General features: G+C 40.3%; 4 protein-coding genes and 1 long non-coding RNA gene across 8 annotated transcripts; 1 reads left to right on the forward strand and 4 right to left on the reverse strand.

Moving 5' to 3' along the window:
* Nucleotides 1-25,973: 25,973 nt before the first annotated feature.
* On the reverse strand, nt 25,974-33,613 carry LOC148363841 (uncharacterized). The gene is made up of 3 exons (XR_015850621.1): nt 33,242-33,613; nt 32,582-32,748; nt 25,974-27,790 (listed from the first exon to the last, which is right to left on the reverse strand). It is a non-coding gene; the product is annotated as an uncharacterized LOC148363841 (long non-coding RNA).
* A 2,960-nt stretch (nt 33,614-36,573) lies between these two features.
* On the reverse strand, nt 36,574-47,732 carry LOC148363842 (rac GTPase-activating protein 1-like). 2 transcript variants are annotated; one of them, XM_088337105.1, is made up of 17 exons: nt 47,571-47,732; nt 47,184-47,286; nt 45,849-46,051; nt 45,590-45,741; nt 45,437-45,506; nt 45,305-45,358; nt 45,083-45,157; nt 44,887-45,004; nt 44,696-44,784; nt 41,495-41,659; nt 41,328-41,423; nt 41,039-41,237; nt 40,841-40,946; nt 40,459-40,591; nt 40,285-40,378; nt 40,113-40,221; nt 36,574-37,429 (listed from the first exon to the last, which is right to left on the reverse strand). In XM_088337105.1, the coding sequence occupies exons 2-17, from the start codon at nt 47,269-47,271 to the stop codon at nt 37,360-37,362; spliced, it is 1,821 nt and encodes a 606-aa protein (XP_088193231.1). In that variant the 5' UTR covers nt 47,272-47,286; nt 47,571-47,732; the 3' UTR covers nt 36,574-37,359. The 2 variants fall into 2 exon arrangements, with proteins under 2 accessions (XP_088193231.1, XP_088193230.1); XM_088337104.1 differs by having other exon boundaries at nt 45,305-45,506.
* Nucleotides 47,733-55,951: 8,219 nt separating this feature from the next.
* Nucleotides 55,952-67,757, reverse strand: LOC148363843 (major intrinsically disordered Notch2-binding receptor 1-like). The gene is made up of 4 exons (XM_088337106.1): nt 67,482-67,757; nt 64,288-66,244; nt 59,982-60,200; nt 55,952-58,668 (listed from the first exon to the last, which is right to left on the reverse strand). The coding sequence occupies exons 2-4, from the start codon at nt 66,232-66,234 to the stop codon at nt 58,474-58,476; spliced, it is 2,361 nt and encodes a 786-aa protein (XP_088193232.1). The 5' UTR covers nt 66,235-66,244; nt 67,482-67,757; the 3' UTR covers nt 55,952-58,473.
* Nucleotides 67,758-71,681: 3,924 nt separating this feature from the next.
* Nucleotides 71,682-89,296, reverse strand: evc (EvC ciliary complex subunit 1). The gene is made up of 20 exons (XM_088337912.1): nt 88,932-89,296; nt 88,753-88,860; nt 87,721-87,804; nt 87,425-87,651; nt 87,256-87,340; nt 85,861-85,959; nt 84,914-85,045; nt 84,662-84,823; nt 84,376-84,592; nt 82,130-82,278; nt 81,957-82,055; nt 81,675-81,887; nt 79,997-80,106; nt 79,689-79,890; nt 76,815-77,039; nt 76,601-76,730; nt 74,001-74,103; nt 73,807-73,933; nt 71,980-72,076; nt 71,682-71,906 (listed from the first exon to the last, which is right to left on the reverse strand). The coding sequence occupies exons 1-20, from the start codon at nt 89,109-89,111 to the stop codon at nt 71,782-71,784; spliced, it is 2,874 nt and encodes a 957-aa protein (XP_088194038.1). The 5' UTR covers nt 89,112-89,296; the 3' UTR covers nt 71,682-71,781.
* Nucleotides 89,297-89,624: 328 nt separating this feature from the next.
* Nucleotides 89,625-113,347, forward strand: evc2 (EvC ciliary complex subunit 2). 3 transcript variants are annotated; one of them, XM_088337911.1, is made up of 23 exons: nt 89,771-89,979; nt 91,649-91,718; nt 93,141-93,286; nt 93,392-93,463; nt 96,864-97,050; nt 97,126-97,226; nt 97,293-97,358; nt 98,606-98,740; nt 98,843-98,982; nt 99,375-99,699; nt 99,768-100,007; nt 101,457-101,632; nt 101,742-101,901; nt 103,985-104,161; nt 104,230-104,522; nt 104,700-104,874; nt 105,016-105,159; nt 105,777-106,004; nt 108,279-108,469; nt 108,548-108,635; nt 108,721-108,896; nt 112,524-112,607; nt 112,826-113,347. In XM_088337911.1, the coding sequence occupies exons 1-23, from the start codon at nt 89,803-89,805 to the stop codon at nt 113,199-113,201; spliced, it is 3,927 nt and encodes a 1,308-aa protein (XP_088194037.1). In that variant the 5' UTR covers nt 89,771-89,802; the 3' UTR covers nt 113,202-113,347. The 3 variants fall into 3 exon arrangements, with proteins under 3 accessions (XP_088194035.1, XP_088194036.1, XP_088194037.1); XM_088337909.1 differs by lacking the exon at nt 93,392-93,463 and having other exon boundaries at nt 89,625-89,979; XM_088337910.1 differs by lacking the exon at nt 93,392-93,463 and having other exon boundaries at nt 89,625-89,979; nt 108,288-108,469.
* The last annotated feature ends 3,850 nt before the right edge of the window (nt 113,348-117,197 follow it).

Raw genomic sequence — 117,197 nt, forward strand, 5'->3', positions numbered from 1 at the left:
TGGTGGACAAAACAGCAAAACAGAGCCACCAGGCTTTACAACTCTGCCGGCAGTATGGGATTGGGGATAATAGATCACAGGCACACAAAGTGTGTGGAGAGAACAGCATGCACATAATGTTCTGCCGACCCCTGCTTGCAGCTATATGCAATGGCGGATCATGGATTTTAACGAATGAGAAAGATTTGCCAGGCCTAACAACAAAGCAATATGTTGGCTTTCACTGACAGCAATCGTCGCTTGGGGATGATGGATTGCAGCTTCACGAGTGCAGTTCATTCTAAGTGGAAATAGGGTGACGGCAAAATGACAGCCACTATGTGCAACAAAAATGCACTCTGCCGGTCCTTGTTTGCGGCAATATGCAATCAGGGATATTGGATTTCGGCTGCATGAGTTCAATTCACTTTTTGGTGGAGTGAATGGGAAAATAGGGCTAACAAGCCAGACAAATTACAGTTTATTCGAGGCGCAAATATGGTGACGGCAAAAAAGTGCACACCGTCAGCACTTGCTCGCAGCAATATGCAATATCAGGGATAATAGATCACAGCCAAACTAGTTGCACTTCACTTTTGGTGGTCAGGATGGCAAAATACAGCCACCTGGCGTGACAAAAAATGTGCTCTGTTGGCTCCCACATGAAGCAATATGTGATCGGGGATAATGGAGTTCTACCACAAGAGCTGCAATTCCCTTTTTGGAGGACACAATGGCAAAAAGGGCTGTCAGGCCCAGAAAATTGCACACTGTCAGCTCCTGCTCGCAGTTATATGCAATATGAGGGATAATAGATCACAACCAAACTAGTTGCACTTAATTTTTGGTGGTCAGGGTGGCAAAAAAGAGCGCTCTGTTAGCTCCCACTTGCAGCAACATGTGATCGGGGATAATGGATTTCTACCACACCTCACTTTTAGGTGGTCGAAACATGACATTGGACACTGAAAACCCTTCAACACAATGCAGCGAAGGCTCCTTCATGGGAAATTTGCCAATATAACTTCAACTAAGCCGTTTCCCTGGTCGGGATAACGGCTTTTCGGAGACATTTGGCGTTTCTTCCGGTTAATTGGACATCAAAAATAGCGGGCGCGGCACACTGGAGGGAAAACCTACGAGGATAACGCCTCAGAGTCTCTCCTACTGCTTTTTACCCCCATTAGATACTTTATTGTTAGGCAAGAAAAGCTTCTAATTCAATTTCTTCCTTGAATTTGCAAAGGGAGCTTTCACAAGGAACTTTTGATTCCTATTTGGGAGTTTGCGCTCTGAGCTGCTAATTACTCGCCACTTAATGAGAAGACAATGGCGAATCGGTCTTTTTAGCGGGCCGATCGGGAACATTAGCAACTTTACGGCTATTAAAAGGTCAAACGCTACAGTTTTGGTGCGAGTCAAATTGGAAAGGTCAGACAATTTGCCGTGCAATCAAATTTGGGGTGTTGAATGCCTTTTGCTGATTAATTCACTCTGTCTTTTCGCTCTCTCAAATTAGAGTTTTTGAATAGTTTTTTTTGAATTGGCGTATTTGAAGTATTTGAACACACTGCTATTTTGCTAGTTCTCCCACTTAGAAATCATGGAGGAGTCTGAAATGTTCATCGTAGGTGCATGTCCACTGTGAAGGAGATAAACTAAAAAGAAGAATCCAGAAATCACAATGCGTGATTTTTTTTTAACAATTTATTTGTATGATATAGCAGTGTCTAAAACTCATGACAAAAAGTTACCGAACACCAGGGCAGACAACTCTGAAAAGTTGCCTCCTCTTTCCACGATGCTTTTAATGTACGTTTACATTTTGTAGCGTCATAAATTTGTTAGCTTCTTTTGAATGTTTCTTCTGGGGCTGAGGTTTTGGATGTATTCCTGACCCCTTCTCCATTTTTCTTGTGTTCTCTGTGCCTTTACTTTGCAAAATGATATGCAAATGCGCGACCTTATAAAGCTCGGGGAAGTCCGGAGTTATTCGATGCAGGCTTCTGATTGGCTGCCGAGTATGCAAATTGCCAAACGAACCAAAATTCCAAAATTTCCAAACCCAACAAACATTTTGAAATCAGAATAAAGCAAACGTTTGATTTAAAAAAAACAAATATTTCGGGTTTATTTATTTTTGTTTGTTTTGTTCTTCTTTTTTTCTTTTTTCTTGAAAAAGTTGTCGCCCACCTGGGCGGAGACATTTTGTAAGTTGTACCCCCAACGAAAAAGATGCACGCGTGGATAGCGCGTGTGCGGCACAGTTCTGAGGTCATGGGTTCAAATCCAGCTACCCACCTTCCTGTGCAGAGTTTGTATGTTCTCCCCGTGCTTGCGTGGGTTTCCTCCGGGCACTCCGGTTTCCTCCCACATTCCAAAAAACATGCATGTCAGGTTAATTGGCCGGTCGAAATTGTCCCTAGGAATGAATGTGTGATTGAGTTGTCAGTCTCTGTATGCTCTGCGACTGGTTGGCAACCAGTTCAGGGTGTCCCCTGCCCACTGCCTGAAGATTTCTGGTATGGGCTCCAGCACCCCCGCAACCCTACTGAGGATAAGCGGTGCAGATAATGGATGGATGGATGGATATAGCTGGAAATAACTATTCAAAAACCTGAGAAAATAAATGTTAATATTTGGTCCAGTAGCCTTTGTTTGCTATCACAGAGATCAAACGTTTCCTGTAGTCTTTCACCCGGTTTGCACACACTGTCAGGAGGTGTCTTGGCCCACTCCTCCTCACATATCTTCTCTAGATCAGTTAGGTTTCTGGTCTGTCTCTGAGAAACACGGAGTTTGAGCTCCCTCCAAAGATTTTCGATTGGGTTCAGGTCTGGAGACTGACTTGGCCATGCTAGAACCTTGATATGCTTCTTACCACTCCTTGTTTTTCCTGGCTGTGTGCTTCAGGTTGTTGTCGTGTTGGAAGACCCAGCCACGCTCCATCTTCAATGCTCTGACTGAGGGAGGGAGGTTGTTCCCCAAAAACTCACAATACATGGCCCCAGTCATTCTCTCTTTATTGCAGTACACTCGTCCTGTCCCATGTGCAGAAAACACTACCAAATCATGATGCTACCACCCCCATGCTTCACAGTAGGGATGGAGTTCTCCGGATTGTACTCTTCATTCTTCTTCCTCCAAACACGCTTAGTAGAATCATGACCAAAAAGCTCATCTGACCACAAAACTTTCTCCCATGAGTCCTCTGTATCATCCAAATGGTGATATGCAAAATTAAGACAGGCCTTGACATTTGCTGGCTTAAGCAGGGGAACATTTCGTGCCATTCATGATTTAAAACCATGATGTCTTCGTGTATTATGTACAGTAACCTTGGAAACGGGGGTCCCAGCTCTTTACACGTCACAGACCAACTCCTGTCATGTAGTTCTGGGCTGATTCCTCACCTTTCTTAGAATCATTGAGACCCCACGAGGTCATATCTTGCGTGAAGCTTCACTCCGATTGAGATTGACCGTCATGCTTAGTTTTTTACATTTTCTAATGATTGCTCCAACAGTGGACCTTCTTTCACCAAGCTGCTTGGCAATTGCTCCGATGATGCTTTTTTTTAGCAAATAAGCCCGAGTTGGCATAGATCACAGTACTTTGTGGCATAAAATATCCTGGATGCAGAAAACTGCACACACACATTAAAGCGCATATTCACTGTAAAAGGTGGTTTATACTTTGTGGAAATTCACTATTGGTTATAGGACTGATTAACTTGATAATTTGACAAACCCCATTTGTCCATATCTACCTTAATCTTATTTGAATTAATTTATGAATCCTGATTTGTGTGTGTGTGTTTGTATGTGGCTTATAGGCTCCAAAACAGCTGAACCGATTTTGATGTAAATTTACACAGTTGTACTTTAGGTTTCTGGGAGTGTTTTTAGCTAAAATTCATGTCAAGGCACCCCCAATAAATACCAACAAAATTGATAAACATTCGCCTTTGTTGTGGCAACCTAAGGTCCCATACTACAAAGCAGGCTGTACTGGCTGGGCTGGCACGCCCATTCCTATTGGGCGAGGTTGTAAACCACTATTAACTCCCAATGCTGCAATCAATTGGCTCCTGGGAGCGATCACACCAGAGGTCAACATGCTAATTACCCACTCAGCTGTATGTAAGGACAGCTAACCGGAGAGGGAAGGAGATCACCTAGGGAAGGAGAGAGCATCAGTTGCTCCAAAACTCTGAGGAAAGCGTCCGAATCCTTTTTGGGAAAGTAAGAAAAGGAATTCCGTTTTGTTTAGAGTGAAGAGAAGTCAGGGCTGAAAAGAACCATGACATTTTGAGGAGTGCTGGAAGGAAGGCCTGATTTGATTTCAACCATTTGCTCTCTTTGCCACCTATTGCGAGCCTTTCCAGCAGCTCAATGATATTTCGCTCTTTTTGTGATTTATTGTTTTAAGCGTCTGCTTCTATCTTCAGTGTTTTTCGTCCCACTTTCTATCTTATCATTATGGGTTTTAACGCACAAAAACGGGTTTATTCGAAGAATCAACTCCTTGCCCTGAAGAATTCTCGTGTCGGCGTAATGAGGGTGGCGGACTCGCTATCTACGTGAACACGAGGTGGTGTAACCCTGGGCACAAAGATTTCCATCTGCTGTAGGGACGTCGAACTTTTGGACTAGCGTGTGACGTCATCCACTCCGCTGTTGCTAAACTACAACACAGTTAATCTGTTAATAAACAACAAAAGGATACTGTTGGAAGTGTGAATTTCCCTATGGGGATGAATAAAGTATCTATCTATCTATCTATTGATCTACCACAGGAAGCCTACTTCCTCATTCCCTTATTGCTCAAATCGGGAAATCTGTCTCTCGGTTGTGTGTTTCTAAGAACCTGCCTTTGATTCCTCGGGTCGCGAAACGGCTTTGGAGGTGGACGTGGCTCTTTGGCACTCCCAAGTGGCTCCCTGGCGCTTTTTCAACAAACCACGGCCCGACAACCTCGCCCAAGGAAAAAACCCGGCCATCCTGCTGGTAAAAATGAAATTGACTCGAAATAAACAACAATATCTTTATCACTTGTTAGGAATTTAATATTCAAATATATTGTTCACCAAATTGTTCGAATTAGTTATCTGACTCCATTAACCAAACACAACCTGCATTCTCCTAATAATGTGTGCTCGTTTCTTGATGGAAAAATGAACAAGAGACCGGCATTTCCACACGGGGGCAGATTTAATGTCTTAAACAATTAGGCTGAGTGAACTCCATCAAATATTAGCCGAATTAGTGTCGCTCTTGTCTCCGTCAAGCCGCCTCTCTTGATCTTATGCTTCTCTCCTCTGTCCACGTTTTTTCCGCAAGCTGGTGTGCCGGCTCCTCCCATGGGCGTGCCAATAAAAGCCCCCACGTGGGGTCCACCCCCTCGCCTCGATGTCTGGAGAAACTCAAAACAGCAAAGAGTTTATCAAAACAATGCCTGACGTCCTTCATCAGAGTCCTGTTATCAAAATTCCCCGGCCAAAACATTCCGCATTTGGAACATCGTGACCTTAAGCCCACTCAGTGAAAATCTTCATTGCACACGATAAATGTAACTTATATTTAATCGTATAAAATCCTTTACAGTAAAATGTATAAAATCCTTCACATTGTAGCTTCTTCTGGACTAAAAAAGTAACGGAGACATCTTAAAAGGGTTTGGCGATATGCTGATATTGAGCAACGTGATATCAACCGTCACTATTCACGCTCGCCTTCCTAAAAGTATGAGTTGCTCCTGCCGTGCAGATGTCTTGCATCTACTTGCGTCGGGAGCGCTCCCATTGGGGCTTATTAGAGCGTCGGCTTCAGACTACCTTGCCGTCAATACTGCACAACAGAAAAGTGCAGGGCAGATTCACAATTACGCGCTTCGCCTCCCTATCGCACTGCGGTGCCTCTGCAGCAAGATACATTGTGGACCGTAATTAAGAGCAAGGTTTTAATTCATGGGTGCTCTCTCGTGAATTTGGGGCAGCCGAGCAATTTTGTGGTGTTGAGGAGTTAGATGAAGCTGCGTTGGAACCGGGGGTCCGAAACTTGCAGCCCGTGGGCTATTTGCCGCCCACATGATGATAGTTTGAGGCCCCCGTGTTAATACGAAGGTTTGACATCATTGCGGCTTGCAATCGCAAATTTAGCCCCGATTAGAGTGCGTGCGTGTCTAAAAATAAACCACTGTAGCTGTTTTTTTAATGTCCCGTATGTAATCTAAATCCAAACTACTTTATAAATCACGATTCGTGCGCGTGTGTGTTTGTATGCGACTTGTAGGCTCTAAAACGGCTGAACCGATATTCATGAAAATTTCCACAGTTGTACTTTAGGTCTCAGTGAGTGTCGTCTGCTAGGTTTTGTGTCAAGGCACCCCAGATAAATACCAACAACACTGATAAACATCTGTTTTTCTTGTGTCTCTAATGCCCTCTGGCGGCCATACTGGAAACTGCCGCTTCTGACCGACGACCACTCCGAGCAGCCAAATCCAATCTTCTTTCAACCAAGCAACAGTGGGCCATTTTGCTTGTCTAAATCTAATCTACTTCAAAGCATACAGGGAGTGCAGTTTGCTGTGTTTTACGGAAACATGGCATCCCGGACGCTAACGTGGAGCTACCCGGCTACCCAGCTTCAGCGCCGTTAGGGCAGACAGAAACACACACACGCCTGCAGGAAGCGGAGAGTAGGCGGACTCGTAATCTACGTGAACACGAGGTGGTGTAACCCTGGGCACAAAGATTTCCATCTGCTGCAGGGACGTCCAACTTTTGGCCTAGCGTGTGACGTCATCCACTCCGCTGTTGCTAAACTACGCACAGCACCCCGAGGCCATCCTGTTAATAAACAACAAAAGAGACTGCTGGAAGTGTGAATTTCCCTGGGATGAATAAAGTATCTATCTATCTACTTTATAAATCCCATTTTTTGTGTGTGTATTTGACAAAAAGGCTCTGAAATAGGTAAACCAATTTTTGTGAAAATTTACATGCATGTACATTAGGCCCCCGCAATTGTCTTTAGCAGATTTGTGTCAAGGCGCTCCCAATAAATACCAACAAAATACATAAACATCTGCTTTCCTGTGGTCAGCTATTGGGGAGTCTCTAACACCCTCTGCTGGTCATATTGGGTACAGCAGCTTCCAACCAACGACCACTCTAAGCAGCCAAATCTATGTTGAGAAGTCCAACTTACAAACGAAAGCATCTTCCTCTGTTGTGTGTTTGTGGGTCCAGAGAGTTTTTGTTGGAGTTTGGTTCACATTCTTCCACCAGAGGGCGCCTATTAGGTTTGGACTTGGAACAGGAGTGTTTAATCACCACACAAGTGTCCCTAATTATTCTGAGCAAGCCCCACCTGTATATAAGCCGCATGCGCCCTCATTAAAACATGTAACACAATCACAAAAGTGACCCAAGCCCGACTTTTAGTAACTGGATATATAGTTTACAGTCTAAAAACCACAGCCGGCAAAATGAACAGAAAATGATACCGGTACTTAAGGTTTGATGCAGACCTGCAGAGTCCGGGTCCCGTTGAAAGTAATCCAAAGAAAAAAAAGTTTATTTCCAAAGGTAAGGGTGGGAAAAATATGTATCCATTTTTGTCCGCTGCGTCCAGAAACACGTCTCACCTTTACTCCACTTCCCGTCAGCCCCCGTTGTTTTTTGCCACTTCTTTTTGATTCGCCCGTGGAAAACATATCAGAACAAGTCTCTAAAATAAATACATTACAAAAATATACAGTTGCAAATACATATTATACATGGTTACACATATTTACAAAGAAAGACGGTACACCGAGAGAGTTTTCAAAGCTCTAATAATAATAATATAACTTTCATCCTAAACCGTGACTGTAACAGGTAGCAACACGCTACTAGCAACACGCTCGCAATGACAGTCAACGAGTCTATTGAAAAAATATACCGTACTTGCAAAAATCACGGTAAACCATCCTCATCTTCCTCCGTATAACTGACGCCATCAGTCGTCTTCCTCACTATCGGAAGGAAACTTATACAGACGTCGTCCCACGCTCCCTTTCTCCAAAACACGCTAGTAACACGCTTGCAAAGTAAAGTCTACGTGCAATAGCTCTGGTTCCTTCTTTATCGGATTGCTCGATTGCCTTTGGCTTGAAAGCTGCGTCATGTGCCTTTCTTTTTGCAATTTGCATGATGAGGGTAAGTTTACGCTAATTTAATTTGTGCACAAGCTAAGAAGTTGCAGTCTTCCTCGGCGCATATATTCCAGCGGTTTAAATCTTACCTTTTGTACTCGAGCGCCGCTGGCGGCCGTTAGAAAAATTACATAAATTGGCCGCATCACTGAATAAGCCGCAGGGTTGAACGTTTGGGAAAAAAGTAGCGGCTTATAGTCCGGAATTTACGGTAAGTCAAAGTTACAGTGCATGAAGGTAAAAATACAAGGGTTCCCCTGACGTTGTGTTCTAAATGCGGTATTTGGAAGTCAAGGTCGAAGTAGAACGAAGTTGAGTAAAGTCAGTAGAGTTTTTCGAGAACTGGCTTCTTCGGCTCGTCTCACTAAAAGGAACCGGCTCTTTCGGGTCCTAAACGGCCCTTCAGGTTGTTTTTGCTTCCTTTATCCCCATATGACCAAATATTGTGTAAAATTATGCACAAAATGACTTAAAGGAAGGGGGAATAGAACAAGAAAGAAAAAAATACCAAAATGAAAAAGTAGTGAATAGCAAAAGGAAGAGAAAAATGAAGGAACAGCTAGGAAAAAATAAACATGAGATTGTTTTAAAGGACTTTTTAAAAAGTTTAAAAAGAACAGGGAAAAAGAAGAAAAAGTTTGTGTTGCATTCAAATAATTTCCAATCATACCAAGTCAATCTTGTTGCCAACATTGTACTTCCACTAAAAAATGTGATTAAATACAGTTCTGTATCGTGCAACAGACTAAATAAGCCCCCACAAATGTTAGTATTATGTGACAAAATATATCAGGAAATAAAAAGAAATGGATATCTTGTGAACGAATTGTAAAAACAAATGACGTTTGTAGCCGTACAACCTTTGCAATAGTACATTAGTCAAATTATTCAAAAGTGAAAAATAATTTTGCATTGCTGGAAACTCAGCAAAATGTAACTTGATGTCAAGTTTTGGACATGTTTGATAATGGATTAGTTGCCACACTTGGGATTGCTGTTGCTCACTGTTGTTTCAAGCGTTGCTCACCGACTTTGTGTGAACGCTCAGACCCGTAAGGAAAATTAGAGGGAATATTGGCTAGCATGGTTCGGGAGTCCAGGATCGGTCGATGACTCACATACTCAGGCAGGAGATCAGGAACATCAGAGCAATCAACCAATCAACAGCTTTTGCTGACAGCACAATCCTTTAATACAAATTCCCTGATTAAAGTCAGGTGCAATATAGATGGAAGGCGATTTGTGAGATCTCTTCCAACACGGCTTCACCTCACCCTTTTCCTGTTGACACAATGGCCACCCGAAGATGTCATCAGCTTCTGGGGACGATGTTACGAGAGCCTCAACGTGATTCATTTTCCCTGTGGCTCGGCCCTGCTGATGCTGAAGCTTTCATTTTCTATCAGGTCCGTAGATCTGCTGCCCTTTAGAGCTCCCTCCAGCTGCCGGGTTCTCGGCCCTTATCTGCGACTCCATCTTATCGCCCGACTTGTCCTGGCAACCTGTCTGCAGGGAGGATTAGCTACGGACATTTTGTTCACTAAGAAATTTCCTTTTAGAGAAGATGGAAAAAGGCCCAATGTAATCTGGTTTTGATGAAGGTTCCAACCATGTTTTTCCATCGTTGCTTAGGCCGATATGGTGAATGTCACAGCTTTTCTGATTTTATTCTAGAGATTTTTGCTAAAGATAAAGAGTACATTTCAGTTTCAAAGACAGAAGTTTGAGAGTGACTTTAGTATCTAAATAGGACGGAACTTGGGGTATGGCGCCCCCTAGCTTCTGATATTTTCAGCTTACAATGTGCAATACGCACATTTTCCAGCCCCTCATCACAGCATTTTCAACACCAAAGGACCCTCCTCTAAACCAAGGCAACACCGTTTCAGGATATATTGTTTAAAACTATTTTTCACCATTTCTGTGGGTCTCTTTATGAATCAATAACCCAGGATACGACAACCCACTGTACGGCGTTTTTTCTTAACTATGTTTATTTACCGCAATACAATATTCAAACTGCGTAGTGTATGTGCATTTGATGTCTCTAAAATGCCCGACTGCTATTGGTTTGCGTCAAGGCATAATGAAGATGCTGCTATGCTATTGGCTAAACTCCCTCCCACAATGCCTTTGTTTCTAAGTTAGTGTAATACTGTAATTTTATTAGCTATGGGTCCCTAAACCTGCAGATATGTTAAAGGGTAGAGCAAAAACATGATGAACCAGGAGGCGATTAAAGCAAGGAAATATTCTCTTCCCCCTCTGCATCCACCCACTAACTCCACCATACCAGCTCTAGACACGTTGAAGCAAATTAAATGGTCATTTTTCCTTTACATGTTTATTCATAATAATCAAAAATTTACATGTATATTACATATCAGTACTTCATATTTTGTCACTAGTGTATTATATGGAAAAAATATTACCATTTTAATTTTTTTCTCTCAGTGATGCAATTTTGTACTTTATTGGCTATGGGTCTTAAGACTTGCAGTGATGCTAAAGGGAGAAGAAGAAACATGAGCATAGAAACAAAGCTTGTGATTATAAAAAAATATGAAGAATAAACAAGCATCACTAAGGAATGGCCTTAAACATTTGACGATCGGGACAATTATTAAAAATCAGGAGGCGATTATGGCAAGGGAGTTTTCTCTTCCCCCTCTCCATTCACCTGATAACTCCACCGTACCAGCTTAAGTCCCGTCACAACAAAAGGTAAATCAAATTTTATTATTCCTTTACATATTTATTACTTTATAATGATATTTAACAGAATACATGTATATTTAATGTAAGAAGTACTAAATATATACTATTTTGTTAGAATATTTAATGATTATTGACAATTTAAATGTCTTTATCTGAGTACTGGGGTACAAAACGCATTAGCTAATGACCATAGGTTTTTATCCTCCACCATATGAAAATTTCACCTTAGAACGGATTTATGTCGTAACTCAAAAACTCAAAATAAAACATCTACTCGTCTATTCAATTTGATCGGATAAGCCGTTAACAGTAAAAGGACATAAACGGAATCCTGCTAAATTGGTTCCAGCGACACGAAGCGTCTCAGGGTCAGTCAGCGGCTATACAAGGCGTGACCAGAAGAAGACAAAACAGACAAAGTTTGAAGGCCGTAATGAGAAGATCTCCGCGAGGAATCGCAAGTTCAGCCAATTAATTTCTGAAAGGCCGGTTTTCAACTCTGACCTCATCTACTCAACGTTCATTCTACGGAGAATTCTCATTAAGTCCGGCGAGAAAAACTCGAGTTCTTCCTGTCGACAGCTGAGAATTATACACTGGCTTCGGAGGTCATCAACGGTCAAATTTCTCCTGAGTGCTTCGACATTTATGAGAAAAGAAAGAATAGGAAGGAAGTTCCTCTGGGACTGGAAGAGCAGAAGAATAAGTTCCAAGATATCACACCACTACACAAGAATACACCTGTTTTCTGAATCTGAGCAGTAATTCTGCCGAAACATCCTACCCTCTCGAGACTGCATACCTGCAAACTCAGAATTATTGCAAACGAAATTCTCACTGATGATATAAAACGAGGGTTTGCGTACGTACCGATAGGTCTATCATCTTACATCTCCGAAACAAACACAAAATAAAAGACACCATAATTTTAGCTCATGAGGAGATGTAGTCAGTTCTAGGCCTGTTTCTAATCTGACCCAAACTTCAACAACTCCCCTTTTTCAGTAGAGCTCTCTTAATTGCACATTAAGACCACAGCACAAGGGGGGAGTTGCTGTGCCATGCAACCCTTTACACTGGTTTACCCGCTCTGCGTCATATGCGTGGATATCAGTCATTCTCAACTATCCTTCAGCATTCACATCTATCCCTTGCACACACTGTTGCATCCATTAATCAACCAACCTCACATCCAAGTAGAGGTAAGATCTTGGGCCCGGGCTCGAACCAGACACAAATTTTGGGCCGGGTTTGGGTCGGGCTTCAAATGTCAATCATTAAGTTGGGTCGACCGGGTTTATTTCACGCTTGATTATATCTAATCTATCTATCTACCTTGGTCATATCCCTCGAGAGGGGTGACCGACAGCAAGACAAACACATACAATAACAAAAAAAGAAAATAATAAGAAAATAAAAGAAAATAAAAAGGGGAAAAAATAGCAAAAAAACACAGACAAAAATTTTGGGACCATGGCCAACCCAAATGCCCAAAGACCAAAACAAGTTTGGCACCTCGGCACCTAAGTCGGTCATGCTTTTGTCCTTCCAGATGAAACTGGACACGAGAAAGTGGCCGTGTCACTCAGGTCAGGGTGACACAACACACTCTTTTGTTCAACAGCAGGGCCAGACAGCTTTCACTTGTTTACCCCTGCCGCATCATACAGATGCCCTGCCCAACCAATAAGAGCTCTAGCTTTCACTATATTTAGACCTCTTTCCTGCAGTGCACTCATAACACCATCCATCCACGTCAATCGCGGCCTTCCTCTTGTTCTCCTTCCATTTACTTCTACTCTGTAGATCCTCTTCAAAATTTGCTCCTCGTCAATCCTCTCCATGTGTCCAAACCAACCGAATACTCTCTTATCCACATGCTTGCTCAGTTCCACGACTACTCCAGTTATGTCACTCACAATTTCATTTCTCAATTTATCCAATCTTGTCACTCCTAACATACTCCTTAAACACGTCACCTCAAAAACATTTAATTTCCTTCTCATATCTATAGAATCAAGTTATTTATCAGGTTTGGGCAGGTTTGGGTTTATATGCCTGAGACTCGGGTGGGGTTGGGCTGAATTTTTTAGGCCTCTACATCCAGGGCAGATTTAACTCTATCCATCCAACCATATTTGGGAATTCCTCTCATTCTATTTCTCACCATTTCTGCACCACATACTCTCTTAGTCAAACAACCTTTATCCATTCTTTTCATATGTCCAAACCATCTCGGAAGATTTTTATCAACAAATTTCCTCAAAAAAATATGAAAATACGCTTTGGAATTTTACTAAATGTTATCCTTCGGGCTTCAGTTTTATTCTAAGATACAATAACCTATAGTGGGGAATTATTACATCACTTAGACTTTAATTAATCAAACAAAATATTTCAGTTCAACCTCATCCAAATCCTTGGATATTTTATCATTTAGAGAAGTTTGGAAATATGCTTTAACTTGTTTCCAATTACAATTGAAATAAAAACGGTGACTTATACAGAAAAAAAATGTTTTTTTTTTTTCAAAGGAACACTCATGTCTGGTTCCACCTACACTTCAGATCTGGGAAATTGAAACAGTTGAAGCACAAAAGAAAACTGTCACCTCCTTTCTTTTTAATCCGAAACGGCTGTAAAGGAATTACAATGGAGCTGACAGGAAGTGGCATGGCTACAATAGATATGAGTGAACCTAATTGGCTGTATTGTTGTGCTCCACAACTGTTCAAAGAGCAATAATGGGAAAAGTATCCAGTGCTATATTGTAAAGTTTAAGCATAGTCATTTTTCAAATGACCAGAAATATGCAAAGTGCTTCATCAAAGACACCCCCCAACCCCCTTTTAAAGTCTCCCACACAATTTCTCAGTGTCAAAGTGATTAACCTAAAAGAAAGGAACATGATTTATTCGTCGCTAGCGCGGCAGGTCACCCAGCAGCCCGGCTTCTATTTTGAGAAGCGAAAAAAAAAGAAAAATATGATTGACAGGCAACATCTGGTAAGGAGGATAACACAAAGGTGGCATTCGGGTACACACGTGTCAGTCAAGATGCTTCGTTAAAAAACAAAGACGGCGTCTTAACGCGCTCGTGTCTTTGACAACTCTGCAGCATCGAAAAACTGTGTTTGAATTAGAAAGTGATGCAGGCACAGAAAATTATAAAATAACATCGACGGAAATATCCTAAAAAGATGATGTAGGGCAGTCTTAACCGGTAAAGCCGGACCCAAATTTTCCTGCTCTTATTGTACCTTTTGTAATTTCTTTTTTTCTGCTCATTTTCAATTGTTTTATTCGTAAGTGTAGACATATTCACTGACTAAAGAAACCCCACCCCTTTTATTCCTGCTACAGAAACTTCTCCCCCTTTGCATTCAATTTGCTCTAACTGGATGACTTGAGCTGACTGACAAAGTTTTCTATCGTAATTAAAAAATCTATGGCTTGGTTCTTGTGTCATGATAGGGCGATGTTTTATGATTCCTGATCATAAATTGTTTAGTTGGGGACATTTACCATGTAAATAAACAGTTGTTTGTCTAAAATCAAACCACATTGCATTATGTATTTGTGTGTATACATTTTTCCTTTGGACTGATCATTCAATATTAACATCATCCATCCATCCATCTATCCTTTATCCGCACCGCTCATCTTCAGTAGGGTTGCGGGGGTGCTGGAGCCCATCCAAGCCATCTTCAGGCAGTGGGCAGGTGACACCCTGAACTGGTTGCCAGTCAGTCGCAGGGCACACAGGGACAGACAATTCGCTCACTCATTCACACCTAGGGACAATTTGGACCGGCTGTCACCATTACCAAGGTGCCCAATTGGCCCCGCCTGTGTGGCGCCGGCTGCAGCTTGTTGACAGATTGGCTTCCCCACTATTTAAACACTGTCCTGTCAATCCCCTTTTGTCATTCAGTCTGCGAATCTCCCTGACTCGCAACCTGTTTTTTGCTCCCGTCTTTCCCCCGGCTTCGACTCGTTTACAACCCCGACCACGTTTTTTCTCTCCTGTCCCAGCTACCGACCCATTTTTTCCGTCCCCGACACCGTCCTCGCTCGCCACGGAAGTCCCACTTCCGCGTTCAGAGCCACCCGCTTCCCGCAAACTTCGGAGCGTGGGCGCACCCCTTCCTCGTTCCTTCTATAAAACATGTGGTAAACGTTATGCGAGTGGGTCCTGTTTCCATTCTGGTCCTGACACCGGAAAATTAACCTGACATGCATGTTATTGGAATGTGGGAGGAAACCGGAGTGCCCGGAGGAAGCCCACGCAAGATCGTCGAGAACATGGCGTTTTGATCTCATGGCCTCAGAACTGTGCCGCAAACGCGCTAACCACTGCGCCGCCGTGCTGCCCAATTTGAACATCAATGAACTGTAAAATCCATAATTAAAGGTTAAATAGAATACATTTGGAGGATATCTTTCTTTTGGAATAAAATGAGACAGTACTAGGGGATTAGGTCGAGTGGGAATTTTGGCACAGTCTCCTGGCTGACTCAGTAACCTCCAAATTAAATTCTAAACCAAATAAATATTATTTAAAGCAATTATCTCAATATTTTTCTTGTTTGCCTTTATGTTTTAAAAAAAGATAAATCTCATAAAATAGTAAAATATACATTAAAATGAGCGCAATCTTCTCCCAATGAAATAAATAACATTTTATTTTGTTGTAGAATGACAGCTGAGTGACAACTGTGATGGCAGCTGGTTGTGTTTAAAAGGATTATTTATAGCTGTAAATATCAAAACTGTTACAGACAGCTCAGAGTGAAGCGTGGGAAAGATTCATATCCTGAACTGGTTCTATTTTTACTTTCTGAGTTACACAATTTCTGCAGGCAAGAAAAGATATTGACACCTGTCATATCAGAAACATGTCAAAGAAAAACATTATCAATTAAATATTTATTTTGGGCTAATAAAGAAAATATTGCAACTGTAGAGTGTCGCAGATGACTTCTGGCTTGATTTTAAGGTCCAACAGTGTCTGTTAGTGACCAGCGATGAAATTACTGCATAGATCTATGTTATGGCACCATTGAAACCAATAATACGGTGCTTAGGAAACATACAGCATTATGAAGACCAGAGAACACACCAGGCAGGTCCTGAATAAAGTTTTGGAAAAGTTCAAACGGGATGCAAGAAGATTGCGCAACATTTACATGTCTCCCGGAGAACTGTGTAATATTCCAAATTATAAAATACACAAATTAGTGCTACTCTTAACAGTCACTCAAAAAGTGACTGTAGCTTTCAACCAGGAGAAGATGCCATCAGGTGGTGTCCAACTGTCACTGGACGTTTCCACCCTGAACCACAACGCCCTCAAGTTGGCGGGCCAGCAGTGATGGACAGTCACTGCCCATCTTCTCCTGGTCCGCAGCTAAACTTCTCCCTCCTAATCCAGAGCCGGCTTACCCCACCACGGTTGTGTGACAGGGGACTCTTTGGTCGAGCAGTGCAGCAGATGCGGAGAGGTCTCCTGTACTTTGGGGTGCTTCCTGACTGGAGTCCTCCTACGTCTTCACTGAGTGTTTCCACCATGCGCTGCATCTGCTTTCCCCTTTCCCACAGATAGTCCCGGGTTGATGTATCTTGAGGCGTCTTGCGTTTTTGCTGATTTTACCGCAGTGGCACTATGCTTCTAACACATCCCCTGGTAGCCGTCTTGTCGTCTGTATTCGTGCCATAGCTGTTGCCATTGAATCCGGCCTCCTGAGTCTCTCATCCTCCCCCCCTCGTGGGAGACTCTGGGGGTATTGATTGTGTTAAACTAGAGATAGTATAAAAACACTGCAAACCTACCAAGGCCTGGCTGTCTCTCGAACATCCGTCCCAAACAAAGAGAAAACTAATCAGAGAAGCAACCAAGAGGTGCAGGATCACATTTCATAACGCACAGGCATACACTCATGAAGTAAGACAGCCTGTGCTTAAGATAAGAATAAGTCATACTCTGAATAAAGCTGCCCTTGATGGTAAGAGTGGCAAGAGAAAAGCCCTTTGGCCTTTCCAAGAAGCCACATGGGAGACACAAATACCATTTGGAACCGGGTGCACTGGTCAAACAAGACGAGTATTGAACTTTTTGGGCTGAATGTAAAGTGTTACATTTGGGGCAAGAGTAACACTGCACATCACCCTGCAAACAATATCCCCACTATCAAACATGTGGTGGCAGCATGATGATCTGGGGTTGTTTTTCTTCAGCAGGGACTGAGAAGACGGTTCGAGTTGATGAGAAGATGGGCGGAGAAAAAAACAGGGCAATTCGAGCAGGAAACTGTTAAGAGTCTGTAAGAGACCTGATAATGGGACGAGGGTTCTTCTTCGAACAGGCCTATTATCCTAAACATAAAGGAAAATATACTATAGTGTGGTTTAAAACTAACAATCTAATAATATATATAAGCCAAAGCCCAGACCCTAATCCTATAGAGCATTCTTGCAAACATCTGAAAAATGCTGTGAACAAACAACCACCATCAAACCTTGAGCTGTTTTGTAAGAGAGAATGGGAAAATGATACTGTTTCAAGAAGTGCAAGAGACTTGTGGCTAGGATCACTGCAAAAGGAGGATGTACAAAGTATTAACTCTAAGGGGGGCAATATTTTTGCAACACAATACAAAATGTTCAACACATTTGGTTTCTTTTTACAATTGTTAGTTTTTAAAAAGTATTTTGAGTTTTTTTTTTATATGTAGGTTTGAAGCCTGAAATATTGCAAAATATCAAAAGGTTCTTGAGGGGTCGATACTTTTGCAAGACGGACTACATTTTCAAAAGTGGAAATGTTTTCCTTGACGGCGGCACGGCTTATTTATTGAAAACACAAGCATAAAACACATCTGATTGGCTTAAAAAAGATCACATGGATACATGAAACAGAACTGTTTAGTTCAAAGAAAAATCACGTTTAAGTAAAGTGAATAATGCTGATCGCTAGATGGCATGCGAGCATCATGAAGCCCTGTGCTGCTGAGGTTCGGGGTTAAATTTTAGCTACAGCAGTATCCCTATGCAAAGTTTGCGTATTCTCCCCGTGCTTGTTTCTTCCGAGCACTCCGGTTTCCTCACACATTCCCAAATCATGCATGTCAGGTTCATTGGCCGGTCCAAATTGTCCCTAGGTGCGAATGAGTGAGTGAATTTTTCATCTCTGTGTGCCCTGCAACCAGGGTTGGGTAGGGTTACTTTAACTTGATTACTTTCAGTTACTTTTGGATTACCCAAAGACCAAATGTGCTAATAAAAGTCAAAAGAAACTAAATATGAATAAAATTATGACTCACAACACGTGGTAAGCTTTCTCTCCTGGCTTTGATCTCTTTGATCTCCGACAAAACTAACATAAAATGCGACAGAAACAAAATGAAAATAAATCCAAACAACATCATTTTTGCCGTGCCATGTATTCCGTTACTCCCCAAGCCTGCACAAAATTTTGTTCATATTTAGTTTCTTTTGTCTTTTATTAGCATATTTGGTATTGGAGTAATCCAAAAGTAATTGAAAGTAATCAAGTTAAAGTAACCCTACCCAACCCTGCCTGCAAATGGCTGGAAACCAGTTCAGGATATCCCCTGCCCACTGCCCGGAGATAACGGAGATGGGCTTCAGTACCCCCGGGACCCCTACTGAGGATGTGCAGAAAATGGATGGATGTTTTTACTGTTTTAAGCCGAGGCTTATAGTTGGAGGGCAGGGTGCTGTGTCCTCAAGTCAGACCAGTTGAGAACCACTATTTTAGTGGACAGCCATAAAAATTCCTGTTACAGCACAACCGGAACGAATAATAACGGCACAATTGAGCTACATGCACAATGCATGCATTCATAAAAACTCTCATGGCCAGGTCCATCCATGCAGAGAAAAACACATTCACGTACGAGTACACGGGGAAAAAAAAACATTGTCATTCATGCACAGTGAGCCATTATTCCATATCACGCACGCCTGCACAAACAAGGATTTCTGAGCACTCGTGTCGGGGAGAAAGAATCACCTGCACTCTCACAAGGATTTCCATAGTTTATACATACGTGAGTTCTTATGTGAGAGCTTAGTTTGTGAAAAATATTCAGGAGGCGAGGGAAAAAAATGACCGGATGCACAACAGTGATACAATGCGGTACACCCAAAAGTGATAATTAGCCTCAATTCTACTAAATAAAATGGTGGTTAAACAGGGTTTGGATGGGGATTGTGCAATAATGACAATGGATATTTAAGTTATTACTGTTTTTTTATCCATCCATCCATTATCTGCACCGCTTATCCTCAGTAGGGTCGCGGGGGTGCTGGAGCCCATCCCAGCCATCATCGGGCAGAGGGCAGGGGACACCCTGAACTGGTTGCCAGCAAGTCGCAGGGCACTTACTGTTTTTTAATGTATTATTGTTTATGTTTTTACTTTTATCCTTTACTCATTATTTTTCACTGTGGTAAATGTAAGGGAAATTTTAGTTTGATCATAGTTTGAATGTGCCTTTGTATGATCTCATCCTCAAAATTACCTTAACGAAGCAAAATATTACATCCAAGTGCTGTTTGTATTCTTACAACAATTGGGTCTTCTTGGGGCCTGCTAACTATCAATAAAGATGGCCTTCACTATAGTGCCGGGAAGTCTGGTCACAAGCTTGCCTCCCTACTACATTACAGTACTTAGGTTTTACAGTTAATGCATTGTACTTTTGTGTTAGACAGTTTCACTTTTCTTACCGCTTATTTATTATGGTCGCACGCCATCTAGCAGCCAGCATTATTCACTTTACTTAAACATGTTATTTTTCTTTGAACCAAACAGTTCCGTTTCATGTATCCATGTGATCTTTTTTAAGCCGATCAGATGTGTTATTTTATGCTTGTGTTTTCAATAAATGAGCCTGTAGCCATTGGGTGTGTATGATTCCTCCCTGAGCCGATCTTGGAAGCAGACTTAGGGGAATGCTCAGGTGGTAGGCGCCACTGATGAAAGGGCTATCAAAAACTCAAACCTCCGACTCAGTGTGTGTTCCTTTATTTACCTTAATAATATCTCAAGTTTAACCTTGACAGCCATTAATTGGTAAAACATCTTGCACCGTCAGGATCGCTTTTGAAATTTGTTACAATGACATTAAATTGGGATGTCTGTTATATCCCTGGGTTTCGGCCAGTATTGGGAATACATACATCCCAAAAACCACGTGTCGCCCCTGCGAGGCGGCCATTGTTGATGGCGAAAGAGCTATGTTAACACCAATTTTACTGGAAAATTTCAACCAGTGTGTAATACTTTTAAAGCCATCATGCGAAGACAAAGTGACCCACATTATAAGGATACTCGAACAAAGACAGACAGATATGACGAGCAAATTTCAGTTATTAATGCGGTGGACCCATATGAATTGAGGAAAGAAACAGTCAGCAGAGATGATGCAGACTTGCCTCTGATAGAGTACAGACACTGCCCTAATACCGAATCCAATCATTCGTAAGTTTAATTTGTTCGTAAGTTGCTTCAGTGCTATATTTTGTATGTTGAAGGTTTATAGAAGCATGTTTAAGGCTTGTATACGTAACCTGTATTGTTTTGTACTAAAAAATAAATATTTCATAAACTAATATGCTCTATAAAAGATAAATAAAGTGAGATTTAACTTACTTTTGGAAGCTGTGCTTCGAGAGGTTCTCCTCCGTGGTAAAAAGTGGACGAAAAAAAGCGATCTAACCATTTTCTCAACCGTATCAAGCTTCCTTATTGCAATACTGGTGCACGTTGCTGTGCTTTGTTCTGCTGACAAATGGACGGCGTTAAACATTCCCCCTCGTGCAAACATTACTAAAATGACTTTGTATCTAAATTTTGGGGGAACGTAATAAAACGGTATAGCCTGGGGTATTTGCACCTTTTGTTTTCTCTTCCGTTGACAATTTGGCAGTTCATTTCCACGTAACAAGCTTTACGGTAGAGCACTCAACACTTTTCAATGTGATATTTTGAATCGCTGGCTTATCACATTAAAAGCATCTCATTTATGTAGTTAGCAAGAAAAGGCAACAGTAAGACGCTAACGTAGCTAGCTATCTTTGACGTCACTCTTACAGAATTGGCATAAGATTGCTCGGGAATACAAACGTACCTTGTAAAAAGATTTAGCTACAAATCCTAGAATACTTGAGGTCTGCTAGCCTGCCAGCGTTGAGCCTCCCTTCGTTGGACTACAGATAAACATCGCCGTATTCTTCCTTCATCAAAAGGGATACAATTCTAAATCGGGCTTAGAAGCTTGCCCACCACAAAGGAATTAATCACCGTGGTAAAAAGTGGGGTATATTCTTCTGTCATGTTTTTTTGTATTTGTTTAAACTCAAATGCTTGTTCAACTGTCCTGCGCTCAAGTGTTTTGGGCTGTCCGCCATGGTTTCCATTCTGCCAGAGAATGCAAAATGACGGCATGTGCAAAGGGTCAATAAAGTAATTCAGTTACTAACTCAGTAGTGAGCAACTAATGACATTTTAAAGCAACGTGCCTGACACTACTTATAAGTAATGCACCAATAGATGATGTATGCATTAATTTCAATCACTGACACCGGAGAGACAGAGAGAGATTAAGTTTACACACAAGGTGTGCACCTACTGACACCCTATCCAGCAAATTTTCCTTTTATTCTTAACTATATTTCTCCTTCAATGTGGCACTCTTTTGGTGGACTTTTGGTGGAATTTTCGTGGTCCTGCTAACTCCCTAGCGAAGTTACTCGCTAGTGATACGTTCAGGGACATTTAGTTAATTTGATTGATTATCACAATTTTGCATTTTGCAGTTAATAGTTGTTTAAAATCTATTTCATTACTGTATTGGTTTGTTGAGAATAATTAGCCTAGTAAATGTGAATACAGTCTTTTTTTAGAGGTCTGGCATCTTTACTTCAAACAAGTAAAACAGTTTGTAAGATATTGAGAAAGGGAATAATTGGTGTGTTCAAAACACTATTGGATTCTTAATGTCCTCTTGCCAAGTGAAAGGGAACGTTTCTCCAAACAGCAGCTTCAGCGACAGACTGCTGTCACAGTGTTGTTCCACGGACAGACTGAGGAGATCATTTATTACTCATTTAAGCGGTTTGGGAAGTCATTGACTTGAAAACGCTATATAAATGCAGATCATTTCATTTCTCATGCCATGAGGCTCTTTAACTCCACCCGGGGGAGTAAAAGCCCACATTTAACCACACTCCCACATTTGCATATTACCCTATTTTTATTACAGTGTGTAGTTTACCAAGAACTATTTAAAGACTCTATATCAACACATTACATTGGGAAAAAAAATATTCTATTTCTTTTATTTTATTATTTTATTTTTCAACGCAAGGATAATGCTGGAAGTGTGAATTTCCCTACGGGGATGAATAAAGTATCTATCTATCTCTTATTTTTGTTTAATAAACTATAATACTTGAGCACTATTCCGCAGTACTAGAAGCAACCACCTAAAATTGGTTTCCTCCAATTGTTTTTCAAGGTTACATTGTTCATTCATGTTAAACACAGCCATTTTTTATGTATGTATATTGTTTTGTTTTAGTAGTAAATTTGCTATTGGAGTAATCCAAAACTAATTTAGTTACATTACTTCAAAGTTTTAGTAATCGGATTATGTTACTGATTACAGTTTCAAAAGTTAACTAGTAACTGTATCGGATTACATTTTTTGCCTATGACCAATACTTCATTGTATTTTGTTACCAATTTTTAATATGTATATTTTAATGTTTTCATTGCGGATTCGGAAAGCATCAATTAGCATAGGTTTCCATTTACCAGAACAATTTCACCTTGTGATCCCCACATTATGAAAATGATCATAATGAAGGACAGATCTCCACTGTGTCCACTCCCCCCAAACCCATAAACAATGATCCATCCTCTCAGACTTCAAATATTTTGCGATGTTTTATGTGGTGCGGTTAAATCCCTCTCCCCAAAAATATATAAAAATAAAACCCTCTCGGGAAAATGTCTGTTTTTCCACCCTCGTGTCTTTCTTCCTTATCTAAGATCTCAGGTTGCTGACAAGCGATGACTGACAGGCCTTTCAGTTCTGCCTCTGCTGGTCTTTTTTTGTCTCGTTTGAGCTTTTTAAAGTCAATTTCCTCAACCCGTACCCGTACGTTCCGAATAATTATTCATTTATTCGAAAATGTGCTTCGTTCAAGGAACGTTTTTACACACTTCAAACTGCGCTACATGGCTAGACTAAACCTTCTGCTATTAATGATGCTGAAGCTTCACCGGTATTTGAGATAGCCACCTTGATTTAAAAAAACAATTGGAATGAGTGAAAACTTTAAAAATATTCATTATCACCAAAAATAATTCAACAAATCCCTAAGGCAACTAATATTTGCCATCATTTTGCTTTCCAACTACTCGATAACACTCAATTTCTAAAGAGCCAATCACATGGCGGCAACTCAATGCGTTTAGGTATGTAGACATGGTCAAGACAATCTCCTGCCGTTTAAACCGAGCATCAGTATGGGGAAGTGAGGTGTTTTGAGTGACTTTGAACGCGGCATGGTTGTTGATGCCAGAAGGGCTGGTCTGAGTATCTCAGTAACTGCTGATCTACTGGGATTTACACCGCAACCATCCCTAGGGTTTACAGAAAATGGACTAAAATAGAGAAAATATCCAGTTAGCGGCAGTTCTGTGGAAATGCTTTGTTGATGCTAGAGATCAGAGGAGAATGGCCAGACTTGTTCGAGCTGATAGAAAGGCAACAGTGACTCAAATAACCACCCGATACAACTAAGGTAGGCAGAAGAGCGTCTCTGAATGCACAGTTCGTCTAACTTTGAGGCAGATGGGCTGTAGCAGCAAAGGACCACACCGGGCGTCACTCCTTCAGCTAAGAACAAGAAACTGAGGCAAAATTGCACAAAAGAAGATTGGAAAAACCGTTGCCTGGTCTCATGAGTCCCGATTCCCTCTGCGACATTCGGATGGTAGGGTCAGAATTTGGCGTCAACATCATGACTGCATGGATTCATCCTGCCTTGTATCAACGGTTCAGTCTGGTGGTGGTGGTGTAATGGTGTGGGGAATATTTTCTTGTCACTCTTTTGGGCCTTTTGCAATGCCACAGCCTACCTGAGTATTCTGGCTGACCATGTTCTCTCACCAATTTTACACTACATCTTTCTGGAGAGGATCATGACCCAAACTCTGGATCAACATAGAGGTACAAACAGCATTGCAGAGACATCACTATCCTCAGTTTTGCCAATGTTGTTGCTGGATTGACAGATGAGCAAGAATTTCAAATTCAGGTAAATCACCTGGACAAAGCATCAACCCAGTATGGGATGGAAATCAGCACAGATAAAACAAAAAAATGACCGACAATCCCAGAGGTATCACCGCAAGAGCTTGAACCTGTCATGTCAGAAGAGGGGTCAGAACCAGAAATCATGGCCAGGATAGCTTAAACCCTAGCAGCACTTGCCAGACTTGAACCCATCAGGAGGGACAAGAATATAGCAGGGATGCAAGCGCTGGTCACTTCGATCTTCCTCTAGGCTTGCGAGACATGGACTAGAATCGAAAATCCAGGCCATGGAGATGATGCTACATAATCCTCGTGACGGACAAAATGGGGCGCAACCCCATCAGGGGGCACATTGGACGAAGACGATCATCAGGATTGGCCAAGATAACTCTCCAAGACACAGTTCAAGGAGGCAGAGAGAGGAAGACCGAAAAAGAACTGGGCCGACAACTTCAAGGAACGGACTGGTGCTAACTATGCCACGACCCAAAAACAGGCCAGGAACCGTCTCAGTGGCGAAAGCTGTCCAGGGTTCCATCCTCATAGGTGCCTGACGACCCAGGCGGCTAAGGGATCCGTGAACTGTGAACAACTCAGACCGCAACGTCATTGGAGGCACAAGCAGAAAAGGGGCTGGGCACCTGCTTAGCCAATCCAAATTGCGAACGCACTGTAAAAATCTGCAAAGTAGCGAAAAAGGGATAAGTAGACAGAGGCCTTCGAATCCCAATACCAGCGTGTCAACCGGAGGGTGAGCGAGCGCGCCAGGCTCGGGAAACGGACGTCATTTCCGGGGGGCAGGGCACTCGGATTAAAAATATTCCCGGGCGACCGCGCTACGGATAATAGTGCCAGATCACGACACCGGCGGCCTGGCGAATCGCATTCACTTGGCATCGTTCTTCACGGATTAAAAAAAACTTCGGCCTCTGACGTCGACGAGAAGGATTTAGAAGTCCAGCCTTTTTTGACGGATAGCCCCCCCTGCTGTCCAATTGAGGACTTGATTGAAGTTGAAATGGCGTCAGTAAATTGATTCAATTGATGAGATTTTCTTCGTTGTCATCAGATATTGTTTGCCACCAAATTAGACACTCTTTTATTTTAGCCAATCCAAACGCACTGTAAAAATCCGCAAAGTAGCGAAAAGGGGATAAGTAGACTAAGGCCTTTGAATCTCGATATCAGCGCGTCAACCAAAGGGTGAGCGAACGCGTCGGGCTCGGGGAGCGGCCGTCGTTTCCAGGGGGAGGGCGCTCGGATTAAAAATATTCCCGGGCGAACGCGCTACGGATAAGAATGCCAGATCGCAACACCGGCGGCTCGGCGAATCGCATTCACTTGACATCGTTCCTCATGGATTAAAGGTAACTTCGGCCTCTGATGTCGACCCCCACGAGGCAGATTTAGAAGTCCAGTCTTTTTCAACGGGTAGCCCCCTGCTGTCCGATTGAGGACTTGATTGAAGTTGAAATGGCGTCAGTAAATTGATTAAATTGACGCGATTTTCTTCGTTGTCAATGCATACCTGTCAAGCTCCAGGGCTCCATGCCCTTACAAACTGTCGTATTTTCCCTTACAAAATACAAAATAATCTTACACCATAGTTTTTTTTTTCAAACGTGTTTATTCAAGTGGTTTGACATGTTATATTGTACATGTGTTTCATTATATCATATATATTGTTAATTAAAATTTTGTTGTGAGATCCTAAGTTGCTCGAGATAATGAGGTTTATTATTAAAAAAAAAGTTCAAAAATGAAGTCGCTACATGCAAAGAAAATGAAGTACAATCATACATTTTTTTATTCAAATTATGAATTCATTTTCTGCATTAAATTACTGTTGGTAATATACTGATTAAGGGGATAGCCACAAACCTGTGTTTTTTATTTTCATTTTATACTCCCTTTTTTTCTTAACTTCTTTATACAACATCATAATTCGTAATAGAATGCATCAAAGCAAGTGAGCCGTTTGAGAGCCGGCTATCTTTAACGAGTTGAGCCAAAAAAGCCGGTTTTCTAAAAAGAGACTGACTTCTTTTCACTACATCAAACCACTCGCTTCATTTGCAACGAAAAAAACGATACCGAGATAGAGGCTACCGCGGCGAACTGGTTAGACTTGATTTGCCGTTTGGTGATAGTCGGTGTATACCGGATGGTAGCCATCATTGACAAATTTGCGTTTCTCCGTACAGATTTTCTCGTACGTCGTGCACGTTTTAAAATGCATAATAAACGTACTTTGTATGGCAAAACCGTACAGGTTGACAGGTAGGTTAGCCAATCCAAATTCAGAACGCACAGTAAAAATGCGCAAAGTAGCGAAAAAGGGATAAGTAAAGCGCGATACGGCAAGGGATGACTGTATAGCTGAAAACTCGAGGAGCAGCTGCACGGCAAATCTGTTTATTCTGCACAATTTAGCATCAAACACAACAGACTGCCGAGGACCCGCTAGTGCTTTTGGTCCACCATTAAAACAGAATTTATTGCTGCCCTTAAGAGCAAGGCCTCATTTGTGCGCCTTCAGTAATGGGCGTGCTACGATTTCTTTCTTTCTTTTTTCATTTTGCCGTGGCTTCTATCAGCAGGCGACAGACATGTCTTTGGAGGCGCTCATTAAAAACCCAAATGGCCATGCTTCGGAAAAGCAGGCGTGCCCACGTAGCCGTCTTTCCACGTCGTTCCCGTCACCTGAAGGAACGGCGCCCGAACGTCACGTTTAAAAGCCTGCTCAGCCCACCAACGCCATGCTGGCATTTCACAGGAGTGCCACTCACTTGGCGCTGCAGCCGAAAAGATGTCAAAAGCGGTTTTCTAGTGCTTTTTGTACGCCGCTTCCCCCGCGCAGGCCGGTAATTTTTGCTTCAAGGAAGACATTTTTGACATGTGGGGCCAGCAAATGGCATAATGGCGCTCCTTTGAGAGCTGGTTTTCAGATTCACGTTTACAGCAATTTTTAGCATCAGTCATATTTGCAGTAAAATCTTGCTTCGTGGAATTACTAAGGCTTATGGAACGATGCGGCCAATTCATGCATGTTTTCTAAGGGCCGCTAGGGGGCGCCCAAGCATTATCATAAAAATAACTACGTACAGTACACTCCCAGAAAACCCCACAACGGGGATTGAAAACATCTAGTGATTATGCACTCCAAAAATTGGTGCTCCAGATACAAACATTAAAACAAGTCATATATATATGTGATACATTATTAAATAACATACATACACAAGTAGGAAGCAACTAATATTTTAGCTACCTTTGGTGTGACATAACTTGTGCTGGTCGAGTGGAGTGGAGTAGCATGTGGATACAAAAAAAAAAAAAAAGGGGGGGGGGGGGGGCAATACCTCCACTGTGGTTTGACTTGGGCAGCACGGCAGTGGTTAGCGCGTGTGCGGCACAGTTTTGAGGTCATGAGAGCGAACTTTCCTGTGTGGAGTTTGCATGTTCTCCCTGTGCTTGCGTGGGTTTCCTCCCCACTGCCCGAGGACAGCTGGGATGGGCTCCAGCACCCCCGCGACCCTATTGAGGATAAGCGGTGCAATTAATAGATGGTTAGATGGATGGAACTTTGACGTGAGACTATTGTGATGCACTTATACGATTTCCTTGCTTTAATTACATCCTTATTTTATATTATAGTCCAAATAGCCAATGGTAACGGTTATGCAACTAAGCAAAGTTAGCCGTTCATGAGTCTTTTTAGTATTTCTTGATGATCAAAAGCTTTGTTTACAAGGTTATCATGTTTTGCCTCTCCCTTTAGCATCGCTGCCAGCCTTGGGACTCATAGAAATTGAGTTTGTTTCACGAGATTGTGAACTGAATGGAAAGAAAGGCAATTTAGGAGAGGTCAGACAATCATATATCAGCATTACCATGATGCAATTGCAGACTACCATTTTACATTATGTCAACCAATAGCAGACAGGCTTTTTTTGTGACATTGACCAATAGCAGACAGGCATCTAAGAGAAGTATGACCCATGTAACTCACAGTTATATACACTAACACTGCAAAATTTGCATTTTTTTACCATTTTTGCAGTGGCCGATTATTGGCACCGTTATTTGGAAATTTGATGGATACCAGTACCGCTATTTATATTTACTTGACGCGCAGATAAAATATAATTAAAACTGTTGTTTAGGCTCAGATGCAGCCGAGAGCCTCCCTCGCTCTCTCCTGCCTTCTATTGTCTGATTGGATAAACACCAGGGCCATTAGGAAACAGCGTAAAGTGTAGTTAACTTGTTTTAGGTTCGGGTGGAGACTAATTTATTAGCTCTTATCATAGCATTACTTTGTTATAAGATGTGTGCATTTGTAATGGAAAGAAAGCTTAAAAAGTATTAGCTGTTACCATAACATTAGTTCTTCGATCTGGCTCTAAAACAGGAGTGGCCATATTTCAGTTTCCATTGCTTTTTGCAATACAGTTTGTTACTTTGAAATTCTAACTTACTGTAAAACGTTTTAGGGAGCTATTTAAGCTTTTATGTACGTTTATACGAGTTGCTGCTGAGCCTAATTTCATTTCATGTACACCTTTTGTTTTTCATTTAAGTGAAAGATTAGTCATGTTCGTTGTTTCTCATCTCATTAGCCGTACCGCTTATCCCCATTAGGGTCGCGGGGGGGCTGGAGCCCATCCCAGCCATCTCCAGGCAGTGGGCAGGGGACACCCTGAACTGGTTGCCAGCCAATCGCAGGGCACACGGGGACAGACAACTCATTCGCTCATTCACACCTAGGGACAATTTGGACCGGCCAATCCACCTGAAATGCATGTCTTTGGAATGTGGGAGGAAACTGGAGTGCCCGGAGGAAACCTACGCAAGCACGGGGAGAACATACAAACTCCGCACAGGAAGTCTTGAGCAGACTTCAGGTTCTCATGACATGAACTGTGCCGCACAAGCGCTAACCACTGCGCCGCCGTGCTGCCCCTGTTCGTTGTTTTTAAAACTCTAATTTATTTACTGTAAAACGTTTTAGAGAGCTTTAAGTTTTATTTAAATGTACAAACGAATACTATGTTTATTTTTGAATATTTAAAAATGTCTTATGCCAATTATTAAGCTTTTAGAGAAAATGAATATCAGCTCCAAACATCGGTTATCTGAATCCTCTTATTACTAATAATCGTTATGGGCCCTTTAGCACGTGTGCGGCACAGTTCCGAGGTCATGAAATCGAAACCTCCTGTGTGGAGTTTGCATGTTCTCTCCATGCTTGCGTGGGTTTTCCTCCAGCACTCCGGTTTCAGCCCGCATTCCAAAAACATGCATGTTAGGTTAATTGGCCGGTTCAAATTGTCCCTACGTGTGAATGAGCGAGCAAAGTGTCTGTCCCTGTGTGCCCTGCAATTGGCTGGCAACCAGTTTAGGGTGTCCCCTGCCCACTGCCCAAAGATAGCTGGGATGGGCTCCAGCACCCCCGCGACCCTACTGAGGATAAGCGGTGCAGATAATGGATGGATGGATGGATGGTATCGGCCCTTAAAAAACCATAATCGTTCGATCCTTAGTTTTTGACACGCAAAATTATATGTTGTTATGGTGGTAATGAGGGGTCGAAAAAACATTCTACATCCTAAGGTGGGTATGCCGTAACCCGGGGGTCTACTGTATTGTTTTATTTCTGTAGACGGATTCATCAAATCAAAAGGAAAATTACCTTGCAGAATATCCATCTCGTAACCCACCCGCCCCCCTCGAATATTCCCTTAAGTCAACCGGGGTAGGCCCCATCTCACATTTTCCTCCCCTAATCAATTCAGTGCCATTTCTGGCGCACATCATTATCGTGGTGACAATCTGTTTCCCTTAGTTACTCACAGTTTACACTTGTAGCCAGAGAGCATGAACCAGAGGGCCCATAAATCTCATCAGCCAATGATAAATTCATATTTAATGACCACGGTCATTGTCTGGAAAAGGAGGAACATTCTTTCATTACTGCCGCCGACGCCTGCTGCTTCGCTGGAGATAATTGATTTCTCGCTGGTAACAAGGTATCGACCGCGGGCCCGCTACCATTCAAAGGCGGGAGAGCCTCACAAGAGATATAGCGGCCGAGAGACAAACAACAAGCGACGCGTTTATTTGCGCTTGGCACCTCAAAAAGGGTTTTATTTTCTCAGCATTTTGTACGTTTAACTCGGTGGGTGGAAAGCATATCGATTTCATAATTCAAAGGAGAAAGAAAAGCCCGTGGGAGGAATTTTTTTCCGAAAAGAAATTGTCACCGGCCTGCGTTGACCGGCAGCTATTGAGCGGACTTATCGGCTCGAAACCGGAGTAGTCGGTCATACGAGTCGGACAAAGCTGCGGGACGATGAGCGCGAATTCAATCTGCGTGCAGTCAATAAGAGCAATAAGCGAAGCTTAGGAATATAACTGTGCATTGATTGTATTCATCTCCCTGAAATTGTAATCGTGCAGTGTGCCCTACACTCCTGTGTCATTCACTAAAAGGTGCGGTGCAGTTTGAGGTTGTTGGAAATTAATTATCAAAATGTACCATTTACCAAATTGTTCGAATTAGTTATCTGACTCCATTACCCAAACACAACCTACATTCACCCAACAATTTATGCGCGCTCGTTTCTTGAGAGAAAAGATGAACAAGAAAGCAGACATTTTCACACGGGGGCAGATTTAATTTCATTAACAATTTAATTAAGTGTACTCCATCGATAACGGCCGAATTAGTGACGTTGGAGTCTCTGGGAAGCCCTCTTCTGAAGTCCTTTAGCTCTCTCCTCTTCTTATCCTTCTTCTCCCCGCATAATGGCGTGCCGACTCCTCCCATGGGTGTGCCAAGGAAGCCCCCCTGGGCGTCATGATGTCTAGAATACTCAAAACAACACCGAGCGTTTCTACGTCATCAGGGCCTTTCTGCGTCTGGATGTGCTGATTATCTTAGCCGTACGTCCCCTTTCCGCCGTTCCTGTAAGCTACATTTTCCACCAGGGTGCCCTGACATTGGACTACAGCCCAGTCAGTGAATATCTTTTGCATTAAATGTAATTTGTAGTCAAATGTATAAAATCCTTCAAGGTGTACCTAAAGTTTGAAATCAATTATCGTCTCTATTGGATATGTGTTAACAACACCCAACTGAGTTCAAAGAGCTTTTATATATATTTATTTCTACCGTGCCTACTTGATTTTAGCTTCATTTTATCATCAGTGTTCCAGCCGCGATGCGACAAAAGGAGGCGTGGGGGGGGTGTAGGAGAGTGTTTACACGCCTGTGCTAGTTGCTTTGGTTTATTCTAGGATGAACATGGTGAGAGTGATAAAAGGACAGTTTTAAACACAGACTAAATCCCAACCCAAACCTCCAAAGAGACGAAAGAAGAGTTTATTTGGAGCGCATCTTAAAGAGACGCGGCACAAAAGGCAGCAATGATGATTTCAGCCAGAAGAAGGCATCAGCAAGTACCATATATTTGAAGTTACAGACACCCCCTCTGAAGACCCAGTTTGTGTTAGTGAAGGGTTTTATACGATTGAATACAAATTACATTTAATGCAAAATATATTCACTGACTGGGCTGTGGTGCAAGGTCAGGGCACTCTGGTGGAAAATGTTGTTTACAGGAACGGCGGGAACGGGACGTACAGCTGATAAGATAATCAGCACATCCAGACGCTGGTGACGCAAGGTGGCCCTGATGATGTAAAAACGCTCGGTGTTGTTTTGAGTAGCCCAGACATCCGGACTCTTCTACGAGATGAAGCCCAGGGGGCTTCCTTGGCGCGCCCATGGGAGGAGTCGGCACGCCATTATGCGGGGAGAAGATGGCCATAGGAGAAAGCTAAAGGACTTGAGAAAAAGGCTTCCCAGAGACTCCAACGTCGCTAATTCGGCCGTTTTCGATGGTGTACACTTAGTTTCATTGTTAATGAAATTAAATCTGCCCCCGTGCGGAAATGTCGGCTTCCTGTTAATCTTTTCCCTCAAGAAAGGGGCGCTCATAAATTGTTGGGTGAATGTAGGTTGAGTTTGGTTAATGAAGTCAGATAACTAATTCGAACAATTTGGTAAACTGTACATTTTGATATTTAATTCCAACATTAGGTATCAAGCCCTTGTGGTGTAAAATAATATTTTCATATAAATATTATTCCATTAATTGGCCAACACACTCATGCTACATTATTCACATTTTTGAAGCCTCATAGGTTTAGAAATCTTTAATTATATGACATAACTTAAAAGATTTGACAAACTATAATGGATAATAATTTTGCAAAGGTAACTAGTCCAGGTGGTGCTTTTACTACTCAGTGTCCACTTACCAACTACAGATGAGCCACAGATGTGATCGTCGCCGAGTCCAGACAGCAAGGCATCTTTCACTTTTTCCACCGTTTCCTTCTTTAGCCAATCTTGTTAGCAACTCAGCTGCAGGTCAGGGGTTCCAGCTATTAGCTGCTCCTGCTTGTACTTCACTGTTATTGGCCTTCTACAGTGGGTCATGCATGCAAATGTCAGAGTTTCATGATTTAGTCATCTTTTACTTTTTCTTTCTTTAGCCACTCGCGTCAGTCAGCTTGGCTAAAGGTTGTAACAGGCAGATTGTAGTTACCGGTATTAGCTGCTCAGTGTAAATAATGCTTTTTTTGTCCTTCAGTGTCACTTGTTTTCTGGATTACGACCATTAGAATTTATGAAAAACTTGAAATTGGTGGTCCACGTTTTGAAAAGCTTACCTTTGTCTTGATTTCTCGTGGGGTATTTGCAAATTTTCTAAGTCTCCAGAACAGATTTTCATTAGAAATTAGCAGGTATGGAGCTAGCATTGGCAAACTATAGCTAACTGACAAATCAAAGATCACGTTTGGTCTTTTAAAAAGCATGAGTACCATTAGTGAAACATCATTAGCGAGCAAGCTAACAAATCAGCACTGATTGAGTAAGTCTTGTCTGTATAAAAGCAGATCAACAGTTAACCGTACCTTACTAGCATTAGCTCTACCAATTCCAGCTATTGGCTCTCCTTAGCTGCTCTAGGTACATCTATCTCGCTTGGACTTTTGTGGTCGCTCGCGGAGATTAACGCCAGCTTTTATGTCCTGTTGCTGGCTGAAATGTATCCTCGTTCACACAAAAAAAGAAAATAGGCTAGCGAATATAGCCAAATGATATCCTTTGAGCGTCTGTAGAGCCTTCTTCGAATGCAAAAACTTGAGCTTCATTCTAAACTCTAATGACCTTTAGTGGTGCATTCTTTCACAAAGACACCCCAAACTAAAACGTGATACTTTGGTCGTTGCTCCTGTGTTTACAAGCGAACAATGTCATTCATCTAAATGCTCTTAATTGGACTAGTAACTCATTTAGCCCCTGTATTCCCGTAGAAGAATGAAGCTCTAACGGTGCACGCATGGGCTAGAACATGCAGGGAGCTGCAAACATACACAGCCAGCTGTTTGATGCCTGCAGCGGGCGAGCGTATGCTTCACGGTGCGTCGTAAATAAACACGGCGTTCCCACGTGAGGGGACACAGACACACGGGAGGCCTCCTTTCAGGCTAATCAACTATTAATGTTGATTGAAATGCAAACATTTTGCAAGAGTCTCTCCTGCAAAAAGAAAATAAACAAGTACATGTTTAGATATGTAAACTGGATAATATTCAAGGCCAGATATTTGGATTCAATTATTCAATTATTATAATAGAAGAGTGTTGATAGGTGTCCTACAAGGAAAGAAAGTCAAAGTCAGTATGCCATCATATCAGAAAATCTTAAGATGCTGCTGCCACGAGTGGCCAAAAGAAAATTGCAGTCTCTTTACCACACACTGTAGGTCATACAGAGAAATTTGAAATGGAAAATATGAGACTTAAATTGTTAAATATTGTAAATCAGGGGTCAGGAATGTGGCCATGGTAGCACCTTATGAAATAGATCGGGAACCTATGGCTCGCAAACCTTATACGGCTCTTTTCATGAGTACAGACAATTTGACAATCACATTTTTCTGCAACGTTCTAAACTGAAATAGTTAAACCAGTTTTGAGTACACGTGAAGCTGAAGCAGCAGAGGTGACACATGGTTCAGTCCAGTATATATAGGGCACATTCCTAAATCCAGTTTACAGTCAGGGTGTCACACCAACCTGCCCCCTTTTGGCAGTAGGTCGCTAAAAAATCCTTTAATTGGAAAATCAAATATCTATGTTCACTGTTGAGATACAAAAAAAAATTCACAGAAAAACACTTGAAAAACACCCAAAATGTCAGCGAACCACTCAGCAATTTGAATGGGTAAGGCTGAACCTAATAGGTGGGTGGATTTGTGCAAAGCGCAGGGCACCCCCTTCCCTCTCTCGCTCAGTGCAGTCTGCGCCAAAGGCAAATATGATAACATCCTTATTGTTTGCAGAATTTGTTACCTTTTTACAAAAGAACTTTGCTTGCACCTCATTGAAAACATTATTTAGGACAAAAGTCAACAGTCAAAATGAGCCTCAACACTCCTAGAGACTGCAGGAGGGAGAAAAGTTGAAGTGGTATAGATATTAATATGAGATATAGGCACTGGCATCATTTTCATTTCATATATTTGATTAAATCATTAAGGGAAACACAGTGATATAAAATATGCTTAGGAATTAGCTTTTCTCTGGAAAGCGGGTTTTGTAGTTTTGTCTCTCGATGTGTGGCTCTCAAAAATGTTTTTTAAATATTTTTGCTTTTATGGCTCTCTGGGGTCAAAAAGATTCCCGACCCCTATGAAGACCCAACAAACCCCCTGTGCGGTTCTGAAAATAACTCACCAGTGATGGGTCCAGTGTTCATTTGACCTGTAAAAAGTGATGGGTCCCGGGGACTCGCATGCTCAAAAATCTATGGGTCCCAACAGAGATCGATGGGTCCCCAAAATATAGTGTTATCAAGGTTGAAATTGTAAATCGGCGACAAATATATAATATAAATCTATATATTCATTCAGTTTTAATCATCACAGTTTATTGGTAATACAAATCACTCATCACTTCAAGTTTTTTCAGTTCACAATATTGTATATTATACAAAATAATATTGCTGAAATAATTATATTTATCTACATTTTCATTCAGTTTTAATAATCACAGTTAATTGGTAATACAAAGCATATATCGCTTCAGATTTTTCAGTTCACAATATTATACAAAATAGTATTGCAGAAATATTAGTCTATACTGTATATTCATGCAGTTTTCATCATCACAGTTAATTGGTAATACAAAGCAGTTATCACTTCAGATTTTTTTCATATATTCTTCGTGGTTTGCAGTCACGCCACAGTTGTAATGCCTTCTCAAGGTGCAATCCATTATCATCCTCCCCATAGCGTAACCAGGAATAAAATGAAGTCCATTTTGGCAGAAAAGTCCTTATCTTGCTTAGGAATATTATTTTATTTTCTTTTGTCGAGTCGTTCGCTTCAACACACGGGTTTTCCTAGCCTCTCGTGTTTTCCTAGCGATCTTCCGAAGAATTTCTCTGCCGTTTTTTCAAGCCGGAATTATTGCCATAGTTATCACTTTCTGCATTATTTTTCGACTTATTACTGACACTGAAGAAATTACCAATTTTGTGTTGCTTTCCACCTTAAATTGACGACAACCACCACAACAATGACGTCATCTTGAAGCAACGAGATCTCGTTTGCAGAGATCGGCGTGCAGGCGAAAACTCGAACCGCGAGACCAAAACCACAGTGGCGGATCTGCTTGACGAAAAGTTTGTAGTGTGGTAAATCTTAGTTCAAAATAAAAGTAATTGGGTAATAATGACAATTTTGTGTCGAAAAAGTTGCGTCCCGGGGAAGCACGTTGATTTGACACGATGCGTCCCCAGCAAAAATGATGCGTCTAGGACGCAGGGACGGGTCATTGTGATTTGGTAGGAAATGTCATTTATAACTGGCATGAGAAACCATTGACACCCTCACAGTGGATTTAAATACACAAGAAATTCTTACAAAATTTGAAGAATTAAAAAAATAATAAATGTTAATCATTCAGTTCCCGGATAAGATTCAGATGTTTGAGAGGTGGACCAAACCTATTTTAACTCTACTTTTGATCATTCCAACCTGGCAACGACAATATTATAACATAGTAATACAAACTGAAAGTCTTTCCTACTAATCAGTCACAAAAAGTAGCTCTCAGCTTCAATTAAGTTGGTGACCCGTTATAAATGATGAGCAAATTGTTACATTGAGCAGCTTTAAGCATATCACTTCTCATACCTTTAAAACACACACACAAAAAAAAAGACAAAATAAAATGTATTGCTCTGATTTTTTACTTCAACCGTGGAGTAACAGAACTGAGTACAAAATGTGTCAAGAGTAAAATCCTGATGACTGTTAGTAAAACATTTTTTTTGAAAAGATCTTTTAAAAATCTTATATAATTGCAATAGTTGTCACACAAAACCTGATAGAGCCGTTTCTGTATTCATAGCAGGTGACCAGTCATCAGGGCAACCGCAGGAGTTAGTCACATGAGAACAATTACAATAAAGCATAATAGTGATACAATAGCAGCCTCTTGTGGTGAGTACATTCATCCAGTTTGATGCATAGATACAGTGCAAAATACTGCATTAAGTAGATAATCCCATTTAGTATCTGTAGTGTTACTACTTGATCAGATTACATAAAATACACATAAAATACAGTGTTTAAAATCAAAGATTATTGCTTTAGCGATATCATATGAGGATAATGCGAAGTCAATCCCCCCCCTCTCCTTTCTTTGGCTTCGTTTGATGAGCAGTTTCTTCCTTGGGGCTGTGGTTAAAACCACACAACCATCGATGGATGATTGAGCACAAGGAAGAAAAGACCCTTTGAGCAAATCTGTGCTCATAAAATTCTTGATTAAACAGCACAAATCTGTGCCTTATATAATCAGAATGCATAGCATAAAAACAAAGGTAGAAAATTATTAACGTATACAAAACTGATCAGTAAATATTCTTATAAAATTGCACAGAATTGTGCTCACATTCCTGTAGAAATAGAGCTTGTGATTGGAGCAAGTAATAAAGAACTTATCAGACTTTTTTCTTTTTACTTCAGATGTGGAGACTCAAAGAAGTTGCCTCGGGCGCTCCCAGGTGTCTTATTCTTGCCTGTAAACCTAAAAGATCATGGAAAATGTGTTACATATGGATGCATCAGACAACCGAAAATGTGGATTTAGTTAAGGCCTGACAACAAATGATGCTCAATAAATTTAAGATTATATTTAGGTATAATTTTGTTTAACTTTAAACCAGCCCTTTTATGGTCTAGGGTTCTATTTAAACTGAAGAAGACCCTGTTATGATGTGGAATAAGATGTTTTTTTCTCTTACTATGTATTTTTCCCTATTATATTACAGCCACAAAAAATAATTTTGCATGCCCAAAATTCGAACATTACAGCGCTCTTGGATCTAAGTTACTCTCCTAAGATGCTTGTCTGCTATTGGTCAATGTCATGAAATTTTGCTCTACAATTGATTTGCATCATGGCGTTGTGAAGATGCCGAAATACCTTTGGCTCATATCCCTCCCAATTCTTCCTTCGCTTCTGTGATTCAGTTCGAAATCTCGTGTCACAAACTATAATTTGTTTATCTATGGGTCCCGAGACTTGCAGTGATGCTAAAGAAAGAATCAATAACATGATAACCATGGAAACACTGCTTGCGGTCATCAAGAAACAGGAAGGCAGCACATGAATTGCTACTCTTACCAAACAAACAAATGGAAATACAGGATGGTAGTCTTCCTGCTGGGCATTTCTGCCTGACGCGCCTCCTCCGACACCTTTGGAATGCTCGTGTGTCCTGAACACTCGGGCCTGACTGGGTCATCAGCTGGGCACCACCGGTCATTGATGTTTCGCTCCTTTAACCCCAGGACATCTCCCGGTGGTGGAGCGATGGCTGGGAAATCTCCCTGCCAACCCCACTGATGCCCTAGCTGTTGCTTTAAGGCCCCCAGTTCCTGTCTTTCCTCCGCAGCCACAGCCAGAAGCTGCCCGTTTCCACCTCTTCTGACACATCATTAGTTGCTCTCCGTTTGCCAGCTCCTGTGCATCCAAGGTCTCGGAGCAGGCGGGAGGTTGAGGAGCCCACAAAACCCCTGCACCCCAACTCCACTGGGCATACTGTAGTTTTCCAGCCCGCCTCCCTGCACTCGGCTGCCAGGTCTTCGTACTTGGCCCGTTTCCTTTCGTATGCTGCCTCTATTCCCTCCTCCCAAGGGACAGTGAGCTCCACAGGAGGACCGCCTAGCTGGCTAAAGACCACAGCACAATGTCTGGCCGCAATGATGTTTTGGCGATCTCCCTGGGGAACTGCAACTTCCTCTTGAGGTCAACTTTCATTCTCCATTCGCTGGCGGGCGAGAGGAGCTTCCAGAGTGTAACAAGCGAGGGGCATTGGTGTAGTTGCGAACATTGTCGCCAGCCCTTGCAAAATGGACGAGGTGATTTGATGGAGGAGCTGGCTGACCGTTTGCCTTCTGTCTGCAACCTTTGACTACCTCTAAATAAATTAAATGTTTTATAAGAAATGATCGTGGACATAGTGGAATCTATACCTAGAAGTCTGCCGTTTTGTTGCTTGCTGTGGCAGTGGTTGTCATTTGCATTTGACAACGTTGCCATCTAGTGGTCAAATATTACACATCGGGGCTTTACAAATAAGATGATGATGATTGAAGTAAGGCAAAAGAGGCCATAACAATCCTCGCAAGTGAAAGTTTTGAAATGAGTTTATCGTTTCCTCACCTTGCTCCTCAACACTAAATACTCAACCAGCTCCAGTAACGACACACCAAATGTCAATAATTTTTCCGTTAGATATCCATTTATTTCAGATTCAGATTCAGATTCAGATCTACTTTATTGTCATTCTAGTACACGTGTATACAGAACGAAATGTCGATGGATCTGACTCCCACAGTTTCCCTCAGTGTCCTTCAGTGTACAGATATAAATAAAGCTGTATTGTGTTATTTACCATAGTGCCGATAGTGCAAGAAGAGACGCTAACCAGATGTGCAAGATGGCAGTCAGGTTAACAAGTCAGGTACACAGTACCATTATATTGTAAACAATACACTGTAAGTAATAACACTGTAAGTAACAATAGTGCAGAGATCAAATGTGCAAGGAGTGGCAAGCTATAAAAAAACTGCCACTAGTGCAAAAGTCAAATTAGCAGCCGTTTAGATTTAAGTTAACTATTAAGTAAGTATTTACTAGGGTTTGTACACCGGGTAGTACACTACACAGGGTTAAGTATTTACAGTCTAATGTAATTTTTATCATACACGCGTATGTTAATTCAGAATGAATTAGCTAATTACAGTAAGTTTCTATCCACACAATCCAGCAATAGCACTTTACGACCCCCAACTCAGAATGGAATAGTGTCCTTTCCAGGGAGTCTAGTGTAAAAAAAAAAAAACTTCCATGTCAAGCTAATCTAGATTGCAAAAGTCTTAACTGAAGGGACAAATCTGATTGGCAGATAAGGCTGCCAAGTTTACTACCAAGAGACATTCTGTCACTTTTGGACTTTATTGTAAAACTGATTGAAGCAGAGGCTGTTCGAAACGGTACCAGATGGCCAGCTGGATTGTATCTATAAAGACGTTATTTTTATTTTAATCGATACAATATACCTGCAACTGCAGGAATTAGCACAATTGCTTAACTTTTAAAGAGAAGTTGCTTAGAGTCTGGGGGCGTTCAAAACCTCCTAACAATGTTTGCAAAAAAATAAAAGAAAAGAAAAAGACTTGTGTGTTTTCATCTATCAACTTACAAGGTGGTACTGGACAAAGTCTGCATCATGCGCTTGGACAGTGAGCTCGAAGAAGGAGTCTTTTTCATCATCTGGTTCTCAGGAGTGGTCAGTGGTCCAAGCATGCTTACTGCAAAAACACCGTGAGCTTAGTTCATACTAGTTAGCCGTGGACTTTAAAATCCCTTGTTACCATCACGAGTTGGAGTCTCAATCAAGTCGATGTTATCTGGGTAGGCGTACTGGCTCCAGTAGCTTTCTGGGATGCTAAAGAAGCGTTCAATCACCTGGAAAGAAAAAGGGAAATAATGAGTCGATGTGCAAATTTAAGTACACAGATACACTGGATCAAACAAACAAACTTTACCCGGGGTTGTCTGCTCGTGTCACTCAGGATCATCATGGTGTCTGGGTTGGGAACAGAGTGGCCTACGAGGGTGGGTCCGAACACTCGTGTCAGGTTTGCCACATCCATCTTGGTATGCACACTTTTAGACACTCTGGTGCAAAAAAAAAAAAAACGTTGTTAACTAAAAAATTATATGTCTTAGGAAAAGTTACACCTCGAAGCAATAGTGTGTAATAATTCACCACTAGAGGTCGTTGTTCATTTGAATGGAGCTAAAGTGTGTGTATTCCAAGACAACACACTACGGAAACCCAAAGCATACCGCTTAACAATATTCGTAAGCATTTTTACACCACTGATAGTCGCTATATAATACCCATTGAGCCTTAATGATAGTTACTTGAGGAGATGGATCATGATGCAGGCCAAAGTGTCTCTGTTGGGTTGCGGCAGATCACCGATGGCCTGATACAACAAGGCAAGGCTATTCCCATCATCCTGAATTTCTAAACAGAGACAATAACATGTAAATGACATTTTATTGTTAACTTTTGTGAGTATTTGCACCAATTGTTGCAAATTAACATAGCAAACAGACCAGCTGCCTCCATGAAGGTTTTGTGGAGGCGAAATGTAAGAATTGGCTCAGGGAGGTTCCTGAGGAAGTCTTTTAAAACACCCGTGACCACATTGATGTCTTCTACTTTGTTCAACTGGGGCAGAGTCTTTCCACGAATCAGCTTCTCCTTCAGCGCTTTTACCTGACGTTCCTGGCCAGAAATTCTATAAAGGCCAACCTGGTCAAAGCAAAGATTAAGAAACACTGTTTGAACTGATAATGTCCTCCAACAAAATCATTCATTAGGACTACAAAAGGTTCATCTCACCTCTTGGAGGCCTCTGCGCTCAATCTCTTTGACGCAAAAGATGACTAAAGCTGGGATCTTCGGAGATGTGGCCGGCGCAAAATCGGCAAGGGTGCTCTGCAAGCACCCCGCATGGATTTGTATCGATATGATATAAAAACTCTATGGAGAAAAAAACATTCTTGCACCTCTGCAGTCCTAATGGGAGTGCCGATGGACGTTGGATTACAGGGCAGCGGGCAGCAGTCGCGGCACTCGGGATGCGCCACTATGCGGCAGTCTTGGCAGCGGAGGCACATCTTGCCAAACTTTGTTCTTTTCCCACATGGTGCGCAAAACTCTGATTTGATCACCTTTGTGATAGCGAAACAGAGGAAGAAAAAAAAGTCCCTGTCAATACATGTTATAAAACCAAATAGACACATAGGGTTAACCAATGTGATTGCTTGTGAGCACCAAGTAGCCCCTCAAAAACAGCTCGCCATTGAGGAACCTACTTATAAGAAATTTGATTTCTCACTGACATGAGAAATCATTGACATGATTAGTGTCGTTAAATACCCAATCAATACTCAATTTATATTTAAATTAGAATTTATAAGAAAGTCACTCGATGCCTTTATACAAGACAAATGTTTTAGTGGTGGACTGACGCATTTTTACCCCTATTTCATATTATCACAACATGGTAATAAAAAAGTAATAACAAAGTAATTACATAAGTTGCTATTTTTAGAAATGAATGCCAAACTCGTAGCCCTATGTGCTGATCAAGAAAAAAAAAGCACCTCTCAGCTTCATAAATGATGGTGAACCATGCTCAATTAGATTCCTTAAAGATATTCTCACTTTATTTTGATACATTATAGCATTTGAATAATTCATAATTTAAATCTAACAGACGTTTTGTAAATCAAGTGTAGGGCAACAAGGGAATATGCAACCCTGGGGTGGAAAACCCAAAAATGTGGAAAGAGCTGCTATTTCACCTTATTATCTGCAACAGGGGTTTGGCAACCTATGTTACGCGTGCCAGCAGTGGCACGCGAGGGGTTAACCGGTAGCACGCGAGCGCATGGCATAAATAATACAAAAAATAATGACAATTTTTTTAAAAAAACGCATTTTAACCTGAAATTTAAGACATTTTCAGTTGCGCGCCGTGTTGTTTAGGGGCTTTACGGTAGCGCCCTTCCTCCTCTGCTTTGTGTGTTTTTGCGCCGCGTCTCGCAGAGGGGGAAGAATCCGTGTTTTAAGCCAGCCACAGAAACACCGGTGCGCAATAAATGAATCATGACGGCTCATGCATTGAAAAAATCTCGTTCTTTTCAGCCAGCGTGGACAAATGCCTGGGGCTTTGTGCACAAAAATCACCGTGTTGTTTGTACATTATGCCTCGAGTGTTGTACCTAGCACATCAAGTGTTAAACGTCATTACGAGACAAAACATGAATTCAAGGATGAGTCTGACAAGGCGTTGACATTAAAACAGTGTCTAGGTATGGCCGACAAAACAGACCCTGAAAACCTTTATCACTGGTAAAAACACCCTCACTGAAGCAAGTTATCACATTGCTCACCGCATAGCAAAGCACGGAAAACCATTTAGATCTGCGACCAAATCAGCTGTTATTTCTGTTGCACTCATTTTCAAGTAGCCTTCTACCTTGCTGCTGTTTTTTAAAGTTTTGATATTTTCTGCAAGAAGATTTAATTGATGAATGGTATGGTAGCTGTCCATATCATTTGTTTTTATTGTAGTTCATTGTTGATGAAGAATGGTTGATTCAGATTGATTCTTGTGGTAAAAAGTGGAAGTCATGGATGTCGTCAGGCCTTTCCACATGTTGCTCACATTCATTTTTTAGTTTATTGATGAACAAGAATAGTGGAAGATAAATTGGTCAGTTAAACGACTTCAATGTATATCCATGTTGAATATTCAGACCGGTGTAAAATTACAGCTCTGTCGGATATAAAAAAAGTTGTTGGGCGAGTCATTGATATTGGTGTGGCACACCGATTTACAAGGAAATTTGAAAGTGCCACGCCACACAGAAAAGGTTGCTGATGCCTGATCTACAAGGTATCATCATATTCCTGTAATTATATTGGTGAGCCTAGTCGGATAATAACACAAAGGTACATGTATGTATAATACATACATACCTGCCAACTTTTGAAAGTGAAAAAGCCTAGTAGCTAGGGTCCAGGGGCCGCAGGCCCTGGTCAGGTCCAGGACGATGTCCGGTGGGGGGTTCAGGGGGGTGAAGCCCCCCTGAAGTCAAAGGATTTTTAGCATTTTCAGGGCTTAAAATGCAGCTAAGAAGTAACAAATTTTACATTTTTTTCACAATCACAACCTCATGTTTACAGTCAATTTACCTAAACTGTACTGATGGAAATAATCAAAAGAAAGTTCTTTAAAAGCTCAAAAATGTATTTAATGTAACAAAGTCATAGAAAACCCTCATAGTTTTCTTTTCAATATTTGATACAATAACAAGTTTAAAAAGAAAGAATATATATAGAAAACAAGAGTAAAGAGTAAAAAACAAGGCTAGAGTAGAATAGGTCAGAGGAACACCGTTGGCATAATAATAATAATTATATATATATATATATATATATATATATATATATATATAATTATTATTATATATACCACAGCTATATCCCCCTAGTGGGAGGTGGCTAGAGTCATTTCTGACTCTTTTTGGGAGATTGATTCGGCAGAGCGAATTCAACGGACGCGGCGTCACCCTAATAAGGATAAACGGTGCAAATAATGAGATGAGATTTTTATTTTTTTATTTTTTTTGAAGGGGCTTCGCTACTTCGCAGATTTTCACTTTTAGCGGGTGGTTTTGGTTCCCATTAACCGCGATAACCGAGGTCTTACTATACCTATTATTTGCTCTGCCGTCCTCACAACTAATTCCATCTTTGACAATTCTTTCTGATTGACGCGACCAAACCAGACTGTGATTGACCTAGTTAAAACGGATTCTTTGATAGCACGATAAAAATTGACTAGAATGGATTGACGGACTCCTATCTATGGGTGACGCGTAGTGATGATGTCACGTCATGCTTTCCAGGCGCCGATCGAAGGCGACGCGGGTCCATTTATTTTTCATTAATCTTAAAAATGTTCTTGCCCGTCAATTATTTACTATTTTATTTATTTATATATTTTAAATCGGAAAACCGTATTTTTTGTGACCCGACCGTAATACCGTAATGGGTTCAAGAAAACCGTACATATTACGGCAGAACCGTAGTACTTGGCAGGTATGTACATATGATCTCAAAGACCATAATCTGGATCGACAGTAGTGAACCAAAGCAAATATCTGCGTGCACACAAGGTCATACTAATCTCTTACTGTTTTGGCGACAAACACATGTTGTTTCCCTAGTTCATTGTTGGTTTCAGACAGTTCAGTAGAGATTGTGTCAGTCCAAACTTGGGTAACTGTCAACAAAATAGCATCAATCGTTACAGTGAAAGTGATCATAAACCGTGGTTGAATGAGGAGCCAATACCACTAACGCCAGTCATCAAGATTTTACTCACCACTCCTCTTTCTGCTGCGTGTCATATACGGGACAGTCTCAATAGTGGAGACCGCCTCGACGGCACCGCCATTTACTGGCAAAGTGATGGTAGTTTTGGCAACTATGGAGTCGTTTATCTGGAAGATATTTTCAGAGAATGTTTGAGGGGTGGGAAAAAAGTTTAGAAATAGTTGACATTTTTCAATCATGTTTACACGATCAGATGCACGTCCAGTGGAGCGAGGTTTCTTCATAGCCTCTAGTGGAACTTCTGGTTTTCGAGAGGAACGCTGAGGAGCAAAGTTAAATATAGATTTACATGATTGCAAGACTGTAAGGATTCACCTAATCGCCATTGTAATAACGCCAAATATCAGTTCAAAAAATTTCTCTATACCCAACACACACAGGACCAATTAAAATAGATTGTGACATACCCGTTTTGGACGTCTCTGCAGTCTTACATTCCTTAGGACTGAAGCATCGCAAGCCTGAGAGAAATGGGATAAAGTTGCAGAAATAGGAAGGTAACAAGTGTAGAAGCTCTGATAACGTTTAGAAGAATTTACCAGGGAGTCATCGGTTTGATCATAGCTGATGTCTGACATTATGGAGTTTGATTCATTGATGGTAATCAACCTGCAAGACACCCAGTGCAATGTGATTGATTACAAACAACACTTTCAAAACATTTGTGTGTGAAAAGCACAGTAAAATCAAACCTTCTACTAGAATCAAGGACGGATCTAACAGCCTGTGCAGCTTGAGAGTGTACACTGAGAAAGGCCAAAGCGGAGCGCTGCTCCTCACTTAGGTGGACACTATTGCTGTTGTCTGCTACGAGCATGTCGCGGACCAGCTGTAGCTGTCGGTCCTGGTGGTTGGATGAGACGGATAGTTCATTTCAGCAGTCAGGCGATTATGTTTTTTGATGAAGTCAGTGATTGACTTTTACAGGCTTAAGAAACAAATGTGACCTACCAACTTCTCATAGACAGCTTCAGCCTTCTGCCTCCGCCGGATCTCCACATCCACTTGGTTGCGCGCATGCTTCAGTTTGACTTCTAAAGCTCCCCTTTCGGTTTCTGCTTTGGCCAGCAACTCTTTGCAACACACTAGCTCTTCACCGGACTGCAGCCACTTTTTACGGCAGTCCTCAAAATTCACGGCCATCTGGAGAAAGTCTGTCAACATGAAAGAAAATGCATGTCTCTGCTGCTTATATTGTTCCATTGTAATGCAATGTGAATTAAAACGTAAGAATATACAGTACATTATATTGTATAAAATACTAGCACAAGAAATTTAAAAACAACTATCAAAACAATATAGATTTGATACTGATTGCAGAAAATGATCAATCTAGTTGATCATTATATCATCGAAACAGCATACACAAATGTTACTTTGCACTGTATTGTTGAAAATTCAAATTGTTTCCGCCAGCCACAAATCATGTAATCTTTGACGCAGCCTATCATTAAGTATTGCACACCATTACTGATCATTTTGAAATGTATCAATTAAATAAGGGGGATTCGTTTTGTATGCCAAGAAAGTTAGGCAGCTTGTCACAGAGTATCTTACCGCGAAGGGCAAAGAAATAGAAGAAAATTGCATGTATGCTCTGCTGTGATGGCAGCAATGTCCTCCAGACTGGGCATAGAACAGTCGTTATTTTTCTGGGCTTTGTCTATGACTAAGTGATAAACTCCAGTCTGCTGCCATGCACCCAACATACCACATCGTGAAGTCATATACCAGTATGACCTCCACTGTGAATCTGTAGAAGGACACCAGTAGCTTCTGTTCCAGATTGTTTTTCCTGAGGGCTCAGGAAATTGAGCTGATACTGCTAGGCCCTCACTACCGCTTAACCCTGCTAGGCGGGTTATTTTTAGGAGGTTAATGACAGTTAGCCCCGCAACCCTAATGAGGAAAAGCGGTGCAGATAATGGATGGATGAATGACAGTTGGATCCCATTTTCAATAGAGAAACTAAAAGGAAATGTAGCTCAAATCCAAAACAGCAACATCAGTGTTTTAAAGAAGGAAAGAACCATGCCCAGAGTGTGAATCAGTCAGGATATTGACCTATCACAGTGGCAAATACATTCCCAAGCGGGCCAAAAAAAATATCTACCAGCAACATTACTGCTGAAAACTCATAAGCCTTGTAAAACGGAACACAAAATAGAGGTCCTTTTTTTTTTTTTGGGGGGGGGGGGGGGGGGGGGGATTTGCAGATAATCCATTATCACATGATTCTACTTGACATTTTCAAACCTCAGGAGGAGAACTTTGGAGTTTACTTACGTGGTTCGACGCTGTCGCTGATCAGAGCGTCTACCTGGCTCCGTAAAGTCCGGAACTGGTTGTACAGATTCACCGCCGCCGACTCCATTGTGTCTTTTCGCAGCTAGCAACGTAAGCCAACATGCAAAGCAACATTAGCCCCGGAAGCCAATGCAGGCTTAGCTAATACACACAATATTATGTATGTAACACGGTTGCACTCTCGAAATGAACAATGTCCACTGTGCTAACGATGATTTACAAACGTAATTAGCGATATTTAGTATTTGGACGTGTTATTTACACGCTAATTCATGCTAATGCTATAAGTAACCAAAACAAATATTTTTCGGCGTGACGTTAACTTTACTACTACTTGCATATGTAAGAAAATGTAAAGGTTTTTACCTTTGCAAAGTTTTCCCGGCAACAATTGGAGTGTCATGTAAATAACTGTATAAATATTTGAACGAAACTCATTCGGTCCCCAGTCAGGAATTGCAGAGCCACGCCTGCCGTCGCATTCTTTAACGAAGTTCAAAATCAGCGCCGTTTTCTTCTTCGTTCTCAAGTAAATTATACGATAAGCTCTCTACTGCTATCACAGGTTCGTAACTGTGACTACAGATAAACGCACAGCTTTTGAAGACTGAATGTACTGTACTGTATTTGCATTTTAGCTTTACTCAAAATACTATTTTTCCTTCTTTTCTTATTTCTCAATTCAGTTTTTATGTATTTTTTTCGAAGTAAATAGGCAAATAAATAGGAATGTTTTATTATCTAGGTCAATTGACTAGGATTTAGGGTTTTTTTTGTATTTCCTGCGACACGAATGAATAAATGATTAAATTTGATGAATGTATTTCTACATTATGAAGGTAAAAAATATAAATGGGAAAATAGTTTTTTGTATTTTCTGTAAAATAAATACATATTTCCTTTAAAAGATAAGTGACTAGAAGGGGGAAAAGAGTAGCTAGAAAGGCAAAAAGTGACCTAAAAAGTCAACTGAAACCTAAAAATGTAAAATAAAAAAATAAAAACAAGTAGCTATATTTGAAAAGGTATCTATATAGCTTGTCGAACATTAAACGAGGTAGTTTGATAATTGGCTAGAAAAGTAAAGAGGTAAAAGAATAAAATAAGGCAGGAACGAGAGAGCTAGCAAAATGGTTAAAGAGGTAGTTTGACAGTTAGCTAGAAAGGTGAAGCGGTAAACATTTGAAATCGGGGTTAGATAGATAGCAAAAAATTCAAAAGGGCAGAGACAGACCCCAGTCAGTAAGGTTTGGTCAGAACATCTCTAACGTCATCACTTTCAGCACGGGCAGTGTCCAGAGCCCCCTGCTTTTCACCCTAATGACGAATCCCAAGGTCAGCCACAAACCACATTGAGAAGTTTGCACAATGGTGGGCCTCATCAGGATGATACTGACCTGGCTTACAGAGAGAAGGTGAAGCAGTGGGTGGTCCTGAATGTTGACAAAATCAAGAAAAAAGTACAGCCATTCTCATCAACAAGGTTGTGGAGTTGGTCAGTAGCACAAAGTTCCTAGGGGTGCATATCACAGACAAACTCACCTGGTCTGTGAACACTGTATCACTGGTGAAGAGGGAACAGCAGCACCTGTACTTCCTGCGGCGGATGAGGAGAACCCACCTAACCCAACCCAACAACCTGACTAACTGTGTTTCTGTGTGGTGTGGAGACTGCAGTGCCTCCGCCTGGAGCAGTATAAGGAGGGTGGTGAGGACAGCGGTGAAAATCATAGGGACTTCTCTCCCCATTCAGGACATTGGGCATAAGCGCTGCCTATCCCGAGCCACAAACATCATTAGGGACCCCCTTTCACCCCCATCGTGGACTGTTCCCTCGGCAAGCCTCTGGGATGTGGTACTCCAGTGTGCGTTGCAGGACCACCAGGTTCTACAACAGCTTTACCACCCTGGCGATTAGACTTTTAAACGGTCAATCCCATATATATCAAGCCTACTAGGATTGCTTTTGCACATCTGTTTTAATTAAAAAAACAATAATAATATTTTTTAAAATTCTATTTTTACTGTATAGTTAACACATTTACCTGACTGCCCATTTTGCACATCTGTTCAGATGCTCCTTATATTAATATATTTGCGGAAATTGTGCGAGCCAGATTATCAACATTTCGTTCTGTATTCATGTGTACAAGTATAACAAATGAAGTATATTTCTATATCTCTATATAGCTAAAAAGTGATATAAAAAGCTAGATAGGTAGCTGGAAAGAACGTAGCTTGATAACTAAAAAAGTTGAATGTGAGTTAGAAAGCATGCCATAAAGGTAGCTCGATGGCTTTGTAAAAGGTAGCGAGCTAGCTTTCTAAAAAGTAGCCAGATAGCTAGCCAGATAGCTAGACAAAAGGTAGCCAGATAGCTAGCTAAAAAAGAGCCAGATAGCCAGCCAAAAGGTAGCCAGATACCTATCTAAAAATAGCCAGATAGCTGGCCAAAAGGTGTCTTGATGGGTAGTCAGAAGGTAGCCAGATAACTGGCTAAAATGTAGCCAGATAGCTAGCTAAAAAGTAACCAGATAGCTAGCCAAAAGCTATCCAGAAAATTAGCTAAAAAGTAGCCATATAGCTAGCCAAAGGTATCCAGATAACTAGCCAAAAAGTAGACAGACACATAGCCAAAAGGGAGACAGCTAGCCAGAAGGCGGCCAGTTAACTAGCTAAAAGGTAGCCAGATAACTAGCTAAAAAACAGCTAGATAGTTAGTCAAAAGGTAGCCAGATAACTAGCTAAAAGCAGCTAGATAGCTAGCCAAAAAGTAGCCAGATAACTGGCTAAAAGTAGCCAGATAGCTAGCTAAAAAGTAGCTAGATAGCTATCCAAAGGTAGCCAGATAACCAGCTAAAAAGTAGCCAGATAGCTAGCCAAAAGCGAGCCAGATATCTAGCCAAAAGGTAGCCATAGAGCTAGCCAAAAGGTAGCCAAGCAGTGTTCCATTTAAGCTGCGCGCGTGCGCAATTGCGCACTGCTCGCACATTCTCTGCACACGAGAAAATCTAGCCGGCGCACAAAAATGAGGGCTCAAAATTACTAATTAAAAAGCGACTTAAGTCAAAGTTACAGTGCATGAAGGTAAAATTACACGGGTTCCCCTGAAGTCGTGTCCTAAATGCGGTACAGTATTTTGAAGTCGAGTCAGAGTAAAACGAAGTTGAGTAAAGTTCGTAGAGTTGGTCTAGAACCGGCTTCTTCGGCTCGGTTCACAAAAAAGAACCGTCTCTTTCGGGTCCTAAACGGCTCTTCAGGTTGTTTTTGCTTCTTTGATCCCAACATGACCAAATATTGTGTAAAATTATGCAAACAATGACTTAAAGGAAGGGGTAAATAGAAGAAAACAGAAAAAAATACCAAAATGAAAAAGTAGTGAAAAGCTGAGAAAAAAAGAAGGAAAAATTTAGAAAAAAAGCCAGAAAAAAGGAAAAGAAAGAAATGTAGGATAAAAGTAAACAGAGAAAAAAAAAAGAAAAAAGTAACAGCTCAGAAAAAATAAACACAACTAGATTTTTTTTAAAGGAATTTTAAAAAAAGTAGAAAAAACGGAAAAATGAAGAAAAAGTTTGTGTTGCATTCAAATAATTTCCAATTTTATCAAGTGAATCTTGTTGCCAACATTGTACTTCCACTAAAAAATGTGATTAAGTACAGTTCTGTATCTTGCAATCGATTAAATAAACCCCCCAAAATGTTAATATTATGCGACAAAATATATCAAGAAATAAATAGAAATGGATATCTTGTGAAAGAATTGTAAGAACAAACGACGTTTGTAGGCCGTACAACCTTTGCAATAGTACATGAGTCAATTCATTCAAAAGAGAAAAATAATTTTGCATTGCCGGAAACTCAGCAAAATGTAACTTGATGTCAAGTTTTGGACATGTTTGATAATTCATTATCTTGCCACACTTGGGATTATGGTTGCTCACTGTTGTTTCAAGCGTTGCTCACCGACTTTGTGTGAATGCTCAGACCCGTGGAAAATTAGAGGGAACATTGTAGCCAAGTAGATAGCCATAAGGTGGCCAATTAACTAGCCAAAAACATAGCCGGATAACTAGCTAAAAAGTAGCCAGTTAGCTAGCCAAAAGGTAGCCAGAAAGCTAGCTAAAAAGAGCTTGCTAAAAAGTAGCCAGATAGCTAGCCAAAAGGTAAAACATTTAAAAGGTAAATGATATAGATAGATAGATAGATATATCTTTTTTTGTTTTTTATTGTTTGTATGATACATGCTGTTTTAATTACGGCAACATTTTCACCCAAATAGGATTTTGATTGACAAGAATTGTCCTTTTACGGTACCTGAGATTGCAACAACATAAAAGCATCTAAGAGGTTCTAATGCACACGGGTTTTCGAATAAAGAAGCTCCATATTTTGCTGACTACGAATTCTTTAGGGCAACGTCGGTAATGGATCCCAAAACGCTCTCGTGGGGGATGCACACTTGCACTTAGGAGGATGCGTCGAAGCAAAACACTCTCATTAGACGCCGTGCATATTTGTGCACTAAAAGCAAGAGGGAACTTTTTTTTTTTAGCTCCGGAAAGAAAAACATGTTTTGGAAATGTGCATACACGGTAAACACGGTATGCATAGATTTGAGCAAAAATAGATGATAAGGCAAAACATCCAGGATATGAATTGATAAGACTATACAGAATCGGTCACTAGCTTTAATAATTGATTATTTGTTTTACTTCTTATTTGATAGGAAAAGCAGTGAATGACAAAATGATATGATTAGAAATACAAACGCAATCAAGTACGGAAATAAATACTGTTACTCCTGCAGATTGTTTCGCTTATTTTAGGTATTTTCTTTATTATTCTTCTGTATTTTTTGTCCAATTTGATTTCCATTGTTTCAAATTTTATTTTAATATTATTACATATACTGTATTTTTATTTTTATCAGCTCCATCTAAGATATTTTCATTTTACTACATGTAAACAATATTATCATATATCATTTTTTCCAGCTACGCATTATTTATTTTTTCTTCTTTCTAATTTTTCACTCCACAGTAATTTATTTAAATATTATCATTTTATATCATTTTTTCCAGCTCCATATTATGTATTATAGTTTTTTCTCATTTTACTATACCTAAATATTATTATTCTATAAGATTAAAATTCCATAATGGTTATTAGCTTATGTATACATACACATTATATATATATATATATATATATATATATATATATATATATATATATATATATATATATATATATATATATAATCAGTTATTCTTAACGTAATTCCTATTTTTCCATATTCAAAAATTATTATTATTATTAATATTCTAATGTCATGTCTTGTCTTTCCATTTTCTACTATATTTTCTCCTTTTTGTAGTAAAATAAGAAAAATATTTGAATTAAAAACAATATTTACTTATATATATATACATATATATATATATATTTTTTTTAAATTATTCTTAAGTTTATTTTATTTTTTCCAGCACCATATCAGATATTTTTACTTGATTTATTATTTTACTATATTTAAAGTAGTATCATTTTATTAAGATGATTATTCAATATTCAATATGATCACAACTATCCATGTTAGATACTTTTAGTCATTTTATTTACTATTTTTCCCTTTTCACTATGTTTTCTCTTTTTTCTTGTAAAATTAGAAAATTCATTAATCAGAATTATGAAACAATATTTGCGGCGAGGGGCGTGGATGCGGGTAAAATAAGGAAAATTATAACTGATGTTTGACTTTTTTTCCTCATTTTGAATAACAGGGCAGCACAGCGGCGCAGTGGTTAGCGCGTGTGCTGCACAGTTCTGAGGTTATGAGATCGAATCTTCCTGTGTGGAGTTTGCATGTTCTCCCTGTGCTTGCGTGGGTTTCCTCCCACATTCAAAAAACATGCATGTTAGATTAATTGGCCGGTCCAGATTGTCCCTAGGTGTGAATGAGCGAGCGAATTGTCTGTCCCTGTGTGCCCTGAACTGGCTGGCAACCAGTTCAGGGTGTCCCCTGCCCACTGCCCCAAGACAGCTGGGATGGGCTCTGGCACCTCCGCGACCCTACTGAGGATAAGCGGTGCAGATAATGAATGAATGCATGAATGTTGAAAAAAAGTATTTTAGATAAGCAGATCATCCAAAACAAGAACCTTTCTCTTGGAAAAGTGTTTGTTTATAGTGATTAAAGACAGAAACTGACATGCTGGTTTGCTAGTTTAAGATCAGGTAATTGTGTAATTTTGTAACTGTAATCCTGTGCAGTCCTTTGAGACATTTTTGTGATTAAGGGCTATATAAATAAATTTGACTTGACTTGACTTGTATCTGTTGACCAAAAGTCAGTCAATATTTTCTTGGTTAACAGGAAGTTTTAACCAAATGGAATCATAAAAACCACATTCATCAGCTGCGAAGGCAGGATAAATAAAATTGTTATCGAGTCGACATGTTGAGGAAAAAAAAACTTTGTCTGGGTGGGCGGAGAGAAAAGCTAATGTGCAAAGATGCACTCCAAACAGCCCATCAATCGGATTAGCAGTGGAAACTCCCTCTAAGAGCATTTCCCGGCAAATCCTTCCTCTTCTTTTGTTTTTATCACCGACATAAGCAGCAGGGAGAAATTCTCAAGTGCAATTTTATTTTCACATGCAAATTTGCATCGCATTCTTCCTCCCTGCCGGGGGCGATTTTAGGTTCAGAGCTTTGGGGGGGCTGAGCAGTGAGCACCCAGAGTGTCTGGATGGTCAAAAACAGTTTTTTCATTTAACTTAAAGTGATACAACATGTAAATTTCAATTAAGATAACATTCTAATTAAAGGATTTTTAATTTTAAAATGACATTTTTTTATCAATTGAATGTTCCTTTTTAATTGAATTATGACACTGTGGGGCTTCCATAGCATACTCTCACCGTCATACACCGGAGCCTCCACAGACTCCGCCGCGATGCCGCTAGTGACACTTGCGGAATGAAAGAGGAGCAGGGAGGGAGGCAACAACGGTACTAGGAATAAAACGGACTAAACCACTTCAATTTATATCTACATTTTTTCCATTTCACTATATTTGAATGATATTTTTTTTCTATAAATAATATTTTTTTCTAGCTCCAAATGAGAAATTTTTAGAATAATTCTTATTTTTCTATATTTAAAAATAATATTATTTCATTAATATGATTATCTATTAATCAATATGATAAAAAAATATCCTTGTTAGATACTTTCACTCAAACTTCAATTATGATAATATTTCAATTGAAATATTTTGCTTAAGTGTCTTTTTAATTTTAAAAGAACATGTTTTCATGAATTTAATGTTAATATTAAGGCAATTGTTATGAAGTAAAATTTTACTTTTTTAATTGAATTATGACACTTTGGGCCTTCCATTGAAGACTCTCACTGTAATACACCGGAGCCTCCACAGACTCTGCTTCTATGCCGCAAGTGACACTAACTGAATGAAAAAGGAGCAGGGACGGGGCGACAACGATACTGGGAATAAAATTGACTTAACCATTTCAAGGCCATGGAGTATTTTGGGTGCTGCCATGTTCTCATTTTTGTTTCACTTTTTAGATTTGAGTCAGCATTTTCTATTATATTTAAGCCTACCCTGTCCTTTATGAAAGAAAAGAGAGTTTTAAAAATGCTATAATTTGTGGGGGTGCTTTGGTTTAATTTTAGGGTGCATGAGCCCTTGCTGTTTGCCTTTTTTGCCTTCTGTTTTTTTCCTTCTGTTTAAACTCATTAGAACCTTGTATATGATACTCAGTGTAAAAAAAAAATGTCAATCAATCAATCGAAATGTTCAAGGAAATTTGTGTCTTAATCATTGAAATCAAAAAACAAAAAGCAGAAACAAAAACAAAAAGGTTCGGTTATAAAAATCAATCATTTGTTATGAAAATAGATCATTTGTTTCTCATAAAGGAGAAAGAAAAAGATCAAATGTAATCGTAAAAGAATAATAAAAATGTGTTTACATTGACAAAGTCTTGATAAAGACCCACCTGAAACATTTCTAACATACATTTGTGATTTCATTGAAGTTTTAAAGTTTTGTGTGATTGTTTTTCTTTTTGTTTGTTTTGGGGTGGAAGAGAAGGGTATAGTTGTTTAATGTATCAAAAGCACATTCGATGTTCAAAATATTTTTTTACTTTTGTGATTGGTATCTTGCTCTTAATAATTTGTTTTTGATTAACAAAATATTTTGCAATGAAATACTGGCACCTATGAGTTGACATATTTTTTTTAATAAGCCATAATATTATTTTAACCATTTATTTTTGCAAAGAATTTTGGAGTAGAAGATTCCCTTTTCCATTTACAATAATAAAGACACAATTTTCTTCTTATAAAATAAAACACTTACGTAAAGGGACAATTTAAAAACTGATGAGCTGATAAAACATAACTGTTATACAGTAATACCTTGATTTTGTGGTTAATCTGTTCCATAACCCATCCATTAATTTTCTGCACTGCTTATCCTCAGTAGGGTCGCGGGGGAACTGGAGCCCATCCCAGTCATCTACAGGCAGTGGGAAAGGGACACCCTAAATTGGTTGCCAGCCAGTCGCAGGGCACACAGAGACGGACAACTCGCCTGCTCATTCACATCAAGGGACAATTTGGAACGGCCTATTAACCTGATATGCATGTTTTGCAGAGTGCCCGGAGGAAACCCACAAAAGCATGGGGAGAACATGCAAATTTTGCTCAGAAAGGCAGGTAGCTAGATTTGATATCAGAACTGGGCCACGGAGGCGCTAACCACTCAACCCTGTACCGCCTTGACCACCCGTATTGAATTAATTTACGCTAAGTAGATTTAAGCAGGTCTACGTCTAAAGGCATAAATGATCGTCTAATAATGGCACAGTAATACATTTATTACAGTATTTCATACACATACAAGTATTTCAAAATATATATATGCAAATGGAGTGAGATTGACCACTCACTGCTGTGCATCAGTGGGAAAGTTTACACACAGGCTATAATCAGACATGAAACAGGATATTTCTAGTATTCCGATTAGTGATTAAAATGCCATGTAAACACACATATGAATTAGATTAAGGTTTTAGTCCGATTGGGAGTACTTTGATTGAATTGGTTGGGTTAGCCCTTTTATTTTCCTAATACTTGTGTATATTTAAGCATTGGAGTAATTTGCTAGTGCAATGTGCAGTTTTCCGGGATAAGCACTCTGGATATTGTGGTACAGAGACAAATGATACATGCCAATTCCAGCTTATTTGCTGAAAAGGGCATTAAGTGTATTAATTGATTTCTCCAGGACATTAGTCCATCCATTTTCTTCCGCTCATCTGGGGTCGGGTCACCCAGACCACCAGTCCCCGGGGCCACCTGCCGGTGCGACATGCCCGTAACAGCTCCTGAGCGAGGTGTCCAGGAGGTATCCTTATCAAATGCCCGAGCCACTTTGACTGGCTCCTCTCAATGCAGAGGAGCAGCGGCTCTACACTGAGTCCCTCCTATAGGACTGAGCTTCTCACTTCATCTCTAAGGGAGAGCCCATCAACCCTGCAGAGGAAAGTCATTTCAGCTGCTTGTATCCGGGATCTTGTTCTTTCGGTCATGACCCAAGGTTCATGACCATAGGTAAGGCTAGGAACGTAGATCAGACGGTAAATCAAGTGCTTTACCTTTCGGCTCAGTTCTTTCTGCACCGCGAAAGACCGGTGCAGGGTCCGCATGACAGCAGATGCTGCACCGTCTGTCAAACTCCCGTTCCATGCTACCCTCACTCGTCAACAAGACCCCAAGATACCTGGACTCCTCCACTAGTAGCAGGATCTCTTCCCATTCCTGGAAGCAGCATGCCACCCTTTCCATCTGAGAACCATGGTTTGGGATTGGAGGTGCTGATCTTCATCCCGGCCGCTTCACACTCGGCTGCGAACCGCCACAATGAGAGCTGAAGATCGCGGCTTAAGCAGGCTAACAACACCACACCATCTTCAAAAAGTAGACCGGACCGGCATCTTCCCCCACCATTGGAGCCAGGTTACCACCTGGTGGTGATCAATTGACAGCTCCACCCCTCTCCTCACTTGAGTGTTCAAAACATGCTGCAGATGAAACGACTACAAAGTCGATAATCGTACTGCGGCCTAGGGTGTCCAGGTGCCAGGTGCACATAAAGACAGCCTTATGTTTGAACATGGTGTTTGTTGTGGACAAGCCATGACCGGCACAGAAATCCAATAACAGAACACCCCTCGTTCTTCCCGAACATACCCCTCTAGGTCTCACTGTTATAGCCCACATTACCATTGAAGTCCCCTAGCAGTACAAGGGAGTCCCCAGGGGGTGCGCTCTCAAACACACCCTCCAAAGAATTGCTGTTTTGTGCATAAGCACAAAAATGGTTAGCACCTGTTCCCCCATCCAAAGTCAAAGGGAGGCTACCCTCTCGTATACCGGGGTGAACGCCAATGTACAGGCACTGAGACGTGGGGCAACCAAAATGCCCACACCCCCTCTGCGCCACTAGCCACGGGCAACCCCAGAGTGGTAGAGAGTCCAACCCCTCTCGAGAGGACTGCTACCATAGCCCAAGCTGTGTGTAGAGAAGAGTCCAACTATATCTAGTTGAAACCTCTCAACCTCACACATCAACTCGGGCTCCGCCAAAAAGGTGATATTTTCTCCAGGACATGTATATTTGATTTTCTTACCTCAACGTCACAATTCTATCCATCCATATATAGTGTAAGTCGATGCTTTTGAGTTGCCTTGTATGAGTGCATCATATAAACACAAAAGGTGCAGAATTGGAATGAAAACAAACAAACACAAAATTAAGTTGATATTGTTGAGTGACATACATAAAATCATCCTTTATCTAATGTTGAAAGCTAAACGCGAAAACTATGTCTATTTGCGTAACAATGTTGCTTCTTTGCCTTTATAATCGGAATACTCCCAAACCCCATGAAAGTGGAGTGATTTGTTTGTCTCGTTACAATTCATTCCAATTGGTCCAGAAATGTCATATTTGGTTTTCACTCGGATTATTGTGTGCATGTAAACGTACCCATTGAGGAAAAACTATTCAAAACCATCAGCGGAACTTCTCTAATGGAAAATATGACACAACGTGCATTAATTGAACAAAAAATATCCAATGAGGCCTCCTTTTTTAATTTACATTTGCAAAAGTTCCTGCTTATTGGTAGTGTTAACGTATTCAAATCTCCAAGATGTGCAAAATAGCGACCTCTCACGACCTCATAGTGCAAATGGGAACAACGATGATGAGGATGATGGCCAGCACAACAGCGATCAGTGCAAACAACTTGCAAGCTTTGGCCCGACGGAGTCCGGCTTCTTTTCGCCTGAGTAGCGCGTCATAACCAGGAGTGTAGACATCATCCATCCAGAACTCCGTGTTGTTGGGGTTTAGAGAATCGCGGGCCTGTGAGACAACAGGAATTTACAAATAATCTATGAATGTGGCAGAGGGGCCACGCCAGGAGGAGAAATAACTATTAATAGATTTGATTTTAGGTACAGTGATACAGTGTCTCGATCCAATACATGAAATAGGTTTAGAAAAAGTACAAATTCAAGCAAATAACATAGTATGTCCTTTTTTATGCAATCAATTTTGATAAAATGTATTGAAGAACTCAAAATGCAAAAAGTTTTGCGTGTTATTACATTTTTGTAGCGAAACACTGAGTATTGTATTGTAATGCCTAGTATTTTGTGGTCAAGAGGGACCAGAAGCCCCATCAATATCTAAACATTCACAAAGTAGATCCCATTTTTAACATGTGCTCTGCCGTCCCCGGTTCACAGCATTAGTTGACCAGAAATAATGGATAAGTGCTGCACGGGAGCTGTTCATTTTAAGCGGAAAGAACGGGAAAAAAACTGCCAAGCACGGCACAATTTTTTTCTCTCCGTTTCCCATTCTTAGCAATAGTTGACTGTGGATAATGGATCAAAGCCAAAACATTGCAGTTATTACAAAGTGGGCCACAATGTCACGCTTCAGCACCCCGAACCGAAAAAATAAATGCGCTCTGTCGGACCCCTGCTCTCATCAATAGTCGACAGGTGATAATGGATTGCAGCTAGAACTTTGCATTTTACTTTATTCGGGCCAGAATGGCATGCCTCTAAACAAAAGTGCCTTCTTCTCACTGCAATATGGGACTTGGGATAGTGGGTCGTGGCCGAACTAGTACGGTTCATTTAGGTGGAAATAACAGCAAATAAGGAAGAGTCAGGCCTGACCATAATGCGTTCTGCCGGTTCCAGCTTGCACCAAATGCTATTGGGGATACTCCCAGCTCGCAAAAATAACGGATCTTGACCATACAAGTTTATTTTATTTTACGTGGAAATAATGGGAAAAAAGAGCAGCCAGACTTGACAAAAATGCGTTCTGCCAGTTCCAGCTGGCAGCAAATGCTATTAGGAATAACAGATATCAGAATGTTTTTTTTACCAGTTGCATGAACTGGTCTGAGAATGTGCAAAATCCTTGTCCCAGGTTTTATGAACTGTGTTGGTACTGTAGTGTAGAGTAAGAACGACAATGAGCTAAATTGATTAGGAGAAGAAGTGTCCAAAGCTTTTCAGGAGATGGGTGTCCGACAAGCATTTGGCTTCTTTCGGTCATCCCTTTTTCTTTTTGGGTTATTTGTTAATCTTTTGGAAGTGATGTTTGTGGCAACAGAAAATATAAATGTGAAAATTCAAAGAGTAACTTGGATGTACCTGTGAATCCAAAGGGGAGGCTCGCGCTTCTCTGTCGTCGACGGTCCACACGGACCTTCCTCTGCCTTCTGCCAGTCTGGGGTCCACAATTTTCCCGGCGGAAAGACCACCAGTCAAGCTGCTTTCTTTATTAGCGAACAAAGACGAGCCAAAGACTTGCTCCACCAAGCTGGAGGACTTCTGGGAGAGAAGCTTGCCGGATTTGCTCGATTGGTCATCCTGGAAAGAGAATTGTTGTTTTCGCATCATAGAGAAGGATTGTCATCTAAAATTGCACAATTTTGAAATTCGAGAACTTTTTGATGACTGCATTTTTGAAAAAAGACTCTCATTTCGAGTATGGGAGGTACCAACCAGAAAGAGTGGTGGAACTACGCGCACCAGGGTCCATTCTCCATTCTATATTAGATCAGACATTTTTCTCACAGTTTTCCTCTTTTCCCTCCCCTGATCACCACCATAAAATCCACTGAAAAACAATAAATTCTCAACACATGTTGTCAGACTGAAGATCTCTCACAAACAAACTACCCTCCTAACTGCACGTGTGTGCGATTGCACACAAGAAAATCTATCCAGCGCATAAAAATCATGGATCGAAATTGCAAAATGTATCCATGGGCAAATTCAGCCAGAATTACAGTGCATGCAGGTGAAAACAACAGGGGTTCTCTCTGCCGTGTGTTTTAAACATGGTATTTTGAAGTCTGTGTCAGCAATAAATTGAGTAAACGAAAATAGTCGTGCATGTGAGCTCGAGTTCTTGTGCCAAGGAGACTAGATGGGCGACGGGGGCAATAGAGTAAATTCAGAGCTATGGCCTTTTTGGCTCGGCACCCAAACGGCTCTTCAGATTGTTTTTGTTGCTTTAATCCTGTCATGATTACTGATGCGAGGCACCTGAGTCTGCTCTTTTGGCACCAAGGGCCTCGGACGCTGATTGGCTGCTCATCTCTTTTTAAACCCCCGTCTTTCTGTCAATGAGTGTCAGTCCGTCAGCGAACCTCAGCCCTGCGCTAGGCAAGCCCTTTAGACCCTGACTATCCTGTCCTGATTCCTGTTTGACTCCCGGCTCCGACCCCTTTTCTGAACTCGATTACGTTTCTGCTCCTCTGTCCCGGCCATCGACCTGTTCTTCCCCCGCTCTCGACACTGCCTTCGCTCGCCACGGAAGTGCTACTTCTGCGTTCCGAGCGATTTGCTACCCGTGACTGACAATCGCCGGATCGTGGGCGCAAGCCTTTTCCTCCTTCTAAATAGAACTGAGAAAAACAAACGCAAGTGGGTCCTGTCTCCGTTTCTGGTCTCTGACAAATCCATATATCACCAATTATGATGTAACATTATGCAAAATGACTTGAAAAGGGGGATAATAGAGAAAAAAAGAAGCCAAAAACGAAAAAAGGAAACAAAAGAAGGAAAAAAATAGATTGAAAAGGAAAAAAAGAGAAAAGAGAAAAACAGCAAGAAGAACGAGGAAAAAGCATGGAAAAAGGAAACACGGTGAAAGAATGAAAGAAAACATGTAAACATATAAGAAGAAAAAAACGGCGGCTAAAATATAATTTCAGTCAACAAGGGATAATGGATTGCAGCCACAACTTTCACACTCTGCCTTGTGTTCGGCTGTTTCACTTTCGATTTTTTTGTCCAAAATACGCAGAAATACTTGAACCTTCGGGTCAGACCATTCAGTATCAAGACATACTGACGAACAATGTTCTAGACACAGTGACAACGTTTAATTGGCACCAGAGCTGGATACCGCAACAAAACAACGACCATAAACATTGCACAAATCAAACAAAGGGGTTTGTTACAAATTACAAATTAATGCAGAGGAACAAGGAAAAAGTTCTGGAATGGACATTTTGGTCTCCAGACTTGAATATTATTGAAAATATGTGGTGATTTAAAGCCGTTTGTCCATGCTCGGAAACCAGCGAACATAACTGAACTTGAGATATTTTGTAAAAAAAATGGTCAAAAATTAATTTCAACAAGAATCCTGACCCGTGCAGCACGGCACAGTTCTGATGTCATGAGATTGAACCTTCATGTGTGGAGTTTGCATGTTCTCCCCGTGCTTGCGTGGGTTTCCTCCGGGCACTATGGTCCAAAAACGTGCATGTCCGGTTAATTGGCCGGTTCAAATTGCCCCTTGGTGTGAATGAGCGAGCGAATTGTCTGTCCCTGTGTGCCCTGCGACTGGCTGGCAACCAGTTCAGGGTGTCCCCTGCCCACTGCCCAAAGATGGCTGGGATGAGCTCCAGCACCCCCGTGACCCTATTGAGGATAAGCAATGTAGATAATGGATGGATGGATGTTTGTCTATTTTATAGTTTTTAGAGTATGTTTTATATTTATATCCAATCGAAAGAGCAGCTTCAGCGACAGACTGCTGTCACAGTCTTGTTCCACGGACAGACTGAGGAGATCATTTCTTCCTCACGCCATGAGGCTCTTTAACTCCACCCGGGGTAGTAAAAGCCCACATTAAACCCCATCCCCACTTTTGCATATTACCCTATTTTTATTACAGTGTGCATTTTATTTAGCACAATTTAAATACTCTATATCAACATGTTATATTGGGTATTTCTGTATTATATTTGTTTTATTATATTATTATTTTATCTTCAACACAAGGATACTGCTGGAAGTGTAAATTTTCCTACAGGGATGAATAAAGTATCCATCTATCTATCTATCCATCTTTCTATCTATTGTATTTTCAACTGTTTTAAATACATTTTACCATATTTATTGTAATTCTATATTTTAGATTTTTTTTTAATTAAAATAATTATTAAAGGGCAGCACGGCGGCGCAGTGGTTAGCGCTTGTGCGGCACAGTTCATGTCATGGGAACCTGTCATGGGTTCAAATCCAGCTCCAGACTTCCTGTGCGGAGTTTGTATGTTCTCCCCGTGCTTGCGTGGGTTTCCTCCGGGCACTCCGGTTTCCTCCCACATTCCAAAAACATGCATGTCAGGTGAATTGGCCGGTCCAAATTGTCCCTAGGTGTGATTGAGCGAGTGAGTTGTCTGTCCCCGTGTGCCCTGCGATTGGCCGGCAACCAGTTCAGGGTGTCCCCTGCCCACTGCCCGATGATTGCTGGGATGGGCTCCAGCACCCCCGCGACCCTACTGAGGATAAGCGGTGTAGCTAATGAGATGAGATGAGATAATTATTAAATAAAATCCTGAACCTTTTTTTTGTTTTGTTTTAAACTACATTGTAATTTACCCCCAAAGAAAGTTGTTTTTTCAGACGATTTTGTCATTTTTTGGATACATTTTTATTACCTTTTCACTATTCTTTAAATAAAAATGATATAATCGGAAAATGTATTACATGCATTTATTTTATTTTTCAGTCATTTATTTTTTGCTTTCTTGGGTTTGGAAATAAAATGTATGCCTAAATAGGACAATTTGTCTTGTGATTAAGGGCTATACACAAATAGACATGATTTGACTTAGCATGCGTCTCAATGGAGAAAACCCCTTTTTCAGTGGGAGTGATTCGACTCTCGGAGGCAGACCAGGGTTCGGTTTCGATTCGGCTTCACAAGTCCGCCACGTCGAACACGAGCTGATAGTGCTGGCTGGACGGAACAAAGCCACGTCGAGACCGAAAGGAAAATAAGCGGGCAGGCGGTCGGGTGTCGGCTGTTTCCCGGTCCTGGTGGGTGATGGCGGAGTGAGCGGACATGGCTTCGGCCGTGTTCGAGGGCCGGTCTAAATTGTCCCTAGGTGTGAATGAGCGATTGAGTTTTCTGTCTCTGTGTGCCCTGGCAACCAGTTCAAGGTGTCCCCTGCCCACTGCCCAAAGATAGCTGGGATGCGCACAAGCACCCCCGCGACCCTGCTGAGGATAAGCGGTGCAGATAACGGATGGGTGGAAGAATCCCGACCCACATTGGAAGCTATAGAAAAGCGTTTAGAGGCTCTCATTTCTACAAAAGTAGGATCTACTAAATATTGTTACCATACTGATCATATCTGTCAGAGTGCCCAAATGTATGCACTTTTGTTTAAGTAATTATTGCACATATACTGTGGATCTTATAAACTTCATTTCACTTCTCAAATATCTCTATGGTGTTCTGCTGAATAATGTATTTACCTGACATTTTTTATTTGAAAAGACCAATGATTTATAAAAATGAATAATTTAAAAATGTTTAGAGGCAGCCAAAGTTTGTCTTACAACTGTATCAATCACTTAAAATATTGTCTAGTCCAGTGTAGTATGATATAGATTAATAAACACACAGACGTGTTACCGATTAATACTTCACCTGCCCACTTTTCCCATGGGAAGACTTGCCACTTTTAATTTTTGAGAAGGACACCATCCAGTCTTTTGCCATACTCGACACGTTCCCTTGCTTGCCATCAGACGCCCCTTTCTCCTTGAGCTCGTTTTTTGAACCCCGAAGCGACATGGCATCTCTGTTCCCGTCTTTCTCGATCTGTTCCCCGTGTGTGTTCCATCGGTTCCAGTCCAGACTATTGGTGCTGGTTGCGGGAAACAGATGCTCCGACACCGACAGGGGCTGAGGTTCGGAAAACTCTGAAGGCGTGACAGGATGGCTCATGAAGGAGGAGATGCCGCTGAGGGGCTCCAGCCATCGGCCGCTGCTGCTTTGCCCGCTGTCGACTGCCGGCTGGGGGATTTTTTCGTCCAGCCGCTGCAAAGCAGACAAGACCTGGGAAATCTCGGCTTTGACGTCGTTGAGCGATTCCAGCTGTCGCTCAATCTGGCTCATACGGAGCAGTAGTTTACACACGCTGGCTTTGAGTCCGTCGTCGCTGCTTTCGAGGGAGTGGAAAAGCCTCTGAAGCTGGCCCAGGCGACCCCGTCTGGCCTCCGGGGTGTCCTGGTTGAAACCCCCGTCACTAGGGTGCAGGACCCCTGTGGAGCCGCACATGCTTATATCGTCTAAAAATCGGAAGATGGCGCTGATATCGTCGTCAGCCAAGTCCGGATCATCTAAAGATGTCATGAAGGATAGGCGGTCGGCATGGACCAGGCTACGGAGACGCCTGGTGTCCGGAGGGTCAGTCTGGGTACCTGTAGCTCTCATCCCATCAAATGACATGTCCCCAATCTCGCCACCTAAAGAACCCCCCATTCGGCTTATCGGAGGCCTGGATCTTCTTGGCAGTTTCACGCCTCGGGTTTCCAACACCATCCCGGCTGGACTGATACGGTCCTCCAGGCTGTGACTCTTGTTACTCCAGATGGGCCTCTGGCCCCTGGGAGGTTGCAAGTGTTTGGGGGATCGGTCCGGGTTGGTCCCGGGGCCAAAGTACGTGGAGTCCTGCAGGTCATCCATACTTTCGTGTTTGGTTCGATCCTCTGCAGACTGCTGAACCGGCGAGGGTGAAGGATAAGGGTTAGGGATCATCTCAAAGCTGTGATTGTCCAAGCCTTTGTCTCCTTTCGGACTGGGAGACTCACTGTTGACGGTCACCTGTGGGATGAGAGGTGGCTGATTGTGGAAGTCTTTTTTAAAGATGTTCCTCTTCTGGTCGATCGACGACTCCTGTTCAGTTTCAAAGACCTCAACAGGAGCCGAGTCACCACTTGACTCGCTGTCAGTTTCCAAAGGTAGGTAAATATCCTTCATTGCCTGGCTAGGGTATTGCCCAGTGGAGTACAGAAGGGTTGTATGAGGCAAGTCGAAGGACACAGCCCTTGTCCTGATGGGCGGGGGTGATACAAAAGAAATAGGATCAGGAGGGAGGCTGCCTCGTTTGCGTCCTGAGTAATTGGAATGTGGAAAGAGCAAGTTCTTATCAACCGGGTTTGCGCTGGAATCGGACTGAGTGCGAATCCGCTGCCTGGTCGGAACGTTAAGCTGGTGCATCCCAGGGAGACTTGGACCTAGTGACTGGTCAACAGGAAGGACCGGTTGAACTCTCATTGGTTGGCTGTCGTCCGCCGCCCCACCCGTCATCTGAATGAGATTGAAGATCGTCACGATATCGGCCGCCACGCCTATCGGCGACAGCCCCTGTCCCCTGGTGGAAACCCGCTCCCGGAAGAGAGTGGCGGGAAAACAAGGGTCGCGGCTAGCAGCGGTGAACAACAGACTCCTGAGTTCGATGAGATGTTCCAGATCAAAGCGGGTGCTGACCATGCGGCAGAGGTCCTGAAAGGTTAACCACTGACGCATGTGGGTCAGTTCCTCGAGGATCCCCAAGAGGACCCCAGGGTATTCCTGCTGCAGGTGAGCCATGGTTGAACATCTGAGAAGTAAAGCACAAGTTAGAATGAAGACAGAATTTGTATTCACAGATATCTATCCCCACCACTGGCCCCCTAAAATATATTTCTTCTACAGTATCGGCATTCCCATTCCCACAATTGACCTCTAAATCTTGCAATATCAACTCAACCTCATTTATATAGGTAATCAATGACAATAAAAACAACTTTATTCTATACTCAAAGAAGAAAATGGAGGAAGTACTGCACAAGACAATAAATTAGGTCAAATGAAACAAGTCGGCGCAAACTAAAATTAGCAGTTCAGTAATAAGCAGTTCAGTAAATAATTAATATAACCCACTGGTGAGTAACATAAGTAACAAATAAGGAATAAGTTTAGGTAGACAAAGACTATAGGAATTATTTCATAAAATCTTGTCGCAAAGAAAAATGTAAACTAAAATTCGCTAAGAATAAAGATCAGCAGGTCAATGAATAGTTAAAATGATCCATTGATAATTAGCATAAGTAACAATTAGATAATAATAAAAATAAATAATTATATATATATATATATATATATATATATATATATATATATATATATATATATATATATGTGTGTGTGTGTGTGTAATATAATTTTTTAAATTTCAAAAAGAAAACACCTGATTGTTAAAGCATATAAAAAACGGCATGTACATCATCATAACACTTGTATTTTCTGTTTTTCAACTAAAAGTAAAAAAATGAAATGACCTGAATGCTTTGTTAATGCATAAATAAAACGACAAGTATTATTTATGCAGACATAATAATTTAGTGTTCTTTCTGTTTAAAATCAATAATTTTAAAAACAAACAAAAAACACCGTAATGATTTGTTACTGCATATACGGTAATTATGTATGCCACAATTGTGCTTTTAGTTCCTCTCTTTTTTCAAAACAAATTGAAAAAATATCATTTAGAGCCGACAGTAAGAAAAAATATTTATATTTTGGTGGAAAAAAGAGCAAATTTAGGAAGCGACCTTATTCTGACGCTATTAAAATAACTCGCTGGCGCAGCCAAGCGTTCCATTTCCGTTCCATTTTACACCTATTTGAGTCACATTTCCTGCAAGGCATAGTAAAAATTTACAAAACAATCATTCCGATATCAGGTCATCATAGATTTAATTGTTAATGTTTCATTAAATACCTTATACCTTCTGGTGCGTTTAAATGCAGTCGGACAAACAAATCTTGTTTACACGAAGACGATACCCACTCACCTGAACGCTTTCAAATCAAACTTCAGCCACTCATGCGTCCATTAAACATGGAAAAAACAATCCAATTAAATCCTCCCCGCATGTTTCCCTTCCTCCTTCAGCTCGTCCCTTGCGTTTATAACTGAAAGAGTCCGCAGCTCAAGCGGGAGAGAAAATTAGAAATCAGGTCATCTTCCCACAAGTCGTTGCAGTCCCCAACGGGACGTCCACATAAAAAAAAAGAAATCCAAAGCAGCCCCCCCAGGCACCGTTGAGTGTCATTAACTACAAAGTCAGTGCAGTTGCTCTCGTTCGAGATGACTTCATTTGTGACACGCCCTTTTCAATGCAGAGGAGCAAGAAGATGCCTTCAAGGTGCTGTACTGATCACGCAAGATGTTGAATGAAAAGATTAAAATTTGATGTCTACTAATTGACGCAATTGCTGGAGTGTCTTTCTCGCTTCTTGTATCCCTCGCGGACTTCGGCATTACTCTGCATTATAAACCATAAAGGGTTGTAGTTAAACTCCATTAGAGCAAAAGAGAGGGCAAAGGCTTTCATCTGAGTGCTTGCACTTTCCTATAATCACAACTGACACGTCTAATTCGAGAGCGCATCAATGAAATGCAAACGTGCAGATATGGTCACAGGATGCGTTTTTCTTGCAACGTCAACACCCATTCTCGAACACAAGTAGTACAAAGTCACAATTTATGAAAGTGTTTTTCAAAAAGTGGGCCTTGAGACCTTGTGTAGAGTGCTGTAGGAAATTGCCCAATATTTTCTTTGGAAAAACAGGAACGCCATTGTTCTATCATGGTTGCCATGGCGCCCAATTGGCCGCACCTGTGTGTGTGTGTGTGTATGTCACGGTTGCCATGGTGCCCGATTGGCCCGCTCGTGTGGCGCCAGCTGCAGCTCGTTGAGAGATTGGCTTTCTGTCTAAATAAAGCTCAGCTCTCTTGCTTCGGTTGTCAGCCCGTCAAACAAACTTCTGCCCCACAAGACGTGGGTTCTGACTCGGTCCTGTTTTCCTGTTGATATTTCCAGTCCGGTATTGTTCCTGTTTATTTTTGTCCTGTTTAATTTCAGGTTCCAGTTTTGTTTCCGTCTGTTTTTGTCATGTTGTCATTTTATCATTTTTTTTCCTGTCTAGTTTATCCTGTTTATTTTTGATATCCTGATTCGTCATGTATCTTGTCTGTCCCATATCAACTCGGGCAATTGGAATCGATCTTGTTGGTCTCTGGCTTCCTGTCTTTCCATTCCAGACCGGCTGCCTAACGTGCATGACTCCCCAATTCCCGTAAAAAAAAAGGCTTGTGTGAGAACGACACGCGATTGGGTCCTGATCCTGTTCCAGTTCTTGACATGTTCAGTATCTTTACTTTTTTCCACTGATCAGCTGAGTAACTGTAACTTGAAAAGCGCTATATAAATGCAGATCATTTCATTTCATTTAACATTCATCCATATCTGTAAGTGGCAGCAGACTTTTTTCCTCCCCATTTTATATACTAATTATCTGTTCATGAGCTTGTACAGGGAAATAAATGATCCATCCGTCCATTATCTGCAGCGCTTATCCTCGGTAGGGTCACCGGGGTGCTGGAGCCTATCCCAGCTAACTTCGGTGGGCAGGGAACACCCTGAACTGGTTGCTAGCCAGTCGCAGAGGACACAGAGACAGACAACTCACTCCCCATTCACACCTAGGGACAAATTTGGACTGGCTAATTAAGCTGACAAACCGGAGTGCATGGAGGAAACCCACGCAAACATGGAGAGAACATGCAAACTCTGCACAGGAAGGCTGGTAGCTGGATTTGTTCCCGCCACCTCAGAACTGTGCCGCGGATGCGCTAACCACTCAGCTGCCGTTCTGCCTGAAAATAAATTGACTTATTTTATTTGTTGAAGCATTATACGATAGCGCTACAACGAAGAAAAAAAAATACAGCACACAAAGTAAAAATCCTAAGAATAGTTGTAGAGGACTACACTGGCACATAATTCTCCTAACCTTTTCCAACCACTGACTCTACCAAAACAAGGAAGAACCTTGACTCACCATCCGTCACACAACTCTTGTACTTTCCCTTTTTCTTCATTTGGTTTCCGCTCGGAGTATAAGATTACATAAACCACCCTGAACTGCACACCAGGGCTCACGGACAGACCTTACCTTCATTTACAGGAAGTGACCAGACGATCCAGATGTATAATAAAGATTTGAACCCCAAAATGTTAATTTGTAATCAAAAAAATATATATATTTGCCAATGGATGTTGTCATGAGTCGTGCCAGAAATTTATTTTGTTATGTGTCGAAATGAAATTCACCTATCAATCAATCAGTCAATTAAAGAACTTCATTTTAAAAAGCGTCAACAGGAAACTTCAACCAGCCACCGGACACAGTTCTGGTGACCGATGACATCACCTGCATTTTGAAAGGGCAGGCGCAAACTCTTGCTCTTCCTCTTTCTTCCAGGACAGTGGCACAAAGGGGGCACCTGGCTAGCCTTTGCCCTTCGGACAATGGGGACAAAGAAGGCCCAGGTGGTCACAGACTGTGACAAGTCAGTGGCTATCTTCTTTCCTCTCTCTAGTTCTACAAAAGGGAAAGAAGGTTTTCCCAAACATCCAGGGTTCATGCAGGGCCTCTCCTATACGAGATGCTTTATCTGACCAAAGGTAACACCAGAAAAAGATAACGCAACAAACCATTTGGTGCTGGGCATAAATAATTTCATTCTGACAAGCAATGAAGTCATTTCTAAATATCTCAAGTGTACAGCTAGAACAATAACAGTTGATAAGAATCCATTTAGCGCTTTGCTGCCTCAGTGGATCGCAGCTTGAAAAATATTTATTTTAAAAAGTAAATTGCACCCGTGCAGTCGCAATCCATTTTCCCCGATTGCATATTGATGAGACCAATTTTTGCCTGGCAGTCATTTTTTACATTTTTTTTCCACCTAATTTCAACTGCACTTATGTGGCCGTGATCTATTATCCCCAATCCAGTGACATGCAGTCAGGGGAGGGTGTGCCATCATGGAAATATAAAATTAAAAATATAATAAATGGTTATACTGCATTTATTCAGTGTTAAACTTCTTTTTTTATCATCTTACGTCACCATTTTTCGATGTTCTTTTTCAAAATAGCTCCATTTTTACATTTACCATTAAAATACTTAAAGCGAGTGGTCGGAATTTGCTCGTCTCGCTATTGCTTCCAGGAGGGCCAATATGAAGCTGCGTGCCTCTGGTCAAACTAAAGAAAAACAAGAAATTTTACAGGGAATTTATTGATGTTTTTATTCAAAACAAGCTTCAAATAGACTTTATGTATAGGTATAGGTAAGATGACAACATTTTAAGTTATTTTTTATGCTGCAGAAAAAAATGGAAAAAAAAGATGTTTTTTTTTTTTTTAAACTAAACACATTAAATCTTGCCACTCAAATGATGAATAAGCTACACAGTAGGTTCATTTAAGTGGCAAACTGACTGAGCCTCACCGGATATTTAACCCCAAGCAGAGTTCGGCTGCAAGGGTTTTTATGGCTTGGTTAATCCATCCATTATCTACACTGCTTATCCTCAGTAGGGTCTCGGGAGTGCTGGAGCCCACCCCAGCTATCTTCGGGCAGTGGGCAGGGGAAACCCTGACCGGTTGCCAGCCAGTTGCAAGGCACACAGAGACAGACATCTCACTCGCTCATTCACACCTAGGGACAATTTGGACTGGCCAATTAACCTGACATGCATGTTTTGGGAATGTGGGAGGAAACCGGAGTGCCCGGAGGAAGCCCACGCAAGCACAGGGAAAACCTGCAAACTCCACACAGGAAGGTTTGATCTCATGACCTAAGAACTGTGCCGCACACGTGCTAACCACTGCGCCGCCGTGCTGCCCGGCTTCGTTAATGAGATATGCAAATTGTTCTTCTTAAAACATTTAAAGAATACAGCTTGGAAAATTCCCCGTAAAGGGGTGGACCATATGATATCATTTTATCATGCTAATGTGCTTCAAACTAAGTGCCAGGAGAGCAGCAAAATAAAGAGCAAGTGTAAGTGCAATATGCTGCTCCTCCCGCTTGTGAAAATCAAGTTTGAATATCGATTGCCTCTGTTGCTCTGGATTGAACAAGCCCCAAAAAAAAGGGCTCAGCCTTTCACTGTGATTGCTCGGTTTCCACCCATGTTTGCGTGTCCATTCTTTGAAACCACAAAGAAAAAAACTTAAAAACACATACACACAGTGCCAACAATAAAAAAACGTATCAAATGAGAGCCTCTTGCTCTCATTTTTTCCTTTTCAGTTTCAATGCAACAGGAGCGACAACAGTTGGAGTCAGAGACGGATTCAGGGCAGGATCCAGGGCCGGGTTCCGGGCGAGAAGTTCCATGATAGAGGCATTTACTTCCCCTGTGGAATTTGAAATCATGAAGGATGAAATATGCAAGAACATTGGGTTCTTGGGAGGAGAACCTGGGCTCACCTGAGTCATCGTCTTCATCTGTATCTTCTAGTTCTGGACCGTGGAGAGGAATTCGAGCCAATGCAGCCAAATCTTTCATAAAGACTCTTTCTGCCTCCTAATTAAAAGGACAGGAAACTGATTTTGACTTTAGATAGATAGAGAGATAGAGAGAGAGAGAGAGAGAGAGAGAGAGAGCGAGAGAGGTAGATAGATAGAGAAATTCACCCGTCCAGCAGTATCCTTGTGTTTAAAAATAGAAGAATAATAAAAGAAAAGAAATAGAATACAGAAATACCCAATATAATGTGTTGATATAGAGTATTTAAATAGTGCTACATGAAATACAAACTGTAATAGAAATAGGGTAATATGCAAATGTGGGGTTGGGGTTTAATGTGGGCTTTGACTCCCCCGGGTGGAGTTAAAGAGCCTTTGATGTGCTCTCCTCAGTTTGTCAGATCTTATTCATTTTGTAATATTGAACTATGTCACTGCCTATATTTAGTCATGATTTTAAAATATCTTTATTTATAGCTTATTCATTATTTCATTCGTTTATTTTTCTCCAAAGTATAACGTGTTCATCCTGAAGTGGGAAGTCAAATCTCATAAACGATGTACTCTATGTTGTTATCAATGACAACAAAGAATATTCTAATCATTTATTTAGTCACTAATTAAATACATTTTTCTGTTATTTAGTCATGAACCGACAACCATCTCATTATTTCACTTGTTTTGTATGTTGTAGTCAGAAGTGGCATTGAACGTTTTTATATCAGACTTGCTGGACAAATGGTCATTGTGCAACGGAAATTTCCGCCACTGCTGTTTTTCAAGTTTTGTTTTCCAATTTAGGTTACTGATACGTTAATTCTGTTCTGTTTATTCTGTTTAATCATGTTGCTGTTTGGTGATTTCCACACACAGTAGGGCGGTTCCGTTTTTGTAAACTAAGATAAATTAATCAAAATGTCAAGAACCAGAACAGGATCAGGACCTAAATGCGTGACGTTCTCACAAAAGCCTTTTATTTTACGTGAAATTGGGAGTCATGCACGTTAGGCAGTGGTCTGGCGTGAAAAGACGGGAAGTCAGACACCGACGAGATCGATACCAATTGCCCGAGTTGATATCGGACTGATGGGTCGATACTGGACAGGACGGGATCGACAGGATAGATAATGAATCAAGACATCGAAAATAAACAGGAGAAACAAGACGGGAACGAAAACTGGAGAAAATAATAAACAGGACAAAAATAGACGGAAACAAAACTGGAAACCGAAATTAAACAGGACAAAATAAACGGGAGCAATACCGGGCAGGAAATACCAACAGGAACAGGACCGAGTCAAAACACATGTCTTAACCGTAACAGCGCTGAGCTTAAAATAGAAGAAAGCCAATCTGTTAACGAGCCGCATCCGGCGCCACACGTGTGGGGCCAATTGGGCACCATGGCAACCGTGACACAAAAGAAAGAAAGGGGAGGGCCTTTAGAACTGTTTGGAATTTCTTATCTGAAGGATTCTCTCCCCGTCTTCCTCTTAAGTTCAAAATCTGCGGATGTGTTCTCTCCTTATTTTGAGTGCCAACTACAATATAAACATATCAGTTTCAGTTGAGCTTAGTGTAAGAATGATTGTAAGCCAGTTTCGTCTTTTGAACTGTCCGCAGTCCCTCATTTGTGTCCAGAATATTCAGTAAATAAAACCTTCGAATGACCTGCTTATCTTTCCAGGCTTGATTTCGATAACCTACCTTCTTGCTACCCGCAATCAAATGACAATGCGGAAGAAGAAAACGTTATACAACATCTGTCACTTCTATAGATTGACTAACCTGTAGAAGTCCATTGATCCTTTCTAAGCTTTGATCCTGGGCTACTACTTTCCGTCTTAGTTCCTCACGAAATATCTCCTGCTCTTGTTGACATTGCTCCATTAATTTTCTTTTGTGGAGCTCCACTCTGAAAAAGTGAATGCAAAAAATGTTGTTCAATGTTGATCAACATGTTTTATATGTGCCTCTTCTACCTTTGTTGAAATTTAGCCGAAGTAGGTTTTCTTCCCCAGTTCTCCAGCTTCTTCAGCAAAGATTTGGTCAACCGACTGCCACTGCAGTCTTCCTCAGTCGAATCTTTAGGAAAGTTAAGAAAATAGACCACTCATTCTTGGTCGGCAATTGCTCAGTAGGTAAAATGCTTGTCTTTTGGTCGCAGGTTCAATTCCCGGCTCCTCTGTGTCATATGTCGGAGTGGCCTTGGGCAAGACATGGACTCCCTAATGCCCCGAACAGCAGGCAGTTGCCTTATGCTATCGATATGTGAGTGAGTGTGAAGCACATTGGAAGGGCTTCAGTGGGGCAAATAACAAAATAAACAAACACAAAACAAAACTCAACGTACTCGCTAAAGTTGAGAACCCTGTTTAATCACATCATTCTAAAACATGCCATGGCTTTCTTGTTCATCTTTTCCCTCAAGAAACGAGCGCGCATAAATTATTGGGTGAATGTAGGTTGAGTTTGTTTAATGGAGTCAGATAACTAATTCGAACAATTTGGTAAACGGTACATTTTAATATTTAATTCCCAACACAATAAGGGGACCGTGATTCTCTCCTGAACTGATCTTGGAAGCAAACCTTGAAAGCATGCACCTCTTATAGAAGGGTTATCAAAAACCAATTTCTCCAACTCAGATTGTGTTCTTTTCTTCATCCTAAGCCGGTCTCAAGTTTTAACCTTGACATATTCTATTCACGTAAAAATAAAATAGACCAAAATTTTGCTTATATTTTAAAAACAGGCATTTTCATTTCCCCCCCTTTTTGGAATCAATGGAAAAACATTTCGTAAAAACGTCTCTAGCCTGATGGGCAGCACGGTGACGCAGTGGTTAACGCATGTGCGGCACAGTTCATGTCTTGGAAACTCCCGTGTGGGTTCAAATCCAGCTCCAGACTTCCTGTGCGGAGTTTGTATGTTCTCCCCATGCTTGCGTGGGTTTCCTCCGGGCACTCCGGTTTCCTCCCACATTCCAAAAACATGCATTTTCAGGTGAATTGGCCGGTCCAAATTGTCCCTAGGTGTGAATGAGCGAGTGAGTTGTCTGTCCCCGTGTGCCCTGCGATTGGCTGGCAACCAGTTCAGGGTGTCCCACTGCCCGGAGATGGCTGGGATCATAAGGGGAGGAAATGACTGAGGTTGACAGGTGTGAAAACGTTCTCAACAGGTTCCCGCTTGAATCAATAAGCTATGGGGGATAACGGATCATGGAAAATGTTTCAACCCGCCTTGCATTGAAAACGTTTCTGTACTTGAACAATTCAGCGTTTGAACACCAATACAGAAGTGTCACTGTACTGTATTTTAAATTTGCATGTCATAAACCCATTTCAGTAAATGGCATTGTATTTTTCAGGGTTTCATTCACTTGTTTTATGACCAAATTCAAGCACTTCTCCAGCACTTTTAAGGCCAATTTTTTCCAGTACCTTCAAATGAAGATACTGTATCAAATAAAGTCGCTATCTTGTTGCTAGTACATACTTTGTGCTATTTTGAGCTGTTCTTATCTATGATCTACGAACCTTTTGTGTCAGTGCGGTTGCTATAAACTGACATGAATTCTGCCCTTCTGCTTGAACAAAGCACAAGCAGCTTGGCCGTGTCACACTTGTTTACAAACAGAGAAAAGGCTTGAATAGGTGCTGATTATTTATGGAGTTCAATACGGAGGACAAAAAAGTAGTTCAGTATGTGCAAAAAGCAGAAAAATGAGCAAACTTTGGACTTATTCTGATGATATTGGGTGCTGAGAAGCTGAGTGCGTTCACTTCATCTTTAAATTTTAGAAACTGCTGATCTTTAGCTTTTTGTTGTACTTATTTTAATTCCGATTTTCTGTGTGTTGTTCAGAGGATCTGTGTCTAAAGTGGTTAAATCGAATTGTAAATAGTTTTATTTTTATGCATTCTATGATTTATTTATGGCAATGAAGAGTTAATATTCTTAATTTATATTTTATGGGATTTTGTGTTGTTCAACTTTAAATCTGTTTAGTGTGTAAAAAGCTAAAAATGGTTTGTATTTTACAAAAAAAAATGTTTTTGTAGATCTTTGAATCTTTTCATTTATATTTCATGTGTTCTGCAGGGATGCCCTGCAAAACATGACATTACTAATTTCTGAATAATTTGGTGCATAATGTTGTACTATTATTGATGATGTATCCCCAAAAAATTAAGAAAATAAATATTCAGAGGAGCCGAAAGTTTTGAAAAAGAGCCCAGATTTCCATGACTTGTCTGAAACTACTGGACAGTAGAGGGCGGTAACACTTCAAATGACAACTCCCTTACGAGGACTGGAGCCACCATTGGCGTCATTTTTACACACTTTTAAAATGATTCTTCATATAAACGCGTGGTCTTTGGAGTCAGATGCCAGGAAACACTGTAATGGAATAACTTGGAAGCATCTGACCCAAAATTCAAGCATTTTCCTCAACATGAAAACAAAATATTAAAATTCAAGCATTTTCAAGGATCTCACGCACCAGTATGAACCCCGTCTTCATCCTAAATGCTAAAAGATAGCTTTTATAAAAGTGGTGTGGGTGGTAGAATCTCACCAAAATGTGATTGATGCGAGGAAAGTTTTTGAGCAATATCTCGTAAGCTAGAATAGTAGCTTCGGACGAGATCAGTGAGAGAATCTTTGGTCACGTATACACTCTCAGAAGCATCCTCTGTTAGACGACGCTAAAAATACAAAAAAAAAAAACACAATTATAGGAAATTGTTTGTATGGGAAAATTAAAAAAAATAACTTAGATGTTAAAAAACCTTCGAGTCATCATCATTCCAAGAGCCACTTTTCGATTCTGAGAGCTGACTTTCCATTCTTTGTAGGAGGGCGTGGCTGAGGGCGTGGCCGATCACGTATTGGGCGTGGTCTTGGAGAAGCTCCGCCCCCGTTTCCAGCTCAGAAAGGAACTCCTGATGGAAAGTGTGGCTCACCAGTTGACTCTCTGGACCAAGATGCTTCTCGGCTAGGCTGACACGACTGTCCTATTTTGAAAAAAAGAAAAGAAAAAAAAAACCCCTAAAAATAAATGTATGAATATAATATTTTAAAAAACATAATATTTTTTATTTGGAAAGAAAAAAAAAGTAAAATAAAACCATTTTTATTCATTATACATAATTCATATTACATTTTACTGTGAATATTTTATCGTAATTAATTTTCTTATATAAATCATTATTATTAGAAATATATGTATATGACTTTTTAAAATAAAATTATTCTCAAAACAAAATGATATACAGACGCTCCCCTACTTACGACCATTCGACGGCAGATACGAACACTTTTTTCGGGATGTTGAAAAATATCTGGATATTGCTGTAAGATTTTGTAATGTGCACCTTTTTCCAAGTACAAGACAGTACTGTCGTGTTTCTTTTCGCCCCTACCGGCGTATGACGCTGTTAGACGTCACCCAGCATCCACCCCAAAGAAGAAATCCGGCTTCTACTTCCTAGTTTGTGTGTAAACGAACTGTACTGCATCTCCAGCGCGCTAAGGACTTTGACATTTTCATCGTTTAACATCTCGTGCATCCATTCAATATGCTTGGTATAAAGTCTAAAGAAGAGGCGAGCCGTTTCTTTTGAAATGAAAGTGGAATAAGGAAGCTTGATGCGGTTGACAAAATGGTCGGATCATTTTTTTTGACCACTCTCTACCACAGAGGAGGACCTCTTAAAGCCCATCTTCCATAAGTAAGTTCAATTTAACTTTATTTATCTTTATAGAGCATATTATTTTATGAAATACAAAACAATACAGGTTACTTATACAAGCCTTAAACAAACATTCTGTACAAAATATAGCACTGAAGCAACTTAAAAAACAAATGATCGTCCAGACCGTACCTCCTTTGTAATAATGGCAGCGTCTTTATCTCAAACATTTGATGATTAGGCTTATTTTAGGTAATATTTTTATGTTATCTTGCTGAAAAAAAAATCCATGGTAAAATAAGTAAAATAATGATTCTACTGGAAAATATGTTTAAAAATATCATAAAAAGATAAATAACAGTTGAAATAACATACTATATCAATACAAGAAAACAATTCCATCTCCCAATTAGTTCATTTTTCTTATTTACAGTAATATTTTTCTTCTTTTAGTGGAATATATTGTTTATAAAATATAGGAAAAAGGTAAATAACAGTTTAAATGAGACTTGGAAAATCATAGTTAAAAATTTTAGTCAGGAAAATACTTCAAATCAGTAACATTAACACCAATACTTTAAATAATAATAACAATAAAATATTTCTAAAAATGTAAAAATATGTATTTGCCATCTCCCACAATACATAATTATGCTTATTTTAAATATTAATTTTCTTTTTTCCCGGAAAAATACGTTTAAAAGTATAGTAAAATAAGAAAAGAAAAAAAAAACAGTAAAAGATAGTAAAAGATAAATAACACGTCTACTGGTTAAATATGTTTCAAAAAATAATAAAGAAAAATAAATAACACTTAAAATGACATACTAGATAAATAACAGAAAATATTCAAAATTGTATTAAAACACAACTACAAATCGGTAAAAGAAAATCTTAGTATTGTTCATTTGATAAAATAAAATCATTCTTAAAGGAAAAATATTTTCCATCTGCCACACTATATCATAATGCATATTGTAAGTATTCGTCTCTTCTTTTATAGGAAAATATGTTTAGAAATATCATAAAAAGGTAACTAACAGTTAAACTAACACACTAAGTATGAAAAAATAAAGTAAAATCAGTGTAAAAAAATAAAACAAATTCAAATATCAACATTTTTAATATCATTATAAATTAATATATTATCTCTAACATTAGATAAGTTTGCTGATGCTTTAAGTTAAAAAATATTGTAAAATAAGAAAAACACAGTGAAATAAAGTAAAATAACAAAAGAAGGACTTATATGACATAATAGATCACAAAACGATTTAAAACTAGAGTTTAAAAAAAATAAAATCAGCACTTATCTGCAAACACAACATATTGAATTGTTTATCTTATTACAAACAAATAAGTAAGTATTAATTTAAATAGCTCCGTGATTTAAAAAAAAAAAAACAATAAAAATGACAAAACAAACAAGACTTAAATGAACTCAAAACAAAACATCGACATTTCAAAAGGGCTGACGAATTGAAAAGTGCGGTCACTCCTTTTAGAAAACCAGATTGACAAACTAATGTTATGATAAGAGCTCATCACTTTCACTTTAGCGTGCTTTTCATACTCTCTCTCAATCACAGACACACACGCTTGTTTGACAAACTAATGTTATGATAAGAGCTAATTTATCAGCCACTACCCGAACGTGCATCTCAGAAACAAGTTAACTCCACTTTTTACGCTATCTATTTATCGATTTACTTTAAGAGGCATGTCAGGACAAGTTAGCCGAGATGCCGCCCCGGTCGCTTATCCAATCAGAAGACACGAGGCGGGTAGCGAGGATAGAGGAGGAACGCGGAGGGGAGGAGTAGGAGCAAGACTGCACGAGACTTAATAATTGGCTCATCCAATAAATAAAAATGCCGATACCAATACCTGTCAAATTCCTAAGAATTGGTGCCGATAATTGGCCCGCTCGTTGATCGGCCGACCTCGGGTTATTATCGAAGTTGTGCCTACCTTTATAGAAGAATCAACACGTGTCTGGAGTAAAGCCGGTTCTTGCATCAGCAGAACACAAAGGTCCGTCCGAGAAAGGACCTTGAGCTTGGACAGTCTCATCTCTTTGAGCATGTGCAGACCAAAATGTCTAGCCAAAAAGTGGCGCTGCACGCATGCTAGCAGGTGCTCATGTTTCTTGTCCAGCAACTTGCCCACCTCACTGAAATAAAGGTCAGAATTGAAAAAAATGACATTATTTCGACACAGTTGGAATAAGTCAATGTTAGCAACTTGTTAGATTTATATGTGTGGTCATTTCATGTCACCTGTTCAGTGTGTAGCTCTGACTGAGCACCGTGGCTCGAAGGATTTTCATTTGCTGGCTTTTTAGATGTTCGAGGGCGGCGTGCATTAAAGCTATGGACTCAGTCCAAACCTACAAGAAAAAGTCATTAAAGAAATCCAGCGTCGATCAAAAGAACATTTTTTTTTGTGTTGACTGTGATTCTATCTTGTTGCTAGCACATACTTTGTGCTATTTTGAGCTATTCCAATCAATGATCTTTTCAAGTCCAGTAAAGTCAAGCCACATTTATTTGTATAATCTTTAATCACAAGATATCTCGGAGGACTGCACGGGATTACAATGACGCCATCGTCCGATCTTAAACCAACAGGCAGGAAAGTAAAAACTCAAAACCTCAGTATGAGGAAAAAAAGAAATCTTGAAAAGGGGCCTCGCAAGTGGTAATCCCCTTTCCAGGATGACCAGGGTGGAATAGATTTAGCATTGAGAAACAGTACACAAAACATAGTGAATATCAATAAAAGAAAACAATAGGTAATACATTGAAATTTGTCCAGAGACTGCATGACAGCAACGACGCAGCTTCCCCTTTTTGTGTCAATGGGATGCTATAAACTGAAATAAATTCTGCCATTCTGCTTTAACAATGTACGTGCAGCTTGGCCATGTCACACTTATTAACAAACACGGGCTCTGATAGGTGTTGAGTATTAATGGAGTTCTTTAAGGAGGACAAAAAAGAAAGTACTGTATGTACAAAAATCAGAAAAATTAGCAAACTTTGGACTCATTTTAATGATACTGATTGCTCAATTTTAGAAGCTGCAGATCTCTTACTTTTTGTTTTACTTATATCAATTTTTATTTTATGTGTGTTGTTCAGAGGATGTGTGTAATATTTGGTTCAACAGAATTATAATTTTTTTTTTTGCATCTTATGATGAATTTATAGCACTGAAGAGTTAATCTTTTTAGTTTATATTTTATTGTTTTTAATTTCAGGGGGGTTTGTGTTGTTGTTCGACTTTAAATCCATTTAGTGTGTGAAAAGCTAAAATGGGTTTGTATTATAAATTTTTTTTCTAGATCTCTGAAAATTATCTCTCTCTTCGTTCAGTTCAGAATCTCATGCCCTTCATAAGACTTATCGAGTTAGTGCGATACAATACTTTATTTTTTTGGAGTCTTTAATAGCGATGGGCCCCAAAACCCGCAGTGATACTTAAAGAAAACAAAAAATGATAATCATGGAAACAAAGCTTGTGACGATTAACAAATAAGAAGAAGGTACACACATTGTTACCCTTGCAAAGAAATATAGCCGTAAATGATCAACCATCAGGAAAATTATTAAAGATAAGGGGGCGATTAAAGCAACAAAGTGGATGGTTGATAAACAGTTTTAATTCTAATCTGTTGTCTACTCCCCCCTCTGCACCCACCCATTACTCCACTGTACCAGCTCAAGACACATTACCAACATTTCTTTTTTTATTTACATGTAAATATATTAATAATTGATCTAATCATATACCGGTATGTTAAATAAAAGTAGAACTTATTATATACTACTTTGTTGAATTAATCTTTTTATCTGGATTATCAGGGATTCGGAAAGCATTAGCTAATTACCATAGGTTTCTTTCCTTCCACTATATGGCAATTTCCCCATAGGATCCCCACCTCGGATGTGATACCTGTCGCTCTTGATCAATCTGCTCCCGCATTTGGTCGATCTGCAGTCCGACCGATCTCTCCACCTGCTGTTGCTGTGCTGCAAACTGCTGCTCCACATCAAGCCACAACTCTTGACAGCGTCCGGCAGACAGTTCACAGCAGGACGAAACAGACGTGCAGAAGACGTCCTTGGCGCGTTCTTCGAGCCTCTTGGACCAGGTGCTGCACAGTTTCTGAACAAGTGACATGTTGTGGGCAAAGTCACGGCTCTGCATGTCAAATATTCGATTTCAAGGACCTACGATCCAAAAGTTGCAGAGACTTTCAGCCATCTGCTCGTCCTGCAGCATTTCCCAATCGTGAATCTTCTGTCTTTGAGTTAACAATAGCTCCTGGTACTCCTAGTGTTACGAATGGAGTTCAATTATTAATAATTATCAAAGTTATGTAGCGTCTACAGTAAATATGTGCTAACCTTTGGCAGCTGTTCAGCGTCACCTTGAGATTGTCTCAGTTCCAGCACACGATTTTGCTCCTTGTCCTGGCTCTTCTGAAGCTTCTTTTGCTTTGCCTCCCTTTTGATCCACTTTTCAGCCAGAAAGTCCATTGTTTTCTTCCTGTAATCTGCATCGAGAGCCAAATTTGACCAATTAACAATGTCAAAAAGCAGTTTATCTTCATTGCAGGAAACCCAATCAGAATTTTATCATGTAATATTTTTGCAGTAAAACTCTATTTTTGAATTGAGAATTTGCGAGTCTCAAGTATAAATACCATGTATCTCTATTGGTGCTCAAACAATCCTTATTTTAATGTATCCGTACTCTCGACATCTACCAATATCAGCTGCCCTCTACTTGTTTTACAGTAGGAAACTGGAAAATAGTTTGATAATACAAGTACCATATTTTCACGACTATTAGGCGCACCTAAAAGCTTTTATTTTTTTCAAAAGATGACCATGCGCCTTATAATACAGTGCACCCTATATATGGATAAATATTGAGTCGCAAGGTCTCGCAACTAAGGCAAGCAGCCGCCGACTAGATTTTCCCCCATAGGCGGTGTATGCTGGGATATATATATATATATATATATATACCGGTGTTTTATTTCCTAACCAATGTGTCAATCATCATTTGAATCGGTCACTATTGGCTAAAGTTATTCGGAGGTAAAAAAGGCGGGTCCTTTTTAGCATTTACAGGCTCGCATAAGCGAAGCGGGGCAAAACAAACCCTGCAGTTGGCTGACAAAGATGAAGGTGACTCACAAGTTAGGCTGCTCTACGGCCTGGAGAATACATTTTTTCATAGTCTGCATTTGTAAACAGGAAGTATGGGGCTAAACAGACAGCTAGCAAAAAGCAACGTCTATCGATGCAATTGCTTGCCGGCTGATTTTTTCTTCAAATTGTCGGCATTATTGCGTGTTTTGGAGTGTGTAAATATTTAACACGGTTGGATTTACTACAATCACGGATGTAAGAGGACCATTGTTGCGTATTATTATTGAACGTGATGGTTGCAAGAAGACTTTGTGAGCTACCAGTACCTTTGGTGAGCTACCAGTATCTTGTTTCAAACTGATTTTGATGTTTCTGTGATGAATCTATTTTTAAATTCATTTAAATTCACTTCAAAATGTTTATTGTCATATGCACGGTAAAGAACCACATTTCCCTGCACAATAAAATTTTTACTTTGCTGTCCACACAGTAGCCAGCAAAAAAATTAAAAAGAAACTAAGAAATGGTTGGCATTTTTTGAATCCCATGAGTTTAACCTTCCTAATGATATGTGGGATGACGCATTTGAGAGAGACAGAGAGAGAGACAGACAGAGACAGAGATACTTTATTCATCCCCGTAGGGAAATCCACATTGATTGGTGACATCGTACAGACACCGTGTCCGTACGTGTCTGAGACACGTATTTGCTTCTTTGCGAGCCTTGATTGTGAGATTGTTTTAATGGGATTTGAAAAATGTTTGTCATTTATCATTAAAGATGTGTGTGCCTTCTTTTTATTTCTTAAACATTTCAAGATTCTTTTCTGTCGTTATCATTATATTCTTGCTTCTATCTGTAGAATCACTACAAGTGTTGGTAGCAATACCTAATAAATACATTACAAGTACTAGAGTATTGCATCACATTAACTGGCAGTCTTTATGAAGCATATAAGATTCTGAACTGATTGAAGAGAAAAAAAGGCATTGAGGGAGGGAGTTAAGCCAATCGCATCCTCATTCTTAACAAGTAGCGATATTCCTTAGCGAGGGCAATGATATGTGTGAATTCTTATTTTTGAAAATTGCAAACTTCGTTTTCTTCTTGCTTCTCCCTTTAGCTTCATACAAGTCTTGTGAGACCAACAGTTGAGCAAATTAAAGTTTGTCACACGAGATTTTGAGATGAATAATAAGGAGAGAGGGTGTATTGTGGGAGGGAGTTCAGCCAATAACATATCAACAACTTCATCAAGCCTTGAGGCAAACCAACTGCCAACTAGCATCCTATATGACTTTGATCACTAGCAAACAGGTATCTTGGAGACGTGATTATGAACACTGCAAAGTTTTAGCGAAATAATTTCTCGATGATGTCGTATCTTGAAGAAAATGTCGTAAAGAGGGGCTGAAAAACATCTTAGAATGCCACCGTATATTATTAATAAAGCAGGTGATTCATGAAGAGCGCAAAATATAATTCTTCTTACCTTCTCTGCATTGCTGAAAACTTTCAGTAAGGGCGTGCTGCACTTGAGAAAGAATTGTTTCCATGCTGCTGAAGCTCAAAACGTCCTCACTGGTCAGATGCTCCAGGATGGTCACTATTATGCTTTGTCTCAGGGACGCCTCCTGCTGGACTAAGGCAGGTTGGGACTGCAGAAGCCCCGTCAGCTCTGCCCACCATAACAGCTTCTGGTGGATTCGCTAGAAAATAAGCAAAAAGAGTCAATCGTAAATCCATCACCTAAAAACGGCATAATCAAGAAAGCTGACCATTATTTGTACGTCTTGAACTAGCATGAGGTTATCTTCAACTAGCACAAGTGTCCGAGTGAGAGTATTTGTGCCTTCGAGTGCTTCATTTAAATTGAAAGAGCTTGTCCTTTTCATCACATGCTGGCTGAGGTCCTCCACCACTTTGCAGAAACGTTTGGACTAGAAAAAAAGAGCATATATATATATATATATATATATATATATAAAAAATCTTGTATTGTGAATAATTTGGTTTTCTGTCATTCTTACCATTTGAAGGCTGCGCTCTAGAAAATCTTTTTGAGATCTTTCCATTTCATCTAAAGTGCACGGAGGAGCTCCTGCAATTTCTTCAGTAGCGGAGCAGTCTGTTGCAAGCTGTTTCTTCAGTTCCTCCAATTCCTACGTAATTCAAACAATAAAATGAGTTTTTTTTTACATTACTGTAGGCCCTGTTTTTTTTCACGAGGGCCACCTTTCCATAAATTACCCGTGATATTCAAAATATGTGAAATAGTATATGTAATTTTTTTTACATTGAAATAAAAGAACAAAACCTTATTACAACCCCATGTATTTTTTCAAAGGTGGGGTGCGTAGTTTGAGGTGTCCTTAAGAAGTTTATTAAATATTTTCTCCATTAAGTATATGATAACAATGCTTGACTGAGTTCAAAGAGCCTTTATGTGAGTTTTTTGTTCAACGCGCCTATCTGTTTTTAATCTTAATTTTATCATTGGTGTTCTGGGCCCCGAGCACATTAGGCTTGAGGAAAGAAGGTGGGTGGGGGTGAGGAATGACAGTAGAGTGAGTTCTCTCGTGTGTGAGGTTTTTGTTAATTGTAGGATGAAAATGGTGAAAGTAGGAAAAGGATTGTTTTAAATACCGTCCAAATGCCAACCCAAACCGCCGTGAATGAAAAAAAGAAGAGTTCATTCAAATGCGTCTAAGAGAGACACGTATGCCACAGAAGCAGCTTGACAGAGGCTGCAATGATGATTTCAGCCAGAAGATGACGCCAGCAGGTAGAATATTTTAAATTTATGGACACCACATTTACCAGATAAAAGTATGCTGTACCTGTGACTATATATTTTTTCAATTAGGGACAGTTTAGTCAATCAGAATGCAGAAATCAATGCATGATGAAAGTGCGGGAAGCAGCAAGATTGGGAATTGTGTTATTTTGAAGGATTACTGTATTGGTCATAAATTACCTTTTCCTGCGTTTGAAGAATGCGCTTCATAAAGTCTGCATCTTTTTTGTCTCTTGGAAAACGACTGCAAAATATTTTTCTCAGCATTTGAAGATAAATCTAAGTAAAGAAAAAGCCACAGATGAAAGAAGTTAAATACATGTTTCCAGAGATTTAGCATGAATTGATCAATAAAATTTGTCACAAATCAAGCATGAGATCCCAAATTAACTAAACGGAAATCCATTACATTAGATTCCAGGATTTGACATTAATGCGTTCTGAGGTGGGGATCGCAAAGTGAAATTGCGCTGTCGTGTAGGAAGACCCAGCCACGACCCATCTTCAATGCTCTGACTGAGGGAAGGAGGTTGTTCCCCCAAATCTCAATACACGGTCCAGGTCATCCTCTCTTTAATGCAGTGCACTCGTCTTGTCCCATGTGCAGAAAAACACCCCCAAAGCATGATGCTACCACCCCCATGCTTCGCAGTAGGGATGGTGTTTTTAGGAATGTACTCTCCATACTTCCGCCTTCAAACACGCTTAGTCGAGTTATGACGAAAAAGTGCTAATTTGGTCTCATCTGACTACAAAACCTTCTTCTATGACTCCTCTGTATCATCCAAATGGTAATATGGAAACTTAGGCCTTGACGTGTGCTGGTTTAAGAAGGGGAACCTTTCGTGCCGTGCATGATTTGAAATCATGACGCCTCAGTGTATGTATTACCTACAGTAACCTTGGAAACGGTGGTTCCAGCTCTTTTCATGTCTTTGACCAACTTCTGTCGTGTCGTTCCGGGCAGATTCCTCACCTTTCTTAGAATCATTGAGACCCCATGAGGTGATATCTTGCATGGGGCTCCAATCATGGAGATTGACTGTCATGCTTAGCTTCTTCCATTTTCTAATGATTGCTCAAACCGTGGACATTTTTTCATCAAGCTGCTTGGCAATTGCTGCATAGTCATTTCCAGCCTTGTGGAGGTGTACAGTTTTGTCTTTGGTGTCTATGGACAGCTCTTTGGTCTTCGCCATGTTACAGGTTAAAGTTTTACTGATTGTATGGGGTGGACAAGTGTCTTCGTGCAGCTAACGACCTCGAACAGGAGTATCTGTTTCAGGATGATACATGAAGTGCAGGTAGACTTCTAATGGGCGGACTAAGAGGTCCTTCAGGTTCAGAATTCTCGATGATACACAGGTGTTCAAATACTTATTTGCAGCTGTATCACACAAATAAATCGTTAAAAAAAATCATGCATTGTGATTTCTGGATTTTTCTTTTTAGTTTATCTCTCTCACAGTGGACATGCACCTACGATGAAAATGTCAGACACCTCCATGATTTCTAAGTGGGAGAAATAGCAAAATAGCAGGGTGTTCAAATATGAATGAAATAACAAAAACTCACCGTATATTTTTCTTCTAGGAGCTCAGAGCAAAGCTGTCTTACATCTTTCAAGGCCAAACAATGGAGGTTTATCCTTGCTTCAAAACTGCACGGGGGAAAAAACATTCACCAAGTCATTTGTACTTCTCTTCACATAGGCACTTTCAGTTCACCCTGTGACATCACCGACCCTGTTTGTGTAAGAGTGTAGGAGTAGTGCGGGACCCTAACAAAGCTTTGGTTTTGCAAGCTCTTGGGGACAGAAGACGAGGAGATGAACTGGCTGCCCTCCTCATTGTCCAACTCTTGGCTAAGGGATTCGTCCTCCGTGAAGGACGACGAAGAGTCGTCCTTCGCCATTGTTGGCATCTTGGAGCACTCGTGGAGAGAAGGGTTGGAAGCTCCATCTGCTAAAGGCTGTCGCAGATGTTGTTGAGGGAAACGGTTAATACATAAAATGTGAAGATGTGTTGTTTTATGACTCACTCTGTATTTTTGGTTGATGGGGTATACCACTTTTGCTTTCGCTGCGAATGCTGCAACGTTACTATTTATGGGTTCCTTCTTCTCCTGTTTCATGCCATAGGAAACAATGGTTGATCACAAGCATAAAAAAATAAAACAAAACAGAGTAGACCCCAGGATATGGTGTCCCCTTATGGTTTTCACTATGTGGTGTTTGAGCATATGACAAGTTATTTAAGTCTATTACTACTGTTGGGTGTCATTTAAAATACTGGCCTGCCAAAGGTTTGTATCATGGTATCATGAGACTGGGAGGTCGGTGGTTCGCGCCCCGGCCGAGTCATTCCTAAGACTTAAAAAGTGGTCGGCGGCGCCCTCTGTTGGCTGCGGCTGCATCGGCTCGCTACAACGGGTCAGATGCAATCGACATTTCGTTCTGTGTACATTGTTACACAGAATGACAATACAAGGAAATTATTATTATTATTATTATTATTATTATCATCAATTTACCAATATGCTATTGACTAAATTACATCCCACATCGTCTCTCTCTAGCTCCATTCAGTTAAGAATTGTGTGCTTTACGCCTCAGCAATATAATACTGTGTTTTTGTATTGTAATTGTTCACTATGGGTCCATATGCTTGCAGGATTGCTAAATTGAGAAGCAAATCACATAACAATGCAAACAAAGTTTGGATTATGAAGATATATGAACAGGGCACACAAATGTCTACCCTCGCTTGCGCAGCCGTAATCAATCGACTATCTGGACTGTTATTCAAAATAAGAAGGTGATTAAAGCAAGAATACTTTCTAAGGGCATGAAAATTGTCACGATCAAATTTGTTTTGAATCAGGTTTAATTATAATCCACAGTCTGGTCCCCATTCTGCATCCGCCCGTTGACTCCGGTGTACCAACTCAAGGCTCGTCACACCAAAGGTAAATTAAACAGGTCCTTTACATGCGTATTTGTTTATGTTATTTATAAGGCAATTTCACCCCTTCACAAAAAGGATTGCTATCGTATCCCGGGGTCTACCTTACCCTGTCATTTCCAGTTGTGGGCGGGGCCTCATTTATCTTATTCGCATGATCGCTGGTATTTTGCGCATTTCCATCATCAGATTCCAGTAGTCTTCTGGCATTGTTCCCCTGGTGGAATACAACTAATTAGTATATCGATTAAATAAGCTAAATAAGTGGGCAGGGGAAAAAAAGCTCACTTGTCTCGTAAGAATTAAAGATTTGAGGCAGAACACATACAAAAGCGCAGCGGCTAATATTCCGGATAATGCACCGAAAACTGTAGCCACAGTTAAAAGTCCAGTGTAAACGTGCATCGAATCAACATAATTGACTAAAACATCAGTTCTGCACTCGGATACAAAATCCTGTTCGGACATTTCTTTTCATGGGTCCACATTAAAACAAATCACCCAAATCAACATTTTAGTAAAAAAAAACTCACGACAAATTCATAATTCTAATTGGCACATAGAAGTTATATAAGCCTATAACCAACATCTTATCAAGAAAACTGCGTTATTAATCAAATGGAGCTGAAATAAATGCAACGTCGACGGGAAAAACACCGAAAGTTCCATAAAAGAGGAAAAGTTTAATCTCGTGGAATTCTACCAATCCAAAACAATGCAATTGCTTTCAAAATAAAATCTAAATTTTTGTTATGTGGCAAAACAGCAATTACTTTGGAAGATAATTCAAAATTCATTGAATAAAACAAAAATATTTGTAATTGATTTTATTTTTCAGAGTATCATTTCAGCAAATTATTGTTAACAGCGAGTTAGTCGTACGGCTTTGTAATTTGTTGTGAAATTTGTAACGGATGCTAGTGCCTGGATAAACTGCTCAGAAAACTGCTCATCCCAACTTTTTGAAAAGCACAGATTTAAAAAACGGAATGTCGAAGCGTGTTAAACAAAACTATTAGAAATTAATGTTTTTGGTCGTTGAAGTCTCTTGAAAAATATGGACGTTCCCGATGATTATATAACGGCAGAACGGACGCAAGCATCACCCTGGGTCTTTCCCGAGTGAGAGAAGTCCAAACGAACGTTTCTTCTCCATTTGATGGCGGAAAAAGTGACAATATGGTCGATTTTATTCAACCTTCAAGTTTGTTCTTACTTGACAAGTCTAAGCTGGTGTCCGCAAAATGAGACTTCAGAACTTAAATTCAACGGAACATGTTCCGAAGCTTGCTGGTGCTCCTTACCGCCTCCAAGAACTTTGCAGAACTATTATGGAGTGAGTAGCCCCTTGCCGAACATTTATTTTTTCTTATAACATTACACACGCAGCAAAAATGGTTGTTGAATACCTTAAGGAGACGCCAAGGTTTTGTCCAAACGTGAAAAGTTAAGGTCGAACTAAAAGTCTTCTTTTGGAGAATAGTGTGTTCTCTAATTTTGATCAGTGCGTTTTTTTTTGAAACGCCTTTAAATCATTTTGTGTAAAAAGTGTTGTGGTATCATGATATAGACACAATAAAATGTCGTTTGCTTGTGGAGTCGTGAAGATTACTTCAAAATTCATTATTGGGGGGGATTCAAGAGGCAATGTGGTTTTCGTCCAAGTCGTGGAACAGTGTGGGTCAGCTCTACTGCAGGGTCTTCGAGGGTGCATTGGAGTTTTCCTACATGTATTTTGTGGACTTTGAGAAGGCATTCGCCAAGTTCCTCGGGGAGCCCTGTGAGGGGTGTTTCAGGAGTATGGGGTACTAAACAGTCTTGTCATGGCTCTGCGTATGCCCGTTGCTGGAGTTTGGTCTGCATTGCCGGCAGTAAGTCGGATTCGCTTTCAGAGAGAGTTGGACTTCAACAAAGGCTGCCCCTTGTCACTGATTATGTTTATAACCTTTATGGACAGACTTTCTCGCCGCAGCCTTGTCGAGAAGGGGTCCGGTTTGGAGGCCTCAGCATTGCATCTCTGATTTATTCAGGTGATGTGGTGCCTTTGGCTTTCTCAAGCGTGATCTTCAGCTCTCCCAAGTGTGATATACCGGGATGAAGATCAGCAGCTTCTAGTCCAAGACCATGGTTCTCAGTTGGAAAAGAGATCATGCCCTAAGGGGAAGAGTTCAAGTGTCTCATGGTCTTGTTCACAAGTGAGGACAGGATGGAACAGGAGATCAACAGACAGATCGGGGTAGCGTCTGTCGTCATGCAGACCCTGTATCGGTCCGTCGTGGTAAAGAGGGAGCTGAGCCTAAAGGTAAAGCTCTCGATTTACCGGTTGATATACGCTCCTACCCTCACCAATGGTCACGAACTGTGGGTCATGACTGAAAGAACAAGATCTTGGATACAAGCAACTGAAATGAGTTTCCTCCACAGGGTGGCTAGCCTCTCCCTTAGTGATGAGGTGAGAACCTCTGTCAATCAGAAGGGACTCAGAGTAGAGCCGCTGCTCCTCCACATTGAAAGGAGCCAGTTGAGGTGGGCATCCGAGGATGCCTCCTGGACGCCTCCCTCGGGAGGTGTTCCCTGCATTTCCTACCGGCAGGAGGCCACGGAGACGACCCAGGACACGCTGGAGAGAACACATCTCTTGGCTGGCCTGGGAACGCCTCAGTGTCCTGTCGGATGCGCTGGATGAAGTGGCTGGGGCTGCTGCCCCCGCGACTTGACCCCGGATAAGTGGAAGAAAAGTGGGGGGATAGATTTTTTTAAATCAGTTGTTCTGGCCACACCTAACCCCCCACCCTACCCACTGGTAATGCCCCTCTATCACATGCTAAATTTAGTCCACGTTTGATGAGCAATTTTAGATGTTTATATTTGGAGTAAATCTGGTCTAAAACAAAGCAGACCCGATTTAACCCAAAATCCAACTTACAAAAAAGATCCAGTGCTGGGTGGGTAACTTGTGTCAAAATGTATTTTGCGTATTTGTGTCTTTGTCTTGCATGGAACAGATTATTTGGAGCTACGCTGATACCAAACACAATGGAGGAAAAACAACAGGAATGCAGCACCATATATACGGTATGTAAACAAATACCTACATGATTTGACATGGATCATTGTTTTATTTTATATTAGTGTGCTTGATTTTCATGGATCAAGATAAATGTTTTTACTCTACATGGCGTAGGGAAGGCATCAGAGGGTCACGTGACTTAAGATGCCGCCATATTAAAATACATGCAACTACAAATCAATCCCTGTAAGTTTAGAAGGGGTTATGAGAACTAGATAAAAGGAAAGGTTGAGGGTAAATAACACTAGAGACTCGTATTTTATTTAAAAAAACAAACAAAAAAAACCCGATGAGATGGATAGCATTAACAGGGCTAGTTATTGACCCATACAGTTGTTAAGTAAATTGCTTTAAATTATATTCATTTGGTTCACTATCTGAGGATAGCATTAGCTGGGCTAGATATTGACCGATACGGTTGTAGAGAAAACTGTTTGAAATTATATTTATTTGGTTCAGAATCCAATTCGGTCGTTACCGATTTGGCCAGCAGGTAGTGCTCACGGTTTCCTACCCGAATTCATTTGAAATAGCCTCAGTGTGATAGCATTTATGATAAAGGAAACAATACATGTTTTTTTTAAGCTTTAAATTATCGATGTGTAGGTCAATTGAGATGGATAATGATTGATCAGTTCGGAAAAAAATAATATTGACACATAAATAATGGTCTATTCGAACAAACTACATTTTATTTAAATGACACGGAAAATTGAATCAAACGAAAGAACAAAGAACATTGTCGATTCCCGGGTCCTCCGTGTTAAATGTTGAAGTGTCCTTGGGCAAGACACTGAATCCCTAATGCTCCCGATAGCAGGTAGTTGCCTTGCATGACGCTTGCCGATGCTGCTATCGGTTAGTTAGTGTGTGAAAGGGAAAACTGTGAAGCACATTGTAAAGTGCTTTGGGAGGTCTTTATTGACTTGAAAAGTGCTATAGAAATGCAGACCAAATGCCCGGCTTGTTGCCTACAATTTCATCCCGGACATTGTAAACTTCTTGATTTGCCAACCAAATCATACAAAACTGCTTTGATCCAATAAAGGCCTTAAGGTATACTATATAACCAATCTTTCAGTGGCTGGGTGAGATTAGTATAATCAACTGAGATTACCAGTCATCATTTAGTTTTTGAATGGCTAAATAATTTACAATCTGGGGGTATGAATCTGCAGGCAAAGCGCTGGGATTTAACGCCAACTTGTCTTTTTTTTTCATAAAATGCAGGTCAATGTTGTTAATTCCCTTCATTTTTTCCTTGTCTAGTTTTTGAAACCTTGTCTAAACATATAAAGTGCACGGATCCATTCGTTGTCGCATGTTGTTCCATTCTCGCTTTAATCCAATATGGCGGCTGCTTAAAATGTCACGTGACCCTTGGAAGCCTCCATAAATTGTAATGGTTTTCCATCATCCTCATTCAGCCGAGGGTCCTGTTTCTTCATCTGCTTCTCCTGACCCATGGGGACACTCCTTCTACGCGACTTTTAGCCACTTGAGAGCCCTTTTTCAACATCGAGATCGCAGAAGCTCACTCACCAGATACAATCCTGTCCACGCTTTGCCACAGGTGATGCTTTACAACATTTCAAACCCATGAAGAAATCGCGTAGTTACTTTTAGTTTTTAAATGAAATACATTTGCACATTACTTGTCATTTTATGTTTTGAAAAGTTTCATTTTTCCGCACCTTTGAGTTTGACAACAACAAGAGCTTTTAAAGTCAAATTTCACAAATGTGCACAGGTATGTTTATGAATAAAACACACAATGCAAAAAAAATCTTGTCATTTCTGCATAATATTTAGCTAATTCTAGTATTTGCTTTTTTTTTACCTGTAATATTTCTAATGCAATTTTCTTGTAGAGATGCACAGTAGTTATGAGGTTGAAAAAGACTTGATTGATCTTTCAAGATCTCCACTGCCGTAATTGGCCAAATGTTACATTTGCCCGATGATTTTTATATTAATTTTAGCTACTAATGTGCACAGCTAGGATAATATCATTTGATAAGGATGAGTGATACATTTTTTTAGCCTAGGTGTGTGTGCCATTCAGTATTGGTGCACTTGTATAATGTTTAGAAGTGATTTTCCCATGAAAACACCCCCAGTCTTATGCACTTTCTCTTAGAATAGAATAGAATATGCCTTTATTGTCATTGTTACAAAATGGGTTGAACATATTGTGACAACAAAATTGGTCGTGGCACTCCAGTTCACATTTAACAGTGAGGATAAAAGAAAACAAAGAAGATAAGGTTATCATTTACACAACATAAAGGAACAAAGAAGATAAAGGTTATAATTTACACAATATTTACACAAGAAATGTGGACATGTAGGACGTTCCATACAGTTTTGGGAACTTATTAGTGCAATATGCGGTAGTGCAAAAATAGGCAACATTGTGCAAAGTGAGCATAGGCATGAATACAATTTTCCATCTGTATGAGGTAGTGTGTTTGCAAGTGTTTCAGTTTTTTTGTGCGGTGTGTCTTTCGGGTGGTAATGGCTCTGAGTCTGTTTGTTTTTGTTTTGAGTGACCTGTATTGTCTGCCGGAAGGCAGCAGGTCAAAGAGGTGGTGGCCGGGGTGAGAAAAGTCCTTGATGATGTTTTCTGCTCTGCTGAGGTAGCGAGAGCAGGCAATGTCCTCCATACTGGGTACAGAGCAACCAACGATTCTCTGGGCTGTGTTGATGAGCCTATGAAGTGTTTTCCTGTCTGCTGCCGTGCACCCAGCATGCCACACCGTAATGCAGTATGTTAGAATGCTCTGCACTGTGGCATTGTAAAAGGACACAAGCAGCTGCTGTTTCAGATGATTTTTCCTGAGCACTCCCAGGAAATGGAGTCGCTGCTGGGCCTTCCCTACCACTGCTCTGGTAGTTGCAGACCAGGAGAGATCATCGGAGATGTGCACACCCAGGAATTTGAAAGAGTGGACTCTCTCTACACAGTCTCCTTTTATAATGAGTGGTGCTGGGTTCCTGCCTTTCCTCCTGAAGTCCAGTATGAGTTCTTTTGTTTTTGTGGTGTTCAGTATGAGGTGGTTTTTCGAACACCACGTTGTCAGTGACTCCACCTCATCCCTGTACGCCGCCTCGTCCCCTTCAGAGATGAGGCTGACCAAGGTAGTATCGTCGGCGTTTTTAATAATTGTGTTTGTGAGGTGGGTCGGTGAGCAGTCGGAGGTGTAGAGGGTGAAAAGCTGGGAGCTCATTACACATCCTTGGGGGGAGCCAGTGCTCAGTGTTAGGGTGGGAGAGACGTGGTTGAAGAGTTTCACAGACTGGGCAGTTTGAAAGGAAGTCCATTATCCAGTGGCAGATGGAGGAAGAGAGTCCTAGGTGAGAGAGTTTCTCCACCAGGATCTCCGGGATAATGGTATTGAAGGCTGAGCTGAAGTCCAGAAAGAGCATTCTGACATAGCTCCCCGGTGGTCCAGGTGTCTCAGCGCGGTGTGAAGTGCTGTGTTTATGTCAGTGGAGCGGTTTGCCCTGTAGGCAAACTGGTGGGGGTCCAGTGTGGATGGCAGGGAGTCCTTAATGTGCTGGGACACCAACCTCTCAAAGCACTTCATGACCACAGGCGTAAATGCGACAGGCCTGTAGTCGTTGAGGCTTTCCACTGCTGACTTCTTGGGGATGGGAATGATGGTGGAGGTTTTGAAGCAGGGTGGGACGGTAGCCTATGACAGGGACTGGTTGAAGATGGTGGTGAAGACCCCAGCCAGCGGATCGGCACAGTCCCTGAGTACCCTGCCTGGTACACCATCCGGGCCAGCTGCCTTTCTGGGGTTAACCGTTTTTAGCACACGCCTTACTTCATGCTCCTGAAGTGTCAGTGTGTTACTGCTGGTTGTTGGTGGGTGTGATGTGACTGTTTGTGGCCTTCCAGCTTCAAAGCGAGCAAAGAACTGATTAAGATCCGCAGCTAGTGAAGCATCAGCCCCAACAGTTGCCAGGTTGTTGCGTCTGAAGTTTGTGATGTGTTGTCGACTCTGCCACATCCTCCTCGAGTCATTTCCAGCGAAGAGGTGCTCGATCTTAAATCCATAAGTCAGTCTTTAGGTGCTCATAACACTATTTTGTCATTATAGTTATACCTGATAAATAAATGAATGAATGAATTAAAACTTTATTTCGAACATTAAAATAAAAACAAGAACTCAACACCAAAATAATGCTGCATAACATGTTCAAAAAGGGGTAGTAAAAAGCAGATGCTTATTTTCGCTACCCCTTCATCTTCTCAATAAATACATTTTACAGATCCTCTTCTCTCTTGTGTCTAATATAACAAAGTCTCATGGATATACATATTACCCAGGTTAGATATCAACAATTATAATAACAATAGTCACATATTTTATACACTAATCATCGTAGTACCCATCCGTCATAATGCCAATAGTCACCAAACATCTCTGTGGCACCAATGATAATAACAATAGTAATAATATTCATAATAACAGTTATGATATAACAATAGCAACGATAACAACAAAGTTGTAAACGCACTATTTCTGATCTCTCGCAACACTCATACCCCATTTTCTTCATCTCTGTATTCTGCCAGTAATGTTTTTTTGTGTTTAAATTTGAACAAATGAATAGTTGGACATTGTTTGATCTCGTCTTGTTAATTGTTCCAAAGTTTGACTCCACACACAGACACACACATACCTTTCCTGGTGGTTCTCACCTTTGGGATTATGAATTCACTACAACCCTTTAAATTATAATTTCCATCTTTCCGAATTTTGGGATGTTTTCTGGCACTATGTTTTTGTTGACCTTAAATAGCAGTTGTGCAGTGAAATTTTTTTCTAAATCATCCAATTTTAATAATTTGGACTGCAGGAATAACATAGTAGTATGATCTCTAATCCTACTCTGTGTATGGTTCTAAATGCACATTTTTGGAGGATAAAAAGGGGCTGTAGTGAACTTTTGTAATTATTACCCCAGACTTCTGCACAATATGTTAAGTACGGCAGAACTAGAGAACAATATAATAAATACAATGCATTATAGTTTAAAAATGAATTTGGCTTTATTAATAATTGAAATGCTTTTAGATACTTTAGTTTGTATGTAGATATTGATCAATGGATTGATAAAATATTGTACATTTTCAGGTGCTCTCCGAAACAAACCCCCCTCAGCTGACATTCTTCCTGCTGATTCACAATCTGAGCCCAGCAGGTGGCACCAACCTCTCCCAGGTGGTCATTCGGGACTCCATATTTGGGATAGTACCCCTAAAAACTGAAGGCAGAGTGGTAGAGAGAGGATACCAAGTGTTTTCCATTGACTCTCTATCCGGTATGCTTGTTTTTTTTTTTTTTGGTTCTTAAATATAAATGTATGTTTTGATCTCAAATACTATATTTTTTCCAGCTGGATCCGAAATGAGTCTCAATTATACAGCGCAAATAAGAAGTCACAAGAGTAGAGTTCTTGACCTTCCAGCTTTTCTCACTTTTTCTAATTTGTCGCAGGTAGCCTCTTGCGTGGCATTTTATTTACAAGTCAGCAATATCGTAACACTTTCTCTCGTTACACAGAACGATGTCAGTATGTATGGTCCATTGACAGCCAATCAGACAGTCCGTGTTAATTCCACAAACAGGGTAAGCTTTACTGTTCAATAGTAAATTGACAACTCCACCATTTTGCGATTCAAAGACTGTTTTCCATCGATACTTTCCACAGATAAAGCACAAGCGATGTCATTACCCGGACACATATCATTTCATACCTGTCAACCTATACGGTTTTGCCGTACAAAGTACGTTTTTTAATGCATTTTAAGACGAGTACGACGTACAAGGAAATCTGTACGGAAAAACGCAAATTTGTCAATGATTGGTACCATCCGGTATACACCGACTATCATGAAACGGCAAGTCAATCAAGTCAAAGGAGTTCGCCGCGGAAGCCTCTATCTCGGTATGGTGTTTTTTTTCGTTGCAAACGAAGCAAACGGTTTGATGCTACTGTGCACGTCTGCCGCCTGGGAGTTTCCCATCATGCATCATTCAGAAAAAAAAAAGTATGGTGTACGGTTATTTTGTATTTTTGTACGTGAAAATACGACAGTTTGTACGGGCATGGAGCCGTGGAGGTTGACAGGCATGTCATTTACACATTTAACTTTTGACATTAAGGATGTGCAGTGAGTCATTTAAAAACTTAAGCATGCAATCATGACTTTAAGCCAGGAGATGGCAGCAGAGTAATACATCTGTTGCGTTTACTTCTTAGTCAAGCTCAATAAACATTCATCTTTTTGGGGCTTTGTTCAGCCCGGACCAGGCCTGATAAAAGTGAAATAAGCAGGTAGGCGCAATGTAACATAAGGCATAATGGCTCTTTGAACTTATTTGGGCATTGTTAACACGTCCTTAATAGAGACAATATTTAACTTTCAACACCTCAATCTACATACCCCACCTTAAAATAAAGGATGATTAAATTCATGTCCCACACTAAAATCAACAAAGTATTATGCCTTTTTGCTCCAAAACTGTGTCCCGTCTGTTTACAAGTTGTGCTCGCCAAAAGCATCAATTTACATTATACATGGATGCACACAACTGTGGTATACTTGTCACTGGGGCAGGAAATAAAAATAAACATTCCCAGAGAAATCTACCAATAAACCTGAGTTTTTTTTTTTTATCAAGTAAACCAGAGTTTGCGTTTCAATCATCTCAGTACTACAAGTCCCACGGTGCTTTGTGGCATTAAATTTCCTGCATAAGGGATATATGCTTCATACTTTGCAGAAATTTACACTTACGGAACTAATATTGCATTGTTAATAATTAGTTCCGTTTTTAAACTTTAATACACTGTTATGTTGTTTTTGCTTTAGATTTATCCGAACCATGGAGTACATTTTGCTGGATTTGTTGTTGGGTTCTTTGTTACTTTGGTGCTGCTTTTGCTGTTCTTCATAGCTATGAACCTAATTGGACCAAGAACCAGATTCAGCCTTTTTCTGAGAAAGGTGAGTATCTGCAGTGCTCATAAAATACAAAGGACTAAGTTTTCTTTGAGTAACTATTTTTAAAAAAGATTTCATTAATACTGTAGCTTTATTGTCCCACAGAAAAACAGAAGCAATATGGATCCAGAGTATGCAGACTGCAACATGACTGACACCGTCAAAGACGAGGCAATATTCGAAGACAAGATTGTTGACATCATGGTGCTGGAGGAACCACAGAACATGAACCAGGCACTGGAAAAGTAAGTGGGAGTTTTAAATTGAATTAATTTGCTATATCCTCCTTCCTCTGCATCCACCCACCAACTCCACTGTACCAGATCGCGTTCCGAAGTGTACCAGAAAATAAAATCTAATTTTTCCTTTACATTTGTATACATTTCAAATGTTTTTCTAGGAAATGCACATATATTACACATAGGTTGTACTTACTTTATACCATTTATTTATTTTAAAGTGTTTATCCGGTGTGCTGGGAGTTTGGAAGGCATTAGCTAATTATTGTTTTTTTCCTGTCGCATTACGGCAATTTAACTTTGCTATCCCCACCTTAGAAGGATTCATGTTGTATCCCGGGTGTCTACTGTATATGTAATGGAATGGTTATTGACCAAGATTTCATTCTGCATGTCAGCCTTGAAATGTCCACATTGTTGCACGCCACCAACAACTTTGAGGCAACACGGATCCAGATCTACAAGGATGTTCTTGCTGTACTATTGGGAGAGATGCAGTTCCGTGGCCAGGTGGGCCTTGAAGCTCAACAGAGACTTCTCAGCGTGCTTCATGGACAGTTGTTGGGGATGGAGGGTCGGCTCAAGGAGGAACGTGGCGCTCGCATGGCTGCGCTTGCAGGCAAATGCAACCTGGAAACCCGGGAGGAAATGGAAGCAGAGCGTCGGACAGAAGCTGCAGACAAGGCCCAGCTTGAGCTGCTGCGCCAGCATGCTGAGCAACAGGTTGTGAGGATGGAGGCTGGAGTTTCTCACTTTCATTTTTTAATTCATTTCATTATCGACTCCTCTAGGAGCTCCTCCAATGTAGCGCCCTGCTGGAGAAGCTTTACACGCTGAGCCAAGCTCACCTGCAGCGCCTTTTGTTGGTCCGACACGAAGAAGCCTCAGCAACAGTCCAAAGGCAGATCATTGAGCGACGGCGGGTGGAGCTTCATAAGATCTTCTTTGAAGAGCTGGAGGAGGCCACAAAGATGGGCGAGTTGGAAAAGGCTGTTGTGACTGGTCTTCAAGAGAGTTACTTCCAGTGTCAGGTGTGCAACCCGAAAAATTGTGAACCCATTTTTTGTCTTTTGATTTTTTTTATCTGGGTAGAGCATCCTTTTTGCTTTAAGATTGTATTGCTAAACACAACAGATTTGATTAAGACTAGATTATTCTCTCACCATTTAACAGTTTAATTTTCCCTTTCTCGGTGCATCACAGATTTTTTCTTTTATATAAATACGTTACTGTATAAAACATACTTCGCGTAAACACGGCATCACTTTACAAGCGACAACCCAAGAACTGCCTACTGTTGCCTGGACGCTGAATGAATCGTTTACATGTCTAGTGACAAAAGAATAACCTGGCTCTAAAAGTGTGCTTCATTGCTGCGTCCTGTCGATTTACAAGTTGTGCTCGGCTTGCCAGACTTACGCTATTTATAGATGGATACAAGTGCTGTATCCACTAAATATGGACTGTAAGGCATAAAACACAATGAAACTGTCCCTGTAAACTTGGCCAATACACATGACTCCCTTTTTTTTTTTTTAGTGAGTAAGCCAGTTTTGCCTACATCATTTGTCTCTGTACTACAAACCCACAGTGCTTTGCATCAAAATATTGAAGTCTGTCATGATTATCGATTTGAATCACCTGTGCCCGTTCATTTGGCGCCAGCCGCTGCGGGCTATCTGATTGGCTCCGTCTCCCTATTTAAACCCTGTCCTGTCACTCTCCTGTTGTCTGTCCGTCTGCGAACCTCTGTTGATACAAGTCAACCTTTTTTTACCCTGAGTCCCGCCTGTCCCGTTTTTGCTCCCGTTTGTCTCCGGCTACGACCTGTTTTGATCCCGACCACGTCTGCTCTCCCGTCCCGGCTTACGACCCATTTTTTATCCCAACCACGTCTACTTTCTCGTCCTGGCTTACGACTCGTTTCCGACCCCAACCACGCTTTTGCTCTCACTGTCCCGGCTACTGACCTGTTTTTCCGTTCCTGACACTGCCATCGCTCACTACGGAAGATCCACTTCCGTATTCGGATCGCAATCCGAGTGCAAGAACAACTTGCTTCCCGCATGCAGCGAACACAGGATCGTGTCCGCTGCCCTTCCTCTCTCTATCTCAATAAACTTGTGAGAAACGTTACGCGATTGGGTCCTGATTCCGTTCTGGTCCTGACAGAAATTACTTAATACAGGTGGTTATGGAGCAGATAAACTACAAAAACTGAGGGAATTTATATATTTATTTATAAGTAGGTAGGCGCCTTGCATGGCTGACTCCCTATTGGTGTGTGAGTGTGTTTGTGAATGGGTAAGTGTGAAGCACATTGTAAAGCGCTTTGGGAGGTCTTCATTGACTTGAAAAGCGCTATATAAATGCAGACCATTTATATTTTTACTTTTTTAGCTGGGGCCATTTTACCTCATTAAAGCCCCAGCCCTTCTCCATCTTCTTATGAGTACAGCACATGATCCACCTGTGTCCAGGATCTGCTGGAGGAAACTCTGGATGTAATTGTGGCCAAATGGCGTTATGCCCTCGCTGAACGCCATGCACAGAGAAAGTTCTTGCTGCACAGCCTGCACAGCCTCAATAGTCTCATTTCTGAAACGTTCTCCAGTGCTTTCAGCAATTTGGACAACATGTTCACACACATCAAGAGGTTGGGTTATTACATTATTACCATCTGTTTTGGCACGTAGTTGCATTGCTTTAGTGATTGTGTTCATGTCAGCGTTAGTTAATGTGTCGTATTGAATATGTTCCACCAGAGGGAGCGCAACTTCTGCTGAAAAGCTGATTCAGCTCCGGGAAAAACCCCAGAAGGATCTGGTGATGGTGAGGCAGAGACTGGATGATGCCCTGAGTCAGGAAAGAAGAACTATGCGCTCTGGACTTGTGAAAAAGAGGAGGGAGCTCATCTCTGACATGGTTTGTTATATTTTATAAACATTACATTGCATATAGTACAAAACGCTATTTAAAAGAAAAACTATCTCGGTTGTGTATAGTTTTTTTCCAAGATGTGAATACATTCTATTAGAGCAGGGGTCGGGAACCTATGGCTCGCGAGCCAGATATGGCTCTTTCTATGAGTACATATGGCTCAGAGACAAATTTAATTGCATGCAAATTTTCTCCATTTCGTTCAAAACTTGAGCCATTGTTCCTGTACTGACACACGCAAAGCCAAACCAAAGCTGATTCTATAAGCAGTACTTTTCAGAATATATAGGGCACGTTTTCACTACGATTTACAGCCAAGGTGCCACACAAAATAAAACTCGTTTTGGCTGTACAACGCTAAAGAATCCTTTATATAAAAGCTCAGTATATAATCTGTTTTCAGTGTTCGGATACTTTTTGATGAAACCACGGAACAAATTGTAAATATGCGAAAACACCGGAAGAGAACTTAGTTATTTGATTGGGTGAGTGGGAGGGATGGGTGGAGCTATGCAAAAAGTGCAAGCACTCCCTCCCATCTCTCGCCTTACTCCGTCTGCGCCAAAAGTAAGCACATCAGGCTCCCTGTTCTCAGAATGTTGTGACCTTTTTACAAAATAAATGCTTGCATCTGGTTTTGAAACCAATATGTTGGAAAAAAGGGTCAAAATGAGTTTAACCGATCTTGAGTAATTGCAAGAAAGAGACAAGTTTAAAGTGGTATGTTTGTTGATTTTGAGACACGGGCTCTGGCATTATTTTTTTTTCATAATTTTTATCAAATCATCAAAAATAAATGTGCTGAAGACTAAGCTTTTGTCTGGGGCGCGGGTTTAGCAATTTAGTAAATTTGTCTCACATTATATGGTGTGGCTCTTTCCCAAAATAAAATTATCATATTTTGCTTTTATGGCTCTTTGAGTCAAAAAGGTTCCCGACCCCTGTATTAGAGGTTTAATCGCAATAAGTCTCAAAGGGCTGCACAGACCAGATTATCGCAAACCACAGGCTATTATTACACCATCCCCTGATCTAAAACCTACAAGAGGGCAGGGAAAAACTCAAAACCTCAGCATGAGGAAAATAAATACAGTTAACCCTGGGGAAAAAATAACCTGGATTTTAATTTGGGGTTTTTAAACAAAATTGGCCACCCAACTTTTTGTTTCCTATATAAAGAGGGATTCTTGTTTTTTTTTTTCAATTTTTATACGTCTAGTTTTTACACCAAAACAACCTCATTTTTGTGTTTGCTTAATAACTGATATTTGTTCTGGGGGGGTTGTTGTACAGTACAGCCGAGATTTTGTTATATACAGTATATTTATGTTTTTTATTGTTTTGTACTATTAGACCCATTTTTCACAGGTTGTTATTAAAGAAAAAACTTTTTGGAGGGGGTAGGTAGGTTTCCAGCGGACCCTTAAAGTCTTAAAAGGGATTGAAATAATTATTCTAAAAATGGGGCCTTAATTGGCATTAAAATGTCTTAAATCCAATTTTCAAAAGTCTTAAAATTGTGAACACATTTATAAGATTTATATTTGTTTGATCTAAAAAGATTTAGAAACAATTATCTATTGTCTTTTTTAATAATTCACCGATTGACTTTGGTGGCAAAATGGTGTGACCACAATAAGGTCTACCCAAGTTGCACATAGCCACTTCGGACAGAGACGTTCATTTTGGACCATGCTCAGAAAGTGGACATTTCATGAGAAGTGGCTGTCCGACAAACGTTTTTCGCCATGGCTAAAAGCTGTGCCAAGTAATGTTTACAAGGCAGAGTGTATTCAATGCGACAAATATTTGTGATATTTGGTTTTGTTTGTTTCAATTGTGTTTTTTTTTATCAACCTGGTCTTAAGTTAACCCTTATTTTAGCACAGCAAGCTTAACCAAGAACTTGATATACACAGCATAAATGGTAATTGATCAGTTTTATATTTATTTTTGCCCAGGCTAATTTTTACCTTCTGGTTGATATACAATAACGGTGGACAATTCTTGCTACTTTTTCCCTGAATTTGTTGTACCATGTAAATGTTTTGTGTCCTCCATTTTCTAGCTTGGTGTCCACATGCAGAGACAAAAGGAACTGTCAAACTTGTCCAAGAATCACAACGTAAGCATCAATGTGGGCCAACACCTCCAGTGTTGGCAGGATCTACTGATAACTCATAACTCAGAGCTTGCTGAGCTCATTAATAACTTGGATGAGGAGGCTGCGACTGACGTTCGCAAGGTACATTACCATTGCACCAGACAATTCACCCAATAGTTGTAATAAGGTTTTCCCTGTATATTCTCAAGGCAACCATGCGTGTAATCCAGACCGCCATGACAGATGTCAAAGCCATTCAGCCCTCCACAATACAGACCCTGCTCACAATCTTGCCGCCAAGTATGCATCATTCACTGCTGCAAGTAGACCCAGAAGCAGGCCAAGGAGGGAGCTCACTCTTGCTGGGCCAAGAGATGCTACAACAGGAAGGCCAAGCCGCCTTACACACCCTCAGCACCACTAGAGAAAGCCTGAACAGAGCTATGGAGAGAGAGCTGCAAGAGCAGAAGCAGCTCAGGACTCAATGCAGAGCTTTCTTCAAGTAAGTGTTGTAATAATGTAATGTGACATAAAATAGATGGAATTACTTTATAGTTTAAGTCCCCAATTTTTAATGGGTCACCAGAGGTTGCAAAGGATGGCAAGAAATGCATCAGAATTGTGTTAAATGAACCACACAGTGTACTGCAATATTAACCCCATAATATGTTCTTGTCAGATGTTTGTGTTCATCACAGATGACGCTCTCTGATGAAGAGCGACTAGCAACAAAACTCGAGTTCCAGAAATGTCTCTCTGTGATGGACCAATGTCTCATTCTGCCCTATGCCGTGTCCAGAACTAAACTCTATACCTGCCTCACAATTTCGCAGAAAGATGGTGAACAACAAAAGGTTAAAGTCCCCTCCTTTTTATACATTAAATAGAGGACAGTTGTGAGTCTTTTGGCCAAAAATGTACAAAGAGCATTTGATTTCTAAACGCACCAGGACAACAGGTTGGGATTCTCCTCTAAGAGATATTTTTTTTAACAGATAAAACCACAATTCAACGGAAAAGCAAGTCATAAAACACACGCCACATCCGACCTAGTTCACTTCCGGAAAAACCTTCTTGACAAAATCCAGCAAATGGAGAAGGAGAGGGAAAAGGAACTGGATGATGGTGTTATAAGCAAGGTAAAAGAAAGGAAGAATAATGTAAAGTTTAGTAGTTTGGTGACTAATCAGGTCATCTGACTTTTACATCTCAAGGACATTACAAACTGGGTTTTGTACCTTTTTAATATGGTAGACACCTGGGATACATTTATCCATTCTGAGGTAGATATCACAAAGGGAAAATTATGAATAACAGGGGGGTCATATTTATCTAATGTTTTCCAAACCCCAGATATAAACATTAAACTACAAAGTACTGTATAGCAAGTACTATGTATGTTTAATATACGTGTATTTAAATCAATAACATTAAAAATGCAAACACATAAAAAGGAAAAATGAGAGTTGCTGTGCCTTCTTAATATTTCTTGTAGAAGGGCCCAAAAAAATTAATTCTACACCATAAAGTGAAAACATTGTAAGGTGGGGACACAGTATCCTGGGGATCTTCTGTATTCCAGTGTGTGGTTTTGCAGTCCTTGTATTGTTGTAGTTTGAGTTTTGTGGGCAAAACTGGATCCAAAGAAATGATCATTACTGAAGTGTGTCAAAATGTTTTTTTAACGTAGTTTCCATGATTTATGGTCTGAACGTATCATTAGATAGAGTTGAACCTTACTTTATGTACCTCTCAGGTCGAAGAGGAAATGAGGGAAGAAAGAGAGGACTACTTGCACTCTCAGGCCGACATTCTTGCAGGGCAGATGGCTGCTATCCAGTACCAGAAGTCGGAAAGATGGACCACAGTGTTGGAGACCTCCGGAGCTTTGCACACCCTGCACAGCCTGTTAATTCATCACCTCCAAAAGACCAAGAGTCTGGTGAGACAAGAAATGGCCCAAATAATAAAGAGGCATCATCTGGTAAGTCTTGATGTTATGTTCAAATGTGGGATGTATTCTTAGGCTAGTGCGTTGTCCCTATTTGGTTATTTAAAATGTTAGAAACAAGTATTATGCAGGTCTTTACCAGGGGGGGGGAACCTACGGCTTACAGGCTTTTTAATTTGGCCTCTTAAACGAAAATGGCAAAAGTATAATATTACTTATGATTGTTCTAATTATTTTTTTTGGTGCCACTTTTGTCCTCTGTGTCCCCTTAAAAAAAATTCCCAGGAAGCATTAGCGTGTACTGCAGTCATGGCCAACATTCAAATAGCTGGCTATATTTTTCTGTTTTTGCGTTTTTTTTTTTGTAATCCTATATCAAATTTCATGCAAGAAAAAAAAGTTCTGAGCTTGCAATGCTGAATTTTAAGCTTTTATATTCATAATATAAAATGTTGTGTTTAAAAAAGGGTTATGCGAGATTACTTTTGCTACAATTTGTAGTGTTTTATAACCTTTTTGGTATCATAGTATTTATGAAATATAACATTTCCATGTAAATGAGTAAATGGATGAGAAAAATGGTATAGGTCTAAATTATCTTCTTTCCTTATGTATTTCTGAGGTATCCGATTCAATAAACTGTATCGGAAAACACAAAAAAAGCAAATCAGTCATTTTTTTTCCCCCCTGGCCTGGCCCCCGTGCCATTTTTTTGTTCGACCCAATGCAGCCCATTATTCAAAAAAATGTACGACCACTGGTCTCGACCTACTTAAAACTACATTAATTCAAGCAGTAAAATAATGAAGCAAAGGGTGTTTATTAGAGGTCAACCGATTATCGTGCGGGGCAATTATTGGCACCTATATTTGGGAATTTGACTGATATCGGTATCAGCAGTATTATGACGCCGACATTAAGCACAAGACCATATAACAGCCGAGCCAAGCCTTTTTTTTTCCTTCCCTGACGCCATCCACCCCGCGCCTTCTGATTGGATAAGCAATTGGGGGCAGAGCCACTAAAGTAGGAAGTCACTCTGCACTGTCCGTAGTGACAGACTGGTGCAAGAGTAGGGCGATCACGAATGTTTTTTACATTTGCGGATAATTTTCACATTCGTCTTTTCTCTCTCCATTCCCTTTATGACCACCCATGACTGAAATGTCGTCAACATGCAGCTACGCACACACGGAAGCAGCCAACACCGGTGTTGTGCCTAATTCCGACTCCATGTGTACGCGAACTTCAGTTGTGACACATACTTATTCAGTCATTTAAATAAGTAATAAATGATAAATAAAAAGTAAATGTCCCTGTTCTCAAACACAGGCTGTTTTATAACCAAGTAAATTAGAATTTAGTATTATAAAAATCTATCATTTTTTTTTATAAGAGAAAGGTTAAAAGATATTCCAGCAAAATGTGATGATAATGTGGTCAACTCATGAGGAGAAAATACATTATTGTCAGAATACGGTGCTAGGAATCAAATGGACTAAACCATTTCAAGGCAGTAGTTGAGTGTTTCTGACCCTGTTGTTTTGGTTTGGCTTTCCTTTTGTCTTTTTTTTTTTTTTTTTAATCTAGCTTTTTCATCCAATTTAAATGTATCCTGTATCAAGTAAAAGAGAGTTTTTAAAATGCCATAACCTTTGGAGGTGCTTGTGTTGAATTTGGGGTTGCTTGAACCCCCAAAAAACGGACTGGTTACGCCAATGTTCAAGACCACGACTAGTAGTATACAAGTAGGCTTTACATAGCGTACTATAGTAGCCATATTTCAATGCATGTTCATAGTGTGCTATAATAGCCTTATTGTAATGCATGTTTATTGTACCTAGTTGTTCACTGGTTGCTTTAACCAGGGCGCCATTGTGACTGAGACGCTGGTTTTGTTGGATTTCCCTGTGTAAACCACCACGCTTATTCATCATGTGAAAGATTAGTCATGTTAGTTGCGTTTGAATTCTAATTTATTTACTGTAAAAGTTTTCAGTGCGCTATTAATGTTTTATTTGAATTTATAATAAATATTCTTTGTTTTTCTTTGCATTATCAAAATTTTCTCATGACAATTTTTACGTTTTACGGCACGCGAATATGGGCTCCAATTATCAGTTATTGGCCTCCTCTTAATACTAATAATCAGTATCTGTATCAGCCCTGAAAAACACATATCAGTCGATCTTTAGTGTTTATTTATGAGATGTGTAAAACCCATTCGGTTTCCCAGTTGTCTTTACTAATTGACCCAAAGCACTTCAATCTGAATGACTTTATTGCTTTTTGATTGTTCTCCTTGAGGGCCTTGAGGAAGCAGAACGGCAGCTCCAAGAGGAGAAAAGGGAGCTGGTCAATCTTTGGTCAACTCAAACACACACAGAGGACGGTGATGGGGATGAACTGTTTAGTCTGGAACAGGACAGCCGGATATCATCCATCCTCCAGGATGCTCTAGGGAAATGTGATCAAGTAATCACGACGTTGGCTGCCAGGTGTTTTTGTCATGTTTCAGTATCAGTGCAGTCTATTTTTTCCTAATCTTTTTTAACAAAATAAAAATTACGCTTTAGGTTGCAGCAGATGGCGACAGTCAATCAAAATGTAGAAGCTCTAAGGGAACAAATGGCCCTAAAGAGACTTTATTCAAACTGCGACCAGGTTGAGAGAATTCTCATTATCTCTGTTCTAGTGTATAAGAAGCACTAACCTTTTATTATTCTTTCTGGTCATTTCTATATTTTAGGACCTACTTTTTGCATCTGAACTAGTAAAACAGTGTCAGATGCCCGTCGAGGTACTCCTGGAGCTCCTGCGTCTACTTCTCCCTACAATGCCAGAAAGTGAACTTCTTTCTATTGTTGATGCACTGTGTCCCAAACAACACCTTGGATCCTCAGCCACCGATCACGATCTTTCTGAGTAAGCATTATATTATAATAATGAGAAAAAACGTCCGGATCCTGTGGGGATTTTACTTTAATATCGAAAAACAACAGTTCTATTCTACTGTGCATATGTGAATATCTTACATTAGTTCACTTAGGCTAATATTTAGACGGTTGTTATCTTGGGAAAGTGGAATTCTAGTTTTTCAACAATATTTTGAATTAATTCTAAAGAATATCTGTCAGGTTCTACCGTGGTCCGAGAAGTTGATCCCAACAATCTGGACATAAATTCAAATTTTTGAAAAACATTTATTTAGGAATCAGTATCAGATAGTGAAAGGAAACAGAACAATGACATTTACTTAGATCTCAATTCAAATACATCAAAGCTGCTCTAACACAGGCTCCATTACATATCCCTCCTATATAATGTTGAAATACGAACTGGAACCAAATAATATATGAAAAAGAAAGAAGACCAAGTATATATATATATATATATATATATATATATATATATACCGTATTTTCCGCACTATATGGCGCAACGTGTTATAAGGCGCACCTTCAATGAATGATATATTTTAAAACTTTTGCCATACATAAGACGCACCCCATTATAAGGCGCTATAAGTGCATGCTGGTTTAAGATCAGGTAATTGTGCAATTTTGTAATTGTAATCCTGTGCAGTCCTTCGAGACATTTTTGTGATTAAGGGCTATTTACGGTAAATAAATGTGACTTGACTTGACTATAGTAGAGAATGTAGTTACGTTATGCAACCTCTAGATGTTGCCACGCTAAAGGGAATGTCAACAAAACATTCAAAAAGGTCAAACTTTATTGTTAACAAACGAAGTCAGCTGGCAGTTGCTGTGAAACAGTAGTTCGAGTACGGATGGATAGATTGCATCTTTTCATAAAACGAAAGCACCAAGTAGGACCACCCCTGAATTCTTTAATATTGAGTTCCTGTGCCAGCGCTGTTGCCTTCATACGTATAGTTATCGTACTGACACTTCTGCTTGCCGCTCTTTGTTGAACAACCCACTGTTCAAGTGTCTCCTCTAACTCTGGCCATCTTGCTTTATTGCCACGGAAACTTTGTTGAGTTTTCCTTACTTGGCGGAGCTTATCTTCATCCTTTCTCCACTTCCGTACCATCGATTAATTTATGTTTAACTCTCTCGCTGCCGCTCTATTGCCGTGTTGTGCTGCGTGACTGATCGCCTTGAGTTTAAACTCGGCGTTGTACGCGTGTCTCTTAACAGGAGCCATTTTTTTTATACAAATGCACGTATGAAAGAGAATCGTTGTTTAATATTTCCCAGTATGCACAGCGCGAAAAATGGAGTCGGCGGCTGTTTCTCGTAGTTGCGAGACCTTGCGAATTTAATATTGAGCCATATATAAGGCGCATGGTCAGCTTTTGAAAAAAATTTAGACTTTTAGGTGCGCCTTATAGTGCGGAAAATACGGTATATATATAAATATATATGACTAACTATAACTGAACAAGTAATGAAAGAAAGACAAAGTGAGATACGTTGGAATACTTGTTCTAACTCGTTAAAACACGAAATTAAAGATCATACTGACAAGTGGATCAAACAATCACATAACGTTTGTACATCAACCAGCTCCAACAGAACAGAACAAAACATGAAAGTATGTCATGTCAACGAGACCATGAAATGTATTAAGGTACATTGACTACCCGTAACTGACAAAAACATGGGTTGGGACACCATTTCCTGTGGTGTGTCTTGGGCAAATACAGCCTGGTGGCGCCCATCCCATTCCAGGCCAACAAATGTTTCCACCCGGTCTCTAACCGGGGGACCTTTCGTGTGTTAGGCGAACATGCTAACCACTGCACTAGGAGAAAGAGAAAATGCAGGATATGTTGGGACACTAAGTCTAACTGAGCAAAATATGAAAGGAAGATGAGGAGGAATATGCACTCATATGGGGATGGAATATTGGGAGTGCCATGACGGTGAGAAAAAAAAATACTGTATTGACCAGGCGATAGGCATGATGATGATGAGCTTTTAGGAGAGACACAGTGACCGGGAGGAAACGATAAAAAGAGAGAAACAATAACCTATGAAAGCTTTATACCATAATGGCAATATGTAAAAATAGGAGAGTTGTCATCTGAATACTTGGACATCTGTTGTGGAGTCCAAAGTTATTTAATTTATATTTTAACAATATTTTTAATGTTTCAAAACTGTTGAAAATAGTGATATTTGCAGACGGCACTAACATTTTCTATCCATATGATAACTATATTGATTTGGTAACCTGTATTAATCGTGAATTAATTAACCTAAAAGTATGGATGAATATAAATAAATTATGTTTAAATTTAAATAAAACCAAAGTAATATTCTTTGGTAATTGCAAGGCTTTCACTGTTTTTTTCCCTTTTATTTTCTTTGTTATTGTATGTGTTTGTCCTGCTGTCGGTCACCACTCTTGAGGGATATGACTAAGGTAGATAGAAAGATAGAATTGCAAGGCAAATCAAGATTTAGAGGCAAAAATGGATGGTGCTGCAATAGAAGCTGTATCAGAAATTAGGTTTTTAGGGGTCATTATAGACAATAAATTGAGCTGGAAAACACACATCAAACACATACAAACTAAAATATCTAAAATCATTTCAATAATTAATAAAGCCAAATTCATTTTAAACTATAATGCATTGTATTCATTATATTGTTCTCTAGTTCTGCCATACTTAACATATTGTGCAGAAGTCTGAGGTAATAATTACAAAAGTTCACTACAGCCCCTTTTTATTCTCCAAAAATGTGCAATTAGAACCATACATAGGGTAGGATATCGAGATCATACTAATATTTTATTCCTGCAGTCCAAATTATTAAAATTAGATGATTTAGTAAAATTTTTCACTGCACAACTGCTATTTAAGGTCACCAAAAACATAGTGCCAGAAAACATCCATAAATTATTCATTCGAAAAGAGCCAAATTATAATTTAAGGGGCTGTAGTGAATTCATAATCCCAAAGGTGAGAACCACCAGGAAAAGTATATGTGTGTCTGTGTGTGGAGTCAAACTTTGGAACAATTTACAAGACTAGATCAAACAATGTCCAACTATTCACTTGTTCAGGTTTAGATACAAATGAAAATTCCTGGCGGAATACAGAGATGAGGAAGGTGGGTGTATGAGTAGTGCGGGAGATTGGGAATAGTGCGTCGAGTTAACTTTGTGTTATTGTTGCTATTCTTATATCAAAACTGTTAATATTAATATCATTACAATTGTTGTTATATCATTGGTATATTTGGTGGGGAAGGAGAAGGGGTAGGTAATATAAGCATTTGCTTCTTACTACCCCTTTTCGAACATATTATGTAACGTTTTTTTGTTGTTGAGTGATTGTTTTTGTTCTGTTTTTATTTTTATATTCAAATAAAGTTTTCATTCATTCATTCATATTTATAGGAGATCAAATATTAAAATTCCACTTGAAGCACCAAAACACAGGAAATAACGGTACAGAATATGACAATATCAAGCCAGGATAAACTCTGCCTGTAGGCTAAAACAGTACCTATATGAACAGAGTAATTCTCAATACATGGAGAATTACTGACATGAATTTCTTTTTCTGGCCAGGCCTTATCTGTGTCTTACTGTCCAACTGAAGAAGGATCTTGTACACAAAAGAATGCTGAACATGCCACGTGTGGAAATGGAAAGGTGAGTGAGCAGCTGCCATTTTTAGTCAGGTCACACTATCGCAATCATGCGTTATTTTTTTACACCATCTTCGTTGGCCAAGTATGAAAAAACACATATGTACCTTTTAGTGTGAGCTATACTAATACCGATAATTATAATGTCGTCAGAAGGACGTATGTATGAAGTCAGCGCATGTACCCGACCGGTGGTAAAACAGCCGCTCCTTTGTATCGTAGTTCTCACAGACTCCAGGAAAAGAGGAAAAGCCTTCTGGAAAGACTTCTTCCCAGCTCTCATCCAACACTTGCGGTTGAAGCAAAGGGTGGACACTCTGCAAAGGAAATGCTACCTGGATATAAATCGTCTCAGGGTGAAAACACCAACCGAGGCAACATGGAGGACCAGAATGAAACACTTCAGAACTCGATAGAAGAAGATCTGTTTCCGACCTCTGCCAATGTGGAATTGGTCTGCCAGGCCAGTGGCGAGAGGCTGTTTGTTTTTCGAGACCCACCACAATCGCACGTCAGTATCTGCTCTCCCAAGAGGAAAAAGAAAAGGAGCTTCCTCAATTTCAAAAAAGGGAGTGTGGGTCCGACACCACCAACTTGACTATGATCATTCATATATTTAACAACCATAGCCAAAACGTGTGGCTACCGAAATTACTTGTTACTGCAGCATTTGTAAATATCTATTTAAAATGTTTTCTATTTAACTACAGTGTAAAATAAATGAATGTTATACATTTTCAAGAATGATGACATACAGTATTATACAGTAGACCCAGTGATAGGACATCAATCTGAGGTGGGATTCCAAGGTGAAATTGATGTTTAGCAGTGCATAAAAACCTATTGCAATTAGCTACCAAAATGTATAAACATGGGCAGCACAGCGGCGCAGTTCTGAGATCGTGAGATCAAACCTCCTGTGTGGAGTTTGCATGTTCTCCCCGTGCTTGCGTTTCCTCAGGGCACTCCGGTTTCCTCCCACATTTTACAAAAACATGCATTTCACATTAATTGGCTGGTTCAAATTGTCCCTAGGTGTGAATGTGCAAGCGAGTTGTCTGTCCCTGTGTTCCCTGCGACTGGCTGACAACCAGTTCAGGGTGTCCACTGCCCGAAGATAGCTGGGATGGGCTCCAGCACCCCCACGACCCTACTGAGGATAAGCGGTGCAGATAATGGATGGATGGATGTATAAACATGTTAAACATTGATGACTAACATTTATGTAGTAAGTACTATGTACCGATAGGTATTATACGTGCCTATGATTAGATAACATATATACATGTAAAGGAAAAATTAAATTGTATTTACCTTTAGTGTGACATGAGAAGCAGGTTGAGTAGAGTTAGTGGGTGGATGCAGAGGGGGAGGGGACTGTGGATTTATATGGAAATGTTTTTTTTTAATATTTTTTTAATAATCGTCCCGATCATTGATTGGTTAAAGCCATCTTACTTGGCAAGGGTAACAAAATGTGTTCCCTTTCTTTGTTTTTGATAATCACAAGCTTTGTTTCCAAACTTAACATGTTTTTTGCTTCTCCCTTTAGCATCTCTTGGGACCTATAGTTAAACAAATTCATGTTTTTTACATGATATTCTGAACTGAACAAAGAGAGAAAGGCATTGTGGGAGGTACTTCAGCCAAGAGTAAGTTGGCATTTTCATAACACAGTGATGCAACCCAATAGTGGACCAGCATTTTTTGGGGTGGCAGTAGCTCAGGAGGTAAAGCGCTCCTTCGAGTTATATGTCAAAGTGTCCCTGGGCAAGACACTGAATCCCAAATGCCCCAGATGAGCAGGTAGTTGCCTTGCATGGTTGACGCCACTATCTGTTAGTTAGGGTGTGTAAAAGGGAAAGTGTGAAGCACATTGTAAAGGGCTTTGGGAGGTTCTCATTAACTTGAAAACCTTCATATAAATGCAGAACATTTACATTTATATGAAATTGACCAATTGCAGGCAGGTACAGAGATGTACCTCTAAATATGCATGAACACCGCAGGTTTTTTGCCCATGCAAAATAATTCCTTAGTTGATGTTGTATAGTGGGGAAAATAACCTAAAAAGGTGGCCAAAAAACATTCCACACCTTAAAGTGAAAACGTCGTAAAGCAGAGGGATAAAGTATCCCAGGGGTCTACTGTATTTAATTGTATAATTGTAAAAGAAAAATAATATTTCTACATCAGATTTTGCCTGTTATGGGTTCTTTTAAGAAACATAACCCCCACGATAAACAATGGTTAACTGTATATAACTTTATAAGAGAGGCTAATCACATGTTTTATACAAAAACACTTGAAAAACATCCTATTATTTTAATATAGAACTGAGCTTGAAGTTTGAAGCAGCACGTTTAGGGTTAGTGAAACAAAGTTCAGTCATTGTTAATGTTTTTTCATCTTGTAGCCCATTTTTCATATTTTGCTTTTTAAGGCAGCTTACATAAACTGTTTGTATTGTCTCTTATGCATCTTTTTATTGTTCAAAGCCGCGTTTTCAACGTCAAATGTCTGACATATTCTGACTATACAGGTACTTTCAAGCTCCTTAGAAATAGCCATTTCAAACAGCCATTTGGCAGGCAGATGCCAAATGCTCCAATGTAACATTTGCAGAGTTTGCGTTTGAGGTTTCGTGGTTTGGCTTGGACACCTACTGCTACCAGGCTGCCCGACAGAACTTTCTCGGAACTTCCATATTGTAAATCTTGTAAGTCTTAATAGTGTTTACTGTCTGCCTTTTTATTGGTATAGTTGAAATGAAATGCTCATGGTTTGCGATTAAAGTTTTGTGAATTTTACATTTTCTGTTATTATTTCAGCCAGTTTTTCTTTGGTGTGTGCTCATTTTCACGAGTTCCATTATGCTGTGAACTAAAAATTAATTTTCAAACCCCTTTTGTAAAAAAAAAAAAAGGTAAGTTAAAATGATGCTTACAGTAAAAATAGAAAAAGAAACCATGCAAGTGAGTACCAAACGTTTTAGCAAACATTTCACAACTTTTTGATGACAAGTTAAAAGATTATGTAACGTAAATTGTCCAAACCTTGAATTGTATTACTACACAGTAAGCGTAATGATTAATGTACTCTAATGCTAAATGTAATTCACCCTGGTCATCCTGAAAGGGGGATACCACTTGTGAAATCCCTTCTCAAGGTTTCTCTTTTTCCTCAACGCTGAGGTTTTTGAGTTGTTCCTTGCCCGCATGTTGGTTTAAGATCAGGTAATTGTGTTATTGTAATCCTGTGCAGTCCTTTTGAGACATTTTTGTGATTAAGGGCTATATACGCACCCTCGTCAGGAGATCGTATTAGTTTCAGGAGCGAGCAGCAGCAAGTCAACTGCAGGAGAGAGAGTGGGAAAGGTGAGAGGAGAGAGAGTGGGAAAGGTGAGATGGCACAACATTCATTTGGACAGGTAACTTAAAATTAGTTTTACCTGGTTATATCAGTATTATTTTCCCCCCATTTTATTAACACTCCACTTATTGAAACATGAATATTTTGTTTGTTTGTTTGTTTGTACATGATTCAATTGTTTGTTTGTTTGTACATGATTCAAATTGAATCTTTTCTTCCGGCGCCGTCACGAATGGCAGCCACTCCAGCAGCTCCCGTGTTATTTTCGATTGTTCTCGATTGTTCTCAGCTCAGGGATGCTGCTGGAAATGTGAATTTCCCTTCGGGGATGAACAAAGTATCTATCTATCTATCTATCTATATAAATAAATTTGACTTGACCTGACTAATGTACAGTACTTGTAGCAAAGTCCACCCGATCTGATCCATCTTCTGGAGCTGGCATTTTCACACTTTCTGTCGACTGAAAATGACGTCATATTCTTAGTGAGGACGGGGTTAATGTAAACGAAAAATAAGACGTAATTGGTTGTTATGTGAGTAGGCACTGTGATGTCATTTTCACTCGACAGGGGTAAAATGGTCACCGGAGATGAGAATAAGTATTTTCTTCTGCTTAATTTAAATTCCACAGATAATTTATCAAGAAGAACATTATGATTAAACTGTTAATATAAACATCTTAATGTAACCGCGGTGTACTTGTCCCACCAAAGATCCACATTCACGCTGGACTGGATGATGAGGTTTTTATTACAGTTACTGCAGATGAAATGAGTCACAACATTAGCTTTTCTGCTGGCTTTTATCTCTTTGATCTTGTTAGCAGCTCTCTCTGTAGACTGCCCAAAAGCATATCAAAGAGCTTTCTTTTCAATTTACATAAAATATATTTTAGAATATCACAATACATTTTTGCATCCATTTCAAGAAGATACTTTTAACAAGAGATCGTATAGTGGATTTTTAACGTTTACAATGAATTCAACATAATTTTCTTTAGTCTGAATTTTAACCAACATCATCCTTTTTAATATATATGAGAAAATAGAAATAAGAACAATAATGAGTATAAACACGGATACAATTTACCTGCAGATGAAATGAGTCACAACATTAGCTTTTCTGCTGGCTTTGATCTCTAAAAGGGGAATTAACATTTTAGTAAAACAGAAACAAAACGAAAACAATTCCAAACAGCTTGACAATCACATTACTGTGC

Source organism: Urocampus carinirostris, chromosome 6 (genome assembly GCF_059441175.1).
Source record: "Urocampus carinirostris isolate Australia breed hairy pipefish chromosome 6, RoL_Ucar_1.0, whole genome shotgun sequence".
Classification (NCBI taxonomy): domain Eukaryota; kingdom Metazoa; phylum Chordata; class Actinopteri; order Syngnathiformes; family Syngnathidae; genus Urocampus; species Urocampus carinirostris.

Coding starts and splice junctions, on each gene's coding strand:
- LOC148363842 (XM_088337104.1), bottom strand. CDS start 47,271: ATGGAGTCGGCGGCGGTGAATCTGTACAACCAGTTCCGGACTTTACGG. Junction 41,238..41,327: donor AGCGCAGAGGCCTCCAAGAG/GTGAGATGAACC, acceptor TGCTTTGACCAG/GTTGGCCTTTATAGAATTTC. Junction 40,592..40,840: donor ATCATGATCCATCTCCTCAA/GTAACTATCATT, acceptor TTTTTGCACCAG/AGTGTCTAAAAGTGTGCATA.
- LOC148363843 (XM_088337106.1), bottom strand. CDS start 66,234: ATGGCTCACCTGCAGCAGGAATACCCTGGGGTCCTCTTGGGGATCCTC. Junction 60,201..64,287: donor CCCATGGGAAAAGTGGGCAG/GTGAAGTATTAA, acceptor TTCTCTTTCCAG/GATGACCAATCGAGCAAATC. Junction 58,669..59,981: donor CCTCCCCTTTGGATTCACAG/GTACATCCAAGT, acceptor GTTGTCTCACAG/GCCCGCGATTCTCTAAACCC.
- evc (XM_088337912.1), bottom strand. CDS start 89,111: ATGTCCGAACAGGATTTTGTATCCGAGTGCAGAACTGATGTTTTAGTC. Junction 85,960..87,255: donor TCCTAGAAGAAAAATATACG/GTGAGTTTTTGT, acceptor TTCTTTACTTAG/ATTTATCTTCAAATGCTGAG. Junction 85,046..85,860: donor TTCTTCAAACGCAGGAAAAG/GTAATTTATGAC, acceptor TGAATTACGTAG/GAATTGGAGGAACTGAAGAA.
- evc2 (XM_088337911.1), top strand. CDS start 89,803: ATGGCGGAAAAAGTGACAATATGGTCGATTTTATTCAACCTTCAAGTT. Junction 97,359..98,605: donor GTGTTAATTCCACAAACAGG/GTAAGCTTTACT, acceptor TTTTTGCTTTAG/ATTTATCCGAACCATGGAGT. Junction 104,875..105,015: donor AAGATGGTGAACAACAAAAG/GTTAAAGTCCCC, acceptor TTTTTTTAACAG/ATAAAACCACAATTCAACGG.